Source organism: Schistocerca nitens, chromosome 4 (genome assembly GCF_023898315.1).
Source record: "Schistocerca nitens isolate TAMUIC-IGC-003100 chromosome 4, iqSchNite1.1, whole genome shotgun sequence".
Taxonomy (NCBI): Eukaryota; Metazoa; Arthropoda; class Insecta; order Orthoptera; family Acrididae; genus Schistocerca; species Schistocerca nitens.
The window spans coordinates 225,920,588-226,064,766 of NC_064617.1; the positions used below are offsets into that span (position 1 = coordinate 225,920,588).

The 144,179-nt window shown below is 43.6% G+C and overlaps 1 protein-coding gene and 1 non-coding gene across 2 annotated transcripts; both read right to left on the bottom strand.

Moving 5' to 3' along the window:
- Positions 1–1,057: 1,057 nt before the first annotated feature.
- LOC126252223 (uncharacterized) lies at positions 1,058–96,456 on the bottom strand. The gene is made up of 6 exons (XM_049953094.1): positions 96,325–96,456; positions 96,175–96,264; positions 80,352–80,562; positions 31,603–31,790; positions 23,752–23,951; positions 1,058–1,248 (listed from the first exon to the last, which is right to left on the bottom strand). Exons 1-5 carry the CDS (start codon positions 96,454–96,456, stop codon positions 23,763–23,765), a joined length of 810 nt encoding a protein of 269 aa, XP_049809051.1. The 3' UTR covers positions 1,058–1,248; positions 23,752–23,762.
- Trnap-cgg (transfer RNA proline (anticodon CGG)) lies at positions 7,900–7,974 on the bottom strand. Its single transcript has one exon. It is a non-coding gene; the product is annotated as a tRNA-Pro (tRNA).
- Positions 96,457–144,179: the final 47,723 nt, after the last annotated feature.

Here is a 144,179-nt window from a genome sequence, read left to right on the forward strand (position 1 = left end):
TCGCCCAATGTGGCGTCGACTGAAATAAGACTTGCACTTGGCGGTCGAACCCGGCTGGGACATCCTGGTCAATGATGCCATAAGATTATTTAATTTTCATTGTGAAGGTGGTTCAATGAACCCTCTGCCAGAAACTTAAATGTGATATGCAGAGGGTCGATGTAGATGAGGTGAATGGAACTGGTAGCATCTCTAATAACTGATACAATGGGAAGTACACTCAGGCGTAGGCTTCAGAATCGTTTACATAGTATGGTGCTAAATGTAGAACATTGATATTCGAGTTTTCGTACAGACATTTAAAACACTTTCACAGCAAATGTGTTGTAAGTTTTGTCGAATGGTCAAGAGGATATCTAAAGGCAGTTAGTGTAGTGGAAGTAAGGATACATATTTATTGGCGACTCAGTATACCGAAAATGGAACGTATAATAGTTCTTGCAGAGGCAACATACAGCCATCGATGTGGATGAAAAGGAGGAATCTATGGATATGCATGGTTTTCGGTAGACATACCTAATGAGTGAATTGAATCATCAAGGAATTACATAACATTGGGGAAAATAAAGAATAGTTACTGAGAATCTGCGTAGTGTGTGATCATAAGATTGAATAAAGAGTGGGATATATAAACAATATTTTATTAATATGAAATGAGAATCACAGCTTTGTCAGTATACATACTATTAAATTACAGCAGACTTCGCTTTTCGTGGACTAGGCACGTGATAAATAATGCCATCGTTCTTTTGACTGTTGGTCTTTGTACTACTTTAGTTTCTTAATACTTTATCTATAGTACACTGTACTAAAAATATCCATAAAATTACATGAGGTCTAGAAGAACAAAGAACTGTAAGGACAGAAGACTAAGAAATTAAATAAATAATAAATTACGAAATAAATAAAATGTAACGTAGTGCTGTCTTCTTCTTGAGAGCCCTGAGTTAAAACTCTATGATAGTTGTCCAACGTGTACACGTAATTTTTTTTTTTTTTTTTTTTGGCATCTTGCTGTAGTCAGCACTACTTTGTCTTTGTCAACATGTTGTCTTACAGTCATTTAGCGACTGAATAGTATAGCTGGTTTATCACGTCAACTTAGGTCTATCGTATGAAATGTTCGTCATCCTGTGGTAGACTGAGGCCCGTTCGTCATCGACGACCTCTGTCATCTGTCAACAAAACACCAGCGTCCGTACAGACGTCACAGGAGAAATGCTTCGCAGCTGAGTACGTCCGTCATCTCTGAAACAAATTGGAAAGAAGAGCCTCAGTAACAAAAGTAGGATTAGTGAAAATTTTAATGTAACAACACTCTTGCACCCATACTGATTATGCATCTTACTTCATTTTTACGAACGTTATTGAGACCTGTGTTCTTGTGCTATATTTTGAATGAACTAAATTAATGTTATTGTATGTTTATTACAGTATTGTTAATTGATTTGGTTTTGTAACTAGAGAATTTTGTAGATGTTAATTTTGCATGCGAAAGTTTTTACAATGAATAGTGGCACCCTGAGTAGAATTATTTTCGTAACTATTTGAACGTGGGTTTCTACCAGGACTTACGAAACTCCATGTTATGAATGCGCGCTGGGCTAAAGGCTTATGGAGAGGCTACAGCTGAGCAGCAGCTGTAAGAAATAACTCTTCTCGAATAAATATCATATGGCCTCGAATGGACGAATTCGAATGTGCATAGGTTTACGGATTCCTCGATCAATCTATTGGATGTAAAACACAACATGCTGAGCGAGGACTGGGCTGTCCAGTGTACCGCTTTACGTATGTCAACTGACGAACAGAAGTTCCATGTAAAATTCCACATTCGCATAAACAGAAAAAAAATGTTCTTAATATTGCTGAACATTGTGACAGAATAACAAACAGTTTTGTTTACTTGATGAAACTTCGTTTTACCTGGTAATAATGAAATTAAGATTTTTTGCTTATTTGTCAAGATTGTTCTAGTTCAAACCAGTTGTTGCCGCTTCCCTGCCACAACGATCGGTTATTAGTAAGAAATAAGCTATGACGAGCATAGCTGAATCAATATATCTTGTGTCCCGCTTTACAAATCTTATATTACATTGCACATATTTCCAAATATTAAAGAGCAACAATGTTTCATTCTAGAATGAGATTTTCACTCTGCAGCGGAGTGTGCGCTGATATGAAACTTCCTGGCAGATCAAAACTGTGTGCCCGACCGAGACTCGAACTCGGGACCTTTGCCTTTCGCGGGCAAGTGCTCTACCAACTTTTTTAAATTTTTTTTTCATTTTTTTTCTTTTTTTTTATTTTTTAATTATTATTTGACCTCCTGCACCCTAGGCAGGAATCATACCCCTTTTTTTTATATTTTTTTTATTTTTTTAAGACTTGAACCTAGGACCTCTTTTTTTTAATAAATAAAATAAAAAAAAAGCAAGTGCCACCGCCACTTTTAATCCTAGAACAAAAAAATCTGGGCCACTTCAGGCGTTGGCTCCTGACTAAACCTACCCCAGAGAGCTGCCTATATACCAGGGGAAATATGGGAAATCAAGGTTAGGGCTATCCTTACAAACAAAACAAAATCTTCCTTTTTCTGAATTTTATTTTATTTTTTTTTATTGTTTTATATTTTTATTTATTTAATTTTTTGTTTTTTTGTTTTTTTTTTGTAATTGATCAGAGGCCTTCTGCGCCCCGCTGGTAATATGTTGAGTCACGTCTTCTCGAAATTGATGTGTTCCGTTCAATTGTTCAGAAATGTTCATTGGTTCAAACATGAAACCTTCTTCTCTCTTTGCTTAACACATTCCAGCTGCGAGGCGGCTCGTGGAAAGCACTCCCAAGGAAGTTCGAGAAAAGTTGTCTGTATTTTGGGTGACGGACAACGACATAATGACGGTCATTGAGGTACGTCCAAAAATCGAGTACAGAGTCTACAGTGTGTCCAAATAAGTAGTGAATGGCATGTCCGCGAATCCAATTCACAGCATTGGTCTTTGTCCGAGGAAAATATTCACGTTCCGGAAATAATAATGAAAGAGGAGTAATCCGATCCGGAATGTCCCGCGTTAGAAAAGCCACAATACGTCGAACCAAGTGCCAAACCTCCGCCGCCGGTCCGCAAACAAACCGATGTTCATCATTGTCTGGCACTCCACACGTGGAGCATAGAGGTGATTGGGCGAGGTGGATACGATGAAGGCGAAATTGGTTGATTTGCTTACCATTGACAGTTAGGTACCAGACAGATTGAACATTCGTGTCAAGGTAACAGGCGAACACCGCGCGCCATACATGACGCTAGTCAACTTGGGGGAACTTTTGTTCAATCGGGTTAGGTGGACGACCTAATTGGAGGACATTGTATACTGCCTTTGTCTTGAGTAAAAGCTGTCTTGGTAAGGTGAGGCGTAGATAACTGAGTTCCAGAAAGAAGTACCGGATATAATGGAACTGGGCCGGAACATCCGAGATCATCACTGGGGCTGACAGTGAGACCGGCGAGTATGCCGACAGGAGGAGACCAGTGAGGCTCGTTGGGCAACGGTTCCATACCGTCATCTGGGAGCTGATAAATAGGGCGCGAGCTCTATCCGGCACGTGAAACAGACCTATCCCACCTCGTTCACGGGGAAGAGTGAGGGTTGTATAGTTAACTTTGAACAACATCCCAGAGCTGACGAAAGATGCCATCGCTGCCAACATGCGACGTGCCACAGTAAGCGGGAAAGGTAGAACTTGCGCTACATGGGGAACTCGGGATGCGATATATGTATTGACATATCGAGCTCGTTGGAGAATATCTAGGGATCGAAGGCGATGGTCCATAAGACCTGCTCTGATCATTAAAAGGAGGCGTCGGCAGTTGATGGTGGCTGAACGCCGGAGATCAGATGAAAAATCTATTCCCAAACAGCGAATGGTATCAACGATGGTGAGAGGTGTAACGCACTCCACGGGAAGTCCCGTGCCAATGAACATAACTTGTGACTTACGTACGTTTAAAGAGCTACCCGACGCCTCACCATAAGTCGCTACCCACGTCAAAACAGCTCGAACCTCGTCGGCATTACGTAAACAGATGACTACGTCGTCAGCCTAGGCCGTGCAACAGAATCGGTAGCGATCTATGGACAACCCTACCAAACGTTGTCTTAGTCCACATAGCAAGGATTCCAAGGAAAAGGCGTACAAAATTGCTGATAGAGGGCAACCTTGACGTACAGATCGACCTATTGTTATCGGTGGAGTGAGTCTGCCATTGTACATAATCCTGGATGAGGCACCCCGCAGAAGGCGCATCACTACCGTGATAACGGCGACTGGGAAACCCATATGGTGGAGAACGGCCGTAAGGAACGAATGGTCAACCCTATCAAAAGCTTGACTAAAGTCCAAAGACGCAAGTGCCCCAGAGAGGCGTTGTGCCTGGGTAACGGCGATCATATCCCTGTAGCGGCATAAAGCCGTGCGAATATTATTATCCCCTCCCAAAGATGCTTGGTCTGGCGACACAACATATCGGGCAACGTTTTTAAGTCGTGCTGCCAAAAGGCGAGTGAAGATTTTCATATCACTGTTAAGGAGGGTGACGGGCCGATAATCACTGATATTGTTGCCACCGTGCGGTTTATGTACAGGAATAATAATTCCTTCCATGAAAGCGTCCGGCACGGGTACTTCCGGAGACATCAGTTCCCGACAGATGGAGGTGAAGGTGGACTCTAACAAATCACGGAAGGTGCGATAAAATTCGAGGGGAAGACCGTCGGGTCCTGGGGAGCGATTGATGGTTCCTGCCCGGATCGCATCGCGGACTTCCTCACCAGTCACCTCCGACATCAAGTCAATCGCCGCATCTCCTGGGATACCACCGAAGTTGAGCTGTGAGACTTCCTCGATCAACTCTGGGGAATGTGGAATTGCGGCGTAGAGCTGCCGGTAGTGGGCGTGAAGCACATTCCCTATTGCAGATTGGGTTACGTAGCGACGCCCTTCTTGATCCGTTAGGACGTGAATCAATTTTCGGCGTCGATTTTGTCGTTCTTGGATGATATGGTACATCGACGGATGTTCATGAGGCATGCGATCAGCAGTACGAGATCGTACTACCGCTCCTTCCAAATGCCGTCGCATGAGATTGGAGATTTGGGCCTTAGCTTGGTTCATCCTTGTATGGCGCTCAGGGGAGGCTGGCATCGTGGAGCATTCTCGTAGGATCCTGTAGTAAAAGTCCATAGTGCTCTTCCTCCAGGCGACAACATCTTTGCCATACCGGATTAAAGTTTTTCGAAGAGCAGGTTTTGCACACTGGATCCACCAGGATATGGTAGACGGATACGTGGGTCGGCGTCTATTACATGTAATCCAAGTGTCTTCTATTAGAAGTCGACAGTCAGGTGAATTAAGAAGTGCCGTGTTCAGTTTCCATAAACCACGTCCGTGCCATACTGCCTGTCTTGTGAGAACAACATCACAGAAGTAAGCCTCATGGTCTGAGAAAGCAACAGGCCAGATTTCAGCCTGTCGAGTGTGTTGAATTAGGGATCGCGAGATGTAGATGCGATCCAGTCGGCTAGAGGAGTGCGCAGTGTAGTATGTAAAGCCCAAAAGATCACCGTGAACATGCCTCCACGTGTCGACAAATTGTAGCCGCGTGACGACTGTTTCCAGAGCTGCGCATGGTGAGTGACGCGGCAATTGATCCTGAGGTCGCTGGGTGCAGTTGAAGTCTCCACCCATGACCCAGTCATCGTGTGGTCCCATAAAAAGGGGTGTGACTTCATTCGCAAAGAAGGCATTGCGTTCACGACGGTAGCTGGAGCCCGACGGCGCATAAATGTTGACGATGCGTACACCAAAGAGAGTAAGGGCCATACCTCTGCCGCTGGGGAGGTATAGGACATCTTCGGCAGGAAGACCTTCGCGTAAGATGATGGCAACACCACTACCGGTGTCCGAAGCGGGAGAAAGATGCACCGTGAAGCCATGTGGTGGTGAAAAATCGGCGACATGCACTTCCTGAAAAAGCGCAATATCTATGTCCGCATCATAAATCATATCGCGGAGCAGCGCTAGTTTGTGGGGCGCTCGAATGGTCGCGAGGTTAATCGTTGCGACACGATAATGCTGGTGTTGGAGTCCCACAGGCACAGGTGGGGCTTCTTCTTCAGGAGCGAGAGGTCGTCGATCTTGCCGGTCCGCTGAAGAGGCTGCTATTGTGGAGAGTTTGCGGGCGCGGGCGCAACCGATGGGGGTGCCCCATCATCAGCAGCGTCCACCCCAGTCCCTTCGATCTCCACGTCGTCTGCCCAGGAGACGGATGCTGCGGTAGGGCATCGGCTGTGCACGTCATCCACGTGGAGAGGAGACGTAGTTTTCGTCTCATCGGATAGGCTCTCTTCAACGTCGACCTGTGGGGGCGACGGCGTCAGTAAGGAGGGGTGTTCGTTGCCAGTGGTCGCCTGTGGCGGGTCTTGCGCATCAGACTTTTGGTCATCAAAGAGCGGTTTGTCGTCCATCTTCGGGTCTGCATCCCTGGTATCCATCCGTAGAATGGATTCATCAGGGGGTGTACGGCTACGTTTCTTTCTCTTTCGTGTCGACCCTTGTTTTCTAACATGTCGTTCAGAGTCCGATTGCGGGTGGTTTTCGTCTGACTCTGGACCAGTCTGAAGGAAAGCAGAAGTAGGTACCACTCCCGGATCAACATCCATCTCAGTAGCATTTTCAGTCACAGTGCTGCGATGATTCGGCAGGTTAGGATCTGGCGTCTGGGGCACCTCAGAAGGAATCTCAGGAGCGGTTGCATCTACCTGATCAGACGACGTCAACGGAGCAGGAAGACTCTGTGTAGACGTGCTACCTTCCTGGGCAACCTTAGCGTATGTGACAGGGATCTGAGTCATCACTGCTGGGGACGCTTCCTCGCCGACCGGCGTCTGGATCAGGCGGCGTCGCATGCAGGCGGATCGGACGTGGCCTTCTTGTCCACAGCCCGCACATGTTCGGGGTTGGCCGTCGTACATGACAATGGCTCGCACCCCGCCAATGGTCAGGTATGATGGAATATGTTTTTTCAGTTCAATTTTGACCTGACGCACACCATTAAGGACATGGTAGGTCGTGAAGGTTTGCCATTTTTCCTCTACGTAACCGATGACGTTACCGTATGGTTGTAACGCAGAGACAACTTCGTCCTTCGGCACTTCAAAAGGTAGTTCAAACACCCTAATCGTGCGTTGCCCGTACTCTGCGAGTTCAAGTGTTACAGCTCCGACGTGACCATCAGAGTATTTGAACTTAAGTCCATTGGCATGGCGGCGAATAACATCTTCACACACCTCGGTGTTTGTCATTTTAATATGAACGACACTACTCGTGATCGAAAAATGGATTCCGATAACGTGGTTAGGATCTAAACGAACTTCTTCACGTATGAACGTTTCAACTTCATGTGCACGAGGTCGCGCATGTTCAGCTGGGAAGGAAACTTTAAGGGTCGCACGGCGGTAAGCGCTCGACATGTTGTTCACGGTGGACGGACACAAGCCTTAAAGCTACGACGCGGAAGTAAACAACGCCTGCAGCGGAGCACTGGCCGGCGCGCGGGGCCGTCCGCACGCTGCCACGGCTGAGAGCCGACTGAACCAACTGAGCTACCGAAGCACGATTCACGCCCGGTACTCACAGCTTTACTTCTGCCAGTATCTCGTCTCCTACCTTCCAAACTTTACAGAAGCTCTCCTGCGAACCTTGCAGAACTAGCACTCCTGAAAGAAAGGATATTACGGAGACACGGCTTAGCCACAGCCTGGGGGATGTTTCCAGAATGAGATTTTCACTCTGCAGCGGAGTGTGCGCTGATATGAAACTTTCCTGGAAGATTAAAACTGTGTGCCCGACCGAGACTCGAACTCGGGACCTTTGCCTTCCGCGGGCAAGTGCTCTACCAACTGAGCTACCGAAGCACGACACACGCCCGGTACTCACAGCTTTACTTCTGGCAGTATCTCGTCTCGTTTAATGTTTTATTCTGTTGAATAAACAAGTGCAATCAGATCAGTGTACATGTGTGATGATTTTGCTTTTTTGCTATAACGTAAGTCAGACATTTTGATGTAACATAGTTCAGGCTAGACTTGATATTTCTTTCCAAAATCAGTAGAGATTTCAAATGGTTTCATTAATATAGAGACAGAATTCAATTTGCAGGTGGGACATATGAAGATAGTGTAACGGTTTCTGTCCCAGAACGAGTGTGCTATGCTGCAGATAACTTTCAGACATAAAAGCAGTGAACTGCTTGAAGAAGCGGCCGTAAAATTCATTGTTTGCAAAGCATCGGATTTATAGTGGACATTGTTTGAGAGTGATGTAAAGTTTATAGGCCACAGTTAATTCACACAAACATTATAATCAGAAGCAAGATATGTATATTGGATACGTTAATGGGTGCATATGAAGTATTGGTTAAGTAACTGTGTGGGGAATTAGATACTTTTGAACGCAGGGTAGAAAGTGGGTAGCGTGTTTATCCCTAGTTCGGAGAAATGACTCGAAAATTGAATATTACTACTTTCCACAATGAAATTTACATTCTGCAGCCGAGCGTGCGCTGATATGAAACTTCCTGACAGATTAAAACTGTGTGCTGGACAGAAACACAATCTCGGAACCTTTGTCTTTCGTGGGCAAGTGCTCTACCCAAGCTACCCAAGCACGACTCACGAACTGTCCTTACAGCTTTATTTCCGCCAGTACCTCGTCTCCTACCTTCCAAATTTCACAGAAGCTCTCCTGCGTGACTTGCAAGACTAGCGCTCCAAGAAGAAAGGATATTGTGGAGACATGGCGTAGTCACAGTCTGGGGGATATTTCCAGAATGAAGTTTTCACTCTTCAGCTGAGTGTGAGTTGATATGAAATTTACTGGCCGATTAAAACCGTGTGCCGGACAGAGACTCGAACTCGGGTCCTTTGCCTTTCTCGGACAAGTTCTCTATCACTGAACTACCACTAGGGAGTGAAAATTTCATTCTGTTTCCAAGATGATACTGAGGTCTCTGTCTCTCTCGCGAATCTTAAAACGTACTACTGCTTGGGTCGCCCTTCTCTTTCCTCCACCAATAATTGTTTGGTCGATTATGGCAATCAGACGATTCCTGTCCAATGACAGTTTATGATCGAAGTTGAGTATCAGCATGTCACACGGGCGGTCACTTCTTTGGTCACTGAAAGTTCGACGTCCAAAACGCGTTTGACCTGAACGTGTTCATAGTTTTTGGTTTTCATGTTCAAGATGTTGTGCATCTCGTTTCCGACACCATCCCATTCCAGGTATTAGACGACGTCTGCGACGAGTTAGAATCACGATTTTTGCCAGGAGTGGGCATATCAAAAGACTACGAGGCCCACATCACCCTTAAAACAACAGCCTTTCCCAAATTTTGTAGTGCTCGGCCTTTTTCATTTTGCTCTGCGGCTGACGGTTAGCGAAGAATTGGACGGGTTACACAGCCTGGATATCATTGAACTTGTTCATCCAAGCTAGTGAGCTATGCCTCTATTTGTTATCTGAAAGCTTACGGGAGTGCTTTGTTTGTGTAGGGTTTTTTAAGTCCACCATTAACACCCAATATGTGGGGACAGCCGACCCATTTCCCTCCTGGAAGTAATATTCGTGCAACTGGCAGGCAGTGAGCGTTTTTCTAACACAGACTTGGTGGAGGCATACCTGCAGCTTCGACTGAATTCCGCTTGTCAATAGATAATGGTCGTCAACACGCCATTTTGGTGGTACCGTTATTCTCGCCTGCTGTTTGGCATCGCGATGATATCCGCCATTTACCAGAGATTTTTGGGACAGTTAATGCAAGATGTTCAGTGGTGTGCAAACTATCTTGATGATATTATCGTCAGAGGTTCCTCACGGCAGCAACAACCTGCTAACTTTCAGATTTTGTTCATTAAATTGTAAGTGGCGTGTCTTAAGTGCAATCTGCATATTTTCTGAAACAAATCAAATATTTGGACGACCTTCTTTGGAAGAACAGCATGTAAACCACGAAGCACCACTAACTGCAATTGATTATTTGCCTAAATCATGGAACCTGGAGGAACTCTAATTGTTTCTGGGCAAAACCAGTTTTTATTCGAAATTTCTCCATAACCCAGCAAACGTAACTCATTTGTTGAAAGAGTTGCAGAAGTAGGGTGTTCCATTCGTTCGGTCAGAAGCCTTTGACAGAGCATTCACTTACATAAAAGACGCTTTGGAAGACATCATACCTTTACACTGAGGAAACAGCTAGTCCTGGCAGTGAATGCTTCCCAATACAGGTTTGGAGTGGTGTTATCTCACAGAAACACTGACAGCTCTGAACAGCCTCTGGCAATCTTTAGCCATCGCTAACGCCATCTGGAAGTTCCATGTTTTCCTCTATGGCAACAAATCCATCGGATCATCGACAATAAGTCACTTCTGGCACTTTTGGCAGCTCTTCACAAATTCCCGAATAGATTTTGCAACGACTCCTGTGTTAGGCTTTATTTTTGAGCATGTTCTACGATGAGGTTCATTATGGATTCACGACACAGAATGCTAATGCTGACGCATTGTCCTGTCTGCCCATGGGACACGACCCAGCTTCGACAAATTCGAAGGTGTATGTTTCCAGATTTATGCTCCTTTGCAACACGTCGTAGACAGAGTTCTGGTGACAGCCCATCACATCACCTAGGTCACCTGACAAAGTACCGAGCGAGGTGTCGCAGTGGTTAGCACACTGGACTCGCATTCAGGAGGACGACAGTTCAATACCGCGTCCAGTTTTCCGTGATTTCACTAAATCACCCTGATCCGATGAGACCGATGACCTGGCAGTTTGGTCTCTTCCCCCAAGCAACCCAACCCAACCTGAACCGAGCGAGGTGGCGCAGTGGTTAGCACACTGGACTCGCATTCGGGAGGACGACGGTTCAATCCCGCGTCCGGCCATCCTGATTTAGGTTTTCCGTGATTTTCCTAAATCGCTCCAGGCAAATGCCGGGATGGTTCCTCTGAAAGGGCACGGCCGACTTCCTTCCCTAATCCGATGAGACCGATGACCTCGCTGTTTGGTCTCTTTCCCCAAAACCAACCAACCAACCAACCCAACCTGACAAAGTCCTGTGCTGCATCATGTGGTCGATTTTGTGGGCAACGGTTGGCCTGAGCACTTTCCCACCAAGGAGTCTGGTCCGCTGGGCACCTGCGCTGTTGTACTCTGTCATCGCCGGCCGCGGCGGCCATGCGGTTCTAGGCGCTTCAGTCCGGATCCGCGTGACTCCTACGGTCGCAGGTTCGAATCCTGCCTCGGGCATGGATGTGTGTGATGTCCTTAGGTTAGTAAGCTAAGTTCTAGGGGACTGATGAGCACAGATGTTAAGTCCCATAGTGCACAGACCCATTTGAACCATACTCTGTCATCGGCTGGCGGCAGTCCACAGCGCTCTCCTCCCAGCATCTGCATTACTTGCTGCCAGCACCACCACCGGCCGATGAGGAACGGTCGCACGCCAGCAGTGTGGAGCCGTCTCTTCTGTATCTTTCGCGCTCCGCGAAGGGCCTACTAGCCAACTGAGACTGTTTGATGATTTGTTATGACGTACTTGCTTCTTATTGTCATTGTTTATTATTATTATTATTATTATTAATACACTACTGGCCATTAAAATTGCTACAACAAGAAGAAATGTAGATGATAAACGGTTATTCATTGGACAAATATATTATACTAGAATTCAATGTGATTACATTTTCACGCAATTTGGGAGCATTATTCCTGAGAAATCAGTACCCAGAACAACCACCTCTAGCCGTAATAACGGCCTTGACACTCCTCGGCATTGAGTCAAACAGAGTTTGGAGGCGTGTACAGGTACAGCTGCCCATGCAGCTTCAACACGAGACCACAGTTCATCAAAAGTAGTGACTGGCGTATTGTGACGAGCCAGTTGCTCGGCCGCCATTGACCAGACGTTTTCAGTTGGTGAGAGATCTAGAGAATGTGCTGGCCAGGGCAGCAGTCGAACATTTTCTGTATCCAGAAAGGCCCGTACAGGACCGTCAACATGCGGTCGTGCGTTATCCTGCTGAAATGTAGGGTTTCGCAGGGATCGAACGAAGGGTGGAGCCACGGGTCGTAACACATCTGAAATGTAACGTCCACTGTTCAAAGTGGCGTCCATGCGGACAAGAGGTGACCGAGACGTGTAAGCAATGGCATCCAATACCATCACGCCGGGTGATACGCCAGTATGGCGATGACGAATACACGCTTCCAATGTGCGTCCACCGCTATGTCGCCAAACACGGATGCGACCATCATGATGCTGTAAACAGAACCTGGATTTACTCGAAAAAATGACTTTGCCATTCGTGCACCCAGGTTTGTCGTTGAGTATATCATCGCAGGCGCTCCTGTCTGTGATGCAGCGTCAAGGGTAACCGCAGCCATGGTCACCGAGCTGTTAGTCCATGCTGCTGCAAACGTCGTCGAACTGTTCGTGCAGATGGTTGTTGCCTTGCAAACGTCCCCATCTGTTGACTCAGGGATCGAGACGTGGCTGCACGATCCTTTACAGCCATGCGGATAAGATGCCTGTCATCTCGACTGCTAGTGATACGAGGCCGTTGGGATCCAGCACGGCGTTCCGTATTACCCTCCTGAACCCACCGATTCCATATTCTGCAAACAGTCATTGGATCTCGACCAACGCGAGCAGCAATGTCGCGATACGATAAATCGCAATCGCGATAGGCTTCAATCCGACCTTTATCAAAGTCTGAAACGTGATGGTACGCATTTCTCCTCCTTGCACGAGGCATCACAACAACGTTTCACCAGGCAACGCCGGTCAACTGCTGTTTGTGTATGAGAAATCGGTTGGAAACTTTCCTCATGTCAGCACGTTGTAGGCGTCGCCACCGGCGCCAACCTTGTGTGAATGCTCTGAAACGCTAATCATTTGCAAATCACAGCATCTTCTTCCTGTCGGTTAAATTTCGCGTCTGTAGCACGTCATCTTCGTGGTGTAGCAATTTTAATGGTCAGTAGTGTAGTATAAATAGTTATGTGATGGGAGGTAGCAGCATAGAGGACAAATTTAAGTAGTAATGTAAATTGCAAAATTTCTGCAAGAGTCATTACAGCCTTTGTTTAAATTATAGGTAACAGGGTACAATGGAATGTAATAAATAAGTAAATAAATAATACCGAACTTGGCCTGAACTGTTTTTTCACTGTTTCTTCCCACAGGTGTGTATAGTCTCTGTTGCTTAGTCACTGTACTTGTATTTACTGCATCTTCATCTACATCTACACTCCGCAAGCTGCCTTGCCGTGTGTGGCGGAGGGTACTTTGTGTACCGCTGTCACTTCCCACCTTTCCTGTTCCAACCGTGAATAGTTTGCGGTAAGAACGATTCTTGGTAACCCCCGTGTGGATCCAAATTTCTTTAGTTTTATCTTCATGGTCCCTTCGCGAGATATACGTAGGAGGAAGCAATATGTATGTTGTCCCTTCTAAGAATGTACGCTGTCGAAACTTTAACAGTAAACCATACGGTGATGGAGAACACTTCTCTCTTACACTGTCTGCCACTGTAATTTGTTGATCATCTCGGTCAAGTTTGCGTGCTCACTAAATGAACCTGTAACGAAACGCGCCACTCTTCTTTGCATCTTCTCTGTTTCCTCTGTCAGTCCGATCTGGTCCAGATACCACACTGACGGACAATATTCAATTACTGAGTACTTCATAGTTATAAATATATTATTTCCCAAGTCAACATCCCTTTTTCTCAATACATATTAATCGTATAGGGATGAATGCAGTGTCGTTAGATTCGTACAGGCTTTCCGATAAAACTGTCTATAGAAAATTTTATTACCGAAAGGCGCTTTTACACACACGTCATTTATTTATTTCTTTGCATTTTATATTCGTATTTCCCATTGAACTTCTCTTCGACAACAGGTAACTGTAAATATTACTGTCGAAAGTTATAAATTAGAAAGAATAAAACATGGAAATGTATATAAAAGGATGTATCATAAATTTATGATTATTTATTCACATCGTTCGGTTCCTTTTTAAAGACTTTTTCTCTTTGTTTCCACAGCTACCGTTATCCAAACGACTGCACATGTTCCAGATAATGTCATTATTTAAAGCTATAAAAGTGCGAAACTTGGTTCGCTATAAAACTGTAGATACCACAAAAAGCCTTACGCCATACCGATGGCCATATGAAACACTGGTAAGGGCGAACAATACTGAGTATAATGATCAGTGTTGTGTAGAATTCGTTTGCAAAGCGCACTGAACTCTGAAAACAGAGCGTATATTTCAATGAACTCTCTAATTACATGATGAGGAATAAGTAGTTGTTGTTAAATCCTGAAGAGTTGTTGCTACAGCAAGGTACAATCAGCGAAATGCATAATTTCGAGCAGTTTTCTAGTATGGTATTTTAGTCACAGCCTAGTGGCTGTTTTACAAAATAAATTTTCCGATATGGAGATGTTTCGAAACTATGAATAGGCCATTGTGCAGTGACTAAACTATTTTAGCCCATATCTGTTCATCTTGAAGAGCTGGTTAGTTGGGATGTACAGGATAGCGAATTTGGATGCAAAGAGGAAAGGTACTGATCGACTGATGTTTTTAGTCGATCCCTGAGGTGAATTTCGAAGACTCGGTTTAGATTCTGCAATGAGGAGACACTGGAACGTTTCAGCCAGATTACATAATAAAAATAGATTTGTTGAGCCTGATTTAAACTGCAAAGCACTTGCAGGGAAAGATGTGAGCTCTGGCCATAATTTGCTGGTTATCAGCTGCGGATTAAAACTGAAGAAATGCCGGTAAGGTATGAAAATAAGGGTATGGGAACTAGACAAATTGAAGGAACCGGAGGTTGTTGAAAGTTTCATAGGGACAATTAGGCAACGATTAACTTATAAGGAGAAATGGAATGGAACAGAAGAAAAATGGTTAGATTTGAGAGATAGTGAAAGTCGCATGGAATCAAATGGGAAAAAAGAGAACGCCGAGTAACAGTCCAGGGATAATGCACGAGATACTGAGTATAACTGATGCACCTGAAGATAGCGAGCAGCTGTCTCGTTGAAATATTGTGCAGCTTCCACAACGTTATTCGACGCGATGCCCATGAACCGATGAAGATCGTAATGATTTGTTTATCCGTACATGTACATCGAATCTACGAATTTCCGTCCAATTCGGATTCTTTCTTGTCTTAAGAGAGTAAAGTTCTCCAGAGCGAAGTATGCATAACAATCATAGCCATCAAACAATGTATTGTGAACGAGGTTGCGGCAATATCCGTCAGCATTATTGTCAGGTCATGCTAAATTTACAAGTCAGACTACAACAATACCTTACTTATAAAGGAAAACATTTATGAGACAGAGAGTTCAGAAAACGATGTCGTTTGTATTGTACCTGTGACGTTTAATTTTCTACTTTCAATTAATATGTAATAAAATATTAGAAGATACTTCTTTAATAACCAGTTATTTTTTAACATTCGATCGTTTCGTGGGCACACCCTGTATATGAAGAACTACCCTCTAGTACTCACATTACAATGTGTTCAGTGTACACAGAAATGTGCGAGGGAAATATGATGTTACGACTTGTCTTAGGGTAAAGCTTTCGGTTGAAGAAAGGCAAACAGGCGTCTCTTCCATTTCTAAATTTAAAGAAAACTTTCGGCCGTATCGACTAGAATATATTCTTTGCAATTCTGACAGTAGAAGGAGCGGAAACATAACTTATACACACACCAGACAGCAGTTATAAGTCGACTGACGCGCAAGAGGAAGCGGTATATGGGACAAGATAGGGACGGGATTGCAACCTATCCCCAATGTGATTAAACTTGTACACTGATCCAACAGTAAAGGAAACCAAGGAGAAATTTGAAATGAGGAATTTAAGTTGCGGGAGAAGAGATTAAAACTTTGGCATTTACTGACCACATAGTTCCGTCAGAATCGTCAAAACAGTTGGGAGAGCAGTTGAACGAAATGGGGAGTGTCTTCAATAGAAATCTTAAGATGAACATCAACTAAAGTAAAGCATGGATAACGGAATGTTGTCCAATTAAATGAGACGATGGTGACGGAGTTAGATTAGGAAGTGAACATTAAAAGTAGTAGGTGAGTTTAGTTAGGTTCAAATTCAAATGGCTCTGAGCACTATTGGACTTGACATCTGAGGTCATCAGTCCCCCAGAACTTAGAACTACTTAAACCTAACTAACCTAAGGACATCACACACATCCATGCCCGAGGCAGGATTCGAACCTGCGACCGTAGCGGTCGCGCGGTTCCAGACTGAAGCGCCTAGAACCGCTCGGCCAAACCAGCCGGCTTAGTTGGTTGGGCAGCAAAATAACTGATGGTGGCCGAAGTAAAGAGAGAAAAAATGGCATGCCGGCAAGATAAGCAAAGGCATTTTTGAAAAGGAAAAATGTTAGGAAGTCATTTCTGACCGTATTTTGCCTGAAATGTAATACTATACAGGCGTGAAACTTTGACGATGAAGGGTTTGGACACGAAGAGAATTGAAGCTTTGGCAATGTGCTGCTGCATAATAATTCTGAAGATTAGATTGACATATCAAGTAACTAATGAGCAGGGACTGAATCGAACTGGGGAACAGGAAGTTAATGAAACAACTTGTAAGAATGCACAGCCGCGACGGTAACTATGAATGAAAGGTTCTCGGGTTTCCAGCCGCAACAAGTGATTGAAATAACACGAGCTTTGGTCAGGCACTCCTTGTCCATTATCAAATGGTGTGACTGCCAGTACGATGCTTGTACGCCCTTATATAGCTGCCGAATGCGACGTCAGTGGTATCGCTGTATATGGGAATACGTTGATTCGACGTTCGATGCTCCTACTGTAACTGAGCGATAGCTGGCTCCCAAGCCGTGCTGAGCTTCAGGACACCGTCTCCATTTAGGGTGATATCGGTGATTTTTATTTCAATGGCTTCTTTAATTACACAATCCCAGAAGCCATTAGTGCGAGCCACAACGGACGTTTCGTCAAATTTTATCCGGTGTCCGTTTCCAAAAAGCATCCTCAACTAAAGCAGATGTCTCAGGGTAGCTTTGGCAATAAAACCTCTTATGATCCTTCCTGCGTTGTCCCACAATCCCTACGGTTTATCCGAAGTAAGACTGGCCATACTTGCAAGGTATCTTGTAGGCCACAGGTGCTCCGAGACTTGCTGCGTCTTTAACTGGTCTCGGTAACTGACGGATTTTTGTCGGTGGCATGAAGATCAATTAGATCTTCTGTAGTTTCAAGAGGCGGCTTATCTTGACCGAGACGGGACCACAGAACGACAAACAGGCAAGTTTCTTTTTCTGTTCTCGTCGGTGGTCTTATTGTTTATTATTTGATGGACGTTATAGCCGTTGCGTAACTGGCTCAACTCATGGGACAGGCAACCTACACTACTGGCCATTAAAATTGCTACACCAAGAAGAAATGCAGATGATAAACGGGTATTCATTGGACAAATGTATTATACTAGAACTGACATGTGATTATATTTTCACGCAATTTGGGTCCATAGATCCTGAGAAATCAGTACCCAGAACAACCACCTCTGGCCTTAAAAACGGCCTTGATACGCCTGGGCATTGAGTCAAACAGAGCTTGGATGGCGTGTAAAGGTACAGCTGCCCATGCAGCTTCAACACGATACCACAGTTCATCAAGAGTAGTGACTAGCGTATTGTGATGAGCCAGTTGCTCGGCCACCAATGCACCATTGACCAGACGTTTTCAATTGGTGAGAGATCTGGAGAATCTGCTGGCCAGAGCAACATGCGAACATTTTCTGTATCCAGAAAGGCCCGTACAGGACCTTCAACATGCGGTCGTGCATTATCCTGCTGAAATGTAGGCTTTCGCAGGGATCGAATGAAGGGTGGAGCCACGGGTCGTAACTCATCTGAAATGTAACGTCCACTGTTCAAAGTGGCGTCAATGCGGACAAGAGGTGACCTAGACGTGTAAGCAATGGCACCCAATACCATCACGCCGGTTGATACGCCGGTATGGCGATGACGAATACACGCTTCCAATGTGCGTTCACCGCTATGTCGCCAAACACGGATGCGACCATCATGATGCTGTAAACAGAACCTGGATTCATCCGAAAAAATGACGTTTTGCCATTCGTGCACCCAGGTTCGTCGTTGAGTACACCATCGCAGGCTATCCTGTCTGTGATGCAACGTCAAGGGTAACCGTAGCCATGGGGTCCGAGCTGATAGTCCATGCTGCTGCAAACTTCGTCGAACTGTTCGTGCAGATGGTTGTTGTCTTGCAAACGTCCCCATGTGTTGACTCAGGGATCGAGACGTGGCTGCACGATCCGTTACAGCCATGCGGATAAGAAGCCTGTCATCTCGACTGCTAGTGATACGAGGCCGTTGGGATCCAGCACGGCGTTCCGTATTACCCTCCTGAACCCACCGATTCCATATTCTGCAAACAGTCATTGGATCTCGACCAACGCGAGCAGCAATGTCGCGATGAGAAAAAACCGTAATCGCGATAGCTACAATCCGATCTTTATCAAAGTCGGAAACGTGATGGTACGCATTTCTCCTCCTTATACGAGGCATCACAACAACGTTTCAAAAGGTAACGCCGGTCAACTGCTGTTTGTGTATGAGAAATCGGTTGGAAACTTTCCCCATGTCAGCACGTTGTAGGCGTCGCCACCGGCGCCATCTTGTGTGAATGCTCTGAAAAGCTGATCATTTGCATATCACAGCATGTTCTTCCTGTCGCTTACATTTCGCTTTTGTAGCATCTTCGTGGTGTAGCAATTTTAATGGCCAGTAGTGTAAATAGAGACGGTGGCCTGCAGCTCAGCACGGCGTGGGATCCAGCGATCGCGCGGTTAAAGCGGGCGCATCGAACCCTAAATCAATGTATGTCTACATATTGCGATGTCGCGGGTACCAGTGATGTCACAACCGGTAGCTGAAGTATAGAAAGGGCGTCCAACAGCCCACTGGCAGTCATACTACTTGACAATGACCAAGGGGTGCTTGGCTGAAATCGTGTGTGATTTTAATCACTTGATGCGACTGGAAACCTCGAGAACTTCTTATTTAATGACACAACGTGACTGAAAGAAGGGGCCGGTTGAGAGGGCACTTCCTGTGGTGTCAAGGAAGAGTCAATTTTTAATGGAGGTTGTAATGCGTACATGCATTCCCTTCACGTGTTTAAGCCAAGTATTATGTACATTTATGCGATCAGGACTTCTCAGTAGCAGCCAGGCTACATATACATTTAACAATTAAGCATCAGCAAGGAGCATTAGTGATGAAATCACGGGAGGCAATGTCGTGCAACCTTAGTAGGGACAAGATCCGACTTTTCGGGAGTAGGATCTTACAATCTGAGACAGTGTTCCGAGACAAACTTACGTCACAATGTCCGCAAACGTGAAGTCAGATCCGCCTAGCAACAGCGATCGAACGCCCATTGGCTGAAGGTTTATATATATATATATATATATATATATATATATATATATATATATATATATATATGGTGTTTCAAAAATGACCGGTATATTTGAAACGACAATAACAACTAAACGAGCAGCGATAGAAATACACCGTTTGTTGCAATATGCTTGGGACAACAGTACATTTTCAGGCAGACAAACTTTCGAAATTACAGTAGTTAAAATTTTCAACAACAGATGGCGCTGCGGTCTGGGAAACTCTATAGTACGATATTTTCCACATATCCACCATTCGTAGCAATAATATGGCGTAGTCTCTGAATGAAATTACCCGAAACCTTTGACAACGTGTCTGGCGGAATGGCTTCACATGCAGATGAGATGTACTGCTTCAGCTGTTCAATTGTTTCTGGATTCTGGCGGTACACCTGGTCTTTCAAGTGTCCCCACAGAAAGGAGTCACAGGGGTTCATGTCTGGCGAATAGGGAGGCCAATCCACGCCGCCTCCTGTATGTTTCGGATAGCCCAAAGCAATCACACGATCATCGAAATATTCATTCAGGAAATTAAATACGTCGACCGTGCGATGTGGCCGGGCACCATCTTGCATAAACCACGAGGTGTTCGCAGTGTCGTCTAAGGCAGTTTGTACCGCCACAAATTCACGAAGAATGTCCAGATAGCGTGATGCAGTAATCGCTTCGGATCTGAAAAATGGGCCAATGATTCCTTTGGAAGAAATGGCGGCCCAAACCAGTACTTTTTGAGGATGCAGGGACGATGGGACTGCAACATGGGGCTTTTCAGTTCCCCATATGCGCCAGTTCTGTTTATTGACGAAGCCGTCCAGGTAAAAATAAGCTTCGTCAGTAAACCAAATGCTGCCCACATGCATATCGCCGTCATCAATCCTGTGCACTATATCGTTAGCGAATGTCTCTCTTGCAGCAATGGTAGCGGCGCTGAGGGGTTGCCGCGTTTGAATTTTGTATGGATAGAGGTGTAAACTCTGGCGCATGAGACGATACGTGGACGTTGGCGTCATTTGGACCGCAGCTGCAACACGGCGAACGGAAACCCGAGGCCGCTGTTGGATCACCTGCTGCACTAGCTGCGCATTGCCCTCTGTGGTTGCCGTACGCGGTCGCCCTACCTTTCCAGAACGTTCATCCGTCACGTTCCCAGTCCGTTGAAATTTTTCAAACTGATCCTATATTGTATCGCTTTTCGGCCCTTTGGTTACATTAAACCTCCGTTGAAAACTTCGTCTTGTTGCAACAACACTGTGTTCTAGGCGGTGGAATTCCAACACCAGAAAAATCCTCTGTTCTAAGGAATAAACCATGTTGTCTACAGCACACTTGCACGTTGTGAACAGCACACGCTTACAGCAGAAAGACGACGTACAGAATGGCGCACCCACAGACTGCGTTGTCTTCTATATCTTTCACATCACTTGCAGCGCCATCTGTTGTTGAAAATTGTAACTACTGTAATTTCGAAAGTTTGTCCGCCTGAAAATGTACTGTTGTCCCAAGCATATTGCAACAAACGGTGTATTTCTATCGCTGCTCGTTTAGTTTTTATTGCCGTTTCAAATATACCGGTCATTTTTGAAACACCCTATATATATATAGGCTATGCCACCAACATGTCGGCCATCTTGAAAGCCGCCATCTTGGATTCAACTCCAAAATTTCAAATGGGTATGTGGTTATGTGACATATCAGATAGATAGAGAATTTCACCAGAAAAACAATGCCGTTGTTATTTTAAACATAGCTTTATTCATTCTCGGGTTAGAGCTAGATACATGTGGCAGCCATGGGACGCTCGGCAACATGTGTGTTATGTGCCGAAGCGACATTACGCCGATGTTAGACAGTCCCGAGAGACCACCAACAGTCATAGGAATGGCTCGATATGTTGTCCATTATGTTGGATTGTTGATGCTATCTTCCGAACCCAGTTCTGATGAACTTTGACCAATACATCTGCCTGAATTTGACCACATGCATCAACAATGCGCTGCTTTAGATGATGCAAATCCCGTATTTTCACAGAATAAACCAGTGCTTTGACAGGACCCCAAAGATAAAAATCCAAAGGAGTCAAATCTGGTGAACTTGGTGGCCACTCCACAGCACCCCTACGGCCAATCCACTTTTGAGGGAACTGCACATGCAGGTATGCTCGCACATTGTGCTCATAATGTGGTGGGGCTCCATCATGATGGAAGAATTCTGAAATGTCCCGTCCTCCGTTAACAACGAGGGAAGCACTTCTTCATCCAATAACCTCAGATAACGATTGGCTGTTAACGTACCATCAATAAAAAAAGGTCCAACAACTTTGGTACCCCACACGCCACACAAGACCATCACGTTTTGTGAGTCGACCGTTTTGGAAGCATCAATCCAGTGCGGATTTGTGTCGGACCAATATCTGTGATTCTGCTTGTTCACCATTGATAAAGAAATTAGCTTCATCACTGAACATCACCTGACAGGGGAAACGTGGGTTTATCTGCAGCTGCTGTGTCACCCATTCTGCGAACTGTACCCGACGGTCTGGGTAATCCTCATTCGGGTGTTGGAGCAGCTGAATTTTGTACGGGTGCCATTTGTGCTGCGATAAATATCGCAGTATGGAGGTACGGCTAACCCCACATTCTTGTGACAGGCGACGAGTACTCCGTTGCGGACCCTTGCTAAATGATGCCAACACGCTCACTGTTGTTGCTTCATCGGTGGCGGATTTTGGTCTTCCAGCCTTAGGTTCATGTGCGACAGAACCTGTTGCTCGGAATTTGGCCAAAAGCTTGGCAACTGCGCATTGAGTAATGGGTTGTCTGGTTGGGTGACGACTGTTGAAATTCTCAGCAATGACCCGTGTGTTCCTTTCTCCCGATATCAAGATGATTTCAATGCGTTCTTCATGTGTTAAGGACTTTTGTAAACTGTAAATAAGGAAACAATAATTTAAACGTTAGCATGAGTAAATGATACCTAACAGTTAAACACATGTAACATATCAGGCATGGGATAGTCACTTTGCACCGTTTCAGACTGCATTTTATGACTTCTCAGTAACGTAATACTCACGCTGCCGAACGTTCCACTGCTGCCGCAAGTAATTGGCTATAACCCGAGAATGAATAAAGCTATGTTTAAAATAACAACGGCATTGTTTTTCTGGTGACATTCTCTATCTGTTTGATATATCACATGACCATATTCCCATTTGAAATTTTGGAGTTGAATCCAAGATGGCGGCTTTCAAGATGGCCGACATGTTGGTGGCATAACCTATAAAGTTTCCCCTTCCCGTTCCTCGTGTGTAGGGACTCTGTTTTCTTGTTTGCTACTCCATTTGGATTTTATCAGGGTGTTTCCAGACTTTTGGACCACCCTGTATATATGCAGGAAGCGAGAGAAGTGTCCTTAGTGGCTGAGGGAGACAGGTGGGGTGGTCTCTCTAGTCCTTCGGGAAGATAGGGCGAGTCAGTCGCGAGGAGCCACTCAAAACACACGGTCGAGTAACCGCGGCGGCTCTAAAAGAACGGTCGCGAGTGCATGTTTCAGATGTTAAACAAGATATAAAGTTATTAGTTATAAGAACGCCACGTGTCGTGGGCAGTGTCTATCATTATGTATAGTCAGAAAATGGTATTAATGTGTGTAAAGGGTCGAAATAACGGCTTAGTCCGCAACCGGCATATTGCAAATGCTGATTCTGTGACGTGTGTGACAAAGCAATTTCCGTATTAAAACAATTATAGTCCAAACGTAGTTGACAATTAAGAACTGGCATCCCTAATCATTCCACTTCAACAGGATCACCACCTACATGGAACCTGGCGATTGAGCGCTACTACTGTGCTACGAGGGACTCACCGAAGCAGCAAAACACCAGGTTAGTGATACCGCCAAGAGAAGTACTTACTTCTCGCTACAATGCCATTGTAGCGTAAAGTGTGGAGGGTGGGGGTAAAAAATTGTAGAGGGAGACCAAGGCCTGAGTGCTGGAAGCAGGTTCAAATGCGTGTAGGTTGTGGTGGTTATTTAGAAATTCAGTAGCTTGTATAGGATGGACTGGAGTGGAGAGCTGATCAAACACATGAAGAAACACAATGTAGGTGCAGCGGGCGGTGGGATACAGTACCTGTGTGGCAGTCAGTACCTCTGGCGACGCAGGGCGGAGCGTCGGCCGCCCGCCAGGTGCTTACGAGAGGCGTAGTGGCCCCCGCTCCCGCCGTAGCCCGTGGGGCCGTCCACCCCAGTGGCCGAGTGGTCGGCGCCGCTGGACGACCAGTCGCCGTGCGGTACGTGGTACGCCACTGCGTGGTGGTGGTGGTACGGCATCTGCCAAAGTGCAAAGTGCGCCGTCAGTCGCTGTCTCATTTTAATACAGGGTGTCCGAAAAATCTTTCCCTGATTACATAAATTGATAACTCCGGCTAGAAGTTAGATACAAATATAAAACTTGTGTCGAATTGTTTACAACTATCAAAGTTTCCTTCTGTTTTAGGTTCGCAGTACATAAGTAGTGGATGGGGTGCAATGCCCGAGAAGCCATGTTAACCAATCAGGAGAAGGCACAGTGTGTCCTGTGGTACCATGAGACACGATCACCAACCACAGTGCAGACACACTTCCAGACAACATTTGGAAGGAATCCACCTGATGTTAAGAGCATTAAAGCCTGGTATGAGAGGTTCAAGAACACAGGATCGGTTGCTGACCTTCCGAGGTCTGGTCGACCAAGAACCTCAGCAGACAGGGTGGAAGCTGTAAGGCAGTCTTTTCTGCGAAGTCCGAAGAAATCGGTGCGCAGGGCCTCACGTGAATTACAGATGCCGAAAAGCTCTCTCCATGACATTTTACACAAAAGTTTATTGTTTCGTGCATACAAAGTGCAAATCGTTCAGGCCTTGTTGCCCAATGACAGTACACGTCGGTATGACTTTGCAGTCGAAATGCTATCGCGTATTGAGGACGATGATGGTTATCTCAGACGAATTGCCTTTTCCAACGAAGCGACCTTATTTGTCAGTGGAGTAGTGAATCGCCATAATGTGCACATTTGGGGTTCACAAGCCCCTGGCGAGGTCATGGAGTGCACCAAAGGCAGTCCAAAGGTGAATGTTTGGTGCGCGCTATGCACGATCGAATTATCGGTCCATTCTTCTTCACTGAGGCTATCATCACATCTGCGGTGTATCTGGACATGTTGCAACTGTATGCTGTTCCTCAGCTGCTTCAGTATCACCCCAATGACTTGTTTCAGCAAGACGGTGCACCGCCTCATTGGGGTTTGGACGTCCGTGTCTATCTCGATATGACCTTTCCTGGGCGATGGATTGGTCGTGAAGGGACAACGGTTTGGCCACGCTCTCCTGACGTAAACCTATTAGACTTCTTTTTATGGGGTCATGTCAAGGACGAGGTCTACCGAACACGTGTACCGAAAACTGAATATCGCCTAGATGTGCTACGTGCTACCAAGGGTGCTCATGTGGTAGTTTACTGATGTGTCAAAAAAAGTTTGTAAACAATTAGACGCCAGTTTCATGTTTGTATCTTACTTCTAGCCGGAGTTATCAATTTATGTAATCAGGGAAAGACTTTTCGGACACCCTGTACTATGGTACGTGAGAATAGTTAGGGAGCAATATCTCCATACACGTTGTTATAGGCTCCGTTACAATGCTAATTTGTTTTTCCTGCGTATGGTCACAGATAATAAGCCCATCAGACAAAAAGTCATCTCTGGGAGGTATCACGCTAATGCCGATTAACGTCGCCTCTTGCTTACAAGGGGAGGCCACGACGTTGGATCACGGATTTACTTCAAAGGTTCTGCACCTGTAGTCGGCCATTAAAACAACATAATGTGCTGGTAGTAAGGTGAGTGCACCTTACACCTGTGCCAATTCCGATAAAATCACAAGAGAAGTTTTACGCGTCTATAGTATTAGTTGCAAACAGTCTTGGTTGCAATTTTCAGTTTTTTTTATTTATCAACTACCCGTGTCACCTTATTTAGGCATCTTCAGGCTGATCTTAATGTTGGCCTGATGTACTCGACGATACCCTTTAGCTATACTGTCTAAAGGATCGTCCTAAGAAATGACAAATTAAGATCAGCCTGAAGATGCCTAAATAAGGTCAAACGCGTAGTTGGTAAATAAAAAAACTAAAAATTGCAACCAAGACTATTTTCAACTAATACTGCTAAACACTGGTTACCAAAGAATTATCTTCCTACACTTGAATTATCTTTGACATATCAAAATGTACAGCAAATAGCATACTATCTCACTATTTCTATCCCTGTACAGAGCGCCGTTCTGAATCCTTTAACTATAAATGTCTTTTAATTCATTAGTGATACTGACTTTAACGAACAGCTAACACGATTCTGGGAGTCGGCAGTGTGTTAACAGCTTCGGAGTTCCCGAAAGAGTTTTATTGCAAAAATTCTACTCTACAGCATAAATGCAGCGTTTTTCTATTGGAAATAACAGGTTTTGTGCCTGTTTATCTGTGTATAGTAAGGTTATGTAAACATTATAGCAATTATTTTGTGATTCGCTTAAGACTCTTCATTGAGGTAAAAATACACTGATGGAAAAAAAATCGCAATACCAAGAAAGATTTGTGCCACATAAACGAAACTTGGTATGCGTATTTGTACATCTGACAAATTATATTTATTCAAATTTCGCGTCAGACCCATAAGAGTGGCGCCAGAGCACTCTCGTGGTTGTTCCACGTATCCTGACTGCAAATTTGTACGTCAATCCGATGATTCGACCTGTAGTGCTGTCATTCATGAACAGCAATTGGAGTGGGTGTTTCCTAATGGAATAACGCTCGCCCATACATCGCTGTTGTAACCCAACATGATCTGCAGAATGTCGACAAGTTGCCTTGGCCTGTTCGATGACCAAATCTGTCTCCAATCAAATACATATGTGACATCATCGGACGACATCTCCAGCGTCATCCACAAACAGCATTAACCGCCCTTCTACTGACCAACCAATTGCAACTGGCATGAACTCCATCCCACAAACGGGCATCTGGCATCTGTATGGCTTACCTCTCGTTTACTTTAACCTGAGATCTTGCAACGTTAATCACTTAAATGTATCACCTAGACAAATGTATTTCCCAAAATGTCATTACTGTACATTAATTATTTTTTGGCGATGCGATTTTTTTCCATCAGTGTAGGTTATGAGTATTTATCATCTATCATTAACACATAAAAAGATAAGTAAGGTGAAGAAATCCACCACTTCACTCTGGGTGAGGATAGGTAGAAAAATATTGCTACGAATTATTTTCATTTTTGTCAGATCCTTGAAGTGCAGGGAGAGAATTCTTTCGTAAGATTCCATTCCAGCCGTTCACTATTAAAAATACTATGGTTTATGAGATTCTGCCAAAATTTCCACAGAATTTGCCATTTACTTTTGGCCGAATAGTTAACCTTTTTTCATCTGAAGAGGTACGATCAGTTGTGAATAACGTCTGCATTTCTCTTGTTGGCAGGATTAATTTTGTTTGTTTTGCAAAAATATAGTGTAATTGACGCAAACTCACCTTAATAACATACCATACAGTAGATACTGCGACAGAATCTTGAAATAGTGTCTTATTAAACAATGAATGGTGACTAGGGAGATCAGTACCGTAAGTTCTGAAAAAATGTGTCGACTTGTAATAACATAAGATAAAAAATACCATATTTATATTGATACTAGCAAACTGTTGTTTTTAGCTGTCAACGACTTTAAAAAATTACAGTACTGCATTGAAAAAATAAAATATGGACTGTAATTTCTGCTATATCAATTTAGAAAAGAATGTTCTACATGTTAACCATATGGCAAAATAGTTTCCTCTGTGTGTGCTATTACTACGAAAATCTCGTTTCGATTACTGAAACCGATTATGAGATGTGATGGATTTTATGAACATGTCATTCTAGCTTTATTGGTGAGTTTGTGACTGGAACTAAGTGTGCTATATAAAGTCGATTTTCTCGGGGCTGAAGATAGATAAAGACCTCGTCCCATGTATAAATGAAAATCCAGTATGTTAGCTAAATTTCATACACAGCTATGTATGATGTAACATGCATCAAACGCATACTCATACGACACTTATTTTTCATAGCAGTTTTTTTCAAATTTTGCGCAATGTCGTACTTAGATACGAAATATTACAATAACTGCGACCATTAACAAAATGATGGACACTTCATTGTGAAGTTGACATATAGAGCTGTGAGTAATGAAAAAATCATTTTTTACACCGAATAGTTTCTGTAAAATCGTTTGAGGAAGATAGTATGGCGCATGGCCTGATTTTGTCATTGCAGCGAGTCATCTAACAGCGGCAATGGGGCTGGCAAAGAATGTTTCGTACATTCCAGCTCTCAGGCAGGGGCATGTCCACGCCAGTTAGCGACGCCACCCGACAGCCATTGCGTGCTGCCCCATTAGTTAAGAAGGGGATAATCTTCACGCAGGTTCAACCGACCTCTCACTGCCCTCCTCTAACAAGGGGAGGCCGCCAATTGTGACATTCAGATTCTATTCATACTGCGCATAATAAAAGCTCATGGCCAGAGGTGTAATGTGGCAAAGCACCAAGATGCACTTCTCAGCCGTTGTCGAGAAAATATACAGTTAAAAGAAACTGTTGCCTTGAAATACTCTCTACGATAAATAATTTTCTACAGCGTCGTGGCGCAGCGGTAAGCGCTCGGGTTCGTAATCCGAAGGTCGCCGGATCGAATGATTATGCATGTTGTTGAAGGCGGATCGCTCTCCAATTGTACCGCCTCCATTTTTCCGTTTTTTAACAGGGTGTACCAAAGCTCTCCCGTCCGCACTGATTTTCGACGATGTTATAAGTTGCGCTAGGGACCGCATCTACCTTCTTTCGAAGTTAGCAGGCAACTACGCTGTTATGCGGAGGCTCGTTTCGGCACATTCAACATCTGTCCTTCAAGTGTAACGAGCGAGTAACGGAGTTTACATTTCATACCTGCCGCAGCAAATTTGTGTTCGTGGGGTCTCTATTCTAATTCGAACGTTTGACTTACGCTATACGTATTCGTTTCGGTATACCGTTTCTACGTCTTCCGTTAACTATACGTAGTTAACATTATGAAGACAATTAATAACATTTGTGAAATACAACTTTGTTTGCGGAAAACATAATGATGTTCGAGGTCGCCAGTTTTTCCACGACAAACGACTTTCAACAACTTATTATATGCATAATTGTTGCAACTGATTGCCGGGAAATTATATATATATATATATATATATATTTAAATTACAAAAAACAAATACTAAAAAAACAGGTTGCATGGCGCGAGATTCGATCCGGCGACCTTCGGACTATGAACCCGAGCGCTTACCGCTGCGCCACGACGCTGAAGTAAATTATTAATCGTAGAGAGTATTTCACCGCAACGGTTTCTTTTAACTGTCGATTTTCTCGACAACGGCTGAGAAGTGCATCTTGGTGCTTTGCCACATTACACCTCTGGCCATGAGCTTTTATTATGCGCAGTATGAATCGAATCTGAATTTCACAATTGGCGGCCTCCCCTTGTAAGCATGTATCCCATTTTCTTTCTATGCGCACCCTAAGCTTTATGTTTCTTCGGAAACAGAAACACGTGGCGGTAACAATCGCTTAAATGTCGTTTGTAATCGATACTGAAACGGTCTTATGTACTGACATATTTAGTAGAGGACCTAACTGCAACAGTTATGTATTCTAATCACAAGGAAATGGAACAGTACAAAATAGAGTGGAGTGAAATGGAATGAAATGATAATATGGTTCTGACAGTCATGGGTCGCCACCTGAGGAGGTTGAGCCACGGAGTTGCAAGTCTTTTCATTTCATGCCGCAATGGACGACTTGCCTGCCGATGATGAAATGATGATGAAGACAACACCCCAAGCACTCCCCGAGCGGAGAAAATTTCCGAGCTTTCTGGGAATCGAACCCGGGCCCGTTGCATGCCAGTCAGACGCTCCGGCCACTCAGCTAAGGGATCGGACAGAGTCGAGTACAAGACAGAAAACAGCGGACAACAACGGATACCTCTAACATTACTGTGAGATGGGTGACATTGGCTGCAAACAAAATACTACATTACTGGCCATTAAAATTGCTACACCAAGAAGAAATACACATGATAAAGGGGTATTCATTGGACAAATATATTATACTAGAACTGACATGTGATTACATTTTCACGCAATATGGATGCATAGATCCTGAGAAATCAGTACCCACAACAACCACCTCTGGTCGTAATAACGGCCTTGATACGCCTGGACATTGAGTCAAACGGAGCTTGGATGGCGTGTACAGGTACAGCTGCCCATGCAGCTTCAACACGATACCACAGTTCATCTAGAGCAGTGACTGGCGTATTGTCACGAACTAGTAGCTCTCCCACCATTGACCAGATGTTTTAAGTTGGTGAGAGATCTGGAGAATGTGCTGGCCATGGCAGCAGTCGAACATTTGCTGTATCCAGAAAGGCTTGTACAGGACCTGCAACATGCGGTCGTGCATTATCCTGCTGAAATGTAGGGTTTGGCAGGGACCGAATGAAGGGTAGAGCTGCGGGTCGTAACACATCTGAAATGTAACGTCCACTGTTCAAAGTGCCGTCAACGCGAACAAGAGGTGACCGAGACGTGTAACCAATGGCACATCATACCATCACGCCGGGTGATACGCCAGTATGGCGATGACGAATACGCGCTTCCAATGTGCTTTCAACGCGATGTCGCCAAACACGGATGCGACCATCATGATGCTGTAAACAGAACCTGGATTTATCCGAAAAAATGACGTTTTGCCATTCGTGCACCCAGGTTCGACGTTGAGTACACCATCGCAGGCGATCCTGCCTGGGATGCAGCGTCAAGGGTCACCACAGCCATGGTCTCCGAGCTGATAGTCCATGCTGCTGCAAACGTCGTCGAACTGTTCGTGCAGATGATTGTCGTCTTGCAAACGTACCCATCTGTTGACTCAGGGATCGAGACGTGGTTGCACGATCCGTTACAGCCATGCGGATAAGAAGCCTGTCATCTCGACTGCTAGTGATACGAGGCCGTTAGGATCCAGGACGGCGTTCCGTATTACCCTCCTGAACCCACCGATTCCATATTCTGCTAACAGTCATTGGATCTCGACCAACGCGAGCAGTAATGTCGCGATACGATAAACCGCAATCGCGATAGGCTACAATCCGACCTTTATCAAAGTCGGAAACGTGATGGTACGCATTTCTCCTCCATACACGAGGCATCACAACAACGTTTCACCAAGCAACGCCGGTCAACTGCTGTTTGTGTATGAGAAATCGGTTGGAAACTTTCAAATGGTGCAAATGGCTCTGAGCACTATGGGACTTAACATCTATGGTCATCAGTCCCCTAGAACTTAGAACTACTTAAACCTAACCAACCTAAGGACATCACACAACACCCAGCCATCACGAGGCAGAGAAAATCCTTGACCCCGCCGGGAATCGAACCCGGGAACCCGGGCGTGGGAAGCGAGAATGCTACCGCACGACCACGAGATGCGGGCGGTTGGAAACTTTATTCAGGTCAGCACGCTGTAGGTGTCGCCACCGGCGCCAACGTTGTGCGAATGCTCTGAAAAGCTAATCATTTGCATATCACAGCATCTTCTTCCTGTCGGTTAAATTTCGCTTTTGTGGCACGTCATCTTCGTGATGTAGCAATTTTAATGGCCAGTAGTGTAAATAACTACCAGCCGAAGCCTTCCGACTTCTGTCGACCTCTACTATCTCAGGATTAGGGAGGTCTTCGGCCAAAAGTTAACTCATTGTACTTGTTGTTCGTAAAACGTGCTCTAAGATGGACTGCGGAGCACAGAAGTGAAGTGCATAGTCGGGAGGCGACGTGCGGCGGGCGTGTGGTGGGCGTACCTTGCAGGCCTTGAGGTAGTGGAGCAGCGCCGGCAGGAAGATGGCGGCGAGCACGAGCAGTTTCTTGATGAACAGCACTCCCAGCAGCGTGGGGATCAGCAGCGCCTTCAGCTTCATGAAGAGGATCAGCGGCAGCACGATCGCCGCCTTCTTCTTCTTGCCGCGGGCCTCCGAGGTCGCCAGCTGGCCTGTGTGCACACAACGGGTATCTGCTACCTTACATCGTACCACTCGTCACGCCAAGGTCGCAGCGTTGAAAATATGTGATATTTTGTACAGACTTGACTTACTACGCCGTTTTGGCTACTGCCATCATATGATACCAAAAAGCTTAGAACTTGCAGAACCGGGTTCATTATCAGTATAAGACGAATGCCTAATCTGGGCGTTGATATCTGATGATGGTGGTGGTAGAAACGGCTTAATAAATAAAAACAAAGTTTTGATAGTGATCTAGAGAGTTTGATCATAACAATAGAGAATTTACACAGAAAATACATTTCCAATATTAAAAAAATCTAAAGAGCTGTGAGTAGGACTGACGCGCCTAGCGTTCCGTACAAAAATAGTTATGTATACAGGGTGGTCCATTGATAGTGACCGGGCCAAAATCTCACGGAATAAGCATCAAACGAGAAACTACCAAGAGCGAAACTAGTCTAGCTTGAAGGGGGAAACCAGATGGCGCTATGGATGGCCCGCTAGATGACGCTGCCATAGTTCAAACTGATATCAACTGCGTTTTTTAAAATAGCAACCCCCATTTTGTATTACATATTCGTGTAGTACGTAAAGAAATATGAATGTTTTAGTTGGACCACTTTTTTCGCTTTGTGATAGATGGCGCTGTAATAGTCACAAACGTATAAGTACGTGGCATCACGTAACATTCCACCAGTGCGGACGGTGTTTTCTTCGTGATACATTACCCGTGTTAAAATGGACCGTTTACCATTTGCGGAAAAGGTCGATATAGTGTTGATGTATGGCTATTGTGATCAAAATGCCCAACGGGCGTGTGCTATGTATGCTGCTCGGTATCCTGGACCGTTCGCCGGATAGTTACGTTATTTAAGGAAACAGGAAGTGTTCAGGCACATGTGAAACGTCAACCATGACCTGCAACAAATGATGATGCCCAAGTAGGTGTTTTAGCTGCTGTCACGGCTAATCCGCACATCAGTAGCAGTCAAATTGCCGGAGAATCGGCAAACTCAAAAACGTCGGTGTTGAGAATGCTACATCAACGTCGATTGCACCCGTACCATATTTCTATGCACCAGGAATTGCGTGGCGACGACTCTGAACGTCGTGTACAGTTCTGCCACTGGTCACAAGAGAAAAAGTACGGGACGATGACAGATTTTTTGCACGCGTTCTATTTAGCGAAGAAGCGTCATTCACCAACAGCGGTAACGTAAACCGGCATAGTATGCACTATTGGGCAACGGAAAATCCACGATGGCTGCGACAAGTGGAACATCAGCGACCTTGGCGGGTTAATGTATGGTACGGCATTATGGGAGGAAGGATAATTGGCCCCCATTTTATCGATGACAATCTAAATGGTGCAATGTATGCAGATTTCAAATGGTTCAAATGGCTCTGAGCACTATGGGACTCAACTGCTGAGGTTATTAGTCCCCTAGAACTTAGAACTAGTTAAACCTAACTAACCTAAGGACATCACAAACATCCATGCCCGAGGCAGGATTCGAACCTGCGGCCGTAGCGGTCTTGCGGTTCCAGACTGCAGCGCCTTTAACCGCACGGCCACTTCGACCGGCTATGCTGATTTCCCACTTAATGTTCTACCGATGTTACTACAAGATGTTTCACTGCATGACAGAATGGCGATGTACTTCCAACATAGTAGATGTCCGGCACATAGCTCGCGTGCAGTTGAAGCGGTATTGAATAGCATATTTCATGACAGGTGGATTGGTCGTCGAAGCACCATACCATGGCCCGCACGTTCACCGGATCTGACGTCCCCGGATTTCTTTCTGTGGGGAAAGTTGAAGGATATCGTGATCCACCGACAACGACTGACAACATGCGTCAGAGCATTGTCAATGCATGTGCGAACATTACGGAAGGCGAACTACTCGTCGTCGAGAGGAATGTCGTTCCAATTATTTCCAAATGCATTGAGGTTGACGGACATCATTTTGAGCATTTATTGCATTAATGTGGTATTTACAGGTAATCACGCTGTAACAGCATGCGTTCTCAGAAATGATAAGTTCACAAAGGTACATGTATCACATTGGAACAACCGAAATAAAATGTTCAAACGTACCTACGTTCTGTATTTTAAATTAAAAAAACCTATCTGTTACAAACTGCTCGTCTAAAATTGTGAGGCATATGTTTGTGGCTATTAAAGCGCCATCTACCACAAAGCTAAAAAAGTGGTCCAACTAAAACATTCATATTTCTTTACGTACTACACGAATATCTAATAAAAATGGGGTTTCTATTTTAAAAAACGCAGTTGATATCCGTTTGACCTATGGCATCGCCATCTGGCGGGCCAACCATAGCGTCATCTGGTTTCCCTCTTCAAACTAGACAAGTTTCGTTCTTTGTAGTTTTTTCGTTTGACACTTATTTCGTGAGATAAATGGTTCAAATGGCTCTGAGCACTATGGGACTTAAGATCTGTGGTCATCAGTCCCCTAGAACTTAGAACTACTTAAACCTAACTAACCTAAGGACATCACACACATCCATGCCCGAGGCAGGATTCGAACCTGCGACCGTAGCAGTCGCGCGGTTCCGGACTGACGCCTAGAACCGCGAGACCACCACGGCCGGCTTTCGTGAGATATTTGGCCCGGTCACGATCAATGGACTACCCTTTATAGATACTTCATTCATCCCGGGAATCGAGAATTTCGACAATTTTTGTCCGTTGTCGATATCGATACTGGCAAGCTATAAAAAAAAGTGACATAAGTGGCCATACCTTTGACTGCAATAAAATACAAGCACCGCAAAGGGATCGTAGATCTTTGTATGTGACATACATTTCAACTTCATACGTCTACCCGTTCCTGAGAGAGAGAGCTTAACATACCAACCGACAGACAATTGGATAACAATTAACAACAAAAACATTTTTTTTGTGGTACGATGACAATTTAACCATTTTCGGATTTTTTGCTTTACTTGTACTGTGAAACCCTGCTTCTTGCCAAATTTCATGATAATAGGTCAACGGGAAGTACCCTACAAGTTTTGATGAGTGAGTTTGCAAGTACCAAGATATGTGATATAAGTAGTCGCATCTTTTGATCGGATTTACGAGTACTTAGAAGTTGTTACGCCACCAAGGGACCTCGGACGTTAGTATCTGCCGTAAATTTCAACTTGATTCGTTTATCCATTCCTGGGAAAAACCATCTTAACAGACGGACGGATAAATACACAGTGAGATAACAAAGACAAAATTTTTTTCGTCTGGGATAATTATTACAAAATAACAATTTTAGCATTTTTTCTTTAATTGTGTTCTGAAACCTTACTTTTTGCCGAATATCATGATTATAGACGAAAGGGAAGTACCCTGTCGGTTTTTGTGAGTGACCTTGCCAGTATCGAAATATGTGACACGATAGGTCCTATCTTTTGATGCCGTAGACTTGGGATCTTCCACTTATCATCGTGGCTAGAGACTTTAGACCTTGTATGTGACGCAAATCTCAACTTAATACGTCTACCCATTCCTGAGAAAAGGGGATGTTAACGGACGAACGGACAGGTAAACGGACGGATAACAGCTGACAATATTTGTTTGTGTCATATAATTACAAATTAACAATTTTCGGATTTATTTTCCCTTTAGTTGTGCTGTGAAGCCTTGCATCTTGGCAAATTTCACTATTTCAGGTCAACAGGAAGTATCCTATAAGATTTGATTAGTGAGTTTCCGAGTATCAAAGTATGTGACATAAATGACTATATCTTTTAGCTGCACTAACCTAGAAACTTCAATTTTTTGCATCGCCAAGGGACCGTAGATCTTACCATATGGTATGAATTACAACTTCATTCGTTTTTAAAAGTTGGAGAGACAGACAGACAGACAGAAACAACAAAATGATACTTTAAGGTTTGCGTATTTACCGACTGAGGTATGAGACCCCACAAATATGTGATAATTATAAATAGAAATAAAAAGTTCGAAAAACAGGCATAACTCTTCATTGCGCACATTATGATGGGTCGTGACTGGCTCGGAATCTGAATAGACATCATCTTCCATATGTAAAAACACTCTTACCAACGTCCGTTTACGTCGCACAATTCCCTCTTCGTGTTGCGATTTTTTCCGTCAGTGTAGTTGTAAAATATTATTTGTTATTATTATCCGTTCTTTACGTTAGTTTATTACCAACATGCAATGTAAAATTGTAATATAATTGTAATGTGATCATGCAGTGGCACATTTGTCGAAACTTGAATGTTCTACTGTTTTAAGTTATTTCAAACTTAATGTAAATGCTTGTTACAAAAATGTTTGCAACGTTAAGGATGGTACTAAATAATAATATGCACAAAAATTTATTACGCTTTCATTTCTACCCTTATGGAAATGAATGCCTATGTTTAAGAACTTGCTCTGACAGAAGGATTATAAATTCCATCTTGTTGACTGTTTCTACTTAAGGTTGTGGCATTTAATCATGAAAAAACGGTGCTGAAGTGAGTATTTTAATTACTACACTTTTTGTTCTTTCACTGCCGTCGAAAGATGATTACAAACGAGCTGTAATGCAGTCGCTTGGTCCAAAAATGGCGGCCACCTCTCAACGAGGGCTTTAAACTTGTGGCAGGTTTCAGTGTCGTCACACCAGTCTACTTTGCGATCTTTTGAAGTAAACGTTCCTAAAACACTCTCCGTTAGAACTGTAATTCGTTTTCTGTGGCCTGAAGATGTAAGAGGAAGACTTTCAGTACAACAAACAGGCAATGTTTTATCACGGTTAAGTGCTTCCCCGTAATCTGAACAGTTTATAAGCGACCGATGGACGAGGAAAGAGGACATTCAGTCGCATCCACTGCTGGTGGTTTGGTTCACAACCCTTGACCTGATTTACAATAAAGAATGAATGACTGTTCATGATGCGGCAAACCAAATGCACATTATACAATGAAGAACCAAAGAAACTGGTACACCTGCCTTATATCGTGTACGGCACCCGCAAGCACGCGGAAGTGCCTCACCACGACGTGGCATGGACTCTACTAATGTCTGAAGTAGTGCTGGAGGGAACTGACACCATGAATCCTGCAGGGCTGTCCATGAATCCATAACAGTACGAGGGGGTGGAAATCTCTTCAGAACAGTACGTTGCAAGGCATCCCCGATAAGCTCAATAATTTTCATGTCTGAGTAGTTTGGTGGCCAGCGGAAGTGTTTAAACTCAGAAGAGTGTTCCTGGAGCTACTCTGTAGCAATTCTGGACGTGTGGGGTGTCGCATTGTCCTACTGGAATTGCCCAAGTCCGTCGGAATGCACAATGGACATGAATAGATGCAGGTGATTAGACAGGATGCTTAAGCACGTGTCACGTATCAGAGTCGTATCTAGGCGTATAAGGGATTCCCATATCACTCGAACTGCACACGCCCCATACCATTACAGAGCCTCCACCAGCTTGAACAGTTCACTGCCGATATGCAGGGTCCACGGATTCAGGTTGTTTCCATACCCGTACACGTCCATCCAGTTGACACAATTTGAAACGAGACTCGACCGACCCGACAACATGTTTCCAGTCAACAACAGTCCAATGTCGCTGTTGTCGGGCCCAGGTGAGTCATAAAGCTTTGTGACGTGCAGTCATTAAGGGTACACGAGTGGGCCTTTGGTTCCGAAAGCCCATACGGATGATGTTTCGTTGAATGGTTCGTACGCTGACACTTGTTGATGGCCCAGCATTGAATTCTGCAGCAGTTTGCGGAAGCGTTGCACTTCTGTCACGTTGAACGATTCTCTTGAGTCGTCGTTGGTCCCGTTCTTGCAGGATCTTTTTCCTGCCGCAGCGATATCGGAGACTGATGTTTTACCTGATTCCCCATATTCACGGTACACTCGTGAAATGATCGTACGGGAAAATTCCCACTTCATCGCTACCTCAGAGATGCTGTGTCCCATCGCTCGTGCGCCGACTATACCACCACGTTCGAACTCACGTAAATCTTGATAACCTGCCATTGTAGCAGTAGTAACTGATCTGACAACTGCGCCAGACATTTGGTTTCTTATACAGCCGTTTCCGACCGCAGCGCTGTATTCTGCCTGTTTACATATCCTTGTATTTGAATACGCATGCCTTGCTTGACAGTTGCTACAGTGAATAGTTTTTTTAAAGAAAGTTGTTAAGTCTATTAAGGAGAAACTGAGTGAAACGCCCAATGGTTCGTTGTAGCTTTATTTCTTCAGTTCAATTATAAATTTAAACAATTGGTTTCGCAACTTTTAAGTTGCATTTTCTGGTGTCAATATCTGTACAAAATAGTTTTTGTAAGTAATGCTTTGATAATGATTAATAGCAATCATCAGACGTACAAAATACAGAATGACTAGAGTTAATTGTAGTTTAAAGTATCTCAGATAACTGCAGTTCCTTATTATCAGACATATAACATACAGATTGAGTAGACTTGAATGTATTTTAAGATATCTCGGATAACTGCAGTTCCTCATTATCAAAGCATTAATTAGAGAAAACTATTTTGTACAGATATTGGCACCGGATGATGCATCTTAGAAGCTGCGAAACCGGTAGTGTGGGTTTATAATTGACATGAACAAATACAGCTACAGCAGATCATTGGAGAATTCATTCAGATTCATGTTAATAGTTTTAATACACGTATTTTAAAACACTATTCACTGTATGAATTGTCAAGCAATTATATATAACTATTTTAGTTGTGGTTGCCCAGTTTTAAAATTATGTGTAGATGCAGGTTAGTCAGGGTTCTGCATATCACATCTTGGATAACAGTCTCAAACTTCGTAAATTCTATGCAAAATGTGTCCCACAACAACTCAATGCAGAAGATAGGTTGAAACATGTGAGAATCTGTCAGCAATTACCGATCTGTTGCGTTAATGAAACAAATCATAACTTGAGATGAACTATGGGTTTATCACTTTGAACCACAAACGAAACGCCTGAGCATGGAATGGAAACAACCCAGATCGCCAGCAAACAAGAAATTCACAGTTGTTGGACTTAGTTTAAGCGGTCATCGATTCACCTCCGATGAAGAGGTGAACGAAGCAGTGTTCAACCGAAAAACTTTTTCTCGTGATATTGGAAATCTTGGGCAACGATGGAACAAGAACACTGAAAAGCTGGAGGGCTATGACGAAAAATGATGCCATTGTAAATTTTTTATTCTTGGTGTAATAAATAAGAAAAATATTATTGAGATACTTTTGACTTACCCTCATATGTTACAAATAATTTAACAGTAATAATTATTGCTACTTCAACGTGGGAAAAACTAGAAACATTAACAAATATGACCTGAAAATAATCATTGAACATCCTCAAAGTGGATAGGTACAGGTAATACATATTTCATCACGAAAATGCAACATCTTTCAGGATAAAAAAAATAAAAAATTATAAAAGGTGTGAAATTATTTTCCTGTGTAGCGGAAACAGTGACTGCTCGTGGATTTGTGTTCCGCTGGACCTAGTAGAAACATCGAGGGAGAAAGTTGTTAAGAAAATAATGAAATAAATTTTCGTAACGTTGACTCATTATAATTTTATCGTTGCATGTGGGTGAATGAAGAACTGTGGGAAAATTGGAAAAGAAGAGACTCGAAGACTTCGAGATGTAGTCCTGTAGAAGTATGTTAAAAATTGAGTGGACTGATAAGATAAAATTGAGAAGATCCTCCGCAGATTAGGCGAGGAAAGGAATATGTCAAAAATTCCGACTAGAAGAAAGAAGAGGATGATATGGCACGAGTTGAGACAACAAGGATTAAGTTCCATGGTACTAAAAGCAGCTGTAGGGGATAAAAACTATAGCGAAAGACAGAGATTGGAATACGTCTAACAAAACAGTTAAGGATGTTCGGTGCAAGTGCTAGTCTGAGATGATGGGTCTGACACGATAGAGGAAGTCGTGGCGAGACACACCAAACCAGTCCAAGACAAAGAATGACGTTTACTCATCTTTTTGACAAATTCCATTTGCGACAGGGCGCGAGTATTCGGTTCGCGTCAGCCACAAATCTTTTTCCAGAAGGCCGCCTTTACATAACTTGCCTGTGAATCCACTTAAAGGTATGGAAATTTTGTTTTCATGTTAAATCGATGTTTAAAGCTTTTGAACGAAACAGTGGTTAGAAGAACTGAATTGGACATCGGGAAGTTGCTTAAAAAAACACCTCAAATATCTCCCGATGAGCGTCCACACGCATATTTTTCGCTGCTTTCACACGTCAGTGTTGTCATTAGGCTTCTGTTCGAGAGACGTAGCCTATACTATACAACTGTTACCCAAGTTGACAGCCCTATTAGAAGTTACGCTTTACAATGCTCTTGCCCTTGTACATATTTCGTTTCTGAGTGTTGTGTGCCTTATAAAGTTTTCTGTAGTTTGAGTTGTTACTTTGTCATTCGAAAGTTACTCTCTTATTTCTGTAATTTGGTTTAATGTGGGGCAGTTACCAGGTGTGAAGTTCTACAGTTGCTACGAATATATCATGGATTTAATGTCAGTCACTGTAGACGGCTATTTCCAAGAGAGTGGCTGAAGCTGAAAAGAGGGCCCATGAGGCAACTAAAAAGACCAGGAGAAAGAAGAAAAGGAGGCGAGAAGATGGGGGACTGTAAACATGGAAGTTATGGTTCAAATGGCTCTTAGCACTATGTGACTTAACTTCTGAGGTCATCAGTCCCCTAGATCTTAGAACTACTTAAACCTAACGAACCTAAGGACATCACACACATCCATGCCCGAGGCAGGATTCGAACCTGCGACCGTAGCGGTCGCGCGGTTCCAGACTGTAGCGCCTAGAACCGCTCGGCCACCTCGGCCGGCATGGAAGTTATGGATCTGTACTCTATTAAGAACAACAGAGGTTGGTCATAGATCAAATATATCTTTGCAATGAATTTTCTGAGAGTTAAATTTTCTGACATGTTTATTTTATGCATAAAAATTCTATTTGAGCCAGAGGTCTGAAATTACTGGGATATTTCAGGGTGCTATTCGGAGGAAAGTAAACTACAGCCACTAACGTACTATCGACGGGAAGGAAGACACATACTGATTAATTATGAAAAAGCGACCTTAATTTTGATTATCACATGTAAACATTTCTAGAATAAAAACTTGTGACTGAAATGACAGGCCTGTAGTCCACTTTTCAGATAGACATATTGTTAATGTATACTTAATGTTTCAAGCATCTAAGTAAGGTAGTTCGTCAGCGCATAGATTCCAAGCATGGACAAGCATATCAAAATTTATTTTACCGATCTACACAAAATAATTGTAATAAAGTCAACGTTAGAATTTATGTTATTAATTGTATGTCAAAATGTTCAGGAAGAAATACTCCCATAATCCTCTAACTTTCATCCTGTTAAGAGGTCAGTTGTTTAGTTAGAACTGTACATACTTTGTGATCGTTATTAGTATTTCTCCACGGCGTTCATTGGCAAGTTACTTTAAGAGAGTAGTGAAAGTATTAAGTCTGCAGTTCTCATATACTCTTTGTATTTGCGCGTATTACTAAAATGCTGTGATAAATTGTGAAGACAGCTTGCGTATCTTAGAACAGTACATGGAGAAAATTTAAACTTTAAGCACGAATTTGAAGTGTGTTTGAAGTGTGAGTTTACAGACAATGCTATGCTGGACAATGGCCGTTGCCGGCCTGAGTGGCCGTGCGATTCTGGGCGCTACAGTCTGGAGCCGAGCGACCCCTCCGGTCGCAGGTTCGAATCCTGCCTCGGGCATGGATGTGTGTGATGTCCTTAGGTTAGTTAGGTTTAATTAGTTCTAAGTTCTAGGCGACTGATGACCTCAGAAGTTAAGTCGCATAGTGCTCAGAGCCATTTGAGCCAATGGCCGTTGATGCTCAGAATCATTCACGCTAAATTAAAAAGCATAATGATTTCTTGAAACTAATAAAAAATCAATCACACGTAGATGGCGAAATGTGACGAGTGACCAGCCGGTACCGCTCATGGCAGCGTCACAGTATAAGGGCGGAACAGATTGAGCCGATTAGTTTGAGACAGCGAGCGTACTGGTAGCTGACAACGAACACTTCTTAAGACTTGCTTGAGGTGCTGAAAGAGCGCAGAAAAAGACAGAAAAAGACTGTGATACAAGCACCCGTACTGTATTCGGACCGAGAATAAAGTTCTGTGAAGACCTTCAAGAACTTTATAATATTTAATAAAAGAATCGTTACTCGTTTAGACCATAAGATATCGAAGACACACTGTGACGATCTTGGCTTTTGCAATTAACTGAATTTTAGCGAGGTAGCATTCAATTACATTTGTTTTATTAACGTCATTATTAATTGTATAATATCTAATTCGTCCGTATCTTTTAGTTCACACATATAGCTTGTTGACGAGTGAGCGGTGCATGGCACTGCCGACAAATAATTATTGATGCTCTAACAGCCACTGTGTTTGCAGTAGATATCTTAGGTGTTGCGAAACAACTCAAATCACTTAAGAAAGGCAAGTCTTCCGGTGCAGATGGCATACCAATCAGGTTCCTTTCAGAGTATGCAGACACAATAGGGCCTTTCTTAGCAATCATACACAACCGCTCACTTGACGAAAGGTCTGTTCCTAAAGACTGGAAAGTAGCACAGGTCACACCAAGATTCAAGAAAGGAAATAGGAGTAACCCATTGAACTACAGCCCCTTATCACTGACATCAATTTGGAGTAGGATTTTGGAGCATATACTGTACTCGAACATTATGAATCACCTTGAAGAAAATGACTTATTGATACATAACTAACACTGATTCAGAAAATATCGTTCTTTATTCCCATGAAGTAATGAGTGCTGTCGACAAGGGATCTCTGATTGGTCCCATATTCCTAGATTTCTAGAAGGGTTTTGATACCGTTCCTCACAAGCGACTATTAACCAAATTGCGTGTATTATTTGTGTGACTGGATTCGTGATTTCCACTCAGAGAGGTCACAGTCCGTAGTGTTATATGGTAAATCATCGAGTAGAACAGAAGTGATATCCGGCGTTCCGCAAGGTAGTGTCATAGGCTCTCTGCTGTTCCTGATTAACATAAATGATCTAGATGATACTCTGAGCATCCTCCTTAGATTATTTGCAGATGATGCTGTAGTTTACCGACTAGTAAAATCATCAGACGATCAATTCCAATTACCAAATGAAAGTGTGAGGTCATCCACATGGGTACTAAAAGAAATCCGATAAATTTTGGGTATACTACAAATCGCACAAATCTAGGGGCTGTCAAATATCTAGGAATTACAATTACGAGCAACTTAAATTGGAAAGACCACATAGATAATATGGTGGGGAAGGCGAAACAAAGACTGCGCTTTGTTGGCAGAACACTTAGAAGATGCGACAAATCCACTAAATAGACACCCTACATTACACTTGTACGTCCTCCGCTGGAATATTAGTGCGCGGTGTGGGATCCTTACCAGGTAGGATTGACGGAGGACATCGAAATAGTGCAAAGGACAGCCCGTTTCGTGTTATCGCGCAATACGGGTGAGAGTGTCACTGATATGATACTCGAGTTGGGGTGGCAGTCATTGAATTAAAGCCGGTTTTCTTTGCGGCGAGATCTATTTACGAAATTTCAATCACCAATTTTCTCTTCCGAATGCGAAATATTTTGTTGACACCCATCTACGTAGGGAGAATTGATCATCATAATAAAATAAGAGAAATCAGAGGTCGAACGGAAAGATTTAGGTGTTCCTTTTTCCCACGAGCCATTCGGGAGTGGAATGGTAGAGAAGTAGTATGAAAATCGTTCGACGAATCCTCTGCCAGGCACGTAAGTGTGAATTGCAGAGTAACCATGTAGATGGTTGGTTGGTTGGTTGCTTGGGGAAGGAGACCAGACAGCGTGGTCATCGGTCTCATCGGATTAGGGAAGGATGGGGAAGGAAGTCGGCCGCGCCCTTTCAGAGGAACCATCCCGGCATTTGCCTGGAGTGATTTAGGGAAATCACGGAAAACCTAAATCAGGATGGTCGGACGCGGGATTGAACCGTCGTCCTCCTGAATGCGAGTCCAGTGTCTAACCACTGCGCCACCTCGCTCGGTCCATGTAGATGTAGCTGTAGATACAAAGTATAGTATTGGATTCCACCTGTTGTTCCAAACCACAAAATTCTTCTTACTAAATATTTTATATAAACATGTTTCACTTCATATACACTCCTGGAAATGGAAAAAAGAACACATTGACACCGGTGTGTCAGACCCACCATACTTGCTCCGGACACTGCGAGAGGGCTGTACAAGCAATGATCACACGCACGGCACAGCGGACACACCAGGAACCGCGGTGTTGGCCGTCGAATGGCGCTAGCTGCGCAGCATTTGTGCACCGCCGCCGTCAGTGTCAGCCAGTTTGCCGTGGCATACGGAGCTCCATCGCAGTCTTTAACACTGGTAGCATGCCGCGACAGCGTGGACGTGAACCGTATGTGCAGTTGACGGACTTTGAGCGAGGGCGTATAGTGGGCATGCGGGAGGCCGGGTGGACGTACCGCCGAATTGCTCAACACGTGGGGCGGGAGGTCTCCACAGTACATCGATGTTGTCGCCAGTGGTCGGCGGAAGGTGCACGTGCCCGTCGACCTGGGACCGGACCGCAGCGACGCACGGATGCACGCCAAGACCGTAGGATCCTACGCAGTGCCGTAGGGGACCGCACCGCCACTTCCCAGCAAATTAGGGACACTGTTGCTCCTGGGGTATCGGCGAGGACCATTCGCAACCGTCTCCATGAAGTTGGGCTACGGTCCCACACACCGTTAGGCCGTCTTCCGCTCACGCCCCAACATCGTGCAGCCCGCCTCCAGTGGTGTCGCGACAGGCGTGAATGGAGGGACGAATGGAGACGTGTCGTCTTCAGCGATGAGAGTCGCTTCTGCCTTGGTGCCAATGATGGTCGTATGCGTGTTTGGCGCCGTGCAGGTGAGCGCCACAATCAGGACTGCATACGACCGAGGCACACAGGGCCAACACCCGGCATCATGGTGTGGGGAGCGATCTCCTACACTGGCCGTACACCACTGGTGATCGTCGAGGGGACACTGAATAGTGCACGGTACATCCAAACCGTCATCGAACCCATCGTTCTACCATTCCTAGACCGGCAAGGGAACTTGCTGTTCCAACAGGACAAAGCACGTCCGCATGTATCCCGTGCCACCCAACGTGCTCTAGAAGGTGTAAGTCAACTACCCTGGCCAGCAAGATCTCCGGATCTGTCCCCCATTGAGCATGTTTGGGACTGGATGAAGCGTCGTCTCACGCGGTCTGCACGTCCAGCACGAACGCTGGTCCAACTGAGGCGCCAGGTGGAAATGGCATGGCAAGCCGTTCCACAGGACTACATCCAGCATCTCTACGATCGTTTACATGGGAGAATAGCAGCCTGCATTGCTGCGAAAGGTGGATATACACTGTACTAGTGCCGACATTGTGCATGCTCTGTTGCCTGTGTCTATGTGCCTGTGGTTCTGTCAGTGTGATCATGTGATGTATCTGACCCCAGGAATGTGTCAATAAAGTTTCCCCTTCCTGGGACAATGAATTCACGGTGTTCTTATTTCAATTTCCAGGAGTGTATATCACCATCCGTGGATTCTGATTTTATTCAGATCTGAAGCCACTCTTCGATAAAATTTGCGAGTGTAAATTAGGCCCAGTTCTCACTCACAAATTTAGTATTTTCTACATCTAGATCTACATCTACATGGATACTCTGCATTTCACATTTAACTGCCTGGCAAAGGGTTCATCGAACCTTCACGATTCTCTGTTATTACAGTCTCGCACAGCGCGCGGAAAAAACAACACCTATATCTTTCCGTGCGATCTCTGATTTTCTTTATGTTATTATGGTGATCGTTCCTCCCTATGTAGGTCGGCATCCAGAAAATATTTTCGCATTCGGAGGAGAAAGTTGGTTAAAATTGCTCTGAGCACTATGGGACTTAACTTCTGAGGTCATCAGTCCCCTAGAACTTAGAACTACTTAAACCTAACTAACCTAAGGACATCACACACATCCATGCCCGAGGCAGGATTCGAACCTACGACCGTAGCGGTCGCGCGGTTCCAGACTGAAGCGCCTAGAACCGCTCGGCCACTCCGATCGGCGGAGAAAGTTGGTGATTGAAATTTTGTGAAAACATTCCGAATCAACGAAAAACGCCTTTGTTTTAATGGTGTAACCCGAAATCCTGTATTATTAAAGTAACACGAACTTTTTCGATGTACTGCGTCAATCCTATCTGGTAAGGCCCCCACACCGCACGGCAGTATTCTAAAAGAGGACGGACAAGCGTAGTGTAGGCAGTTTCTTTAGTAGATCTGTTACATTTCCTAAGTGTCCTGCCAATAAAACGCTCTCTTTGGTTAGCCTTCCCCACATTTTCTGTGTGTGCTTTTCAATTTAAGTTGTTCGTAATTGTAATTCCTAGATATTTAGTTGAATTTACGGCCTTTACATTTGACTGATTTATCGTGTAACCGAAGTTTAACGGATTCCTTTTAGCACTCATGTGGATAACCTCACACTTTTCGTTACTTAGGACTAATTGCCAATATTCGCACCATACAGATATCTTTTCTGGATCGTTTTGCAATTTATTTTGATCTTCTGATGACTTTACTAGTCCATAAATGACAGCGACATCTGCATACATCCTAAGACGGCTGCTCAGATTGTCTCCTAAATCGTTTACATAGATTTGGAACAGCAAACGGCCTATAACAGTACCTTGCGGAACGCCAGGAATTACTTTTGTTTTACTCGATGATTTCCGTCAATTACTTCTATTCAGATTTCAACAACTTCTACGTTCTATGTCATTGCTTTTGCGAGAAACAACTTAGTCAGATAGGGGAAAAAACTTTTTCTGTTAATTAACATCGTAAGATATAGAAAAACTGGGAGGAACAGGTATATACGGAAAGAATTAACACAACAACGGCAACAGTTTACCTATACGAACAAATGCATCAACAGGATACAGGAAATTAGTGAAAGAGTTATGAAAATTACATTTATTCAAAGAGAAGAAAAATTTCTGCATAATGTATCCTAGCAGATTTCTTTCTGTAGGGAAGATCTACTAATATCTTACTGAAGGGCATCGTTTGAAGGCATTAGGGATTTGTACCAGGTACAACGTCTGAGTGGTTCTGAGGGTTCCGCACAAACTTAGTTATGTATACAGATAGTTTATCTATAGCTTTCGATGAGTGAGTTAACGAGTATCGAAGTATGTGACATAAAAGTCACTATTGATTTTATATCGCCAAGGGACTGTGCATCCTAGTATTTGCCACAAATTTCAAGTCGCTACATCTGCCAGTTCCTGAGCAAAAGGTGCCTTAACAGACGGGAAACAAAGTCATCTTATAGGGGCTCCGTTTTATTCCGACTGAGGTACAGAAACCTAGAAATAAGGGAACCCTCAGTATCATGGTGGATGATAAGCTGAAATCGCACACCAGGTGATTTCCAAAGGACCAAAATATGCAACTAAATGTATGAGTACGCGATCCTGTCCTTGAACTTACGTCCAGAGCATTTACAGTGTGCCGACCCGCGTACGTTCTGGTTAACTACCTCACAAAACACAGGTGGATCGTTCGAGTACGAGATTGGCCCGGCTATGTGTACATTATGTAATTACAATAGAAAGTAATAATCAACGTTGGCTGCGAATCTACAAAGATTTAAATGATTAATGGAAAATCTCATATAAAGATGTGAAACAAATACTAACAAAGAGATAGAGGGGCTGGCCAGTACTTACCTCAGCTCAGTACAGCCGATAGATACACAAAAAACAGAACCGAAAATTTCGTTCCTAGCTTTCGGAACAAATGTTCCTTCATCAGGGTGGAGAGAGGGGAAAGAAAGGGAAGAAGGGAAAGTGGATTCAGTTACTCATAACCCAGGTCATGAAGCAACAGGGAAAGGGAAACAGGGAGGGTAGCAAGGATGGAGGCATGGTTGTCAGAGGGAAGCCAAAGATATTCTACTGTAAGTACTGTGCCAGCTTCAAACCAAAGAGGATGCATACAGAAGTAAAGAGGTATACAGTATAAAGATAAACACAACTATGTAGGATGAAAAGATGCGTGAATGGCTAAAGAGGAAAGGGAAAGAGGAGAAGACTGAAGAGTAAATGGGAGTGAGGTTGTTTAACGTAGGTTCAGTCCAGGGGGATGGCGGGATGAAAGGATGTGTTGGAGTGCAAGTTCCCATCTCCGCAGTTCAGAGGGACTGGTGTTGGGTGGGAGAAGCCAAGTGGCACATACGGTGTAGCAGGTTCCTAGGTCCCTAGAATTATGCTGGAGGGCATGATCCGCTACTGGGTATTGGGCATCTCCTAGGCAGACAGTTCGTCTGTGTCCGTTCATGCGCTCAGCCAGTTTAGTTGTTGTCATGCCGATGTAAAAGGCTGTGCAGTGCAGGCATGTCAGCTGATAAATGACATGTGTAGTTTCACACGTGGCCCTGCCTTGAATTGTGTATGTTTTACCAGTAGCGGGGCTGGAGTAGGTGGTTGTGGGGGGATGCATGGGGCAGGTTTTGCAGCGGGGTCGGTTACAGGGGTAGGAACCGCTGGGTAGAGAAGGTAGTCTGGGAATATTGTAGGGTTTAACAAGGATGTTACGGAGGTTAGGGTGGCGACGAAAGGAAACTCTGGGTGGTGTGGGGAGAATTTTGTCAAGGGATGATCTCATTTCAGGGGTTGACTTGAGAAAGTCATATCCCTGGCGGAGTAATTTGTTGATGTATTCGAGGCCAGGATAATATTGGGTGACAAGGCGGATGCTTCTGTGTGGTCTGGGGGTAGGAACATCGTTGTTGGTCGGGGAGGAATGTACTGCTCGGGAGATCTGTTTGTGGACAAGGTCTGCAGGATAGTTGCGGGAGAGGAAAGCACTGGTCAGGTTATTGGTGTAATTGTTGAGGGATTCATCACTGGAGCAGATACGTTTGCCACGAATACCTAGGCTGTAGGGAAGGCAACGTTTGATGTGGAATGGATGGCAGCTATCAAAGTGAAGGTACTGTTGTTTGTTTGTGGGTTTGATATGGACAGATGTGTGGATGTGAGCTTCAACAAGATGAAGGTCAACATCCAGGAAGGTGGCTTGGGTTTTGGAGAAGGACCAGGTGAAATTCAGATTCGAAAAGGAGTTGAGGTTATGGAGGAAATTAAGGTGTGTTTCTTCACCATGAGTCCAGACCACAAAGATGTCATCTATAAACCTGTACCAGGCCAGGGGAAGCAGCTGTTGGGTCTTCAGGAAAGCCTCCTCCATGCGGCCCATGAAAAGGTTAGCATAGGACGGAGCCATCCTGGTTCCCATGGCCATTCCCCTGATTTGTTTGTAGGTCTGGCCTTCAAAAGTGAAGTAATTATGGGTTAGGATGAAGTTGGTAAGTGTGATAAGGAACGAGGTTTTTGGAAGATCTTCGGGTGGGCGTTGGGAGAGGTGGTGCTCAAGGGCAGAGAGACCATGGGTATGTGGGATGTTTGTGTAAAGGGATGTAGCATGTATGGTGACAAGAAAGGTTTCAGGTGGGAGAGGAGTGGGAATGGATTTGAGGCGTTCTAGGAAGTGGTTTGTGTCTTTGATGTAGGATGGGAGTGTGCGGGTGATAGGTTGGAGGTGTTGGTCTACCAGAGCTGAGATACGTTCTGTTGGGGCTTTGAAGCCTGCCGCAATGGGACGGCCAGGATGGTTCTCTTTGTGGATTTTGGGTAATAGGTAGAAGGTAGGAGTACGGGGCTCAGGTGGAGTGAGTAAATCTATGGAAGCCGTTGTGAGGCCTTGTGAGGGACCTTGGATTTTTAGGATTTTCTGCAGCTCAGTCTGGATGGAGGGAATGGGATCCTGGGTAACAGCTTTGTAGGTTGAGGTGTCGGAGAGTTGACGCAGTCCTTCTGCCACATACTCCACACGGTCAAGTACCACAGTTGTGGAGCCTTTATCCGCCGGGAGGATGACAATAGAGCGGTCTGTTTTCAGCTCCTTAATGGCACGGGATTCAGCTGGGGTGATGTTGGGGGTTGTCGGGAGGTTCTTCAAGAAGGACTGGGAGGCAACACTGGATGTGAGGTTCTGTTTTTTGTGTATCTATCGGCTGTATTGAACTGAGGTTAGGTACTGGCCAGCCCCTCTATCTCTTTGTTAGTATTTGTTTCACAAACTACAAAGATTATACGAATCCACCTGGAACAGAGCCGACAAAAAATGCGTATCTCATTAGGAAAAACTGCAACATTATAACGCGATTTTTAAAACAGAAGTTTTTTAAGCATCTGAAAGCATGATAGTTTGTGGCAGATCCGAAATGAAAGTGATTTAAAAACCAGAAAAAATCCTCAGAAAAATATTAGGACTAAAATGTGAAACTAGAATACAGATACAAAAGAAGTCGCAGGAGATCTACGAAGTTGCAAGAAAAAAATCAAAGATATTCTCAGTAATTAATGGTTACAATCTATATAGAATAAACAGCAACATTCTCAATAAGACAATTCCAAACTTAGTAAACATTTTATATAAACATTTTATATGCAGCGCATCCGCAGCTGCTGAAAGTCATGATGAATGGAATCGCCGCTGCCAGCTGTTAAAACGTGTTTACAGCTGACTGTACTACAGTCGCATCTTCAGCTGCTACGGATTTGTTTTGAGAGAGTAAGAAAACCGCGTGCCTAGATTATTCCCCTTTGTACCTGCGGTCTGGCACTAATTCCACCGTTAATTACTTTTTAGCAATATTTTCGAAATCGATTTTAGACTTCAGTACTGTTCTCTCTCTCGCTTTTTTTTTTTTAAGTAGATAATTGGACATGCAATAAATAGCCATTGTATAATGTACCGGGCAACATAAGTAGAACGTGTTCAGGGACCACCTTTCCAAGTACTCTTAGTCCATCTAATATTTTTAATAATGGCAGTATTCCTCGAATGGCAATACCTATGGCGGATTAACGCAATAGTTTTTGTGCCGTACAAGTCTTCAAATAATCTTTATATAATAACTAATTTAATAATAATTTCCAATGCAGCTTATAATTGTATTTCAGTTTTTAAATATGTAGGTTGCAGCTGAGGATGTGGCTTAAGCCAACAGAATGCACAATTAAAAACAAGTTTTAATCCATCTAAATTTAGCCTTAAAGAAGAAAAAACAGAAGTTAATGAAGGCCTAAATGAAGTTGTATTCATAATGATATCATTTAAGAAAGAACAAATTTAGAATCCTAATACAAACGTAAACCTACTGAGAAGCCTACCTGACAAAATTAAGAATACAGAGAGAAATGTGAACCAAGGAGGGGATACTGTGATAAAAGAAGAAACAAGTGCTAAATTTGTTCAAAAGGGCCGTTTAGTTGATCATAATATTTAAAAATTCAGTGTTGGATATGAACTTTATGTGGTGCGTCCTATAACTACAGCAAAGTGTACGTTACACTTAAATTCCAGTTAAATGGATAATGTCCAAAGGCCAAATAAAAAGAAAAAGTTTAAAGTGAGACCTGTGGTGCACCCTTCCATACTCGCAGCGTGATTCCATTCAGCCCAGAACCACAACCTGATTCCTTTGACCAACGTCTGATTCCACTGACAACCACATCAAGCCTTGATTGCTGTGACAGAGCCAACATCACTAAAGACTTCCCTCACTATAGTAATCTCGTCTTCATCGCTGTAATCCGGTTCGGGCGTGCAGTTATTGCAGCCATCCAGCCGCTCCAATAAGTAAAGTTCTCGCGATGGAAATCGACTCGTGGTGGTCACGCGCCGCCTGCTGCTGGAGCTATTATCTGGAGCGACTCTGGACGGGTTCCCGCCATGTTGCTATAAAGTGCCCAGCACCCGGGGACTCCCCGACTGCTAACGAGACACGTGGCGGTCCAGAAGCACTGCCCGCTTTGGGGTGACCGCGTTTTCATAATACGGCCGCCGTTACATCCTACAGACAAAAAATAAAAGAAGGACGCAGAGGACCCTCTCACGGTCTCTCGGCCATTATTGGCATCATTTTCGGCAGTTTCCTTATTGATCGACCTCGTTACCTCCTTTTTCCGTTCAATCGATAGCGACACTAAAAATGATTCCTTCCAGACATTAGCATGAGAGATAGCTGCAGTCCACTGTGGCAGTCTCATTTTTGTCAAATCCATATTAGATCTATTTAATTTCTGGTTAAAACAAGTTTAGAAATTTCTGTGGATCACGGATGGATTCCGGACAAAATATTCTGTATTATGTACCGCAGGGAGTGGCTGTGTTACTTTATGTGAGTAAACGAAATTACCCTATGTGAGGCGGAAAACAATAGATTATATTTAAACGGAAAAACACAATTTTAATTTTGGAGAGCTCCTCGATTTCAAGAAATCTGTGAATGTCCGTAAACAACTGGTAATATTCCAACCTTTATAATATGCTATGTAACAAGCAAGTATTTTACAATCTATAATTTTTCATATTCTTCCTATCAATTTTAGTTTCGTAATTAGCACAAAACGTGTTTCACGAATCTCCAGCATGATGCAGGGAAAATGGGTGAGCAACTTTCTTTTATTTAAAGAATTATTTGCAATAGTGTCGAAGTTGCCGTTAACAAAAAGTATTTTATTTGCGGTGACTAGTTTCGAACATGACGTCCATTATCAACGTGGTTCGATAATGGATGTCATGTCCGAAGCTAGTCACCGCAGATAAGAGATTCTTTTCTTACCACAACTTCGCCGGAAGTACAAATGATCGTTTTATTGCAATTTTTAGCATAATCTTGTCGCCTGCGATAAGAGAAATGTTGACGAATTTCTCATAAAGTAGTTCGAAGCACTCACAGGCTACACACAATCATAGTTTTGGTTTTTTATTGAGCATCTAAGGTGAGAATGACTTTTTGCAACCGTAAAAGTTCACCTTGTATTAAACAATTATACTGGTTTTTAATTTCGGCCTAATCTATGTGGGCATACCTACAATCCTTCTTTCCACGAACAATACGACACTGGAATAGAAGGGAGAACCGGTAGAAGTACTCAAGGTACCCTCCGCCACACACCGTCGGGTGGCTTGCGGAGTATGGATGTAGATGTAGATGTAGATCTCAATACAGTGTTGAAGACAAATTACACATTTTTTATTGTTATTAACCTTGGTCATGGATAAAACTCCAGGTTCCGTCTTTCGTGGTACATGGTGTGCAGCATGTAGGTTGAACGTAACATAAAATGATCGAAGAAGTTTTCCACCGCCTGCGTATCTAGGAACGAGTGTAGCATTGGACTCAAGGTGAACAGGGAATGAAAGGACAGCGTCATATGAAACTAAACCCTGATTTTCTGTGAAATGAAAATAGAACAATAAACAAAATAAAGGTATTGTATGGGAAAGTGCGCACCTCTGAATTCAAAATCTGCTGCTGGATAACATTCCATGTCGTCTAGCTCCGCCCTGTGCATGGTGACACACTATGGCCCTTAATGCTCAAGTCGGCCCTACTGATCGACGGCGACTCTTCTGATGCCATTCTATGCGTAGGATCGTTCCTGTCATCATGAAGTGCTAGTTTCAAAAGCTCTCCAGCACGGTCAGTGGGATTCTTGGTAGCAGGTCAGTCGCAGGCCATTTCATTAATTCCGTCCTCCAGGATGAAGGTATCGAAGTGCGCAAGTTCTGTTCGTGTATTATCGTCTTGAAAGATGGGTGAAGTGTAAGTTGGAGGATACCGTCCCGGTACAGTCCTTATATTACCCGACTGGCAATGAGAGGTGTCTAAAACATGGCAGCCCGCCCCCCTCTCCCCTCCTGCTAAACCTGTCCGACTTTACGACGGACGTGCATTTGTACCTGACCAGATGCACACTCTTCTACAACGATCATTAGGCGTCAGACAAAGGAGGGCTAAGAGATGTCCATTTCATATACCAGGTACCGTTCCATAGATTCCATTGCCATCACGGTGCTGGGATGTTTGTACTGCTGTTTGCAATGGACACATAAAGTCCAAGTAGAGGAAGTGGGGAACTGCGGCTTGTCGACACAGCTCTGCCAGTTACCTTCAAAAATCCAGTGTACAATTTTGTAGCACTCTCTGTAGGTACCTACCAGCCATAATCATCAGCTCATATTGTCTATCGCGGGTGACCACTACTACTGAGGGTAGATATCCAATGTTTTGTGTCTCACTATTGCTGCCGAATAGTGATGTGACGTCGCTGCGGTGTATGTCTGCTCCTGTTTGGTGGGAAACTTCCAGTGCTGACAGTCCTTCTACTAAAGTGACAATGCGCACGCTATATAAGCTTGAAATCACCCCTCTGGGTACCTTAGCAGACTGAAAATTGTACACAAGGCGCATTGTAACGCTTAGCATTGGAGAATAGCGCCTTCGCTAAACTGCGCTGAGAATGCCCATTCATTTTTTGTCACACGCGAGCCTGTAGGCAGTGATTTGCTTTGGTCAAAAAAATGCAGGGAAACGGACTTCAACCAATGCAAGTCATTAGGATGGCGCAAAGTATATCTTGAAAAATTCATGCTTTATCAGGATCGCTGTAGAGAAGCAGTTATATGTCAGCTACAAATCACGGGGACCAGCAAGCCTTTTCTCTTCGTAAAAGATGAAACTGCTTGATAAAGTAATGTTTTCCTACCTCCGTCTCTTCAAAGCAGTTGGTTTAAAAACACGTAGGCTAAACGGGAAAATGGAAAGAAGCAATGCAGATTTTTGATTTACTCTTTCATAGAAGGGGCAGTCAAATGAAAGCGAGACAGATGTAAATTAGTAGGTAGACAGTTTTTTATTTAAAAAGCAACCGCCATAGCTATTAATTCATTTATCTCGCTGTAGGGCAAGGCGGTCAGTGTTCATGGGAAAATGTTGCGGTTGCTTAGAAACCACTGTTGTACCCAGGCATGCACCTTTCGTCCGAAGCAAATCGACGGCCACGGATGTTTTTCCTCGGGCCTCCAAAAGTGTGGAAATCGCTAGGAGAGAGACTTCGACTGTGTGGAGAATGAGTAAGGGATTCCTAGCTGAACTTCTGCAGCGTACTCGAAACAACCTTGGCACTATGTGGATGGGCATTGTCTGCAACAGAATGTTGACAATGTTGATTCGGCCACGCTGCAGCAGTTTCGCTGGGAAGCTCTTACACATCCTCCATACAATCATGATCTCTCCCCATGCGACTTCCATATTTTTGGAGCCCTCCCCTGGCCGTCTATTTGCTTCGGACGAAGATGTGCACGCCTGGGTACAATCATGGTTCGGTAGCCAGCCGTAAACACTAATACTTGGAGGCACTGACCGTCTTGTCTCAAACTGGGACAAATGTGTTAACAGCTACAACGATTGCTCTTGAAATAATACAGTTGTTTTATTTTTTTTCCATCTGTCTCGTTTTTATTCGACTGCCCCTTATACGTCAGAAGATTTCAGGTGGTCTCTAAAAGAAGCACAATTGTGAATAACAGTTGTGTCCACAGATTATGACACTCATTACATTAATTCACGAATTTTGGAAGCCACCAACACTGAAGGAATTGTAACATAACAAAAGAATATTGGTCAGTCTTCTTGGAATATTATAAACGAGCTGCACATAGCTTTTGCCTACTGTTACTATGTCCACTAGGTAATGTGCGAAAAACTGAAAATCGTAGTATTGCAAGTTGTGGTAAATTGTATTAGACGATGATAGCGTCTGCTATCTACTGCCGATTATTCTTGAGTATACTTTACAGGTTCTTTCCAGGAAACTGACGTCCCTATAATTTTCACATTCACTCCTGTCACTTTTCCAGTAAATAGAAAGATCTTCACTTTTAGCAAATTTTCGGGTGTTCTTTCTTTTCTCACACACATATCCAGCAGATGCATGAGTTCCACGTTGTGCCATCTTACTTCCAGCATTCAGTATTAATCCCGTCCATTCCTGCTGCTTTTCTGTTTTTTAAGGCTTTGACTGCGTCGATAACCTCCTCAAGAGAGATGGTATCTCACCCACAAGAATCTTTCTATTCCTTATGCAATAATTTCAATGCCTTGTAACAGAAAGACCGTCGGCAATGTACATTGTTTTGAATGTTTGAAATCAATCTATTCGATGAATGGTAATGACTCTTGTTTACTAGATTCTTTGCTACATTTCTTTCTATGCTATAAACTTCAGATTCTTGCTCAAAAATTCTCTAAAAGCTGTGTACTTATCCTAAACAGCGTCTTGAATTTATTCAGTCCATATCTTCACAAATTTTTTTCTCCAATATTTACTTTTTCTCCTAAAAATTCTGTGGCTACTTTACTTACGGCATTTTCAATATCCTTCCATTCCTCCTCTATCTTATTTTTTGTTTGTCATTGCTGGAATTTCTGATTTAGTCGTTGTTGAGAAAGTAGATTAATACTCTTGCATTGTAACAGATTTATTTTATAAGTTTCTTGTTGTGGATATCTCTAACATCTGTAGCCTGTCCGGATGTTTTGTTATTTGTGACGATGTAATCAGTTGCTAACCATCTGTATTGTGTATATATTTTTTTCTATTTGTGTAGATCTTTTTACTAAGAAAACATTCTGTGCCTTCAGTTCGTTAAAACTTACAAAACCTCTTGGTCTTACACTTTCTCCAAAATAACCTATACAATTGAGGGATGTATCTGCTGCCTATTCACGCATTAAGTCTCTAACTATGGTACTTTGATTAGTATTTGCAAATTTGCTAACCAGTTTTTGTAACACATCACAAAATTGTTCCGATTCTTCTTCTTTTCCTCTTTTGGGGTATAGCGTAAGAATTCCTCGGAGATGCTGAGGGCGTACAAGCATATTTCTGTTCGAGATACATACTATTTTGTACATAGCCAAAAATAAACATTGTTAATATTTAAGAAACTTCAAACAATTTTTTACTATAAAAATGGTCTTTTGAATTGACAGGATTCACACTGAATGAAAATTATATTCTAAAAAATTGCATTTTAATTAACAGTACATTATCTGAGGATGCATCTGAAACGGTGTGAAACCGGTCTGGTTCTCCGTAAAGGACTACAAAAGAGCAAAAGTGGCTTGAAGACTCTTCATTCACAGTGAATCCCAACAATTCATAAGATCTTTTTTAGTAAAAAAACGGCTTGAAGGTTCTTAAATATTAACGACGTTCTTTGAGATATATTTGTAGCTTTCAACTCTTTCTGCTAGAGTTCTTTTTATCATAATTGCAACACCTTCGCTTGCTCTCTTCTACTCGGCCACCCCCATATAAAGTAATATATAATCCTCCACATATTTGTTATCATTAAGCTTCATTATTGTTTCAGTGATGAAGGCTACATCCATCAAAACAGTTTTCAACAGTCTTACTAATTCATTTTCTTTATTCGTTATTGATCTAACATTCCAAGACTCGAAAACTAATTTTTCGGCAATCTACTCTTATTTCTTTATCTTTGTCATTCATTCAACATTTACTCCACTTCTAGATTCGAGGCTCTTCTGGCTTCTGCCGGTCTTGTTCCTTGCCCTGGCTGCGTCGCAAGCGCCGAGCAGGGACAGCTCAGTGGAGGGGCTGCCTCCTTCCTGCCACAGAGCTCGCACTATTTTCATCTGGGGTTTACTCTGCTAGGCTCTCATGCTCTCTCTGCTGTTGGGGTAGTCCTCTTCCACCCTCGAGAGTGTTGGCTAGCTTTCACCTGTAACCCTAGGCAGGGGCCCTTACTATCTTACTCCTCTGTCTCCTCCTTCCTCATCTCATCTACACCAAGATGATACCCCCGACTTGCCACTGGAATAGGGCAGCCTAATGAAGATTGAACCATCAAGTTATTATACCGTATTCTTGACTACATATTCCCTAAAGCTGCACAAAATCTACCGAGTACAATAGTGCTGCGGTTGAAACAGCAGTCTTAAGGATTGTAACTTTCGCCTGACAGTAATGATTCTCCACGGAATCTCTAGCTATAATTTTCGTGTGCATTGCCTTCCAGATACTGTGTTAGTGTACATGGTACGTAAGGGAGATCAGCACAAATAACATTATAAAAAAGTGCTACTTTACAAATAGAAAGTTCTCTCGGAATATCGCGAATCCCAAAAATAAACTTCTCAACGTCAGATAAAAGAGTGTTATTGGTATGTGAGACATTATTTTCTCAAAGAAACGTTCTGCCCCTCACTGTATTGGTTTTCCTTCGTATACTTCTTCAACGACCTCTGAGAAATCAGACTCTTTTGCTTCACTCACATAACACGCTAAATACAGTGAAAACTCCGGGAGAGAAGTTGTTAAACCTCGTTGACGGGCGTGAGCGAGGGAGAAAGCAGGGACGGTCTTGTTAGTGATGTTTAGCGCCAATGTTCACGAGGTGAACCCCGTCTGCTGCTGGTTTTTTGAACGATTTTAGTTAACAGCGGCCACATTCACTTTGCTGGATGTAAAAATTGTGTATCTACGAACCACATGGTTAAGACGTCACCACTGGGGTAATTTCTGTAATCGTGCAGATAGCTTGAACAGCTTGAAGTGTGAAAATGAAGTGCAACGAAAACAGTGGTTTAATCCTGTGGTGACGTTTTTCTCTACGTTGGAAATAATTTTTCTCGGCAACCATCTCCAGTAAAGAGGGTGCACATGGGGAGCCACTGCAAATTTTCGTCGGCAGTGAACCAAACAACAAGGATAGATCTAAAGAAATGAACGTAACATTATGTAGGGACTCAAGAAATAATGGATACAGCACAACGGCACAAGAAACCATTGTTTTCTCAGTAAGTAGAAAACCGTCTCGTAATGAAAGTAGCACTAGAAGCGAGCAGTGAGAAGAGAGAGCAGAAGCAAGACAACCAGAGCGTCGACTTTTACGCAGCAACTGCATGTCGCAGACCTCTGGGAAAAAATGAATAAAAAGCATGATAACGACTCTGTGCGATATTTAGGAGCAGCACAAAAACCTCTCCTAACACCTTGGCAAGCACCACAACTATCCTGGCACTGATGGCTCCCCAAGCGGAAAATCATCTTTCTCTCTTTTTTCCATTTTCGACGACGGCAGAACACGGCGCAAACATTTATCGACGACTATCGGACGACGTTTTGTCGTTTCCAGCATCACTACGTTAACGTGGAGCCCGAATTCGGGTTATGCACACCGATTTGCCACTACCGCTTCTGGTTTGTCATGTAAACATTCCAAAATCGATTTTGAAAATACTGTTCTAGTTGCCTGATTTCCTCTTCCACAATCGATATTCGATCGCATTTAAATGATCAAAGGTTTTGAAACGTGCTTGGGTTGTCAGGTTCCCACTTGCTTTTCAAAATGTTGGCTAATCTGCTAGGAATGATTTTTTGTTAAGCGAAGCAGAAGAAGAAAAGTTAGACTGAGCATGAAGTTACCTGCTTCTAATTGCAAAGAAACGGCCGTCGTGATGACTAATCGGAAACCGTACAGCTGATTTTCAGAGGTCGTTCGCGTAAAACAACTAACGATCAGACAACCGATGTTATACCGGATTGGCTAAATCTATTCAGGCATTAATATGTAAAAATCTTCAAAAACGACTTCTGGAAATCGCATTAGCCGTTGATAACCCTTTATTCCAGGATACACGACCGATTTCAGGTACTGCAATCGCATCTTCAGGTGAAAAAAATCTTCAAAAACATACGATGTGGATTAGGAACAAATTAATAATACTAAGAATTCGAGGTACCTAACCAAAACAGAGAGAGTGAAATATTTATATATTTTGCTTAAAATCCCCATTGGGTCTCTTAATAATTTGTTAATAATTTTAACCAACCTTATTTTTAAGGTCATTCTGAAATTTTAATATTATTGGTGTTTCATCAAAATAATTTTAAGATAATTTTTTCTTAGCAATTCCCACTGTACTTCTGTAATTTCACCATTTTATATACACTGCTGGCCACCGTAAATGCAACACCACGAAAGACAAGAGGTAGCACAACAAAATTTATTTTGTAGATAACATGTTGACCAAGTATCAAATGATTACGTTTACAGACGTCTGTGACATGTGGTTCCTGCCAGAATCAGTAGCCAGAGTAGCCGCCATTGTTGGAGATCACCGCTGCCACACGTCTCGGCATTGATTCAAAGAGACGTTGGATGTGTTCCTGGTGTACAGCAGCCCAAGCAGCTTCCACACGTTGCCAAAGATCATCTGGTGTGGCAGCTGGGGATGTAATCTGGGTCACTCGTTGAGCAACCATGGACCACATGTTTTCTATCGGCGAAAGATCCGGAGAGCGAGCCGGCCAGGGAAGCAATTCAATCTGGTTATTGACGAAGAACCTATGGACAATGCGTGCCACGTGTGGTCCCGCATTATCCTGTTGAAATATGGCTGTGGCCGAGCCCTAAAGGTAAGGAAGGACAACTGGCTCCAGCACCTCGGATATGTAGCGCCGGCTATTTAAAGTACCGGCAATGCGTACTAGAGGCGTGCGAGAGTAATATCCAATACCGCCCCATACCATAATACCCGGTGCAAGACCAGTGTGGCGGTGCATAATACAGCTGTCCAGCATCCTCTCTCCACGGTGTCTCCACACTCGAATCCGACCATCGTGGTGCTGCAGACAGAAGCGTGTCTCGTCAGTAAAGACAACGTCATTCCATTCTGCCGTCCACATCCGTCTGTCATCACACCATTGGCGACGGAGACGTCTGTGGTTCTGCGTCAATGGTAGACGAAGCAATGGACGTCTTGCGGACAGACCACTCTGCTGTAAACGGCGTCGAATGGTACGCGCAGACACTGGATGATGCGTTACAGACGCAATGTGGTGTGCTATGGTTCGGGATGTCACTGAGCGATCCGTCACTGCCATACGCACAATTTGTCTATCAGCACGTGCAGTGGTGCACCGAGGTGAATGCGATCGACCACGTCGGTCCGTCGTACCCTCCTGCATCCAACGGTCACATATCCGCATTACAGTTGTTTGGTTTCGTCCAACACGACTAGCGATTTTTGTGTATGATAATCCACAATCTCGGTAAGCCACTATCCTTCCTCTGTCGAACACGGATACTTGATCAAAAGATGTTCGCTGTTGTCTACGAGGCATAACTGATCGTCTTGTGAAACAACCACAAGGTAAACCCACGTGCCGAACGTACACTCGTCGAAATCGCCAAGCCTTAAATGGCGCTATGAGGTGGCGCCACAGGCGCGCGTGATGTGCGCCTGCGCTGAAATTCTAATCAGTTGCATATCTCATCGCTGCAAACCCATGGTGTAAATTTCACTTGATTCGGATGCTTCCTTCAGGGTGTTGCATTTATGGTGGCCAGCAGTGTACAACGGTTTTGTTGCTATATTACACATGCTTTAGTTCTTCTATGTAAGCATTCCTGCTTATGTAATGGCTCCCAATGTTCGGTTTAAAAATGGACCAATGTTACTTCCTCGCCACTTCCGCGCCCTCTATCGACAACTACCACGATTTTTCACTTACCCTCCCGCAGCGCATTGCCCAGTATCAGTCTTCCCCAACACTCGGCCGTGTTCAAAACTTCATGCGGTGGTATGACTTTCCTGCTGCAGCCATAGTCGCGGTTACATGTGGCTTTTTGCTGTTTTCATCGCTTTTCCAGCGCTGATGAGCAGTCATTCCTGTACTTTCGTGTAAGTTAGTTTCTCCATAATTTTTCGGGTTTCTTACGCTTGTCCCCTTTTTTAAGTCTAAAAACGCGGCTTTCAGTTTTGTGTTACATGGCCTGTAACCACTAATAATTCTTAATTTCTTTTCTGGATTACTCGCCATCCATTTTAACTGGCAATACTAATGACAAGTTCCATGCGAACGTTGGGAGACCGTACTCTTTCAACGGTCTGCTGTTAAATTACCTGTGTGAATACTTCACTCCCTTTTTTTCTGGAGATGGTGCCTCACATTTTTCGCACTATTAATTTGCTGCTAATCCACATTGCATGTTTTTGTAGATTTATTTCACCTGGAGATGAGATTACAATATCGCGAAACCGACCTTGTATAATCTTTACATAAAGGATTATCAACAGCTAATACGGTATCCAGAAGTTTTTTAGGAGACTTTAACAACGTTTCTGAACATGTATCAACTAAGCCGTGGATGCCTGCACCGTAAAATCATATGTATTAACATGTAAACTGGTCAGCGAAAAAGATTTCTCAGATTCGGTTTACATCTTACGGAAGTTCTGTCGCAGTGACAGTTTTTATCCATTGAGTTATTATTTCGTAATAGTCCGGATTGTAGCACATCACAAACTGACTAGTTAGAAGTACAGGATGTTCTGCTGACGACAAACTCACGGCGCTCAGAGAGAATTACTTACCGCACTCACGTGGCGAATACTGTCGCTTTCAGAATCATCTACAAATTATCTTGGTACAATCAGAGTACGAGAATTACCCGCAAAGAAAATTTCGCTCACCGGCAGCAGATGGCAGCCCGTATAGTGCGGAAGGCGAGCGCGCATGTGAGGGAGGTTGCGAACATGGCTGTCGTATGCTGTAGTTGTCATATCGAGGTAGCTGGCAGCTTTGCCGTTGTTGCGACTGGACGTGGAAGCTCTGATTCTCGCTCCTTACAACTGAGGTTTCTTCCTCCCTTTTCTGCGCCAACCTTTTCATCTCAGGATACCACTTACACGCCAAGGACTCTATTATTTATTGGATACGCACCGATTTCTTTCCTTATAGGTTTTGCCCTCTTCGGTTTCTATTGTACCATGGAAATTATTCCCTGATTTCTTAACACCAGTCCTACCGTCCTGTCCCTTCTTCTAGCCAGTGTTTTCCTCTTTTTACTGATTCTGCGGAAGACCCTTTATTCTTGTCTTATTAAACCACTTAATTTCAAGCATCCTTCTGTAACACCACCTCGATTCTCTTCTTTTCCGGTTTACCCACAATTCGTGATTCCCTTCCATACAATTGTGTGCACCAGACGTACTTTCCTAGAAATTCCTTCATCAAATGAAGGACAGTGTTTGGTGCTGGTAGACTTAGCGATAAATGACCTCCTTGTCTGTACTAGTTTGCTTCTTATATCCCTTATATAGTGGGAATTAGTGAAGTTCGGTGGCAGGAGGAACAAGACTTTTGGTCAGGTGATTACAGGGTTATAAATACAAAATCAAATAGGGGTAATGCAGGAGTAGGTTTCATAATGAATAAAAAAATAGGAGTGCGGGTTAGCTACTACAAACAGCATAGTGAACGCATTATTGTGGCCAAGATAGACACGAAGCCCACGCCTACTACAGTAGTACAAATTTATATGCCAACTAGCTCTGCAGATGATGAAGAAATTGATGAAATGGATGACGAGATAAAAGAAATTATTCAGGTAGTGAAGGGAGACGAAAATTTATTAGTCATGGGTGACTGGAATTCGTCAGTAGGAAAAGGGAGAGAAGGAAACATAGCAGGTGAATATGGATTGGGGGGAAGAAATGAAAGAGGAAGCCGCCTTGTAGAATTTTGCACAGAGCATAACTTAATCATAGCTAACACTTGGTTCAAGAATCATAAAAGAAGGTTGTATACCTGGAAGAATCCTGGAGATACTAAAAGGTATCAGATAGATTATATAATGGTAAGACAGAGATTTAGGAACCAGGTTTTAAATTGTAAGACATTTCCAGGGGCAGATGTGGATTCTGACCACAATCTATTGGTTATGAACTGCAGATTGAAACTGAAGAAACTGCAAAAAGGTGGGAATTTAAGGAGATGGGACCTGGATAAACTGATAAAACCAGAGGTTGTAGAGAGTTTCAGAAAGAGCATAAGGGAACAATTGACCGGAATGGGGGAAAGAAATACAGTAGAAGAAGAATGGGTGTCTCTGAGGGATGAAGTAGTGAAGGCAGCAGAGGATCAAGTAGGTAAAAAGACGAGGGCTAATAGAAATCCTTGGGTAACAGAAGAAATATTGAATTTAATTGATGAAAGGAGAAAATATAAAAATGCAGTAAATGAAGCAGGCAAAAAGGAATACAAACGTCTCAAAAATGAGATCGACAGGAAGTGCAAAATGGCTAAGCAGGCATGGCCAGAGGACAAATGTAAGGATGTAGAGGCTTGTCTCACTAGGGGTAAGATAGATACTGCCTACAGGAAAATTAAAGAGACCTTTGGAGAGAAGAGAACCACTTGTATGAATATCAAGAGCTCAGATGGCAACCCAGTTCTAAGCAAAGAAGGGAAGGCAGAAAGGTGGAAGGAGTATATAGAGGGTTTATACAAGGGCGATGTACTTTAGGACAATATTATGGAAATGGAAGAGGATGTAGATGAAGATTAAATGGGAGATAAGATACTGCGGGAAGAGTTTGACAGAGCACTGAAAGACCTGAGTCGAAACAAGGCCCCGGGAGTAGACAACATTCCATTAGAACTACTGATGGCCTTGGGAGAACCAGTCATGACAAAACTCTACCATCTGGTGAGCAAGATGTATGAGACAGGCGAAATACCAACAGACTTCAAGAAGAATATAATAATTCCAATCCCAAAGAAAGCAGGTGTTGACAGATGTGAAAATTACCGAACTATCAGTTTAATAAGTCACAGCTGTAAAATACTAACGCGAATTCTTTACAGACGAATGGAAAAACTGGTAGAAGCGGACCTCGGGGAAGATCAGTTTGGATACCATAGAAATGTTGGAACACGTGAGGCAATACTAACCTTACGACTTATCTTAGAAGAAAGATTAAGAAAAGGCAAACCTACGTTTCTAGTATTTGCGGACTTAGAGAAAACTTTTGACAATGTTGACTGGAATACTCTCTTTCAAATTCTGAAGGTGGCAGGGGTAAAATACAGGGAGCGAAAGGCTATTTACAATTTGTACAGAAACCAGATGGCAGTTATAAGAGTCGAGGGGCATGAAAGGGAAGCAGTGGTTGGGAAAGGAGTGAGACAGTGTTGTAGCCTATCCCTGATGTTATTCAATCTGTATATTGAGCAAGCAGTAAAGGAAACAAAAGAAAAATTCGGAGTAGGTATTAAAATTCATGGAGAAGAAATAAAAACTTTTAGGTTCGCCGATGACATTCTAATTCTGTCAGAGACAGCAAAGGACTTGGAAGTGCAGTTGAACGGAATGAACAGTGTCTTGAAAGGAGGATATAAGATGAACATCAAGAAAAGCAAAACGAGGATAATGGAATGTAGTCAAATTAAATCGGGTGATGTTGAGGGTATTAGATTAGGAAATGAGACACTTAAAGTAGTAAAGGAATTTTGCTATTTAGGGAGTAAAATAACTGATGATGGTCGAAGTAGAGAGGATATAAAATGTAGACTGGCAATGGCAAGGAAATCGTTTCTGAAGAAGAGAAATTTGTTAACATCGAGTATAGATTTAAGTGTCAGGAAGTCGTTTCTGAAAGTATTTGTATGGAGTGTAGCCATGTATGGAAGTGAAACATGGACGATATATACACTCCTGGAAATTGAAATAAGAACACCGTGAATTCATTGTCCCAGGAAGGGGAAACTTTATTGACACATTCCTGGGGTCAGATACATCACATGATCACACTGACAGAACCACAGGCACATAGACACAGGCAACAGAGCATGCACAATGTCGGCACTAGTATAGTGTATATCCACCTTTCGCAGCAATGCAGGCTGCTATTCTCCCATGGAGACGATCGTAGAGATGCTGGATGTAGTCCTGTGGAATGGCTTGCCATGCCATTTCCACCTGGCGCCTCAGTTGGACCAGCGTTCGTGCTGGACGTGCAGACCGCGTGAGACGACGCTTCATCCAGTCCCAAACATGCTCAATGGGGGACAGATCCGGAGATCTTGCTGGCCAGGGTAGTTGACTTACACCTTCTAGAGCACGTTGGGTGGCACGGGATACATGCGGACGTGCATTGTCCTGTTGGAACAGCAAGTTCCCTTGCCGGTCTATGAATGGTAGAACGATGGGTTCGATGACGGTTTGGATGTACCGTGCACTATTCAGTGTCCCCTCGACGATCACCAGTGGTGTACGGCCAGTGTAGGAGATCGCTCCCCACACCATGATGCCGGGTGTTGGCCCTGTGTGCCTCGGTCGTATGCAGTCCTGATTGTGGCGCTCACCTGCACGGCGCCAAACACGCATACGACCATCATTGGCACCAAGGCAGAAGCGACTCTCATCGCTGAAGACGACACGTCTCCATTCGTCCCTCCATTCACGCCTGTCGCGACACCACTGGAGGCGGGCTGCACGATGTTGGGGCGTGAGCGGAAGACGGCCTAACGGTGTGCGGGACCGTAGCCCAGCTTCATGGAGACGGTTGCGAATGGTCCTCGCCGATACCCCAGGAGCAACAGTGTCCCTAATTTGCTGGGAAGTGGCGGTGCGGTCCCCTACGGCACTGCGTAGGATCCTACGGTCTTGGCGTGCATCCGTGCGTCGCTGCGGTCCGGTCCCAGGTCGACGGGCACGTGCACCTTCCGCCGACCACTGGCGACAACATCGATGTACTGTGGAGACCTCACGCCCCACGTGTTGAGCAATTCGGCGGTACGTCCACCCGGCCTCCCGCATGCCCACTATATGCCCTCGCTCAAAGTCCGTCAACTGCACATACGGTTCACGTCCACGCTGTCGCGGCATGCTACCAGTGTTAAAGACTGCGATGGAGCTCCGTATGCCACGGCAAACTGGCTGACACTGACGGCGGCGGTGCACAAATGCTGCACAGCTAGCGCCATTCGACGGCCTACACCGCGGTTCCTGGTGTGTCCGCTGTGCCGTGCGTGTGATCATTGCTTGTACAGCCCTCTCGCAGTGTCCGGAGCAAGTATGGTGGGTCTGACATACCTGTGTCAATGTGTTCTTTTTTCCATTTCCAGGAGTGTAGTTTGGACAAGAAGAGAATAGAAGCTTTCGAAATGTGGTGCTACAGAAGAATGCTGAAGATAAGGTGGGTAGATCACGTAACTAATGAGGAGGTATTGAATAGGATTGGGGAGAAGAGAAGTTTGTGGCACAACTTGACTAGAAGAAGGGATCGGTTGGTAGGACATGTTCTGAGGCATCAAGGGATCACCAATTTAGTATTGGAGGGCAGCGTGGAGGGTAAAAATCGTAGAGGGAGACCAAGAGATGAATACACTAAACAGATTCAGAAGGATGTAGGTTGCAGTAGGTACTGGGAGAGTAGCATGGAGAGCTGCATCAAACCAGTCTCAGGACTGAAGACCACAACAACAACAACATCCCTTATATGTCTTGCTTCGTCTATGATTTGCTTTTTGGCTTCGAAGGTGGCATAATTCCTTCACTTCGTCAAGTTTGTGGTCTCCAATTTTGTGTTAATTCTATCGCTAATCTTATTTCTGATACTCCTAATTACTTTCATATTTTCGTATGTTTACTCTCAGTCCACATTCGTTGCCCATTAGACATTTCATTTAAGGGGTCCTGTAATTATTTTTTTCATTGAGGACAAGGTTAAATAGTGATATCCTTTCATAATGAATTTTAATTCCACTCACAAATCTCTCTTTCATTTCCATCACTACTTCTTCGATGTACATAGTGAATAGTAGGGTACCACGTTCCATCTGAGCACTTTGTTCTTTACCTTCCATTTGTTTGTTGCCTCTTACTTATTGCACATATTGTATACACCCATGATCACACCCTTTGGAGTGCAGTACGACTGCAGTTTTTGCTACAGTGTACAGTGTGGAACTACTTGGACCATTCAAAACAATTCGACGAAATTTAAACACGATATGAAGTGGCAAAGTGTTTTATGGTTTTTGAGCCCTCTTTAGTGTGATCTCAGAGGGGTGCAACGTTGACAAATGCTGGAATAAAACGGCTATGGGTCCCTCGAAGACCATCCAATTTGGAAACATCCTCACTGCCACCTGCACACCTTTCTTGAGCACATTAAAGATGTACCTGTACAGACATAAATTGTGACAAAAGTCCTAAGCGCCTGCAGGCAGGCAGACCCTTGACACACTTCCGATCCTGAATCCTACTAGCAATGGCTCTGAGCACTATGGGACTTAACAGCTATGGTCATCAGTCCCCTAGAACTTAGAACTACCTAAACCTAACTAACCTAAGGACATCACACAACACCCAGTCATCACGAGGCAGAGAAAATACCTGACCCCGCCGGGAATCGAACCCGGGAACCCGGGCGCGGGAAGCGAGAACGCTACCGCACGACCACGAGCTGCGGACTCCTACTAGCAGGCAGAAGAGCTGCAGTGTCGAGTACCTGCAGGAACCTAGGACACTGTTTCTATTGTTGAATAAGTGAATGAATGGTAGAAAGCTTCAACCGTTGTTTAGAGAGAGTCAGTGGCTATGCCGAAAGTTATTGTCATGCATCTGTATCACTTTGAAGTGTAGTGCAAAACTGAATAAAAGTTACTTGGACTGCCATAATAATTTGTAACTTACTTTTATAGCCCTGTCCAAAATGTATAATAAATTTGATGTAAGAATTAATAAAATGGAAAAAGAGTATGATTTAACTAAAATATATAGGAGAAGAATTGACCTCTAGAAATACAGAACTAAAATATTACACTACAGTGGTAAGACCAGAATGTTTATACATAAGTGAATGCTTTAGAACGACCTATAAGCTGGATAGAGAAGAGATACATGAAAGATGTATTATGAGAAAAATAATGGGTGAGGTATAAGCTACAGATTGGTAGAAAATAATATGAATCTAGCAAACTGTAAGAAAATATCACAAGTCATGACAAAGCGGAAGTTAATTCTCCTTGATCAGCTACAACGAATGAACGACGATTGGCTAACGAAATAAACATTATTGTATTTCTGGAAAAAGGAGTCAGCAGTATCATCCAGATGCCAAAAAGGAGATAGAAAATAACAGAAGAAATCGTCTCAAGAATAAGATACCAAATTTCGGTTTTCGAAGCAGAAACAGAAGAAATAAAGAACAATGTGAACAGAAGAAAGGAGGACGACGGTTCAATCCCGCGTCCGGCGATCCTGATTTAGGTTTTCCGTGATTTCCCTAAATCACTCCAGGCAAATGCCGGGATGGTTCCTCTGAAAGGGCACGGCCGACTTCCTTCCCCATCCTTCCCTAAGCCGATGAGGCCGATGACCACGCTGTCTGGTCTTCCCCACAACCAACCAACCAGAAGAAAGGAAGCCGACCGGAGTGGTCTAGCGGTTCTAGACGCTACAGTCTGGAACTGCGCGACCGCTACGGTTGCAGTTTCGAATCCTGCCTCGGGGCCGGCCCTGTGACCGAGCGGTTCTAGGCGCTTCAGTCTGGAACCGCGCGACCACTACGGTCGCAGGTTCGAATCCTGCCTCGGGCATGGATTTGTGTGATGTTCTTAGTTAGGTTTAAGTAGTTCTAAGTTCTAGGGGACTGATGACCTCAGAAGTTAAGTCCCATAGTGCTCAGAGCCATTTGAACCATTTTTGAGAAGAAAGGAAAAGACGACGACAAGATGGAGTACTGGAAAAGTATTAAACAACAAATAAAGATAAGGAACTGAAGTTGTTACGTGACCCTAGTCGGTCGTTATGATAAAAAGAAACAATAGCTTTCTGGAGCTGCAACAGAAACTCGTCAAACTGATGCTAAAATTCTAATCACTGGCTCACAGATGGGTGCCAGGTCGACTTGTCGAATGATAACCTTCTTGAATTGCAGAATGGCGAGAGTGGCACACATGTCCGACGACGATTCTGCTTGGATCAGTGCCCGGCGACGTGCAGCTGCCGTTGCATACCGGACCAGTGTCCTCGTTTCGGATGCGACTGGGACAGATACGCGATCGTATTTACTAATTATAGACTGAACACAGCAGTAGACGAGGAATGTTCTACAGTTTTATTTGTTTATTTTGATTCATTAGTCGTCTGAGTGGTTTGATGCGGGCCACCACGAATGATTCTCCTGTGCCAACCTATTCGTATCGGAGTAGCACTTGCAACCTGCGTCTTCAATTATTTGCTAGATCTCTATCTTCCGCTATAGTTTTACCCTCTACACCTTCCTGTAGTACCGTGAAAGTTATTCCCTGATGTATTAACTGATTTCTTATAGTCCTGTCGCTTCTTCTTGTCAGCGTTTCCCATCGGCCTATATTCCTTTCACTGTTGATTCTGCGAAGAACTTCCTTATTTCTTACCTTATCATTTAATCTAATTTTCAACTTTCTTCTGTAACATTACATCTCTTCTGTTCCGGTTTTCTTACAGTCCACATTTCACTATCATACAATGCTGTACTTCAAACGTTAATTGTCAGAAATTTCTTCCTCAAATTGAGTCCTATGTTTGCTACTAGTAGACTTGTCTTGGTCAGGAATGCCCTTTTTACCAGTGCTAGTCTGCCTTTTATGTCCGCCTTGCTCCGTCCGTCGTGGATTATTTTGCTGCATAGGTAGCAGAATTCCTTAATTTCGCCTAGTTAGTGATATCCAATTCTGACGTTAAAGTTCTCGCCGTTCTCATTTCTGCTACTTCTCATTACTTTCTTCTTTCTTCGATTTACTCTCAGTCCATATTCTGTTCTAGTTAGACTGTTCATTCCAATCAACAGATTTTGTAATACTTCTTCACTTTCACTGATGTTCACCTAGAATTTTAACACAACTCTTGAACGTCTCTTTAACTTCCGTCATTGCTTCTTCGATGTATAGGCTTGCTTCTTCGATGTATAGGCTGAACAGTAGCAGCGAAAAGCTACATTCCTGTCTTACACCCTTTTCAGTTCGAGCACTTCGTTCTTGGTCTTCCAGTCTTATATTTCTCTCCTGGTTCTTGTGCATATTGCACAGTATAATACCCGTCTTTTCCTAGAATTACCACAATTTTTCTCAGAATTTCGAACATCTTGCACCATTTGACATTGTCGCACGCTTTTTCCAGGTCGACAAATCCTATGAACAGGTTTGATTTTTCTTCAGTCTTGCTCCCATTACCAACCGAAACATCAGAAGTGCCTCTGTGGTGCCTTTACCTTTCCTAAAGCCACTCTGATGGTTATCTAACAGATCCTAATTTTGTTTTCCATACTTCTGTATATTATTCTTGTCAGCAACTTGGATTCATGAGCTGATGAGCTAATTGTACGATAATCGTCGCACTTGTCAGCTCTTGCTGTCTTCGGAATTGTGTGGATAATATTTTTCCAAAAGTCAGATGTTTTATCGCCCGACTCACATTCTACACACAAAAGTGAATAGTCGTTTTGATGCTACTTCACCCAATGATTTTAGAAATTCTGATGGAACGTTATCGAATCCTTGTCCCTTATTTGATCTTAAGTCTTCGAAAGCTCTTTTAAATTCTAATTCTAAAGCTGGATGCCCTATTTCTTCTATATCGACACCTGTTTTTTATTCTGTCACATCAGACAGATCTTCCCCCACATAGAGACCTTCAATGTAGTCTTCCCACATATCCTCCCTCTCCTCCGCATTGCTCTCTTAATGTTACCGCCCTTGCATTTAATTGTTGTTTTGACTTTCGTATATGTTGAGTCAGTCCTTCCGACAATCATTTCTTTTTCGAATACTAAATAGCAGTGCCTTTGTTATTTGGAAGCACGATGCAGTTGGAACTTAATTACTGGCTGAATGCACCATACAATCTCATGCCTTAAGGGTAACACCACTTTAATTTAAAATCGGCTGAAAGCCAATAACTTAAGACTCAAACCAAAATCAGAAATTTAAAAGGCAGAAGGCCTTATCTTGAAACAGTTCTTTAATTAGGCTGAAGGCCCAAGCAATCTGACACCTTAAGAGCAAAACAACTTTAATTTAAAAATTGGCTGAAGGCCCATCACTTAAGACTCAAACCAAAATAAATTTTTAAAAGGCCACGGCCTTACCTTATAACAGTTCTTTAAATTAGGCTGAAGGCCAAACAATGTTACGCCTTAAGGGCAAAACAACCTTAATTTAAAAATCGGCTAGAAGCCATACAAATACAACAACAAGAACAAATAAGAAAAGGCAGTGCACCCAACGGCGCTCAGAGGTTGCCGTAGGTCGGCCTCGAATTCAAACACTAGCGCTCGCTTAGGTGAGACAGGCAATCGACCCAACCATTCAGGATCCGACGACAACCCAACCGACAGACATTAAACGGACCCACCGACAAGATAGCTTCCGCTTCACCCGACCAGCACACAACAGGGAGTTCAATGGAACAACGTAGAAGACATTGGCGCCCACAACCAAGTATACATTGAGCTGTCAGACTACACACCGTGGTTGACAACGACAACACGATGAGGAAAATACACTGCCTGAATTTACGTCAACGGCCAGAGCAGGTAACCGGAACGTTAACGGCCACAAAGCAGATGATTCCGCTGGTGCACTTCAGGTCAAAATAACCAAGTACAGTTAAACTCCACCGGAAAGTAGCTAAAAATTTGCCAACTTGAAAACACACGTTGTTGCTCACGGGAATGTTCCAAGAGCCGACAACGAAATCCGAACGACACAATGTGAACAGTCGTAACTTGCTGGCAGATTAAGTCAAAACTCAACCTTCGTGTCCAGGATCGGTGAGCCGCGGACCTCGTAGCAATGGCAACAGCACCACACACTCCGACCGCGCGTGGACGCCGCCAGCAGCCTCGGCCAAACTACCCATCGCGGAGATTTCCTCGCTGCTCCACGCCAACCGACCAACTACCCGCACACAGCACAGACGGAAACTAGAAGCGCCAGGCCAAAGATGGTACAAGGTGCGAATATCGATACACACCGCTGCTGCCACTCGCGGAGAGAGAGGATAACAGGATAATCGCGATAACCGCGGGAGACTAAACACAGAATAGCAATCAAGGTTTAATTCAACACATAACATGAGCCAGCCACGGCTCAGCAGTATTCCTTCAGAAATGCATGCTTGTCCGAAGGATCAGACTCTGCAGCGACTACAGCCGTCAAGAAATACAGAATTTGTATTTGCAGTTGCAAATTATATTGGAATGACAGTGAAAATTTGAGACAGACCGGGACTCGAACCCGGGTTTCCAGCTTTTCCAGAGCAGTCGCCTTAACAGCTTCGACCATTGGAGTACGAATCACGGCCAGACCTAAACTTCCATACGTCGTCTTCCATGTGTCACAACTTGCACTCGTAAGTTACGTATATTCCCGCCCAGGAAGGACATTTTATTGAGAGTCGATGGCCTGGTACTGGCGAAAAAATATGAAATATCGTGTATGCGTATTACTAGCTGATAGCTATCGCAAAACTCAATTAGGCTTGCTCCTCTCTCATTCCTACTACCAAGCCCATATTCTCCCGTAACCATTTACTCCACTCCCTTCTCTACAACAGCATTCCGATCCCCCACGACTGTAAGTTTTTATCTCAAAAATGGCTCTGAGCACTATGGGACTCAACTGCTGTGGTTATCAGTCCCCTAGAACTTAGAACTACTCAAACCTAACTAGCCTAAGGACATCACACACATCCATGCCCGAGGTAGGATTCGAACCTGCGACCGTAGCAGTTCCACGGTTCCGGACTGCGCGCCTAGAACCGCGGGACCACCGCGGCCGGCTTTTTATCTCCCTTTGTGTACTGAATTAGCCGTTCAATATCCTCGTACACTTTCTCTAGCTCTTCATCTTATGCCTATGACGTCGGCATGTACACCTGATGCCAGCCGGGGTGGCCGAGCGGTTCTAGGCGCTACAGTGTGGAACCGCGCGACCACTGCGGTCGCAGGTTCGAATCCTGCCTCGGGCATGGATGTGTGTGATGTCCTTAGGTTAGTTACGTTTAAGTAGTTCTAAGTTCTAGGGGACTGATGACCTCAGAAGTTAAGTCCCATAGTGCTCAGAGCCATTTGAACCATTTGTACACCTGAACTTTCGTTGTCAGTGTTAGTTTGCTGTCAATTCTGACGAAAACAATCCTATTACTGAAGTGTTCACAGTAAATCACCCCCTGTCGTACCTTCCTATTCATAACGAATCCTAATCGCGTCGTATCATTTGCTGCTGCTGTTGATATCCGGACACCACAAAAAATATACATTTCTCATATTAGGTGCATTGTGCTGCCACCTACTGCCAAGGTACTCCGTATCAGCGACTTCAGTAGTCATTATACATCGTGAGAGAGCAGAATGGGGCGCCCCGCGGAACTCACGGACTTCGAATGTGGTCAGGAGACTGGGTGTCACATGTGTCATTCGTCTGCACGCAAGATTTACACGCTCCTAAACATCCCTAGGTCCACTGTTTCCGATGTGATAGTGAAGTGGAAACGCGAAGGGGCACGTACAGCACAAAAGCGTATAGGCCGACCTCGTCTGTTGACTGACAGAATGCCGACAGTTGAAGAGGGTCGTAATGTGTAATAGGCAGACATCTATCCAGACCATCACACAGGAATTCCAAACTGCATCAGGATCCACTGTAAATACAGCAACGGTTAGGCGGAAGGTGAGAAAAGTTGGATTTCATGGTCGAGCGGCTGCTCATAAGCCACACATCACGCCGGTAAATGCCAAACGACGCCTCGCTTGGTGTAAGAGCGTAAACATTGGACGATTGATCAGTGGAAAAACGTTGTGTGGAGTGACGAGTCACGGTACACAATGTGGCGATCCGATGGCAGGGTGTGGGTATGGCGAATGCCTGGTGAACGTCATCTGCCAGCGTGAGTAGTGCCAACAGTAAAATTCGGAGGCGGTGGTGTTATGGTGTGGTCGTGTTTCTCATGGAGGGGCTTGCACCCCTTGTTTTTTGCGTGGCACTATCACAGCACAAGCCTACATTGATGTTTTAAGCGCCTCTTGCATCCCATTGTTGAAGAGTAATTCGGGGATGGTGATTGCATCTCTCAACACGATAGAGCACCTGTTCATAATCCACGGCGTGTGGAGAAGTCGTTACACGACAATAACATCCCTGTAATGGACTGGCCTGCACAGAGTCCTGACCTGAATACTATAGAACACCCTTGTGATGCTGGAGAACGCCGACTTCGTGCCAGGCCCCACCGACCGACACAATACCTCTCCTCAGTGCAGCACTCCGTGAAGAATGATCTTCCATTCCCCAAGACACCTTCCAGCACCTGATTGAACATATGCCTGCGAGAGTGGAAGCTGTCATCAAGGCTAAGGGTGGGCCAACACGACACTGAATTCCAGCATTACCAAGGGAAGGCGCCACGAACTTGTAAGTCATTTTCAACCAGGTGTCCGGATACTTTTGATCACATAGTGTATATTGAACCTTAGCTGTTCCTTTTTCAGATTTTCTAGCTTCCCTACCACTTCAAGCTTCTAACATTCCACGCCCCGTCTCGTAGAATGTTAACCCATCGTTAATTATTCCTTCTTTTTTTTTATGGTCATCTCCCCTTGGCAATCCCATCCTAGAGATCGAAATGGGGGACTAGTATGGAATCTTTTTCCAATGGACAGATCATCATGATACTTTTTCAGTTACAGGCAACTTGTCCTGTGGGTATATGTTACGTGCCCTTCTGCATCCTCAAGGTGTTGATGATTGCTGATTCTTCCAACTTTGAAGGGCAAAACCTCTATCCGCTCCTCCAACCCCCATGACAAGGCCGATGGTAGAGCGAGGGGGTGACATCGTATGCCGGAAGTCTTCGGCCGCCAATGCTGATGTTTTTTATTCAGAATCAAAGCAGTGGCGAGGCTCGAACCCGGGAGCACGTTTTGATTCTTCATCAAAGACGCTACCATAGACCATGAATCTCTTCGTGCTACAGCCACAGGTAGTATATTTACTCTAGCGCTATCATATTCCGACATCTGAATACAAAGAAGTCCAGGCGGTAGCTTCTGGTTTTATGAATAAGATTTTCGTAAAAAACTGGGCTCTAATACGAACTTTTCCCTCTGAAAACTTGAAGAGAAATTTCCTGGAGGCAGATCGCTTGACATCTCCTCCATGAACCATAACCAGATCATGATCTAACAATTGAACAAGTTTGCAATTTCTATCAGGAGACATGTAAGTGGATAGTGGGTGTTACAACTGCATACCGGGTTCAGACTGGACTGATTTTAAAGTCGAAATGTTTGTGTATGTCTATGTGGCTCACTGTGGATTACTGCATCTACAGTCAGTAATACATCCTACCTGAGGAGAAACACCATGCCTGTGCCATGGTCAGTTACTCGGTATATCTTGTAACGCTGTGTTAGGTACTGCATGGATCCAAGGGAGAAGGGTGTCAGGACTTCTCACCCCCTCCCCCCATCCTCCCACCCCCTCCCGCGAGAAAGAAAGCAATTAGACATCTAAATTTCAAAATATCTCAGTTAACTTACGAAAAATATTGTAACATCAAAACTAAGTCTCGGAAATGGCAAGAAGTTCTGGAAGTTACAAGCTACGTTTAACGCATGATATTTTTCAGCAGCTTGCGTGAGGGTCTACCTATGTGGAACGGTTTGCGGCGTGATCGTCTGCAGAAAACATTTCAGTCAGATATAGGCGAAAAATCGCACGATGACCGTACCTGCTGCGAACAAGAAATCCAACACAGCTCGTGGGTGTACAGGTAGAACCAGACAACCGCAAGAAATTTGGTAAGGCTTCATAGAAAGGAAAGACCCTCTACCAAGAAAAGAGATAACGGACTGACTTCTCGAATAAAGGCGAGAAGGAGTGACAGAAACAGCGTTTCCTTCGTTTGCACGCTCACATAAGCACAGTGTGCAGTCCTGTGTTCACAATCGTTGTGCTAAGTGAAAAATTTATATTTATCAGAGCACGCTTCGACTTCATGTTTGGCATATTACGATGATGTCTAAGATGTGAGAATATGTTTCTATTACAGTTCTTAAATCAACCAGATGAAACACGCACATCTCAAGTTTTTGGTCGAATGCTTGTCAGATGCTTTCTCTGATTTTGCAATTTCTTGGAAGTTATGTTAAAGCAATGTACTAAGCATTGATGTGTACAAATGATATATGAATTTATTAAATATGTATTTTATTATTAAAAGTGTGAAAAGAAGATGCAAAAATTTCACTGGAAAATCTTGCTGTAGTTGAGGCAAAAGCCAATCTCAAGATAGCGTACAACAGACCAAGGCCCCTGGATGCAGAGACCAACTGGAAGGCTAAGATTAGGTGTTGGAAGACGTGAACAGCTCTCGTTACGTGGAGGAAAACGTGAGAGGCAAGTTACAGTCCAACAATAGCAGAAAAGACGCTGAAGAAATTACGATATGTGGAAAATCTTCCAGGAACACCAGACTGAGACACAATATGTCAACAATCATTGCATGCAACCGAGTCAACCACCTTGGGCAAGAGAGCTTGCATCTGGCTGGAGAAATAGGCGAGAAAGATCTTGAGAGACATACGGAGCACGGAAAAACAAGGTGAATTCTGGATACGTAGGTCAAGGCAGAAGCTGGAGCTGTGTGAGAGTGCTGAATAAATCTCATGCTTGACGCGGAAGAGAAGCCTGAGATTTACCAGGCACATCATGAAGATGGGGGACAACACGTTGACCAAGAAGACATAGAAAGCAACAGGTTTAACAAGGAACAACTGGATGGGAGAAGTCAGGGGGGATTGGAAAACAACTGGAAGAAGCGAAAAAATCCATACGCAGCAGTGCAGGACAGGCACATCTATGGATAGTCATAGGTAAGCTGATACTATGGGCAAAATTAAGATCACGAAAACAGAGAGAACCAGGAGGGGTTAGAGAATGAAGAGGTATTAGGAAGAAAGAAGACGTACTGAACATGTCACCTGGGATTCTAAAGGTCCAAACTGACCAAATGATAATTTTATTGTGAGACCTTAACTTTTCCCGGCGTATTGAATGTTCAAATAACTTACGGGTTTGCTGTCGGATGAAGTCGTCGACCACCGCCGATATTTCGACAGGAGCACACCCTGCCATTCTCAAGGCACAACTGCAAGGTGGAAGCAATGTGCAAGGGCCTCATGGTAGTGAGAATTTAAACCGGTTTTTGGAACACCTGAATTAAATCCACCCGAATATTCGGTTCACTATGGAGGTGGAAAAGAATGAATGCCCTCCCTTCCTTGATATGTTGGTCAGAAGGAAGACTGATGGTGCTTTGGGACATTCTGTTTATAGGAAGTCTACTCACACTGACTTGTATCTGCGTGCTGATAGTTGTCACCATCCAGCTCAGCGTGAAGGAGCACTTCGTACCTTAATTCACAGGGTCCACGTTATCTCGGACACTGAAAGTTTGGCAGCTGAGCTATCACATCTCGAAGTCACCTTTCGTCAGAATGGTTATAGTGAGAGGCAGATCAAATGTGCGTTGTGCTATCAGCCTTCTGTGCAACGGGTGAGTGACGATAGCAACGAAGTGGCACCTAAGTTCACGGTCTTTTTGCTTATACAGGGAGCATTTCCAACAGGATTGGCCGTATTTTGCGGAAATATGATGTGAAATGTGTTTTTCGACCACCGAAGATTAAGGCCCTGTTGGCGTCCGTAAAATATGATCCTGGTTTGCGTAAGGCCGGTGTCTATAGTATTCCCAGCAGTTGTAGCATGTCATATACTGGTCAGACAATCAGGACTGTGGAAGACCGGTGTACTGAACATAAGCGTCACACACGCTTACATCAGCCGAGCAAATCCGCTGTTGCAGAACATTGCCTTGACATCGGTCATCCTATGGAATCCAACAACACGGAGATTATGGCTTGCACGCCCAGCTATTGGGATAGTGTTATTAAGGAAGCTGTTTAAATTAAACTATCAAGCAACCTTATAAATAGAGATGGTGGATTTTGTTTAAATGCTGCTTGGAATCCGGCTCTGTCTCTCATCAAAAACAGAGGGACAGAATTAGTGCTACCTCACCTGTTGATTAATTGTCACTATTAATATTTCTGATATTGTGTGTTGGCTCTGCGGTTACTTGTTCTGGGTGTGGTATCTTCCTTGTTTCTCCTCTGTGAACCGAGGTATTAAATTGCCTTGCACATTGATTCCTCCTTGCAGTTGTGCCTTGAGAATGGCAGGGTGTGCTCCTGTCGAAATATCGGCGGTGGTCGACGACGTCACCCGGCAGCAAAGCTGTAAGTTATTTGAACGATAATTTTATTGTTATTCTTACAATTCTAGGCATCTATGGCATGTTAAAAGTGGGATGAGCGTAAGGCCGGTATTACACTATCAAATTTCTTTGTCAAATATCTTTGTCCAATATCTTTGTCAAAGATATTTGATGGTGTAATAGGGAACTTTGTCAAATGTCGTCCAATATTTGATCAAATCTAGGGCCTCGCTGTAGGTTTCATCAAAGAAGTCGCTTGTCTTCTGTTCACTGCAATGTGACATGTTACCACATGGAGCGCTAGCATCGCTGCAGCATTCTGTCGTCTGTAGTGTTTTAATAAACATTCCCGGTAAATAAAATTGGTGTGTGCCGACAACTACAAAATTAATAGAGATGTATGAAGCTGATGAGGCGCTTTACAACGTGAGGCACGCTGAAGACCAAAATAGATTAATAAGTTTGGAGACCTGACCTGACCTGACGTAACCTAACCAGACCTAACCTAACGTAACCCTCTCCTGTAGCAAAGAATCGGAGTGTTACAGTGAGCCTGTCTTCTGCAGATGTAGCAGTTCTTAAGTGAATATCGTGCTTTGTGATATGAGGTTACACTTCATTGAGCACATACAGAAATGTATGCTCATCCATCCTTAAGTAATTTATGTACGACTTGACGTCCTCCACTATAAGCTCACGTAACAAGTTTTGTTGAATGCTTTTATCGTGTCATTGTAAAACCCACGGCTTCGCCAGGTATGTTTACTTTTGTTTCCCCCGCTTCTCTTCTGCATGTGCACACAGCGCAATTGTGGTACATGCAACTGCTGCGGTTAATAACAAGTTGTTATTGTCAGCCATCTTGAACACTGACGAAAAATATGATGACAGTGTAATACCCCTTCTAGCGCTACGTCAAAGATCTTTGCCAAATATATTTGACGGAATATTTGATCACATCTTAGATCAAATCTTTGACAAAGAAATTTGTTAGTGTAATACCGGGTTAAGTGGTATTTGCAGTGTGGAGGCGGGAGGTTCGGGTGGGGGGAATAAATCGTGTCCGCCCTTTCCTATCAGAGATGGATCGCATGTCTGTGGCCCATGGTTTCGTGAATTTCGAAGATAGTTTAAATGCTGGGCTTGAGCCCAGTTGATCAGATCTCGGCGGTTGACGGTATTGCGAAAGCTCGGTCGGTGACGGGATTTTGTTCGTAGCCCAGCGAGTGGAGAGAATGGGCGAGGCTGATGAGGATGCGAGGCCACGCCGCCGCACACGTGCGCGCAGCGGTGCGTATGCAGACAGGCGCACACACAGTATGTATACTCACGGTCGGTGTCATCCCTCGGGGCCAGGTCGAGGCGCAGCGCGTGAGAGCGCGCGTACCGCTCGAGCATGCGCAGAGCGAACTTGCTGGCTTTGTCCGCCTCGGAGTCACCGGCGCGCGGCGCAGACCCCGGGAACAGCGGCGCCTGGCTGGAGAGGACGGGAGAGCCAGCAGAGCCCAGCGGCGACAGCGACAGCGTGCCCCACAGGAACACCTGACAACACGAAACCGGCCGCTACTGCATGGCGCACAGCTCTATACAGGGGGCTTAAAAAAAGTGACGCATACTCCTACAGGAGGTAGTACTGGTCAATGCAAAGTAACTAGGTTTATGCAGTCACTTATTTTATTTATTTTTTTTAAAAAAAGAACAACAGCTTGAACGAATATACACTACTGGACTTTAAAATTGCTACACCACGAAGATGACGTGCTACAGACGCGAAATTTAACTGACAGAAAGAAGATGAGGTGATACGCAAATGATTAACTTTTCAGAGCATTCACACAAGGTTGGAGCCGGTGGCGACACCTACACCGTGCTGAAATGAGGAAAGTTTCCAACCGATTTCTCATACACAAACAGCAGTTGACCGGCGTTGCCTGGTGAAACGTTGTTGTGATGCCTCGTGTAAGGAGGAGAAATGCGTACCATCTCGTTTCTGACTTTGATAAAGGCCAGATTGTAGCCTATCGCAATTGCGGTTTATCGTATCGCGACATTGCTGCTCGCGTTGCTCGAGATCCAATGACTGTTAGCAGAATATGGAAGCGGTAGGTTCAGGAGGGTAATACGGAACGCCGTGTTCGATCCCAACGGCCTCGTATCACTAGCAGTCGAGATGACAATCATCCGCATGGCTGTAACGGATCGTGCAGCCACGTCTCGATCCCTGAGTCAACAGACGGGGACGTTTGCAAGACAACAAACATCTGCACGAACAGTTCGACGACGTTTGCAGCATCATGGACTATCAGCTCGGAGACCAAGGCTGCGGTTACCCTTGACGCTGCATCACAGACAGGAGCGCCTGCGATGGTGTACTCAACGACGAACCTGGGTGCACGAATGGCAAAACGTCATTTTTTTCGGATGAATGCAGGTTCTGTTCGCAGCATCATGATGGTCGCATCCGTGTTTGGCGACATCGCGGTGAACGCACATTGGAAGCGTGTATTCGTCATCGCCATACTGGCGTATCACCCGGCGTGATGGTATGGGGTGTCATTCGTTACACATCTCCGTCACTTCTTGTTCGTATTGACGGCACTTTGAACAGTGGACGTTACATTTCAGATGTGTTACGACCCGTGGCTCTACCCTTCATTCGATCCCTCCGAAACCCTACATTTCAGCAGGATAATGCACGACCGCATGTTGAAGATCCTGTACGGGCCTTTCTGGATACAGAAAATGTTCGACTGCTGCCGTGGCCAGCACATTCTCCAGACCTCTCACCAATTGAAAACGTCTGGTCAATGGTGGCCGAGCAACTAGCTCGTCACAATACGCCAGTCACTACTCTAGATGAACTGTGGTATCGTGTTGAAGCTGCATGGGCAGCTGTACTTGTACACGCCATCCAAGCTCTGTTTGACTCAATGCCCAGGCGTATCAAGGTCGTTATTACGGCCAGAGGTGGTTGTTCTGGGTACTGATTTGTCAGGATCTATGCACCCAAATTGCGTGAAAATGTAATCACATGTCAATTCTAGTATAATATTTTTGTCCAATGAATACCCGTTTATCATCTGCATTTCTTCTTGGTGTAGCTATTTTAATAGCCAGTAGTGTAGAATGACGTTCATATTCACAGGTCAAGTACATTAGTAAGTTCTGTTTAAATGGTTAGCAATTCAGTAACCTTGGTTCAGCATGTGTCCTCTTGCCTAGTAGGCACAGGGGTCCCCCAGGGGCCCTGATGACTTGTTCCATACATAAGGGCATCGATGCGAATAAGGCGCGAACGGCATCCTGTGGTATAGCCATCCATGCTGGATTCACCTGGTTCCAAAGCTCATCTGTGGTGGTTGGCATCGGGTCACAGAACTGCAACCGCTGATTCACAATATCCCACACATTTTCGATTGGTGACAACTCTGCTCATCTGCTCACCCTATCCCACACATTTTCGATTTTGTCAGCAATCGTATGGCTATGGTTCGCGGGATGTCATTCACGTAGGACACACTGGTCACAGTGCCCTGGACAGGCACCAACTGTGATTTGTGGTTGTACCCAGTAGCACCCCACACCATAAGGCCTTGAGTTGGGGCTCTATGTCTTGTGCGAATGCATTCACTGCGATGCCACTCCCCCTGTCTGCGGCGAACGAAAATCCGGCCATGATTTTCAAACAAACAGAACCTGCATTCCTCGGGGAAGATCAGTTTGGATTCCGTAGAAATGTTGGAACACGTGAGGCAATACTAACTTTACGACTTATCTTAGAAGAAAGATTAAGGAAAGGCAAACCTACGTTTCTAGCATTTGTAGACTTAGAGAAAGCTTTTGACAATGTTAACTGGAATACTCTCTTTCAAATTCTGAAGGTGGCAGGGGTAAAATACAGGGAGCGAAAGGCTATTTACAATTTGTACAGAAACCAGATGGCAGTTATAAGAGTCGAGGGGCATGAAAGGGAAGCAGTGGTTGGGAAAGGAGTGAGACAGGGTTGTAGCCTCTCGCCGATGTTATTCAATATGTATATTGAGCAAGCAGTAAAGGAAACAAAAGAAAAATTTGGAGTAGGTATTAAAATTCATGGAGAAGAAGTAAAAACTTTGCGGTTCGCCGATGACATTGGAATTCTGTCAGAGACAGCAAAGGACTTGGAAGAGCAGTTGAACGGAATGGACAGTGTCTTGAAAGGAGGATATAACATGAACATCAACAAAAGCAAAACGAGGATAATGGAATGTAGTCAAATTAAATCGGGTGATGCTGAGGGGATTAGATTAGGAAATGAGACACTTAAAGTAGTAAAGGAGTTTTGCTATTTAGGGAGTAAAATAACTGATGATGGTCGAAGTAGAGTGGATATAAAATGTAGACTGGCAATGGCAAGGAAATCGTTTCTGAAGAAGAGAAATTTGTTAACGTCGAGTATAGATTTAAGTGTCAGGAAGTCGTTTCTGAAAGTATTTGTATGGAGTGTAGCCATGTATGGAAGTGAAACATGGACGATAACTAGTTTGGACAAGAAGAGAATAGAAGCTTTCGAAATGTGGTGCTACAGAAGAATGCTGGAGATAAGGTGGGTAGATCACGTAACTAATGAGGAGGTATTGAATAGGATTGGGGAGAAGAGAAGTTTGTGGCACAACTTGACTAGAAGAAGGGATCGGTTGGTAGGACATGTTTTGAGGCATCAAGGGATCACAAATTTAACATTGGAGGGCAGCGTGGAGGGTAGAAATCGTAGAGGGAGACCAAGAGATGAATACACTAAGCAGATTCAGAAGGATGTAGGTTGCAGTAGGTACTGGGAGATGAAGAAGCTTGCACAGGATAGAGTAGCATGGAGAGATGCATCAAACCAGTCTCAGGACTGAAGACCACAACAACAACATGGTGAAGGACGACAGAAGAGTTAAGGTGCGTGAGATTGGTAGTGCTGTGGGCATCTCGAATGAACGGGTACATAATATTTTGCACAAACATTTGGACATGAGAAAGCTATCCGCAAGATAGGTTCCGCGATTGCTCACGCTTGACCAAAAACGGAATCGTGTGAAGTGTTGCAAGGATGGTTTGCAGCTGTTCAGGAAGAATCCGTAGGACTTTAAGCGTCGTTTCGGCACTGTGGATGAATGATGGATACATTACTATACTCCTGAGACCAAACAACAATCTAAACAATGGGTTACCAAGGGAGAATCTGCACCAAAAAAGGCGAAAAACATTCCTTCGGCCGGAAAGGTTATGGCGACTGTCTTTTGGGATTCGCAAGGGATAATCCTCATCGACTATCTGGAAAAGGGTAAAACTATTACAGGTGCATATTATTCATCTTATTGGACTGTTTGAAAACCGAGGTGCAAGAAAAACGCCAGTGATTGGACCGCAAAAATGTCCTTTTCCATCACGACAATGCATCAGCACACACCTCAGCAGGATTCCAACTAGTTTCACATCCCAACTGTTCTTCACACTTGGCTCCCTCGGACTACTATTAGTTCCCCAATTTGAAGAAACTGCTGGCGGGACAAAGATTTTATTCAGACGAGGAGGTGATTGCAGCAACTAATAGCTGTTCTGCAGACTTGGACAATTCCTATTATTCGGAAGGGGTCAACAAATTAGAACAGCGTTGGACGAAGTGTATAAGTCTAAAAGGAGACTATGCTGAAAAATAAAAAAGGTTTACCACAAACACGTAAGTAGTTTTTATTGTTGCACGGACTTTTCAAGTGCCCCTCGTGCGTACAGGAAAACCGGGAAAACATCATCCATTAAGTCACAAAGCGGACAAAAGTGTATGTTGAATGATCGTGACAGATATTCATTGAAGAGGATAGTGACGAAAAATAAAATGACGAAAGCAGCAAAAATCACTGCAGAAATGAATGTCGTTCTCGCGTAGCCTGTCAGCATGAAGCAGCACGAAAGAAGCTTCATAAGCACAGAATTGCATGTTGAGCTGGAATTACAAAACGACTCATCAGTCATACAAATGCCCCTAACATGAAAATGTCGTGCCGAAGCCGTAGCACCTGCGCTACGGAGCGATGGAAGAATGTCATCTGGTCCGGTGAGTCTTGTTGTACCCTGTACACTGTTTCCCACATCTGACTGAGTTTATGTTCCACGTTCCACGAGTGAAACATGGCGGGGCTTCGGTGACGATTTGGTCGGCCATATCGTGGTGTTCCATGGGCTTCATGGTTGCTGTGCAAGGTCGCATTACTGCCAAGAATTATGTAACAATTTCGGCTGCTCAGGTCCATCCCATACTACAATGTTTGTTCCCTAATGGTAATGCTGCGTTCTAATATGTGAGAGCGCTGTTCACACAACTCGCATGGTCCAAGACTGGTTTTTTGAGCACGAGGATGAATTGTCACATCTCTTCTGGCCATTGCAGGCACCATATCTCAATGTTATTCAACCTTTGTGTTCTACTTTGGAGAGAAGGGTGCGTGACTTGCCTCTATTTTCTAGGGAGAAGGGTATAAGATACCTTTGAAAACCACAATGGACCTGTAGTTTTCCATTTAAATGTGGCTGAAAACTATTTGGAATACCACAGTTTTCCCTACACCGTATTAGGCGTACTAATGTTTTGTGTATGAAGTGTTTCCATATTCCCGTCCACCCTTTATTTATGTAAAGACAGTGTATGTGGCTGTTAGTCGACGGTGCGGTATTGTGGTAAAAGCCTATCAAAAGTCTGAGAGGATGAATTCTGCATCTACTGTTTGCAAGATAGCGTGTGTGGATAAAGCAAGCACTTTTTAACACGAAGTACTTTGCCTGCATCCGTATTGGTTCCCTGGGAGATATTTCTTTTTAGAATATGCACTAGGATTCTCCGTCAGACGTCAGCCATATCCGTCTACAATTCTGTACATCCGTTCTTTTACACGTTTTGGTTTGTACAGGAGTTGTCTACTCTTTTTCTAGTCACTTTGCTGGGAATGGGATTCTCTATAAAAATGAGCTAAGAAAGGAGCATTTTCGCAGCGTATTCAGCGTGAAATCGAACTGGAATTCTGTGAGGGCCTGATACACTGTTTGATTTGAGTAGACGTAACCGAGGGTGCTTGTGTGTGTGTCACTTGTGAGTCTGTAAGACCATTATAAGAGTACCCTGGTATAGATGTATCCTCATGGATGAACTCATTAAATTCGGAATTTAATGTGACTGCTTTCTTTCTGTCGTCTGCAGTTCCGACATCAGATTTTTATACGAGATTGAGAATGCAGTGGCACTGAATAGTCAAGACTAACGGTCGAGAAAGCAGAGTCGACCTCATGGCTCTTCATTTCTTAAATTTCGACTGGTTTCACTCTGCCCTCCAATTTTCCTATCTTGTGCTAACATTTTCTCTACGTAACTACACTGCACGTCGTTAAAAATGCATCGCCATGACGCCATCACGCAAGAAGTATCAAATAGACAATAAGTACATTATATGTTTGGATACGGAAGCGTTTAGCATTCCAGCGCAAGTGTAAAAGGTGGGTGCGAATAGAGCTGTGTACATACTCTAAAATGGTTCAAATGGCACTATGGGTCTTAACATCTGAGGTTATCAGTCCCCTAGAACTTAGAACTACTTAAACCTAACTAACCTAAGGACATCACACACACATCCATGCCCGAGGCAGGATTCGAACCTGCGACCGTAGCGGTCACGCGGTTCCAGATTGAAGCGCCTAGAACCGCTCGGCCACAGCGCCCGGCGTACATACTCTACAACAGGATAACTATGCAGCGGGTTTCTCATTCCCAAATCACATTTGGACGTACGACTGAAAGGCACAGAGCGAATGACGTGCCCGTATCTGCCATGAGACAAAAACATCCGCTAAGCCACAACGCGGACAAAGTGTGTGTGCTGAGTGATCGTCACAGACGGTCATTGAAGAGGATTATGACGAAAAATAAAGTGACGAAAGCTGCAATTTTTATATTAATGGTAGTGAAGTTCAGAGCTCAAATATTAATCTCCCCAAAATTTCTCGATGCTGATGTCAAAAATTCTCGAGAAAACTGAGTTTGAAATTTTTCTACCATCTTTAATACATTAACGCTAGGTAGATTGTCCTCGACAGGTCGTGTGACTGTGTGGTAGAATGCTCGCCTGCCGCGTAGGAGTTTTAGGTACAATTCGTTGCGACGCAAATCTTTAGGCAGTGGTGCCCGTCCTACTGACAATTCCGCGAATAATAAAACACAGAAAGGTGGAAAACATAGGAAAAGTGTGAGTAGGACTGGCGCACTGAGGGTTCCCTACAAACTTAATTATATACAGGGTGAGTCACTAACTATTGCCACCAAGAATAACTCCGAAAGTATGATAGTAGCTGAAAAGTTTGTGGGACAAAAGTTGGATGGGACAACGGGGCCGTAATATGGTGTTGGTTTTTTGTTGCTAGGTAGGGTCTGTCTACATCTGCTTTCTTTGGGATTGGAATTATTATATTCTTCTTGAAGTCTGAGGGTATTTCGCCTGTCTCATACACCTTTCTCACCAGGCTGTCGGTAGTTCTAATGGAATGTTGTCTACTCCCGGGACCTTGTTTTGACTTAGGTCTTTCAGTGCTCAGTCAAACTCTTCACGCAGTATCATATTTCCCATTTCATCTTCATCTACATCTTTTACCATTTCCATAATATTGGTGGGGAGGCTTGCGTGCCTCAACGATACGGATAGCCGTACCGTAGGTACAACCGTAACGGAGAGGTATCTGTTGAGAGGCCAGACAAACGTTTGGTTCCTGCAGACGGGCAGCATTCTTTTCAGTAGTTGCAGGAGCACAGTCTGGATGACTGACTGAACTGGTCTTGTAACACTAACGGAAACAGGTCAACTTTTTTTTTTTTTTTTGAACGGGATGCTATAGTTTGGTACTTACTTTCTGATAACAGCTATCGAGACGAATCCAGTGATGTGTAACCGTAAGGGCTTTGAAGGCCAACGAAGGTCAAAAAGGTAGCATGAACGTCCATTTACAAAAGGTATTCAAAACGAAGACCATTGGTATCAATGCAGTGCTGCAGTCTTCTTATCTTGGATTGAGTGGTATTCCTTCTCACTATGGCATTTATCGAAGCACATGTTCCGACAATTTTCTCTCTCGTATATCGTGCAAATAGTAAATATTCGCCGAATACGGCGTATAAATCTAACGTGCCATTGACATGTAAACACCATTAGACGATTTCGTATTACAACACTAATAGAAAGAGTAAGACTAGTATCGTCGACTCAAGCGAATGTGAATGATGTATTCCTTCGAGGAACAAGTCGATATGCTTCTCATTTGTGGAGTACGCCAACGAAATTCAGTGAGAGCTAGAGATACGCTGAAAGATATCCTCAACGTATTCACCCTACACGTCGTACATTTAAATATGTGTATGATAAATTGAGAAGAACTGGATCTTTAACGCATCTAAAACACATCCGGCAAAGGGAAGTTACTAACGAGGAAACGGAAATTGGTACTCTTGCCACTGTGGTTCGAGGTCCTTGTGTTAGTTCGCGTCAAATTGCAAGGGAATCTGGCATGAGCCAGAGCAGTGTTGTTCGTGTTCTGCATCACCATGAATATCATCCTTACCATATCAGTCTCCACCAAGAATTAACTGGTACGGATTGTATGCATCGCACTGAATTCTGCTGATGGGCTCAACTTCAGATTCAGAGGGATGACACATTTATTAATTTGGTTTTATTTGCTGACGAGGCTACATTCAGGAACCAAGGTAATGTTAGTTTGCATAATATGCATTATTGGGCAAGTTGCACACCAAAAATCGTGGTCAGTAAATGTATGGTGTGGGATTCTGGAGTACAGAATTATAGACCTCTATTTCATCGGAGGAAATCTTAATGGTAGGAAGTACACCATATTCCTGCAAGAAACATTAGGTCTGCTATTGGAAGAAATGCCCTTAGGAACAAGAAACAGAATGTGGTATCAACACGATGGGCGTCCGGCACATTTTCGCTGATGGTTAGAAATGAGTTGCAGAGATAGTTCTCAAATCGTTGGATTGGACGCGGAGGAGATGAGTCGTGGCCAGCTCGTTCGCCAGACTTGACGCCTCTGGGTTTTTTTCCTGTGAAGATTCGTAAAAGACATTGTTTATAAAGACGTTCCACTACACCTGAAGACATGCGAGAGAGAATTGTCAGAGCATGTGCTTCGATAAGTACCATTGTGATAAGGAATACCACTCAATCCATGATAAGAAGATTGCAGCACTGCATTGATACCAATGGTCATCACTTCGAACACCTTCTGTAAATGGACGTTCATGCCACCTTTTTTTACCTTCGTTAGCTTTCAAAGACTTTATTGTTACACATCATTGGATTCGCCTCGATAGCCGCTATCAGAAAATAAGTACCAAACTATAGCATCCCATTTAAAAAGCAAAATTGACCTTCATATCTCTGACGCGACCCCACCCAGCAACAAAAAACCACCGTGATATTATGGCCCCCGTTGTCCCATGCAACATATCATCCATTCTGGGAATCGAGAATCTCATCGATTTTTGCCTGTTATCGATGTCGATACTGGTAAGGTGCTGATCCCGGGAATTACAAACTGTATCAAAATCTCTACAGTAGTTCCTCAGACTAATCCAGATGTAGGAAAAGAAGCGAGCAGGAGACTTCAGTTTACATATGTAGAGAGAGATGGTTTAATTTGGAAATTTGTGGTAAGTTCCTATGGGACCAAACTACTGAGGTCATCGGTTCCTAGGGTTACACACTATTTAATCTAACTTAAACTAACGTACGCTAAGGACAACAACATACACCCATGCCCGAGGGAGGACACGAACCTCCGACGGGGGCAGACGCACGAACCGCAGCTAGGCGCCTCAGACCGCACGGCTACCCCGCGCGGCCGAAGGTTTAAGAAAACATCTTCTATATACTTATTAAAAGATTATCACAACTTACATTTCATGTTTACATGCAATAATGTTCGTGTATTATGCTTTTGACGGATGATGAATACAATGTATGTTCAAATGGCAAAACATATTATTTATGTGATATAATTACGGTTTAAGAAGTTTCAGATTTTTTGCTTTACTTGTACCGTGTAGCTTTGCTTCTTGCCGAATTTCTTGATTCTAGGCCATCGGGAAGTATCCTATAGGTTTTGATAAGTGAGTTTTCGAATATCAAAATATGTGCCATAAATGACCGTACCTTTTGACTGAAGTGACTTAGAAGCTTAATATTTTTAGGCCTCCAAGGGACCATACACCTGAATACATGACATAAATTTGTACTTAATACGTCGACCCGTTCATGAGAAAAAGGGTTCTTAACACTCGGACAGACAAACAGACAGACGGACAACAAAACGATCCTGTATAAGGGTTCCGTTTCTACAGCTTGAGCCTCGGAACCCTAAAAAACAGTAGCACTCGAGACTGGTAATCGCTGGTTCGAGTCTCGTTTCGGTCATTATTTTTTCGTTCTTTGTTCCGTTCACTTCGAATATCTACTTCATTTAAATATGAGATTTATCAAATATATAGTAACTAACAGGTATCTAATTACTATTTTAATGAAACGTGCGCATCTCATTTCTAATTGCAAATCACACACACAAATCCAGTTTTCATTGCAAATATACATTCTTAATTAATGATCTTTTATAAAATATTGTTTTAACTGAAAAAGAAACATTACAAATTAAACTGTTTTTCAACCTTAAGTACGAGGGTTATTCGGAACATGATCGGCCGCGAAAAGGAAACCACTGTGAAAATCAAAAAATGTTTTATTTGCAACAATCAGTTCCTACTTCTCTACATAGTCGCCGCTTCGACTTACGGCATTTGTCATAGCGCTGTACCAACTTTCCAATACGCTCGTCGTAGAAGGCAGCCGTCTACGCTTTACATTATGTTGGGCTGCAGAACATCAGGCGAAATCTCTCACTAGGCCCTCATACCTGGCGGGAGACGCTATTTTCTATGCATCTTCACGTGCTCGCTGTGCCCACAGAACTGAAAACAGCGACGTGACGCGATCAACGGCCATACTAGACACACTGGCCAACACATCTGTGCAAAGCTGTAGCGGATTTTCACTGTGGTTTTCATTTCACGCCCGGTCGGACTTTGCTTTCCGAATAACCCTCGTATTTTACTTATCACGAAAATGTTCATGGAAAATGCACCTTCGTTTAAAATTTTGGCAAGGCTGAGAATCGAATCTGTGCCACAAACGTGGTAGGCTAGCATTCTACAACACAGCCAGACGACCTGTCGACAAAAATTGATCTTGCCTTAGCGTATTAAAGATGGTCGGAGAAATTCAAAGTCGACTTTCTCGAGAATGTTTGAGAATTGCATCGAACCGCTTTTCTGATAGATATTTGAGTTCTAAAGTTCGCTCACGTACCATAAATATAAAAAAAACACAAAAAATCGGATTGCCATGTGGTGCTCTTGTCAGTTCGACTCAACGCCCAAACGGGTTAGAGCTGTTGTTGCTGCCATAGCTGGCGCCCTGGGTACAAACTTTGGGCGCTGTTTACCCTTGCATGACCCACAATGCTAAACACGTATTATTGCCACCATACTGTAAACGCAGAATAAGTAAAATATCGTTATTTGCTATTCTCTCTGGTATTGTAGTCGTAATAGCCAACATTTTATTACAAACAACATTGCTTATAATCAGGTTTACGTATTCTGGTATTGATCCCATTTTTTCCACTATACTCCTGCTCTGAATGCCAGATTTACTAGGTCTTTGCCTATCTTCCAATAACTTATCCTATGATGACGACATGTTTCAAAGTCTCAGAAAAAATAGGAGCAAGTTGCAGGGAAAGACGGAAACATACAATGTACAAGACCCATGAAGGAACAGTAAAAATGGAAGACAAAGAACAAAGTGCTCCGATTAAAAAGGACGTAAGACAGGGATGTCTTTATCACCTACTGTTCAATCTGTACATCGGGAAAGCATTAACGGGAAAATAGGCAAGTTTCGGGAGTGGGATTAACATTCTGGTTGGAAGGATATCACTGATGAGATTAACTTGTGACATTTTTATTCTCAGTGAAAGGGAAGAAGAATTATAGGACCTTTTGGCTGCAATATTTAATTAGTACTGAAAGTAAACGAAAAATAGTTATCAGGAGTATCAGCAATGAGAATAGTGATGAACTTACCATCGGAGTTGGGGGACACGAAGTAGACCAAGTGAAAGACTTGTGCTAGCTAAGAAGCAAAATTATGAATGATGGTCGAAGCAGGAAGGATAAAAGAAGTGGACAGCAGAGGCCAAATGAAGGTCATTAAGAATAAGTCATCGGCCTTAATTTGAGGAAGAAATTTCTGACAAAGTACGTTTGGAACACAGCATTGTATGGAATCGGATCATAGACTGAGAGCAAGATGAGCAAGATGGAAACGAGAATCGATACGTTTAATATGCTGACAGTCTAGTGGATTGAAAAGATAAGAAGTGAGGAGGTTCACCGTAGAATTGTCAAGGAAAGGAGTAAGGGGAAAACACTGGCAAGACGGAGGGACATAACGTAATATTAGGTTCGTGCATAAGTACGTAGCGGTTTTCTTTTGCATGTTGGTTTTCTGGTTGTTACGGGTTTATTTATCTGTCATTTTTATATCTAGTTCACTGTTGCTATTTGAGTTTACATGTAGTCGTTCTGTCATTTGGAGATAATGAGTGGTGTTATGTACTCTAGAAAATGGAATGCCAATTGGAGAAATCGGAACAAATCCGACATATTCTTCTGTTTGACTTCAATAGTGGGGTGACAGCAGCGGAGGCAGCCAGAAACATTTGCGGCGTGTAAGGGGATAATGCTGCTGGACAGAGCACGGCAAGATAATGGTTTTCTTCTTTTAGGAAGAATTGTTTTGACATCACTGACTCTCCACTTTGAGGAAGAGCTTAGCGGTTTGATAAAGATTGTTTAAACGCATTAATGCACAATGGTCCACGTCAGTGTACTCAAGAACGGACAAATGTGATGAACTGTGGTCATTCCACCATCGTGCGATATTTGCATGCGGTGGAGAAGGTTCAAAAATCGGGTGTATGGGTACCGCATACTATAAGCCAAAATTACAAAAATCATCGGGTGGCCATATGTCCATTTCTGCTTGTTCGTCATCAATTGGCTCATAAACAACAGCAACCATGCCTATCCTGTATCGTTACTGATGAAGAGAAATGACGCCTTTATGCTAACGTAAGGAAAAGAAAGGAGTGGTTGAGCCCAAACAAAGCAGCAACTCCCAGTACAAAGACTTGCGAGCATCCACAAAAGTCAATGCTATGCGTCTGGTGGAACATCGACGATGTAGTGTACCACAAATTGCTTCCCCGAGATGTAACCATTACTGCTGACATATATTGTCAACAACTGAGCCCTTTTGCAGTCGCAGTCCAAGAACAACGACCAGGAAGACTGCGTGAAGTGATGCCCGCCCGCAATCTGCTAGACTGACAAAAGCACTATACAGGAATTGGGATGAGAAGTCATTCCGCACCCACCTTATACATCTATCTTGCACCCTTAGCGTTTCACCTTTTTCTCTCTCTACTGAACAACTTTCGAGGAACTTACTTTCCGGATGAAAATGAGCTCCGAACATGGCTCGACGAGTTCTTCACTCGAAACCACGCGGTTTCTGCAGTCGCGGAATCGAAAAGTTACCCCAGTATTGGCAGACTATTGTAAATAGTGCAGGATACTATACTATCAACGACTAATGTCTCTGTTATGTGTATCGGTTGTGTTTATTAAACTTACGGAAAAACGCTACGAACTTATGCGTCGACCTAATAAATAAATGAGCACCGTCCGGAACGCAACTTTTTATTACCGACTACAGGTTTTGATCTACGTTGCAGATATGACTTCAGGGCAGGCGCCATAAAGTGTAGTTTGTCAACAGTGGTGTGGTCGGCAGTAAAAAGTTGTCATCCAGAGGGTATTTGTTTATTTCTTGTATCAAAAGAGATCATGGTTTCTAAGACATGGCGTCAATACCGGTCAGAAGGCACCTCTTAAGAAGTAAAGGAATAACTTCCGTGTTTGTAAAGGGGACAACTTACAGGTGAAGTCAGTGATTCGAATATACCGAACAAACAACAATAATGTTGGTTTTAAGTGCTACACCATGATGAGGAGATTGGCATAGGAAAAGATGGAGTGGCGCACCACAAGTAAACAGTCAAAATGCTGATGTGGAAGGGATATTTAAGATGTTTTGTATATTGTAAACGCTATGTCCTGGTATGTTTCGATCTTAAGCCATTTGGCGTCAAGATGAAGTAATACGGTTGTCGAGTCTACTGCCCACAGTCTGGCATGCGACGTGTCAACTTAACATCTTTTGAGAATACGCTTAATGGAAATTGCACATGGGAGTGTAGATTTTTCTTGTATTTCTCACTTGTAAGAGGTTTCCTAAGCGTGTTGTAAGTACTTGTATTCAATGAATACTTTCGCGCCTGACGAAAAATGAGCTCGCAGTATTTATGAATAAGCTTTACAAATTATGTCTTTTGTGTTAATTTTGGCCACATTTATCTGTTGATGATTACTCGAAACGCGTCATAAATATTTAGCGACCAAGACGTTTCGAGGGTATTACTACAAGCCAAGTCTGAATGGTAACTTACTTTAAAATGGATGACGTCATAAGTCGAAAGGATGGTGGAAAAAGTACTAACTCCTATACAGAATGAGATTTTTACTCTGCAGCGTAGTATGCGCTGATATGAAACTTCCTGGCAGATTAAAACTGTGTGCCGGACCGAGACTCGAACTCGGGACCTTTGCCTTCCGTGGGCGAGTGCTCTACCAACTGAGCTACCCAAGCAAAGCACGACTCACGCCGCCTCCTCACAGCTCTACTTCTGTCAGGGCCTCGTCTCCTACCTTCCAAACTTTGCAGTAGCTCTCCTGCGAACCTTGCAGAACTAGCACTCCTGAAAGAAAGGATATTGCGGAGACATGGCTTAGCCACAGCCGGGGTGATGTTTCCAGAATGAGATTTTCACTCTGCAGCGGAGTGTGAGCTGATATGAAACTTCCTGGCAGATTAAAACTGTGTGTCGGACCGAGACTCGAACTGGGGACCTTTGCAAAATGTCCCGAGTTCGAGTCTCGGTCCGGCACACAGTTTTAATCTGCCCGGAAGCTTCAACTCCTGTACACTTTACATGTATGCATGGTTTCCGAAATAAGAGACACCACGCAAAATCCGCAACTCTTACACATTATGCGTCGGACGTATTTGTGCGTCCGCACTGAAGAAGGCGGATTCATTGCCCAGCTAGGCTAATCAAATTATATGAATGTGTAATGCCTGCCCTTTCGGCCATGTTCGACATCCTGTGGGCATCTGAGAGAGCGAATATGGAGGAAATGGACAGGGACTGCAGACAGGTGGTACATGCTGGGAATGTGCATTGGCCGAGATAGTCCGCGCAGTTGCGATAACTCTGCGTCGCGGATGGCGCAGTGGTTAACGCACCTGTCTCGTAAGCAGGAGATCCAAGCAATAATTCAAAAACAGTCTTAATCGCATTTATTATTATTATACCGCCAACCGGTTTCAACCCGACGTAGGGGTCATCTTCTGGGCGTTTACACCATTGGTCGACTGCTGGTGGTGTCACTCCTGTCTACATAACGGCAGGAAATTATCAACAGGGTAGATAGGAGTGACACCACCAGCAGTCGACCAATGGTGTAAATGCCCAGAAGATGACCCCTACGTCGGGTTAAACCGGTTGGCGGTATAATAATAACAATAATAAATGCGATTAAGACTGTTTTTGAATTATTGATTAATCATACTAATCGCTGCTTCTCTCCATCTAGGAGATCCAAGGCTCGAATCCCGGTCCGGTACACATTTTCACTCGATTCCGCTTAATGTCCCGACGCAGCTGACAGCAGTGATCCTCTCCTTTTCCTTTCTTCCTCTCTCCGCCTTCAGTTTACATGTAATCATAAACACTGCTGTATACAGGTGGGTGGCGGAATGGTGCGTCGGCATCCCGCCGACCCCTGACTGCCGCGCGCATGCTCGAGGCGGAGCGGCGTGTAGCGGCACGTACCTGCCGTGGTGAGGAGGCGGCCCTGACGGCGAAGCGCAGCAGCTTGGCCTTGGCGCAGGGCCACGACGCGCCCGTGGTGGCGCAGTCCGCCTGCACCTCGGCCAGGTACGCGTCGCCCCCGGCGTCCGCCCCCGGCGACGCCAGCTCCGCCTCCGGCTCGCCTCCGAGCGCCGGCTCGGGCCGGGAGTCGCCCGCCACCGAGAGGGCGCAAGCCGCCGACAGGAAAGCGGCGGCCGTCACGAGCGCTGCCACCGGAGGCTGTCTGGCGTGACGCTGTGCCATGGCGACGGCGGCGTGGTGCGAAAGCGCGGTCCGAGCGCACGGCGGCTTATAACAGAGGCTCGGCCGGCAGTCGGCCAATGGCGGCCGTCCCAGCCCCTCGCCTGGCTGCAAACGTCGCGGCACACTTAGCACCTGGCCGCTGGCTGCCTGCCCCCAAACGCAGCGACGGATGCTCTCGCCCTGTGGCCGTGCCCCCACTCTCTCCCCTATATAGCTTCTCTCCAGGTCAGCAAGAAAAACATGTACAAGTGATATCTCGTCGACGTCGTGATCATTAGAGACTAGCTCGTTTGAAATCAGGTAGAGAAAGAAAAAACGGAAATAAGAGGGTTTGACGGTACTGGAGCGCACGCTTGGGAAAGAAATGGGGAACGAAAATTGGCTGTCTCATTCTCCTTCTGGGATGGCGGGATGGTGGTGGGGGCGGGGAGGGGGGGGGTGTTCATGAAACTGATTGCAAATGTCAGTTTTCAAAAAAAATGTTCAAATGTGTGTGAAATCTTATGGGACTTAACTGCTAAGGTCATCAGTCCCAAAGCTTACACACTACTTAACCTAAATTATCCTAAGGACAAACACATACACCCATGTCCGAGGGAGGTCTCGAACCTCCGCCGGGACCAGCCGCACAGTCCATGACTGAAGCGCCTGAGACCGCTCGGCTAATCCCGCGTGGCTGTCAGTTTTCAATTTATTTTTTATCTATTAATAGAACTCAAGGACAATATGTTGTGTTGGCAGAAGGGCCAACATCGTGTTACTAGTGGAGGCCGAAATGCACGCGTTTTAGCTCACGCAGGCTGGCGTGAGGAGGGAAGAACTATACTGACGTGAGGACTGGAACATGACAAGGAATTAGAATTCAGAAAGCGGACGTAATTAGTTTGATACTTAACTTTAATCCATTAATGATGAACGTCGCTCTTACATGATTCACAATATTATCTGTTCAGAAGACATAGTAACTGAATATGGCGCCTTGCTAGGTCGTAGCAAATGACGTAGCTGAAGGCTATGCTAAACTGTCGTCTCTGAAAATGAGAGCGTATGTAGTCAGTGAACCAGCGCAAGCAAAGTCGGCTGTACAACTGCGCGAGTGCTAGGAAGGCTCTCTAGACTAGACCTGCCGTGTGGCGGCGCTCGGTCCACAATCACTGATATTGGCAACACGCGGGTCCGACGTATACTAACGGACCGCGGCCGATTTAAAGGCTACCACCTAGCAAGTGCGGTGTCTGGCGGTGACACCAAACAATATGTTACCAATGTTTCGAAGGTGAAATCGCATCAGAAGAACCTGAAAAACAATTAAATGTGTGACGCACTTTTTGAAGCAACACTTTAATCTAGCTCGATCAACGACGATTGCGTGGATTAATTCCAAGAAAATTTGCACAGGTTACATCTAAAAGTCTGCGATACACATTGTTCGGTTTTATAGATCATCTGGACCTCTAGTCCGTATCTTTGAAACAATAACAAACTAGGTTTTTCCCTTACGAAGAAGCAATTCTTATTTAGCGTTGTGCTACTGACGCAGATTTACACAAGTCTTCGATTCTTTCATCTTTCGGTAATACCACGGTCACAAACATTGTATAGAGAAACTGAATAAATTGCGTTTGCAGAACTTAGTGAACACAAGACGTGAGAACATTTCTGTGCCACGTTAGACTGTGTAAATATCTACATGCTGAGACTGATAACAACCCCTGAGGCTTCCAAACTGTATCCGGCATGTTGTCAAGTTCACTTACAGGTTTCTGGCCGATCCTAACTTCTAAAAAAAATGTGTTCGTGGAAAAACCCAGACTCAACATGAGTATCTGAATTTATTCATACAGAAAAGATGTGCTAAAACCACGTTTTCATCTATTACAGTTGTCAGAATTCTAACTTACGGTGCAGTTCTTGTGTTTAATGACTGGAACGTAGGGAGAAGGAAGGCATTAGAGAAGAAAGGGCTTTATGATACGAAATTTCATCAAGACGTCTTGAGAAAAATAGATTTACAGCACCTCTCTGCAGCTGAAAAAGTTGAACACCTGGTAAAGGAAAGAAGGCAGAAAACAAGAAACAAAAAGAGGAGCCTGGAAGGGAAAGAGGACCCTGAGTACAAATCTGGGGCCTTCTACAGAGGTGACATAAGAAACGTTAGTTTGAACTTTAAATTGCATTTCCTGAAAATAATGTTTTTTGAAGTTTATGTATCATTTTCTTAGAATGTATGAAAGACAGAATCACGAAATTTTGTACAGTTGTTTCTATAAACTCAATAAATGTTGTCTCAATAGTAAATTTTGAAATTCTGAGTGTAAGCTGAGATACAGGTCAAACTGCTTGGAATTTTGCATGAATTTTATATTACACTTACAGAATTATAAAATTATTAAAATTCTTCTATTCGACACGTTAAAAAAATATTCATGAATGCAGCTTACTATACGCAAACGGATTGAACAGAGAAAATCTTTTAGAAATCTCTTGAATAGTTTCAGAGAAAAAGGTACACATATTATTTTTTAAAACAAAATTTTTAAATTATATAAAAAAGTTAAATATACATATAATCGAAGAAACGTCAGCAGGTGTGTTAATTTCATGAAAAGCACGGTACAAAATTTCATTCCTGTGTCTTCAAAATTGTGGATTTGGTACAGCCTTTAAATAGTGTGCGTTTTTCGTATATGTCCCCCCTCACGCGATTCATTGAAAGCACGGAATCTAAATTAGAATGGTAAGACGGGGATTTGGACCATTATCTTTAATAACACGAGTCTATTGCGAAGCATAGTGATAAACTTTCGATTAACACCTCTAAAAGGTCAAGATGCGAACATAAAACGTACTTCTATGCAAATCCCGTTCAACGTGTAATATACGTTTCTCCTTCAAAATACGTACACGTTGTTATAGCAAGAGGATTTGTAGTATCTTTCACTTGAATTTTGAGGACTCATCAGTTGACTAAGAACAAAAGCGGCATGATGCAAATAGACGAGGGATTTTTATTTATACAGTGCGTCCTATGTTGAAATTACGCGATTTTCTGATGGGTGACCGAGGAAAATAGTTCAAACACACCGCCGCTCAGTATAGACCCCAAAGGGTCTCAGGGGCTGACACAAAGGGCGTCAGTGAAAACACACCTTCCTTTGGGGCACAGAGTCACACACATTTTGCTGCTGAGACCGGGGTGCGTACTAAGTTTCTCATAAAATAAAACGCAAAACTATGGAAAAACCCTGTGTATTAATCATCAAACATACTAATGCGGACTCTTTGTATCTGTGAGTCCATTGATACGCCGGAGACGAATGATTTATCGTCGGAGGAGGAGGATGAGGCCAATGCCTGGCAGACGGAGAACATGGAGGCGCAGGAATGTCAAACTTACATTTCCTGTATTTGGGAGAACATGTAGATGGAAGACAGAATTTGTTAAGGCCTTTAATGTGTAATTTGCTTATGGCTAAGAAGGGGAACATGGTTCTTTCGATCCATATGCTAAGAATTTTCCTCTTTGGTCCCATTCTGTCATTAAGAAGTAGTTAATTTTCTAAAAAACACGTTGTAACGTGTGTATAGAGTTTATTTTAGAATACAACAAATTACTGAAGATGGTTCGGCATCTGAAACATACTTTGAAGAGCAACGCGCTCTTGAGAATGTACGTATGCTTGTAGTAATAATTTGGGGCAATTTTGTATTCGAGGGTATGATTCAAGTACAGTTTAATAAATCACAGCAATCCACTTAACTAAGTAAAGCTAAAGAGTTGCCAACGTTGGAGAGACAGTGTAAAGTCGAAAATAAGATGTATGAAGGCGCAAATCGGTTTTACCTAGGTATTCTTTTGTACCTGGTCTAGAGCCTAAAAAAGAATCTAAAAATCAAGTTAAGTTAAGTACCTATCATTTATGTGTACGAAAGTAGTGTATGTGACATTTTGTATAAAAAAGGTTACGTTTTCAATAAAGGCACTTGTTTACAGCATATGACTGCGCATCAGTATATTTACCGGAACTGGGGCCATATCCGGTTCTAGCCCGACGACTTCCGCCTGGTTTTCTACACTGGTATAGGCATGCGTATTCAAAGACAGCGATATGTAAACAGGCAGAACACGGCTCTCCGCTCGGTAATGCCAATACAAGACCACAAGTGTCTGTCGCAGTTGTTAGCTCGGTCACTGCTGCTACAATGGCAGGATATCAAGATTTAAGTGAGTTTGAACGTGGTGTTATAGTCGGCGCACGAGTGATGGGACACAGCACCTCCGAGGTAGCGATGAAGCGGGGATTTTCCCGTACGACCATTTCACGGGTGTACCGTGAATGTCAGGAATCCTGTAAAGTAACAGATCTCAGACATCGCTGCGGCCGAAAAAAAATCATGCAAGAACTTGACCAACGATGACTGAAGAGACTCGTTCAACGTGACAGAACTGCAACCTTCCGCAAACTGCTACAGATGTCAGTTCCGGGTGATCAACAAATGTCAGCGTGCGAACTATTCAACGAAACATCATCGATATGGGCTTTCGGAGCCGAAGGCCCTCTCGTGTATTATTGATGACTCCACGACACAAAGCGTTACGCCTCGCCTGGGCCCGTCAACGCCGACATTGATGACTGGAAACATGTTGCCTGGTCGGATGAGTCTCGTTTCATATTGTATCTAGCGGATGGAAGTGTGCGGGTATGGAGACAACCTCATGAATCCATGGACCATGTATGTCAGCGGGGAATTGTTCAAGCTGGTGGAGGCTCTGTAATGGTGTGATATAGGACCCCTATACGTCCAGATACGGCTCTGACAGGAGACATCTGCGTAAGCATTCTGTCTGATCACCTGCGTCCATTCATGTCCATTGTGCATTCCGACGAACTTGGACCATTCCAGCAGGACAGTGCGACACACCACACGTCCAGAATTGCTACAGAGTGGTTCCAGGAACACTCTTCTGAGTTTAAACACTTCCGATGGCCACCAAACGCCCCAGACATGGACATTAATGGGCATATCTGGGATGCCTTACAACGTGCCGTTCAGAAGAGATCTCTACCCCCTCGTACACTTACGGATTTATGGACAGCCCTGCAGGACTCATGGTGTCAGTTCCCTCCAGTACTATTTCAGACATTAGTCGAGCCCATGCTACGTCGTGTTGCGACACTTCTTCGTGCTCGCGGGGGCCCTACACTATATTAGGCAGTTGTACCAGTTTCTTTGGCTTTTCAGTGTATGTCTGCTGGGCAGCCTGACAGTAGACGTAAGTAGTGTAATCACAACATAGTTCCGACCAGGTTCACAGATGGTGCTATCTCTGCCAGCGGATGCCAACTTGGTCGGACTACTTTACAGCGCCAGTCACGTGCGCTGAACTAAAGCGTGAAGGTATACTTCCACTCGTTGGGTGTCCGCCCCCGGTAGCTGAGAGGTCAGCGCGACAGACGGGTTCGATTCCCGGCTGGGTCGCAAATTTTCTCCGCCCAGGGACTAAGTGTTGTGTTGTCGTAATCATCATCATTTCATCTCCATCGACGCGCAAGTCGCCGAAGTAGCGTCAAATCGAAAGACTTGCACCAGACGAACGGTCTGCCCGACGGGAGGCCCTAGTCACACGAAATTATTAGTTGGGTATTTAGGATGCCGCACTGCCAAAAAGCAGCAACCTGCCAACTTCGAGTTGTCCTTGAGTTACCTCCGAGTTGTCTATGAGTTGTATACGTGTCACAATAAATCGGAAGCCGGCTGCTGTGGGTGTGTGATGTCCTCAGGTTAGTTAGGTTTAAGTAGAAGGTATACTTCCACTCGTTGGGTGTCCGCCCCCGGTAGCTGAGAGGTCAGCGCGACAGACGGGTTCGATTCCCGGCTGGGTCGCAAATTAAGTAGTTCTAAGTCTAGGGGACTGACGACCTCAGATGTTAAGTCCCATAGTTCTCATAGCCATTTGAACCAATAAATCGGATTTTCATTCAGTTACACTCTTAGTTGTTTATCTCTTGACAAACATAATATAAAATCTTCACTTTTGTGGTGGCACAATTATTAGCCACTTGCGATCACCTTTACAAGACCGCTCGCCGGTTTACACTGTCTATTCTCCTGAATAGGCTTATTTTATTTATTTATTTATTGTTCCGTGGGACCAAATTAAGGAGAAGTCATGGAACGAGTCAATACATGGAATTATAACACGATAGTAGAAACAGATAAAATGAAATATAAGAAACATATTCAGGCGATAAGTCTTAAGTTTAAATAAAGAAAATCAACAATGTGACACTGGAATTTGCTTAATTTTTTAGCTCTTCCAGAGCTCCTCGACAGAATAGAAGGAGTGAGCCATGAGGAAACTCTTCAGTTTACTTAAAAGAGTTTGGGCTACTGCTAAGATTTCTGAGTTCTTGCGGTAGCTTATTGAAAATGGATGCAGCAGAATATTGCACTCCTTTCTGCACAAGAGCCAAGGAAGTGCATTCCACATGCAGATTTGATTTCTGCCTAGTATTAACTGAGTGAAAAGCTGCTAACTCTTGGGAATAGGCTAATATTGCTAACAACAAACGACATTAAAGAAAATATATACTGTGAGGGCAATGTCAGAATTCCCAGACTATTGAATAAGGGTCGACAACACGTTCTCGAACTTACACCACATATAGCTCTAACAGCCCGTTTTTGAGCCAAAAATACCCTTTTTGAATCAGAAGAATTATCCCAAAAAATAATACCATACGACATAAGTGTATGAAAATAAGCGAAGTAGACTACTTTTCGTGTTGAACTGTCACTTATTTCTGATACTGTTCTAATGGTAAATAAAGCAGCATTTAGTTTCTGAACAAGATCCTGGACGTGGGGTTTCCACAACAGCTTATTGTCTATCCGAACGCCTAGGAACTTGAACTGTTCCGTCTCGCTTATAATATGCCCATTCTGTCTGATCAAAATATCGGTTCTTGTTGAATTGTGAGTGAGAAACTGTAAAAACTGAGTTTTACTGTGATTTAGCATCAAATTATTTTCCACAAGCCACAAACTTATTTCATGAACTACATTATTTGATACTGTTTCAATATTACACACAATATCCTTCGCTACCAAGCTGGTGTCATCAGCAAACAGAAATATTTTTGAATCACCTGTAATACTAGAAGGCATATCATTTATATAAATAAGAAACAGCAGTGGCCCCAGCACCGACTCTTGGGGAACGCCCCACTTAACAGTGTCCCACTGGGACTGAACATCACTACCACTTTCAATATTGCGGAGAATTACCTTCTGCTTTCTGTTCTTAAAGTAAGAAGCGAACCAATTGTAAATTACTCCTCTTACTCCATAATGGTCCAACTTCTGCAGTAATATTTTGTGGTCAACACAGTCAAAAGCCTTCGTTAAATCAAAGAAAACACCTAGCGTTCGCAACCTTTTATTTAATCCGTCCAAGACCTCACAGAGAAAAGAGAATATAGCATTTTCAGTTGTTAAACCATTTCTAAAACCAAACTGTACATTTGACAGCAAATTATGTGAATTTAAATGCTCCTGTAACCTTGTATATACTTGTAGTGTCGGCAGACTTGCCAACACTACGCACACTAATTGAAAGAGGCGGCCAAGATGCACGCGCTAACTCACGAAGGATGGAGTGAGGTCTGAAACAGGATACGTAATGAAAGCTATAAAGAAAAGTACGTAGCTCCTGGAATACTTAACTTTTAATCCATCCTTTGTATACATCGTTCTTGATGAGACATCTGGAGATTGTGGCGATACAAGTGAGACTCTTTAGATACAAGCTATCTAAGGCTAATGCCGCCTTGCTAGGTCGTAGACATGGACGTAGCTGAAGGCTATTCTAACTGTCTCTCGGCAAATGAGAGAAAGGCTTCGTCAGTGTAGTCGCTAGCAAAGTCGTCGTACAACTGGGGCGATTGCTAGTCAGTCTCTCGAGACCTACCGTGTGGTGGCGCTCGATCTGCGATCCTGACAGTGGCGACACGCGGGTCCGACATGTACTAATGGACCGCGGCCGATTTAAGCTACCACCTAGCAAGTGTGGTGTCTGGCGGTGACACCACAATACTACCTTCTCGATAACTTTAGCAAACACCGATGGCATAGAAATAGGTCTAAAATTGTCAACATTATCCCTGTCTCTCTTTTTATAAAGTGGCTTCGCTACCGAGTACTTTAATCGGTCAGGAAACCGACCACTCCTAAAGGAAAAGGTACAGATATGGCTAAGTACTGGGCTAACATACATAGAACAATATTTCAGTATTCTGCTAGATACCCCGTCATATCCATGAGAGTTCTTGTCAGTATCATGGAGGAGCATTTCAGATAACAGTCTCGGAACACTTTTTTCTAAGAGCGCTATGTGATTCCCTGTTGGGACTAGGTTTCTATTTAGTTCATCTGCTATATTCAGAAAGTGATTATTAAATACTGTACATATACGTGACTTATCAGTAACACGGACATTCCCACTACGCACAGATTCTATATCCTCGACCTGTCTCTGCAGACCAGCCACTTCCTTTACGACCGACCATATGGTTTTAATTTTATCCTGAGACTTAGCTATTCTATCTGCATACCACATACATTTTTACCTTCCTAATAACATTTTTAAGCACCTTACAATACTGTTTGTAATGGGCTGCTGCATTTAGATTTAGCCTCTTTCTAACGTTTGTTCTACAAGATATTCTTATCCCTAAAACCAAACTTGTTCTACAAGATATTCTTATTCCTCTAGTCATCAACCCAGGCTGCCTGTTTGTGCTGTTTTGAACGCTCTAACGGAAAGCAACTTTCAAAGAGCACAAGAAAAGTCTTGAGAAAAGCATTATATTTATCATCTACTGTATCAGGTAAAAATCGTAGAGGGAGACCAAGAGATGAATACACTAAGCAGATTCAGAAGGATGTAGGTTGCAGTAGGTACTGGGAGATGAAAAAGCTTGCACAGGATAGAGTAGCATGGAGAGCTGCATCAAACCAGTCTCAGGACTGAAGACCACAACAACAACAACTACTGTATCAGCGCTATAAACATCTTGCTACTCTTGTTCCTTGATCAGGTTTACAAAGGTCTCTACAGCAACTGGATCAGCTTTCCTAAACAGTTGATAACTATATTTAACATGTGTTGCAGCACAAAAATCTTTTAGAGTTAAAATTTGTGCATCATGATCTGAAAGGCCATTCGCCTTTTTGCTAACAGAATGCCCTTCTAGTAATGAGGAATGAACAAAAATGTTGTCTATGGTTGTTCTACTGTTCCCTTGCACTCTCGTTGGAAAGAATACAGTTTGCAAAAGATTATATGAATTAAGGAGGTCTACCAGCATCCTTTTCCTTGCACAATCACTTATACAATTAATGTTGAAGTCACCACATATAACTAACTTTTTGTATTGACTCAAATGGGATGCCGTTTTTCACATACATGGCTACTCCCCCACAGCGCAAAGAGCTTACCAGTACGATAATAAATCGTTCTACCTAGCGTGAAAAGGGAAGATAAAAAATGGTTCAAATGGGTCTGAGCACTATGGGACTTAACTTCTGAGGGCATCAGTCCCCTAGAACTTAGAACTACTTAAACCTAACTAACCTAAGGACACCACACACATCCATGCCCGAGGCAGGATTCGAACCTGCGACCGTAGCGGCCGCGCGGTTCCAGACTGTAGCGCCTAGAACCGCTCGGCACCTCGGCCGGCCAAAGGGAAGACATTTAAAAAATACAATGTGACACCTTAACGTTAATTCAATCATAAAATTAATTAATTCCAAATTCCGCCAAGAAGCTTTCTATTCTTGTCGACGCTATTCCACTACCGTATCAGAAAATGGTGAAGAACGTGGGTGTAGTCTTGTAAGATGAGCACTTCAAATAAATGAATACATTGTCGCCACTTATAGGAAGAGTTTTGTTTGCCCCTGTGGTCGTCTGAAGTTTCGGAAGATATTTACACTGGATGGGAAACGTACCTTTTTCAGTCACTCGTTGGGCTGGAGCTTTACGATTGCAGTGCAGGCCTAATCCAGCATGGCATGAGTGCTGAAAACTGTACATAGTTAGAGCTAACCATGAATGCTTGTGAGCGTTATGACTGCAACATGCACCTATTAGACGATGCCAAAGCTACGTAGTTTGTCTGACCTAACTAGCCTAAGCTGGTTGAGGTCAGACAAGTAACGTAACAACCACGCTCTGTGACTGTTTCAGCGGCTCCCGTATGCATCAGCCACCCTGTACCTTGCGACATAAGAAAGTTTACTGTTATGTTTTTAGTACACATCCTGGTACATCTGTTGGTTATCTTATATGTTTAAAATAGGTTCTAGCGAGGTAGGCTAAGTGAAAAGTTATTGCTTGGTCAAATGAATATTAAATTTAATCTGGGAATTAGCTCATTGCCTCTGCATTCACTACCACATCAGTTTCTTGGCCTGCTGCTTCGGTGATTAAGATGAGTAATCAGATTACGGCCCAAATAATAATAAGCTAATGCCGCGCAACGGAAACAGCTTCTAGCAAGCAGGTGGTGGAATCTGACACGGGGGAAAAGTGATGGATTGCTTTTGCATTAGTGATGGGAGATTCAATTTCAGATGAAATTTATTTCTTAAGATACATTTAAAACTTGCAATTGGTATACCAACACAAGTTGACAAACAATGAATGGCTTCCAACACATTGCATGGCATCGAGCAGTACCCCTAACACAATGACTCTGTAAAGATATCGTTAATACACTCATATGGAGAGGAAAATCAAGAAATAGTTACGAATAGGAAGGGCAAAATGGTAGTCTCTTGCATACCTTGCAGACAAACCTGAGGAACATGCTTCTCTGCTAACTGCTGACCACTATTGCAAATACTGGTGACAGAACGAGTCAAATTGTGACCTAGTGAGGAACGGAAAGCTGGTGATACTTATGTTGAATTTAAACTATGAGGCGTAACAACAACCCCAAGCGTGACCATGACTTCATGAAATCAAGTAAGTAAAAATGACAGTGACAGGAGCGCGACAGAACAGGAACCAAATTCCATCCTCTCAAGAACAGAAGGAGACCTCGCGCAATCGCATCCGCTGCACTTACCTACAGATGCCGCTCAGCGCCAGAGTCTCACCACCCGTCACTGAGCCGTCCTCACTCACCACTGTGCAAACACTAGCACAGATAAGGTCATTCTGCGGTCCTTAAGACTGGGGGAAAGCAAGTTGCTGTTGCGTCGCAAAATAGTGTACCCGCCGGACACTATAAATTCGTCCAAGTTCTACCTTGGCAGCTCCCAGTAACCGAACCCCTGTGTCAATGACCAGTAGACCGCCAACTAGGGAGAAATGTTGAGCGAGTTGCGGCAAACGTGGAAGCTACTGCAGCACAGGGGAACAACCTAGCGCCCAAGTCTGCAAGCGAAACATAATGACATCAAGGAAGTCTAAAGATACCGCTATACTAGTGACAAAGCAGAGTTTCGTAATGGAGGCTAGATACATCGTAACAAAGTATTAATGAGCCGATGCAGCACAGCCTCTGAAAGATTAAGTTGCGAAAGTGTGAAGTCACTAAGAGAGCTGGCAGCAAGGTAAAACCAGGATACACAAGATGTCTTAGCCATTCCAACCGCCGCAGAGCGCACGGGAACCGCCAAAAGAAATATCTCACCCTTCTTAACAACTAGCTGATTGCTGAGTGCCCAGTGCGTAGACTAGGCCTTTGTGTCAGTTGCAGCTATCCAGTTAGAGGGGAGGCCATGGATGTCGACTCTCGGCACGCCTAGCTGTTTCCAGTCCTCTATGGAACCACGAGTTCGGCTGAAGGACACTCCTGCTGCCAGCTGCACTTCTGGGGCAATGCTGATGAGACGCAGACGCTGCCATCACCCTGTAGGTTTGCTGGAGTCTTGACCTCCGAGACCTGGACGCTGTCCATCATCAGCTATTCATCCCGTTCCTGGGGTCAAACTGCACAATAACCCTTGGTTCGGTGTGGGGCGGCGGTGGGGTGGGTGTACTGCTTGGCCTGTTGTGGCGTTGTGAACCACTGAGGGCCACGGCTGGATGAAGCCTCTCCATCGTTTCTAGGTCCCCGGTTTAATACGTACAAGTAACATTCCCCTTCAAGTGGTATGGAAGAAGTTTTCATTAAACTGTAAACACTTGAAAGAACGAAACCGACCTTCCCGCCCGTCATGGATCTTTTCCTTCTTCTGCTGCCATGATGTAAGTACGCTACCTGTCGCTAATTGCAGTTCTGCGATGCCCGATTCCGTGTTCCAGCCGACTCGGCTAAGGAGAATTTGCTATGTGACAAACTGCCTCTCAGACTCTTTCTGTATTTCACATTTAACTGTAGTATCCTCATTCACTGCAGTATTTGCTAAAAAACAAGCACATATGTGACGAGCGTCATTTCAAATCGTACTAAATTACAGGAAGCAAGAAAAACGATTCGCTTCGTGACCTAATGAAATATGTCAAAATTCTCATCGGTAGAACCTAGGTATTTAGATTATGTACCAGAATTAGTCGTGATTGAAATCATTTCCCGATGCACGAATGCATCATCTTAATTTTTAAATTGCACTTAATACATTTTAAACAAATTCACTAAACAAAATACGTTTTGGTGCAATCATGTTTTCATGTAATATGATTTGAAACGTTCATTTAAGGTTTTTATTCATTTTCTTGTTGGAGACAGCCCATCATATAAAACAATTGAGTTATTAACATCTTCCAAAAAGAAACAAAAACAGTCACTGTTGCAAAAGGTTTTATTGCTAATGACCAGCTTTCTCCTCCGAATGCAAGAATATTTCGTTGACGCCGACTTACATATGGAGAAACGATCGTCATCATAAAATAAGGGAAGTTAGAGCTCAGATTGAAAGATATAGGTGTTCATTTTTTCCTTGCGCTCTGCAAGGTTAGAATAATAGAGAATTACTGTGGAGGATGAACCCTCTGCCAGGAACTTCAGTGTGATTTTCAGAGAATCCATGTAGATGTAGATGTAGATGTAGATGTGTGAATTCTCCACTAACCCACCATCTACAGTGGCACATGAAGTAAGAAATACGAGGTGTGGCTGGAAAAAAACCGGACTAGTACTGGTGAAACAATAAAACGAATGCAATAAGGCTGAAAGTCGCGTGGCCTGTCACGTGACTCACGCTCCGCCTACTGCTCGACTTTCATCTGCCTCCTGCACTCAGTCTGCCCGTGGCGTCTGTTTTAAGTAGTTGACGTTTTGTCTGTGCGTCGGAAAATGTTGAGTGTACAGAAAGAACAGCGTGTTAACATCAAATTTTGTTTCAAACTAGGAAAATCTGCAAGTGAAACGTTTGTAATGTTACAACAAGTGTACGGCGATGATTGTTTATCGCGAACACAAGTGTTTGAGTGGTTTAAACGATTTAAAGATGGCCGCGAAGACACCAGTGATGACACTCGCACTGGCAGACCATTGTCAGCAAAAACTGATGCAAACATTGAAAAAATCGGTAAACTTGTTCGACAAGATCGCCGTTTAACAATCAGAGCAGTGTCTGAGTTAACAGGAGTTGACAAGGAAAGTGTCGAACAAGTTTACAGATTTTTTCAATGTTTGCATCAGTTTTTGCTGACAATGGTCTGCCAGTGCGAGTGTCATTACTGGTGTCTTCGCGGCCATCTTTAAATCGTTTAAACCACTCAAACACTTGTGTTCGCGATAAACAATCATCGCCGTACACTTGTTGTAACATTACAAACGTTTCACTTGCAGATTTTCCTAGTTTGAAACAAAATTTGATGTTAACACGCTGTTCTTTCTGTACACTCAACATTTTCCGACGCACAGACAAAACGTCAACTACTTAAAACAGACGTCACGGGCAGACTGAGTGCAGGAGGCAGATGAAACTCGAGCAGTAGGCGGAGCGAGAGTCACGTGACAGGCCACGCGACTTTCAGCCTTATTGCATTCGTTTTATTGTTTCACCAGTACTAGTGCGGTTTTTTTCTAGCCACACCTCGTACAGGAATTTAATTGCAATAAAACACCTGACATGAGCCGTCCCTCTTCCGGGAGGCCTTACTACACTCTCGCCAATGCAAGACTTTAGGGTGACAGACTCTATATAGCGCCATCGGCATGACGAAAAGACTACATTTCATCAGTCTGTATGAAACTGACCAATAGTCAAGTTCCACAGAAGTCAAGTACTTGTCGTCATAATAGCAACAGAAGGATTCAGTTATCTAGTACGGTAGCTGTGCTTAATCCACAAAATACAAACATTCGGAAGCCGCTGCTCATTTTCTTTGGCCTTTGGAACAAATATCTCTCTGTCCACAATTCAGTGCCCTGTTGCAGTTAAGAAGTTTAAGCACTTCCTTTTGCCAACTTCGTAATTTTCACTAAAAAATAAACACACCTGGCCACTTTTCTCTCCCAAACAATAAAGCAAATGATCTTACCTTCTCCCAGTTACGCGTCTTTCTCTTTTCATATCCCAATCAGTCACGCCATTCTCTTTGCCCTCCTCCTTATTGCTGCTACTCTATCACGTTCCTCCCTCCCTCCCTCCCTCCCTCTCTCTCTCTCTCTCTCTCTCTCTCTTTTCCACCTATTATTCTCACAAGTCTTCTTAGAGGCCACGTTGGAATAAAAATATATTAGTGAAACAGCTTAAAATATGGTTTAATTGGCTGCGTATTTAATAAATAGTCCTTCTGTTGTAAGGGAAGGTACATCAGCAACAACAAACAACAGTAGGTTATGTAATCTGCCAATAATCTGAAATACAAATTAGTTTGTACTTACGAGTGTGAAATAATTTCCTTCAATAATATTTGCAATATCCGTCTTCCAGAAAAACGTCAAAACTCTCTCTCTCTCTCTCACTCTCACTCTCTCTCTGTCTCTCTCTCTCACTCTCACTCTCTCTCTGTCTCTCTCTCTCTCTCTCTCTCTCTCTTCCACCTATTCTCCCAAGTCTTCTTAGAGGTCACGTTGGAATAAAAAGCTTAAAATATGGTTAATATGGTTTGACTGGCTGTGTATTTAATCAATAGTTCTTGTGTTGTAAGGGAAGGTAGTTTAGCAACAACAAACAATAGTAGGTTGTGTACTCTGGCAATAATCTGAAATTCAAATTAGTTTGCTCTTACGTGTGCTAAATACTTTCCTCCAATGATATGGGCAATGAAACTTCCTGGCAGATTAAAACTGTGTGCCGGACCGAGACTCGAACTCGGGACCTTTGCCTTTCGCGGGCAAGTGCTCTACCAAATTTTTTTTAATTTTTTTTTTTTAGGGCCTCCCTTCTCCCCTCACAGCCCTTCCAAACGCTCACCTTGCTTTGCTTTCTTCGGCTAGCTTCTTTGCTTTTGTCGTTTATTATTATTATTATTATTAAGAGTCCATCCTTCTACCAACTTTTTTTTACTTTTTTATTTTATGTGCTTTTTATGTTTTTGATGCCAGATCCTCATTTTTCTTACTTTTTGCGAGTGCTCGGCCACTTTTTCTTTTTTGTATTTTTATTTTATTTTATTTTATTTATTTTTTTTTTATTTCGGCTTCTTATTTTTTTTCTGTAAGCTGGATGCCTAAATTTCCTTAGCCAACATAAATGAGAATGAATTTTTCTTCTTAATATTAATTAAAGGTAATCAATCTTCCTCTTGCTAATGGAAAGCCAAGTATATTAAAATAAACTGAAACGTGAAGTCTCTCATCTTCATAAGGAAAACATAAAATCTTGCATCCCCTCGAAAAACGTTTTGTAGAACTTAAAACTTCTCTGCGTATGGCATAAGATGATTAAAAAAATAAAATACATAAAATTTGATGCCTAATTTCTTCATGAGGATGTAGTCCGGTGCGTCTTGCCACGGACTTGATTTCTTTTCTGTAGTGTCTCATGAAAGGATCGAAGACATTCCGGTTCCAGTTATCTGTAATCGTGCAAGGCTGACATCTCTGAATTCCTTACCAATCTTAATCTGTTATTGTTCTCTGTATAATTTTATACCATGATTCTATTTAGGAAGCATGCGTAATTTTTTTTGCAGTCATTTGTCCGCATGAGATGATGGTGCTGAGTCGTTAGATACACCCAGTAATCTTCTTTGCTTTTATTTTCTGCCTTCAAGATATAGTGCACTGTGTGCCATTTTAGCCAGTTAACAGCATTTCTTTTCGCATTAGGATATGGCACTGCGTCTGGAGTCAGAAAATCTGCGGCGGTGAAAACGGTTGGAGATGTTCTGTTAACGATCGCTAATTTCTGCTTAACTATATGCCATATGTCTCTTACTACCAACTGAGCTACCCCAGCACGACTTACGCCCCGTCCTCACAGCTTTACTTCTGCCAGTACCTCGTCTCCTACCTTCCAAAACTTAACAGAAGCTCCCCTGCGAACCTTGCAGAACTAGCACTCCTGAAAGAAAGCTGCAGAGTGATAATCTCATTCTGGAAACATCCCCTAGGCTGTGGCTAAGCCATGTCTCCCCATAACCTTTCTTTCAGGAGTGCTAGTTCCGCAATGTTCGCAGGAGAGCTTCTGTTAAGTTTGGAAGGTAGGAGACGAGGTACTGACAGAAGTAAAGCTGTGAGGACGGGGCGTGAGTCATCCTTGGGTAGCTCAGTTGGTAGAGCACTTGCCCGCAAAAGGCAAAGGTCCCGAGTTCGAGTCTCGGTCCGGCACACAGTTTTAATCTGCCAGGAAGTTTCATATCAGTGCACACTCCGCTGCAGAGTGAAAACCTCATTCTGGAAATATGGGCAATGGTCGTCTTCCAGAAAAGCGTCAAAACTGATGTAACAGCAAGTCATTCATATGAGTGAACCAAGATGGAGTCCGACTATCGTAATACCAAGAATTGGTCCCTGCCTTCACATAGCCGGCCGAAGTGGCCGTGCGGTTAAAGGCGCTGCAGTCTGGAACCGCAAGACCGCTACGGTCGCAGGTTCGAATCCTGCTTCGGGCATGGATGTTTGTGATGTCCTTAGGTTAGTTAGGTTTAACTAGTTCTAAGTTCTAGGGGACTAATGACCTCAGCAGTTGAGTCCCTTAGTGCTCAGAGCCATTTGAACCTTCACATATTTCACAAAATAAATAAACTATTTACGTATCTCTACAGGTTTCACAACACTTATTGTGTTCAAATAGAACGTTTATTACTTGCTTCTCGGAACTCTAAAATTGATTTACAACTACGAAGGAATACACTACGCTGCGTCCACTATGAGATATGTCAACAACAGTAACTTTGTCACTACGTTTCACTGACTGGGGGTATGTACAGATGTAACGTAACTCGAGAATAGAGAGACTATACAGGCTAGCTGTTGTCAGAAATATGAAACTCTGAATTTCAGGGATTCATCACAACATGCTTATAGCAAAATACTGCATAATTACCTACTCTGACAAATTACCTGACCTTACCCCATACTGCAGTTTCATACAACTCGTCTCTCACTCTCCACTTTGTCACTTGGTCTACGCCATATGCACGCTGATGATGGGATGTTACTGTCCCATGCATATGAACGTTGGTGCTGCAACAAATGAATATGCCTAGCGCAGACTCGAACGCTGCTGTCAATGCTTGACAGATTACCACAGGGCCAGAGGAAAAAGTTTCAGGCTTATTCCTATTACTGACTGTGTGATTACTTCTGAAAGCATAGCTGTGACACTCTTTCAAAGAAAACTTGCTCCAAAGAAGCTCGGTCAGTTTCCTTCGCAGATTTCATCAAGCATTCAGGAATGAGGCGACCTTGTCCTATTTATGGTTTCGATAAAGCTTGTGCTCACCCTGCTTCTCCGGTAAAGCAGAGCAAGCGGAACGGGGTCCAGCCGAGATCTCATTCCAGAATACCGTTGGGCGGCTTACGAAAGCCGTGGGGCAGCTGCTTTTACTCATTAATCCTTATTTCCGCTTTTATGATGAAAGATACGAAATTCGTTCATACCTTTTTTTCGTACTCATTAAAGCACTCGGGAGTGGAAAGAATCCCAGTAAGTGGAACGTAAATCTCAGTAAGGAGCTCCAAAGGGTCTAAAAGCAAAACATATGCCATTTACGTGTTTAATTATAAAGAACGAAAATGGTGCCCCCTCCACCGGTTATGATACAAGTGTACACCTACACTTTCGAACTGTTCAGGGTTTTCGTGCAAGTTCATAGCCACACTTCAAAAATATCGTCGATACTTCTGAAAATCTGTATTTTCCGACATATCGCGAATACAGGCTTTAGTAAAACAAATAATGACCAGTGCAGTCTGTGGACATGCAGCGGAATTGCTTCCTTTACATATGAGGATACAACACGTCACACGGAGCTCATACAGAGCAAAGCTGATGAAAGGAAACCGTAGAAATGACTACTACACAATACGTGGTTAGTGAGCAGTAAGGACGCGTAAACGTAACACTGGAAGACAAAAAACGTATTTCAGGTTACTTGAGCGGTCTACATGAAAAATCCATTTCCAAGACAGAAAATGAGCTTAAATGAGCAACGTTTCAAGAGTATTGTACAATATGCCTTAGACAGGTATACGCCGAGCAAAGTTGGATGAGAAAGACTCACCAAGGGTCAACAGCCGGCTTAGAAAGCTGTTCCGAAGCCAGAGAGACCTCCACTGCAAATTTAAGCGTAGCCAAAGCTTTACATACAGATAGAAAGTGGACGAAGCCAAAATTAGGGTAAGGAGAGGTATGCGTGAAGCATGCAACGAATTCAAAAAGATAATTCTTCTACCGATCTGTCAGGAAAGTGTAAGACTTTTTGGTGTTACGTTAAATCAGTAAACGGCTGGAAGTCATTTTTTCAGACACTACGTGGCCATAATGGAATCGAAACAGGGAATGACAAGAGAAGACCGAAATACTAAACTTTTTTTTCCAAAACTGTTTCACTGAGGAAGTCGGTACTTCGGCTTCCGCTTTAAATCGACGAAAATGACAAAACGACATATATCGAAAGAAGTGACCATGAGATAGAAACTGAACTAAAATCGTTCAACAGAGAAAAGATAACTACACCTAATGTGGTACCAGTACAGTTCCTCAGAAAGTATGCCAAAGAACTTGCTCTTCTTCGATCCGCATTTTACAGTAGGTCGCTGAAGGACCGAGGAGCTGCTAGTAATTTGAAAAAAGCGCGTCATCCCTATTTTGAAGATTGGTTGTCAAACAAACACACTGAACTATAGGCCTATATCACTGACATTAGTCTGTTGTAGAATTTTGGAACCGTTCCACGCTCGCGTATTATGAAAGTTTTGGAAACCGAAAATCTCCTCTGTAGAGATCAATATGGATTCCGAAAACAACGAGAGTGTGAAACGCAGCTCTCTCTGTTCGCCCGTGAAAAACAGAAAGTAATAGATACCGACATCCAGGTTGTTCCTTTTTGTTCTTCGACTTCCAATGACGTTCCATACAATTCCACACCGCCATCTATCGAGTGAAAAGAATATCAGATCAGCCGTGTGATTCGACTGAAAAGTTACCTGCAAACAGAACATAGTGTGTCATTCCTAACGGAGAGAGATCTTATGACCTAAAAGTACCTTCGGGAGTACCCAAAGGAAGCGTTATAGGACCACGGGGTTTCTCAGTACAGATGTACGACCTAGTGGATAACGCCGGAAGTTCCGTGAGTCTTTCGGCTGATGATGCTCTTTGTTGTATACAGAGAAGTCGTAACGCTAGAGAATTGTGGCGAGATGCAGAAACACTTGGAGAGGATCGACACTTGGTACTGGGATTGACAGTTGACCTTTAACATCAACAAATGTATCTTATTGCGTAGTAAAAACATAGAAAAACTCGTTATTTTATTATTACACGATTGCAGAACAATCACTGGAAGCAGTCACATCCACAAAATATCTAGGAGAATTCGTTCGTAGCAATTTAAAGTGGAACGATTACATAAAATTAATCGGCGGTAAGGTAGATGGCAGACTGAGGTTCATTGGACGATCTCTCTGGAACCGTAGTCCGCCCATAAATTGTATCCCACCCGTAAATGTAGTCCGCAGCTCGTGGTCGTGCGGTGGCGTTCTCGCTTCCCACGCCCGGGTTCCCGGGTTCGATTCCCGGCGGGGTCAGGGATTTTCTCTGCCTCGTGATAACTGGGTGTTGTGTGATGTCCTTAGGTTAGTTAGGTTTAAGTAGTTCTAAGTTCTAGAGGACTGATGACCATAGATGTTAAGTCCCATAGTGCTCAGAGCCATTTGAACCGTAAATGTAGTACCTTACAAACACACGTTCGAACAATATTGGAATATTGCTCGTCAGTTACATATCAGACATGATTCATGGAGGATAATGGAGAACATCCAAAGAAGAGCAGCACGTTTTGTTACAGGTCGTGGAGATGCTCAACCAACTCCAGTGGCAGGCGCTTAAAGAGAGGCTTACTCCATCATGGTGTGGTTTACTGTTGAGATTGCGAGACTATTCGTTCCTAGAGAGTCAAGCAACATAGTGCTTCTTCCTACACATACTTTGAGAGAAGAACATGAGAGGAAGGTGAAAGAGCTTCGAGCTCCAACGGCTTACCAGCAATCGTCCTTCCCGTGGACCATTCGCGACTAGAACAGGAAAGGGGGGAAGTGAACGTTGTACATAAAGTACCCTTCGTCACACACCGTAAGGAGGGTTGGGAAGTGTAGGTGAAGGTTTAAATGTAGACTGGAAGACGGGAAAGGATACTAGCTAAACAACTGCATGATCTTCGATAAGTTGTAGAATAATTCTAGGTGCACAGCAAGCCGCAAAGTGTTGGTACTTACAGGCTGTATGCAGTATTGAATAATACTGTAGAGAAGGCAAGAGGTAACTCGAGGGCACGCAGTCAAATCAAGTGTGCTGACGTGCTGGTCTCCATTTACCAACTTATATCAGCAAGTCCGATTACCAGTGACATCCTGGAAGGAGGTCAGTGATATATGAAATGCATCATAATGTCGCAAAACGAGCTATTTAGAATAGAGCGTGCTTCGGTGGCTATCACATCCTTCTTCGGTTGGTATGTTCGCCCCAAATAAATGTAATATCAAGTGTGACTCATGGAGACATAGTTGGATAGCTAACTCCACCAATATATACAGGGTAACGATGCGTGTGGACAATTCAGTGCAGAAAATATAAATAATTTGAAGACAAAAGTTCCTCTTCCATTTTTACATGTCAGAAATATTTTCCGCCAATAATATTTTCAAAGGCCGTCTTCCAATAAAGCGTCCAAACTGATGTAATAGCAAGTAATTCATCTGAGTGAACCAAGATGGAGTCCGCTTATCGTAATTAATGTCAAAGGTTTCTGTTTTTAGGTACGACCTTCAGAAAACACCTGTTGCGGGAATAGACAACCATACGTGAATGTCGAACAAGCAGATCTGCGGGAGACTCCCTGGCTCGTGTTGGCAATAAGAAGTAGCAGGTGCATACAATGGAACGTGTGCCACATTTGAGCAACGACTCTCGCCTAATAAATCTGCTGGCCAAGCCCAAAGGATGTGCTGTGCTTCCAAAGCTACACACCTCTTTCTCTCGGTTGACGAGCGAAGGTTTTCATCCATTTTAGGACCAATATGCTGTGTTTAGAAGGAACAGCTCCATGAAAGTTATATGATGCGATCATTTTTCGTGTAAATTTGTTATTTTTATGTTTCTCTGACTTGTTTGTGAGTTTCAGGTAAGAAGCGATAGCTCCATAAATACTGATTTGCGTGAAAAATGGTGCATAACTTTTAGATTCCTTTCAGAATTATCTGCACATGTTTTAATTTACTGTATACTTGAAAACCCACCCTTTACGAATGATTTATCAGAGAGCGTCCGCTGCACTCTCAGACTGTTCACTGCCAAAGCAAAAAGTATCCTCGCTTAATGGAATGAAATAGAGAACGATTTTCAAAGTATTTTCACTAAGTGTACTGAATGGAAGGTCTCTTTGAATACGAATAAATGTAAGGTAACACAGGGTTATCCAAAAAGATGTTATCACTTGTATGGAACTGACTTTTGTTTCATTATGTAAGGTAACACAGGGTTATCCAAAAAGATGTTACCACTTGTATGGGACTGACTTTTGTTTCATTATTTATTATTGTTTTATAATTTTTATTCTTGTTTTATTTTTATTTATTTTAATATAAAACGCTCAGTACATACACAAGTCCAAATGACGCGAATGTACTTCTTCAATTTGTACTCCTTGGTTCTCAACGCATCTGTCAAGTCTTTTCATCATAAAAGCCACAGCTCGTTCATAAATTTCCGCAGATATAAAGCGGACAACTTGTGCTATGCGTTCTTTAAGTCATCATATCAGTAGGCCTTGTGGCACACACGCGTTCTTTCACCATTGCCCATAGCCAGAAATCACAAGAAGTCGGATGACTGTTGTGGTAACGCCAAAATTCCACTTCTTCCAATCCAGCGTCTGCAAAGTGTTTGCTCAAGGTGACGTCGAACCTTTAAGAAATAACGTGATGCACCATCTTGCTGGAAGTAACCTGATGTTACAATACGGAGGGAAAGATTACCAGTTCAAAAAATGTTCAAATGTGTGTGTAATCTTATGGGACTTAACTGCTAAGGTCATCAGTCCCTACGCTTACACACTACTTAACCTAAATTATCCTCAGGACAAACACACACACCCATGCCTGAGGGAGGGCTGGAACCTCCACCGGGACCAGCCGGGAAAAATTATCAGCAACAAAAGCCTACGACCTACTTATGTGAGAATCTTCCGTTACAGTCTGATCACTAAACAAATATGGACCAAGTACTCCAAACTTAAAAATACCGGACCATACGTTAACTTTCAGAAAGTATGGAGTGTGGTCTCTTAGTTCAGGGTATTGTCTGAATTCGGAATGAAACAACTGTACTTATTCAAGTTGCCACTGACATGAAATGTATCTTTATCTTACATAAAGAACACAACATTAGGGCCTATATCAGCGTCAGATATGTTCTGTATCATTTGAATGTGGTGCGGCTTCACTCCCAGATCGAGGTGGAAAATTCTCAAGGCACTTGTCGGCACGATTCTGGTTTCCAAAGCTAATCTCGTACTTGACTTTCCTGGGCTCCTAATCTTCGTGCCTTGAACATGTATGACATTATCTTCCGTTCGAATACTTCTTGGACATCCACTGTTTACAGTCAATGGTCACAGGCCCGATGCACACAAATATCTCATGCAGTCGGCGGATAGTTAAAACGGTTTGGAGGATCCTTATGAAATCAATGCAGATTTTTTATTTTGTTACTATTGAAGGTGACCCAAATACTTCCAGTCAAGCTGCTACCATCCTTCTCTCTTCCATAGTCGAATGGCCACCTCTGGACTGCAAGAAAAGAAAATTTAAAATTATGTAATACAATATGAGTGGTAACATCGTTTTGGACAACCTGTCATAATACAGAGAAAAAACGGACGGAGTGCGACTGGATGAGAGGTAAACTTCTGCAACTTGTCTCGTTGTTTAGATTAGGGATAATATAACAAAGCGATATAATGCTAGAAGTATGTATATGTGAATTCAGTGGCAAGGGAGATGAATGGCAAACTTAGGCTTTTTGGCAGTATTTTAAGTAGATGTGTTGTATCTCAGCAAATTGAGTACAAAATATTGCTTTGATAAATTCTAGAATACGATTTGTTTCGGAGTTGGCATTACAGTATTGCTCCTGAGACACGTCTATACAAAACATTCGTTTGATAAATTCTAGAGTAAGTGCTGCTTCAGAGTTGGCATTACTGCATTCCTTCTCAAACACGTCTGACAGTAGGAATTTAACAGGTCAGTATAGGCCACACGAAAGTGAAGTAGAGATGCTGAGAGAACTTAAATGAATATCTTTGGAGGAAAAATTTAGTGGGTCTCATGAAACTTCATTCTGTAAATTTAGAGAACCGAAGTACGAGAATGACTGAGGAAACAGTCCTATTGCCTAAATCGTATTTGTCGAGTAGAGCTCATCAGAATAATATAACACGGATAAAGATACCGCTTAGGCATATAAAAATGAATTTTTGCTTTCCTCCATATGTGAATGTAATCGGACAAAACAACAACGATTTGTATGAAATACACTCCTGGAAATGGAAAAAAGAACACATTGACACCGGTGTGTCAGACCCACCATACTTGCACCGGACACTGCGAGAGGGCTGTACAAGCAATGATCACACGCACGGCACAGCGGACACACCGGGAACCGCGGTGTTGGCCGTCGAATGGCGCTAGCTGCGCAGCATTTGTGCACCGCCACCGTCAGTGTCAGCCAGTTTGCCGTGGCATACGGAGCTCCATCGCAGGCTTTAACACTGGTAGCATGCCGCGACAGCGTGGACGTGAACCGTATGTGCAGTTGACGGACTTTGAGCGAGGGCGTATAGTGGGCATGCGGGAGGCCGGGTGGACGTACCGCCGAATTGCTCAACACGTGGGGCGTGAGGTCTCCACAGTACATCGATGTTGTCGCCAGTGGTTGGCGGAAGGTGCACGTGCCCGTCGACCTGGGACCGGACCGCAGCGACGCACGGATGCACGCCAAGACCGTAGGATCCTACGCAGTGCCGTAGGGGACCGCACCGCCACTTCCCAGCAAATTAGGGACACTGTTCCTCCTGGGGTATCGGCGAGGACCATTCGCAACCGTCTCCATGAAGCTGGGCTACGGTCCCGCACACCGTTAGGCCGTCTTCCGCTCACGCCCCAACATCGTGCAGCCCGCCTCCAGTGGTGTCGCGACAGGCGTGAATGGAGGGACGAATGGAGACGTGTCGTCTTCAGCGATGAGAGTCGCTTCTGCCTTGGTGCCAATGATGGTCGTATGCGTGTTTGGCGCCGTGCAGGTGAGCGCCACAATCAGGACTGCATACGACCGAGGCACACAGGGCCAACACCCGGCATCATGGTGTGGGGAGCGATCTCCTACACTGGCCGTACACCACTGGTGATCGTCGAGGGGACACTGAATAGTGCACGGTACATCCAAACCGTCATCGAACCCATCGTTCTACCATTCCTAGACCGGCAAGAGAACTTGCTGTTCCAACAGGACAATGCACGTCCGCATGTATCCCGTGCCACCCAACGTGCTCTAGAAGGTGTAAGTCAACTACCCTGGCCAGCAAGATCTCCGGATCTGTCCCCCATTGAGCATGTTTGGGACTGGATGAAGCGTCGTCTCACGCGGTCTGCACGTCCAGCACGAACGCTGGTCCAACTGAGGCGCCAGGTGGAAATGGCATGGCAAGCCGTTCCACAGGACTACATCCAGCATCTCTACGATCGTCTCCATGGGAGAATAGCAGCCTGCATTGCTGCGAAAGGTGGATATACACTGTACTAGTGCCGACATTGTGCATGCTCTGTTGCCTGTGTCTATGTGCCTGTGGTTCTGTCAGTGTGATCATGTGATGTATCTGACCCCAGGAATGTGTCAATAAAGTTTCCCCTTCCTGGGACAATGAATTCACGGTGTTCTTATTTCAATTTCCAGGAGTGTACATTGTGATATGGACTCTACAGAGGCTTGTTGAGTATACACTTAGGTACAGACAAATGATAGCCGCCTCAAATCTGGATATTGGAAAAATTTCAGCATTACTATTTGAACAGCAAAGGGAGAAATAAGCAACGCGCGCTAGTAACAGGATTCAAACCCAAACTTTTCCTGCAGTTACTCTTCGGGTTGGAGTCTGGTAAGGGTACCGCCGAGGTCATGTTCATGAATAGCAAACAATATGTTCGCTCTTGTAGATGAGTGGTCAGCGCGTCAGACTACATTAAGGAGAAGTTGGGTTTGCTTTTCGGTAACACGAGGGATGACGTGCAGTCACTCCTTGTGTCCAGCTGAGGAATTGCTTTGTAATACCCGCTCTGTTATATAGTACTGATGAAATATTATTTCATAGCAAGTATTGTAATAGTTATCTATTGGTATGACACTTTCTAAAATTTCGTCACAGTTTCTATACCTGGTTCTCAAATAAATACTTACTCTTGCTAAATGACGTCTGAATTTTCTATGAATACACACAATCTGATTATAAATGACAGACAAAGAAAATAAAAAAGTCTTTAATGTTGTTATCTTTGTGACGAATCACATGGATAGGGAACTGTCCAATACACTCCCTCATATGCGTGTACCCACAAAATACACTCTACGTTCTGCAGAAATGATGAGCATTGTAGTCACCTCGGTTCAGCATGTCTCCTGTTGCATAGGTCCTGGTAACTTGTTCCATGCGTGATGACACCGACGCATATAACGCGTGAATGGCTTCCTGTGATTTAACCATTCATGCAGTATGCACCTAGTTCCAAGGTTCATCCGTGGTGGTTAGCATTGGGTCACAGCACAACACCCGTCGTTTCACCATATCCCACACATTTTCGATTGGCGACAAGTCTGGCGATCTGGCGGCCATGGCAAAAGGCGGACGTCCTGTGACGCCAAGATGGCACGTGTTTGTGCACTGCTGAAAAATGGCGTCCTAGGTGTTGTGCAGAAAGGATATGATTATGGGTCGCAGGATGTCATTGACGTAGGCCACACTGTTCACAGTGTGAAACTTTTTTATTTAAATGAGTGTGGCTGTACTTAAGTTGCTGAATGACTCAGACCCACTATATCCTTGCTCAACGCAATCTGACTGCTCAAAAAAAAAAAAAAAAAAAAAAAAAGATAACCTGACTTCAAATAATTAATTCAAAAGAATGGCCCTGATTAAAAAGAAATCCTAACAATAACCCATACATTTCATTAAGCTCTTACCTCACAAAGTCTTCATTGCGCGAACTACTGCAAAACAGCGAACGTCCATACTGCCAGCTAAATAAAAGATTCTAATTACCTAAGCCACTAACTACTAATAGGCATGTGGTTAGCAAAGGAAAGATTTTGTTGCAAATCAAATGTATTTTTTAACCTAATAATGTGACATTCCGTTCAAACACGAATACAAATCGTCATTGACATATAGTACAAAGGTATATAATCATGAATAATATTCAATCTCCAAGTCGAACAAGTACAGATGGTTAGCCTACGCTATCACTTCAGACTTCTATCCTCCATCAATGCTAACTTCTCACATCTAACATCCAATGCTGGCTGCTCACCTCCAACTGCACAACAGTGCTTCCATCCCTGCGACTATCTTCCAACTGCCCAAAAGTACTGGAGATTAACTTCCAACTACGAGTCCGAGCAGCCACAGAGTCTCTTACAAAGAAAGCGCAGTCAGAGATCCAATGCAAAGCGCTACACAGCGCTGTAAACACAGAAGCAGCACACTTACAAGTGTACTGGACACGCATCAACTGTGATTTGTGGTTGTAACCAATAGCAACCCACATCTTAAGACCTTGAATTGGCGCTCTAAGTCTTGTGCGAATGCAGTCACTGTGATGCTACTCCCCCTGTCCGCGGTGAACCAAAATGCAGCCATCATTATTTTTTCAAACAAACAGAACCTGGATTCCTCCGAAAACATCTGATGCCATTCCTGTCCCAGTGACACTATTGCAGTCTAGCATGATTTTACAGGTTCGTCAAAGGTAGGCGGAGAAGTGGACGACGCGCACGTAACACATAGCGTAATAATCGGCAACGGACTGTCAACCCTGATAGTGTACGATATCTTACACAGTTCCACTGTTGTACCAGAACCGAGGAGGACGCAGATCTGTCCTACAATGCTATTCGCATGAAGTGTCGTTCTTCTCGGGTGGTGCGACCTGACCCACCTCCTCGTGTTCTACGGTCCTCCGTCAACCGTTCTGCACACACCGTTTCACTGACGAAACACTTCGTCCCACCACACTAGCAGTAATTTCCCGGATGGATGCATCACGTCCTCTCGTGCCAATAATGCGCCCCCTATCAAACTCACTGATTTGATGGTACGGTTCGCGCATACGTCTGCGAGGTATCCTCCACGTCTGTTCAAGTCACACTGATGCTTTACCTTCGGTTTATAGAGATAACGAGAGCCACAGCCATATTTTACCGGTAGGTGGTGTTGCACCGCGATATCGATGTTGACCCTGAACCCGCGGGCCGACATTTTTCAAATGCTAATCATTTCTGCAGAACATGCTAATGCACATGTCCTGTGTATATGAACGTTCTATCTCTAGTCGTTCAAGGAGTTTTTTTCTAAACAACAGAGTATATCCTGAACCAGTACCTGTTGAGATATACGCCGTTTTCCATGTGACGAGTGATAGAAGTATTTGGGGTGCAGGACGTTACAAGAGATGGCATAGTAAATTACCACAATACGAACCTGTGGGTAGATGCAAATCACGACGTAGAGTTCCACAGTTTTGGGGTGTTACAGAGGAAGGTTGTAGGCATCTTTGAGCCAAATTTCTAACTACTATGTCGCAATGGGAGAAAATGACGGAGTTTCAAGTAGGTATCCTTTAATTCTATTGTGCAGTGTGTACGATTCAACTTGAGAACTAACACGAGCTGAAAGGTTTCTAGGTAGACACTATTCAACTCGTCCAAGCTTCGTCAGCACTTCGAACTATAATGTAATGCAGGGTTATTCGGAAGTACCTCGGGGGTTTCAGCAGATGGCTGCTCGAAAACTATAGGACATACGGAAGACAAACACATGCCAGTGGATAGAGCAACTTTCCAAGGTCTTAGCTCGCATCACACGTGCTCTATATGGATTTAATGCGTACAAATTATTGTAGTCGCTGACACGAATTACCAAAGAAAATGTGAGAGCAACACCACGTAGAAAGGGTTTGGTGAGAGCAGTCCGACTTGGAAATCTGTTCGTTGGGTAGCGTACTTACAGGTGCGAATTTGCTGCAACAATACGGGTGGGATAGTTTGCCTGGCACGCCCGCTCCCTAGTGTAACTATGCCACAGCCCATAGTGCGAATATAAACTTGGAGAAATGCTCTCTCTATTAGTATATCATTTTCTGTGTGTCTCGTGTATTCCCAGAGCTATTTATGAAAAGCCCTACATTTTCCGCACAAAAGCTTTTGTGGGTGCGAATGCTTCCAACAAAGGAAAAAAGTGGCATTTCTTGCAGCTGCTGGAATAGTGAAAAGAGACTCTGGTTTTAATGACAAATGTTTTGCACATTCTACGTACACGTAAATATCACTATTGCGATACTTCATTACACCAAGAGTGATGCGTCATTGACTTCCAGTATCTTTTGAGTACTGTTAGTAATTTCTTCAGAAAGCGGAATTCTTATTTTATGTGAAAAATGTTCTGTAAATAAATTTCAGAACAATATATAACAACGCTAATCCACGTAGACAATAATTCCACTGAACTTATTATCTGAAGTGCAGTTTGTAATGCCACTTCCTGGGACGAGAAATAAAAATCAAACATTAACTCCCAATACCCCAAAGATTTCCCCCAAAGTCCCAAATTCTCAGAAAAGTTAATAAGCAAACGAAGTTCCATTTATCACTATTATTAGGACAATAACAAGTAATTAAATCAGGAATCTAAGACTTGACAATTTAGCAATCTACGAAAGATTAAATTTCAGTAAAATTAAAATCAAAATCATAATAAATCCAAAATTAGCATAAATTAACATTCGCAAAGTAGAACCAACGATCCCCGTGTGAGTAATCTTTGGAAATCGTAAGTAATGACTAAGTATAATTCAATGCATTGCCACTACGTTAGGTGAATTAGCCGAAGCAGGTCATATATTTGAATGTTCGTACATGTAGGCGCGCTTAGATTGTTTTTGAGATTGAATAATTGCGATCTATTATGACGCAGTAATACGATCTTCTGACTTCAAATATCACGGCATTAGAATTCGAACGGAGGACTTTTACCTACTAGAATAAAGTGAACTTTTAACTAGATAATTGAACAAAACATTACTTAAACAGTGATTTAGGTAACGAACACTGATAGAAAATTTTCATTCATAATAGCCCGTGGTTTATGGAACTTCAGTGATAGGTCCGAAGCATATAATTTAAATCCCCCCAACACCTGGGAAAGTTTTCTTCTCAAGGCTCGGTTAGGAAGTGACTGATATTGTGCAATAAAACACCCTGTCGTGCCAAGTCGTGCATTTGTGATTTAAAATTCTATAAAATTATTGACATGAAACTCCCGAGTAATAATTACGCGCAGCGATAATATTTGACTGTAGCGCTCGGCGCTTGTGTAGAATCTTTGACTCAAATAACAAGCCCACTGTTACGATTTCTTAGATACTTGAAATTACGACCTGCTTGTAGGGAATTTGTTGTGGATGTGACTGTATTGGTTTTATCATTAATATTTCATCATTAATCAGTTAAACATCGATTACGAACGATTAATTATGATTCTTGGTGAAGTAAATATCTCACGCACGTCGACATTTCGGTTCAGCACTGTTATTTTGTGTAACGTCGTCTTCGTAACTTGATAACGATCTCAACACTCTACCGACTGTTGCCGAGTTTTAGCCGAGGCCAAGTACAAATCAAACCAAATCATCAAGAAGAAGAGGCGTAATAAGTTCCGCTGGTCAAATATCTCTATCAAACTGCTGTATACTTTCTTTGTGAGCCGCTTAAACCTCCATGTGCAGCACCATTAAACCTGCCGCAATGCTCACAACGTGAAATACACTTTCACTCCATGATTTATTTTCAAGCATACAAAGTATTATAACAGTGAAAGTGTATGGATGAATGTTATATTTTGGAATTAAAAAACTACATAGTTAGATTTCAAAAATGGTTCAAATGGCTCTGAGCACTATGGGACTCAACTGCTGAGGTCATTAGTCCCCTAGAACTTAGAACTAGTTAAACCTAACTAACCTAAGGACATCACAAACATCCATGCCCGAGGCAGGATTCAAACCTGCGACTGTAGCGGTCTTGCGGTTCCAGACTGCAGCGCCTTTAACCGCACGGCCACTGCGGCCGGCTAGTTAGATTTCAAAAGTGCCTTTATCTTGGAGGAACGAGCGTCAGGAAATGAAATTAATGTCTCAACGCCTACTGTGTACGACGAACACAATATGTCACTTGCGCGCCTGTTTGCGTGGAATGAACGATTTCGAGCTGGTCGGGTGTCACTGAAAGCCAGCAGTCAGCCGTACAGGATCATCGTGTCACCACCCCTCTTGAAATTTCTGCTACGGATGCTGCCGTCAGGAATGACCGACGGCGGATGGTGGAAGACATTAGTCTCATGTTGGGCGTCAGTCAGCGTATCGCTCACGTCATCATGACAAAACATTTGAAGTTCAGGAAAATCTGCGCGCACTGGGTTCCCCACAGCCTGACTCTGCAGCAGAAGTTGAACAGAGTTTCATCACCACAGCACCTCGAACGCTGTCATGAAGAAGAATATCGTTTCTTATCCCATACTGTGAGACACAAAACATGGTGTCATCATTTTGAGACAGAGTAAGCGTCAGAGCCAACAGTGGAAGCACATGGATGGAGCATCACCGAAAAAATCCAGTGCCTAAAGTCATGATGATCTTTTACTTTGGCTGCAAGTGCCCGCTGCTCACTGAATTTCTGGAACACGGCGCACGTAGGAGTATTTACACTCAAAACCGGTCAAAAATTTTTTATGCTTTCTTTCACAGTGGGATCAAATGAAATAAATTTTTTGACATTAATTATATGTTTATTTACAAAATATACGAACTTGACATGCGAACTATTACAGCGTATCTTTATTCAGTGTCAAACTGTCAGTAACTGTCCCCTTCGTCATCTCTGGCTCCCTCTATAGTTACGTCACAATCATTTTCATCTAGAGTCATCTAGAGGTAACGAAGATGTGCTTGCGACCGTTTGACTGAATGTCTCTTTGCGAAAATGGTAGACTTTTCTTATGATGCGCTGATATGATACAACTTAAATATGTGTCTGAACTTAGTAAAAATCCCTGTAGTACACCTCTGTTACAATCCATACCTCAAAATGTATGAGGGAAATTTATTCTGTATTGTCGTATGTGCTTCTTGCGGGCCTCAGCTGCTTCTTCCGACAGCTAAATTATAGATAGAACTGCTTTAGATATGACTTAGGTACCATACATTAAAATTTTGTGAAGAGTATAGTATACTAGTCATACAAATATTTGTACATTTTTGCAGTTTTACGAGTAAAGGGATCAAATTTCTCAGCATGAATGCGGTTGCTACTCGAAACCACTTCCAGTATTACTTCCGTGAACGAAAACTTATCATCTATTTTCTTCTATTTAAATTGCTTCAGAATTTCGTACAAAGCTCTTCTGGTAAATTTCTTGATTGTTCCCAAAGCATCTGTTACAGAATAAACGAAAATTTGCTTTGTTGCAATAGTTTAAGTAATTTAGCATTTCACTTTGAATGAATAAAAAACAAAATGATGAATGACGGCAGACAATGTTGTTGTGTTAAAGAAATGTAACGAGTCTAAACGTCATGTCTGTAAAAGACATATCGCTCGACAAGACCAGACAGTTTGCTAAAAACATTGAAGTCCCCAAATTTTGTCGTAACATAACTATCCTAGAAATAGTATATCGAAACGTACAATTTACATAATAAAACATGTTCATATTCAACAGGTGTTTTTTTCTAAACTTGACCAAAACAGTAAGAGAAACAAATGTCGCAAACAAATCGCACGAGCGGGCACATGTATTTCCCACTATGTTTGGTTTGCGACTAACATTGCAGTATGTGGCATGAATGTAGAGAAAGTTTATGGCTGAGAAAAGACGGGCAGGTTATTATTGACCTTCAAGGTTAACATGTTCGAATGAATTTTGAAGTAACTTGGTGATTTTACAATGAAGGCTTACACGACGGGATGTTTCAGCTGCTGAGAATTCTTCCGGGTTGTATGGCCGTGGTCGATGGTACTCTTCAATCCCCAACGTTTCGTCCACGGCCATGTTGGACATATTCGGAGGTGCTCCTGGTTGTGCTGAGTCTTGCCGACTGACGAGTCGGACGTCGAAGAGCGGTCTAAATACCGTGGAAAGTGGGCGTGGTCTGGATTTCGCGTGATAGGAGAGATGAAATTTTTTAAAGTATCGATCATAGTACGTCAACGATAAAAACTTCTCATCGATTCTGTAGCGCCACAGACCATACATCACTGAGTTTCATGGCTTCGTCTTTTCTGTTAAAATTATCACCATGTTTATATACACTCCTGGAAATTGAAATAAGAACACCGTGAATTCATTGTCCCAGGAATGGGAAACTTTATTGACACATTCCTGGGGTCAGATACATCACATGATCACACTGACAGAACCACAGGCACATAGACACAGGCAACAGAGCATGCACAATGTCGGCACTAGTACAGTGTATATCCACCTTTCGCAGCAATGCAGGCTGCTATTCTCCCATGGAGACGATCGTAGAGATGCTGAATGTAGTCCTGTGGAACGGCTTGCCATGCCATTTCCACCTGGCGCCTTAGTTGGACCAGCGTTCGTGCTGGACGTGCAGACCGCGTGAGACGACGCTTCATCCAGTCCCAAACATGCTCAATGGGGGACAGATCCGGAGATCTTGCTGGCCAGGGTAGTTGACTTACACCTTCTAGAGCACGTTGGGTGGCACGGGATACATGCGGACGTGCATTGTCCTGTTGGAACAGCAAGTTCCCTTGCCGGTCTAGGAATGGTACAACGATGGGTTCGATGACGGTTTGGATGTACCGTGCACTATTCAGTGTCCCCTCGACGATCACCAGTGGTGTACGGCCAGTGTAGGAGATCGCTCCCCACACCATGATGCCGGGTGTTGGCCCTGTGTGCCTCGGTCGTATGCAGTCCTGATTGTGGCGCTCACCTGCACGGCGCCAAACACGCATACGACCATCATTGGCACCAAGGCAGAAGCGACTCTCATCGCTGAAGACGACACGTCTCCATTCGTCCCTCCATTCACGCCTGTCGCGACACCACTGGAGGCGGGCTGCACGATGTTGGGGCGTGAGCGGAAGACGGCCTAACGGTGTGCGGGACCGTAGCCCAGCTTCATGGAGACGGTTGCGAATGGTCCTCGCCGATACCCCAGGAGCAACAGTGTCCCTAATTTGCTGGGAAGTGGCGGTGCGGTCCCCTACGGCACTGCGTAGGATCCTACGGTCTTGGCGTGCATCCGTGCGTCGCTGCGGTCCGGTCCCAGGTCGACGGGCACGTGCACCTTCCGCCAACCACTGGCGACAACATCGATGTACTGTGGAGACCTCACGCCCCACGTGTTGAGCAATTCGGCGGTACGTCCACCCGGCCTCCCGCATGCCCACTATACGCCCTCGCTCAAAGTCCGTCAACTGCACATACGGTTCACGTCCACGCTGTCGCGGCATGCTACCAGTGTTAAAGAATGCGATGGAGCTCCGTATGCCACGGCAAACTGGCTGACACTGACGGCGGCGGTGCACAAATGCTGCGCAGCTAGCGCCATTCGACGGCCAACACCGCGGTTCCTGGTGTGTCCGCTGTGCCGTGCGTGTGATCATTGCTTGTACAGCCCTCTCGCAGTGTCCGGAGCAAGTATAGTGGGTCTGACACACCGGTGTCAATGTGTTCTTTTTTCCATTTCCAGGAGTGTATTTCGATGGCTTCTCTATATAGCCGTGGATAATAAGTTCGTCATAGTACATAAAACTTCAGTTTCCGAAAATTTCACTACGTGATCACCTGATTGAGGAGCATGTTCTGCCACGGCTGAATTGTCTGTTTTTCCTAGCCGGCAAAGACTTTTATGTTTCTTCAACCGTGTATTTACCTCTTTGTAGTTCCAATGTAGACCTTGCCAAACGTATACGGGATCTTATATACACCGCTTGTAGACAGAGGGGGACGATTATCCTTAACGGAAACTCAGTGATATATGGACTGTGGCGCTACATAATCGATGAGAAGATTTTTATCTTTGACGTACTATGATCGATGATAGTTAAAAAAAAATTATCTTTGAGAAGTTTTATCTCTGTTATCATGTGAAATCCAGACCTCGTCCACTTTCCACGGTATTTAGGCCGCTCTTCGACGTCCGACTCGTCAGTCGGCAAGACTCAGCACAACCAGGAGCACCTCCGAAGATGTCCAACGTGGCCTTGGACGAAACGTCAGGGATTGAAGAGTTCCATGGACCACGGCCATACAACCCGGAAGAATTCACAGCAGTTCGTGATTTTGATTTTTTACCGGCTTTAGAGTTCAAGTACTCCCACATGCGGCGCCACAATTAAAGCACAGCAAGACGCGGACACCTTGCTAAAACTGCAGCGGGCAGTCAAGTCAAGACGCCCGGGAATTGTGACGAACTGCATCATTTTGTTGCAGGACGATGCCTGCACACATCTTACCAACGTTGTTTTGGCTACGCCGCGGAAGCCTCGCTGGGAAGCCCTTACACATCCTCCACACAGTCCTCGTTTCTCACCTCGCGATTTCGATAGTTTTGGAGCCCTGAAGAAAGTCATTCGTGGCCGTCGGTTTGCTTCGGACGAATATATACATGCCTCGCCACAATCATGGATCCGTAGGCAATCGCAAACGTTTTTCCATGAAGGTATGGCCCATCTTGTCTCACAGTGAGAAAAATATAGTAACAGTCATGGAGATTACTTTTGAAATAATGAACAGTTTACTTTCGTTTTTCCGTGTATGTTGTCTCATTTGACTGCCCCTTATACATACACTCATGCTCATAAATTAAGGATAATGCTGATACATGGTGTAACAACGCTCTAGTGGGCGGTTTGCCGGTTTAATCACCTCACCTAGGGGTATGACCATGCGGTGCATTTGACCTGCGGTCGTCGCACGGTGCCGCTGGCAGCAGTCAACATACGCAAAGGTGCGTTGGTGCATGTCAGAGTACGGTGCAGCGAGTAAGTGTGCAGACGTTTTCAGACGTGCTAATGGTGACCGTGTTTTGAAAATTGCTCAAAGAACACATATTGATGACGTTATGAGGCGTAGAATACTAGGGCGAGTGGAGGTTGATCAAACAGAGCAGGTCGTAGCAGGGGCCTTCCGTGTGCCACAAAGTGTGATCTCAAGATTATGACAACGATTCCAGCAGACAGGAAATGTGTTCAGACGCTACAGTACGGGATGTCAACAGTATACAACACCACAAGAAGGCCGATATCTCACCATCAGTGCCCGCAGATGGCCGCGGAGTACTGCAGGTAGCCTTCGTCGGTACCTTACCGCAGCCACTGGAACAGTTGTCTCCAGACACACAGTCTACAGACGACTAACCAGACATGGTTTATTCGCCCGGAGACCTGCAAGGTGCGTTCCACTGCCCCTGGTCACAGGAGAGCCCTTAAAGCCTGGTGTCAAGAACACAGCACATGGTCATTGGAACAGAGGTCCCAGGTTATGTTCACGGACGAGTCCAGGTATAGTCTGAACAGCGATTCTCGCCGGGTTCTCATCTGGCGTGAACCAGGAACCAGATACTAACCCCTTAATGTCCTTGAAAGGGACCTGTATGGAGGTCGTGGTTTGATGGTGTGGGGTGGGATTAAGATTGGTGCACGTACATCCCATCATGTCTTTGACAGGGGAACTGTAACAGGTCAGGTGTATCGGGACGTCATTTTGCACCAGTATGTCCGCCTTTTCAGGGGTGCAGTGGGTCCCACCTTCCTCCTGATGGATGATAACGCACGGCCCCATCGAGCTGCCATCGTGTGGGAGTACCTTGAAACAGAAGATATCAGACGAATGGAGTGGCCTGCCCGTTCTCCAGACCTAAACCCCATCTAGCACGTCTGGAATGCTCGCTGCACGTCTTCAAACCCCTACGACACTTCAGGAGCTCCGACAGGCCCTGGTGCAAGAATGGGAGGCTATACCCCAGCAGCTGCTCGATCACCTGATCCAGAGTATGCCAACCCGTTGTGCGGCCTGTGTACGTGTGCATGGTTCTCATATCTCATATTGATGTCGGTGTACATGCGCAGGAAGCAGTAAAGTTTTGTAGCACACGTGTTTCGGGACGGTTTTCTCAACTTATCACCAATACCGTGGACTTATAGATCTGTGTCGCGTGTGTTCCCTATGTGCCTACGCTATTAGCGCCAGCGCCACTATACAGTAGTGCCACGTTGTGTGGTACCATATCCTGCAATTATCCTTAATTTATGAGCATGAGCGTCGAATGCAGCACCGACTGCACAGCCAGAGGCGCCAGACCGACGGACCGCGGGTGCGACACCTCGGGTAACCGAGGATCGCGGCCATTCTGCTCGCCTCGCTCGAGCGGCTGTGCGGCGCGTTTCTTTCTCTTGCGGTAACCAGAGAACAAGTCCGCCCGCTGCGACAGGACACCGGAAACCGGAGGCTGCAGGTCTGGGGATTGGGGCTGTCTTCTCCTGCTGTGCAACCTACTTCAGCAGCGAAACTTCTAGGAGCCCTGGTCTAACTGAGTATACTAGTTCCTTGCTTACATACTCTCCTCAACAGAAAAACACGTGGTTAACAGTCTAAGTAACAAGAAGACATGACCTGAATGCAGTCCAATAGCTTGTGAAAGTACTGCGACTCTTTCGTTTCTGAGATGTTGGTGAACTATTTTATTCTGTCCTCACACTCATAGCCAGAAGGTGCTCCTTATTTAAAATATCCCACAACGGATCATCCAGAGTCGATTATCTGGTTTTTATTTTAGGAAGAAATTCAGGGACGGGGCCTGTGATCCTTTGATGCTCCTTCGATGTCTAGCTTATTTTGCAGATGGAGTACTTGGTCAAGGACAGGGGAGCAAATCTGCTTTGTCATATTGAAGGCATCATCCAGACATTCACTTGAAATGATGTTGTTGTTGTTGTGGTCTTCAGTCCTGAGACTGGTTTGATGCAGCTCTCCGTGCAACTCTATCCCGTGCAAGCTTCTTCATCTCCCAGTACCTACCGCAACCTACATCCTTCTGAATCTGCTTCGTGTATTCATCTCTTGGTCTCCCTCTACGATTTTTACCCTTTACGCTGCCCTCCAATACTAAATTGGTGATCCCTTGATGCCTCAGAACATGTCCTACCAACCGATCCCTTCTTCTAGTCAAGTTGTGCCACAAACTTCTCTTCTCCCCAATCCTATTCAATACTTCCTCATTAGTTATGTGATCTACCCATCTAATCTTCAGCATTCTTCTGTAGCACCACATTTCAAAAGCTTCTATTCTCTTCTTGTCCAAACTATTTATCGTCCATGTTTCACTTCCATACATGGCCACACTCCATACAAATGATGTATGGGGAACAAAATATCTGAATGTGAGTGACGGGACAGAGGTTCAGGCTTGCACCCCTCACGACTACGGTTGCCATATAAACAGATGGAGTCACTGCTGTTCATACATTTAATTCATTTATTCGTTCATTCCTTCATTTTTTCATTCATTCATTGTGTTTCATGTATCCTATTTAGGAGCATAATCCACAGGGATGAGGAGGATTCATGGTGACACTAACACAGAGACAACCAACTGTGTACGAAATAGATTCGAAATCATATGGATCTTAAACAGTCGTTCTTTGTGACCCCTTCTCGTGAATGGAAGAGGCAGAGACATAGGCAGAGTTATGGTGGTACTTGAAGTACCCTCTACCACACCCATTAAGGTGTCTCGCAGAGTATGCACAAGGAATTAACCACGACGTATACGGAAAAGAACTGATACGGAAAGCAATAGAGGTGCAAGATGGACTATAATTAGAGCAGAAACGATAATGCCTATAAAATACGCGGTTGATCAAGCACTGCTGGGGGAGCCAGAAGAAGAGCTAAAGCAGCTGCTGAAATGTATAGCAAGAAGAGTGATGAGTATGAAATGAAAGTAAGTTGAGGAAACACAACAAAAGTAATGCCAATAAGCAGGGAGGAAGCGCCAGTTAACATATTCTTAGACCATGGGTAGTCAACATTTTTTACCAAACGCCCACTTTTGTATATCTGTTAGTGGTAAAATTTCCTAACTATCCACGAGTTGCTCAGTAATAGTGATTTATAAAGTAGGAAAGTAACTTTACAAACATTTATGAAGCAGACTTAAAGTTAAATCGTACAATACTAATTACTTACCAAATACTTCGTAAATTTTTTTTAGAAACCTATAAAGATGGTTTTTTAAAAAACCTACTGTCTACCGCCCACCATGAAAGCTGGAACGACCACTTTTGGGTAGCAGGGACCAGGTTGACTACCACTGTCTTAGACGGATATCTTTTAATTGGCTTTCGGACCGTGCCCATCCTGCCACCTCAACAGTGGAATATCAGTTATGACAATACGAACGTAACAACACAACACTCAATTCACAAACGGAGAAAATCTCCAACCCAGCTGGGAATCGAACCCGAGCACCTTTGGTTAGCAATCCGCTACGCTGACCGCGCAGCCACTGAGGACGACGGAGAAAAATATAGTACAAGTAAAATCCTTTCTATACCTGAGAAGTTTAATGACTTGGAACGTAAGCTGTACAGAAGAAATAAGAAGGAGGATATCAATGGGTAAGACAGCATTTGAAAAGGTGAAGCAAACAGAGCTTGGATGGCGTGTACAGGTACAGCTGCCCATGCAGCTTCAACACGATACCACGGTTCATCAAGAGTAGTGACTGGAGTATTGTTACGAGCCAGTTGCCCGGTCACCATTGACCAGACGTTTTCAGTTGGTGAGAAATCTGGAGAATGTGCTGGCCAGGGCAGCCGTCGAACATTTTCTGTATCCAGAATGGGCCGTACAGGACCTGCAACATGCGGTCGTGCATTATCCTGCTGAAATGTAGGGTTTCGCAGGGATCTGATGAAGGGTAGAGCCACGGGTCGTAACACATCTGAAATGTAATGTCCACTGTTCAAAGTGCCGTCAATGCGAACAAGAGGTGACCGAGACGTGTAACCAATGGCACCCCATACCATCACGCCGGGTGATACGCCAGTATGGCTCTGACGGGTACACGCTTCCAATGTGCGTTCACCGCGATGTCGCCAAACACGGATGCGACCATCATGATGCTGTCAACAGAACCTGGATTCATCCGAAAAAACAACGTTTTGCTATTCGTGCACCCAGGTTCGTCGTTGAGTACACCATTACAGGCGCTCCTGTCTGTGATGCAGCGTCAAGGGTAAACGCAGCCATGGTCTCCGAGCTGATAGTCCATGCTGCTGCAAACGTCGTCGAACTGTTCGTGCAGATGGTTGTTGTCTTGCAAACGTCCCCATCTGTTGACTCAGTGATCGAGACGTGGCTGCACGATCCGTTACAGCCATGCGGAGAAGATGCCTGTCATCTCGACTGCTAGTGATACGAGGCCTTTGGGATCCAGCACGGCGTTCCGTATTACCCTCCCGGAACCCACCGATTCCATATTCTGCTAACAGTCATTGGATCTCGACCAACGCGAGCAGCAATGTCGCGATACGACAAACCGCAGCCGCGACAGGCTACAATACGACCTTTATCAAAGTCGGAAACGTGATGGTACACGTTTCTCCTCTTTACACGAGGCATCACAACAACGATTCACCAGGCGACGCCGGTCAACTGCTGTTTGTGAATGAGAAATCGGTTGGAAACTTTCCTCATGTCAGCACGTTGTAGGTGTCACCACCCGCGCCAACTTTGTGTGAATGCTCTGAAAAACTTTTTCCACTTTTTATTCATTAAAACGATGTTCATGTTAAACTAGTTTTATTATGTCAGTAACAACCATTGAGGAGTAAATAGGTAAGTGTTTGGAAGACTTCCACGTTCTGCGAAGCGACATCCGTGGGATCACTTTTCTTTGTTTAATTCGCTGCAGTGCCCAGAAATTAAACCCATTATGCAAGCAGGGAAATCATAATCTAGCAGTTTCGTCTTCAGCACAGTGAGACATAAAATTCTTAACCGATTTCGTTGATTGATTTATCTGTCTGGTATCTCCAGTTTATGCTGTTGTCGAGCCGGACATACGGAATTTTACTCATAGTTTCATTTAACGTACGATTATTAGTGCCTGTCTCTGGTACCAACAGATTACATTTCTTTGTATTTGCTAGTGTCGTTTGAGTCTTAATACAAATTAATGTGCTTTGAATTACATAAATGATAACTGGTATTGTAAGAGGTATGCGATGTATGCGCTGCCTGCAACAGGCAAGACTTAGGAGAGTCTCTGACCAGAGAGCAGTATGTAGTTAGTTGTTGCTTGTCGCTAGTCGGCAGTAGTCTTCAGTAGTCTGCGTGAGTCGGCAGTAGTGTGCAGTAGTCGACTGGAGTCGGCGGTAGTAGGCGGCAGTCGGCGCGTGTCTGCGCTTATGTGCAGTCTGCTCTGGTCGGGACTCTGGAGGATGAGTATTATTGTAGAAGATAAAGAAGCAGCCTTGCGCATATCTAATAATGTATGTCAACTGTCATTCAATTTCTTTTAAAAAATGCCCCAATAATAATTTTTATAATATAAAGTAATTTTTTTTAAAAAAAGCATTCATTTCAATTTAAAGATTTTATCCAATGGATAATTATTCCTTTTACGAATCACAAAGCATAGGCCAGCATTGCATGGAGCTGTGCCGAAATTTTTTTATGTAAGAGCAGATATATTTGCAGTTTTTATTGAGGTAAGAATTTTTTTTTTATTCAGAATACAGGACCGTGGCGCAGCGCTGCTGTCGTCATAAAATTTACCAGGTTACTGAATTTTTTTTTATTATTTCCGGGTTTAGGAATTGAATTTTGTGAGTACATCAAATGTGAATGCATTTCTGCACAGAGATTATAAATGGAAGTCAATTTTGTTCAGAGGTTACAATATTTAAAATTCATTTAATTCTTATTTCCGGGGGAGCTTACATCTGGTTCATTTTTATTCATAAAATATTTTTGTGGGGAGGTTACACTTGGCGACATCCGACCAGGATCGTATTTCTTTGTGAATCTTCTGATACGTAGTCATATATCTGCTCTTATTTACTTAAATGTAGTTTGCATCTGGCGCAACGCATTTACTAATTTGTCACTCTTTCTTTCACAGATCATCGGCAATTTGTTGCTCTTTGTTGTAATTGTGTTTGTTGCATTTTGCATTGTCCTTGTTTCATTTGTGCTTAATTTTGATTTGTGAAAAATGCCGCGAAAAACTGTTAACAGTACATCGCGATGTGCAATGAGTGAAATAGCCGACTCGAATAATTTGACCGATAATATTTGCCACACTCAGTGTAATGATGACAATTCTCCATTTACAGACAATCAGTGCGTACCGACCACTATTATTGATTTTGATCCTAACGATGAACAAACTAATTCAATTGTGTCCTCTGTCAATTTAACGACAATTGATGACACGGCACGTTCCATTACAATGAACCTGCCCAGTTCGACACACCCGGTTTGCAAAATTTGAATTGTGAATAGATAAATTTTTCTAACGAAAATGAACAGTGTACTCAAAGTACGGCAGATTTATTTGATTCCGAGGTAGTGACTAACAGTGCACATCCGATTGGGAAACATTTTCAAGAATCACAGAATGACCAAATGATTACAGTAGACGTGACAATTGCAGGTATGCCATCAAACAGCACAGAGAATAGAGTAGGTAATATTGGCTTGGATCAAATTATGGCAGTATTGCTACAACAGAGTGAAAATTCCAAACAGTCGAAGAAAGAACAAGTCAACAATTTTAAACAATTTAGTGAAAGTCTCAAACAACAAATTAAAGAAATTAATGAAAAACAAGACAACCTTAATGAAAATTTCAAACAACTTAATGAAAAACAAGACAACCTTAGTGAAAATTTCAAACAACTTAATGAACAGAACAAACAACTTAGTGAACAAATTACAGCCGTTGCCGCGTAATGTCATGATACTAAAGAACAATTACGTGAGGAAATTAAGGCTTGTGCTAGGAAAAGTAGTGAAGAAATTAGATTTGTTGCTCAAGAATTAAGGAATACGCAAGCAGCTACAACAGCATCACTTAGAGATGAAATTAGTGCAGTCGGTAAGCAATGTTCTGAAAACGCAATTAATGTCAGCAGAACTTTCGCGCACACTGGATGCAAAAGTAGACGCGAAATTCGACCAACAGAATAGTCAAATTGACGAACGTTTTAAGCACCACCTACAAAACAGTGAAACGCGTTACCGTAAATTTATACAGGAGGTGGTGGTGGTGGTTAGTGTTTAACGTCCCGTCGACAACGAGGTCATTAGAGACGGAGCGCAAGCTCGGGTTAGGGAAGGATTGGGAAGGAAATCGGCCGTGCCCTTTCAAAGGAACCATCCCGGCATTTGCCTGAAACGATTTAGGGAAATCACGGTAAACCTAAATCAGGATGGCCGGAGACGGGATTGAACCGTCGTCCTCCCGAATGCGAGTCCAGTGTGCTAACCACTGCGCCACCTCGCTCGGTGCAATTTATACAGGAACAGAATAAAGTAAAGCGACAGGTCATGGAAACAGTTACCGCACAGAGACAGGAAGATAAACGTAAATTGTTTACGAAAGCAAAAACATACGTAGACAATAATATTGCTACAGTATCAGACGAAATTAATACTATCAAACAGTTGAACACCGAATTGCGTGATGAAATTTCCGATCTTAAATCAAAAACAGATACACACACAGTAGACTTTCAGACAGTGACCGACAGACTTGAACAATTAGAACTAATACAGGATCCCGATGCCATGAAAGCAGACATTAAAAAATTGAACGAAACCACACGTAAAATACAAAAACAAATTAATGCTTGTGACACTAAAAACGATGATCAGGTAAAAATACTGACTGAAAAATATGATGAATTGGCCAGTTGTATTGATGTTATCGAAAGTAATAATGACAGCAAATCAGACGATACTTAACCGATTTCGTTTTATCAAACACCTGAATTCCAAAATTTACGGCAGACAATCAGTGAGATAGATTCGTCCAATAATACATTACGTAGAAAATTGTCGACTTTACAGCAAGAGGTGACAGAGATAAAAAATATTTTAGTCAATAACACGTCACAGCATACGGCACATTCCGAACATTTGTCACACTCACACAGCCAGTATAATTAAGGTAATTTACAGAGAGCACGTGAGTTAGATTCCGAACAGTCACAGACAAATAGATTCTCATACAATCCTGAACCTGTTCAGACATACAGAGACGATAATTTTGATTACAAGCATTTTCTATCAGTGAGAAAATTTAAAGTATTTGAAAATGACAGAACACAGATTCACCCATTGGATTGGATACAACAATTTAGCTTTGCTTTTCCACCGACTTGGCCCGTAACACATAAACTTGAATTTATTTGCAGTTTTTTGGAAGGCGAACCGGCAACTCGTATGAGACCGATCGCGAGACAATGCTACTCGGTAGAAGAATTTCAGAATGCTTTTCTGTCAGCGTATTGGTCGAAGATGACACAGCGCGGAATCAAGGATCAATTAATTAGTTTACCGAGTTATGAGAACTCAAATTTTTCCACTGTCACGCAATTTTTCGAACACATGGTCCAACAAAACCAGTACTTAAGTGAACCATACAGTGAATCTGCGCTTATTCAATTATGTATTTCTAAATTACCACGATCATTAAGAGTGTCACTTTTAACGGGCCAACAGAAAGCAAATATTTCGGCATTCAGAGATCTGTTACAGCTTTTGGAAGTACAGCAATCGGATTATTCTTTTATAAACAAAAATTTTTCATATAATAACCAAGGTCAACAAACATACAGCAATTACGATCAGCCACGCAATTTCAATAGTAAAGGTAATAGACGCTTCAGGAACGACAACCACCAGAACTTTAATAACAGACAAAATTTTAATTATCGGTATCGTCAAAATTATCAGCAACAGGAACCACATTTTGGTAACAATAGAGGTTTTTCTCCGCAACAGCAACAAAGCCAACCGGTTAGCATACCTAACCAACAATGTGATGTACAAGGTCAACCAAGCTTTAATGTTTCGCCGCGTACACGTATAGCGTCAGCTCCAACAAATAGTAATGCACAGCAACAAGGAAATAACTACGTACAGAAAACACACTATTTCAATTACTATCGCAATGCACCGTATAGAAATGACTATCATGACAGACGTAAAAGTAATGAGCACAATTTTCAGGGTACGTTTGATAACAGTCGGTCTTATCAGTAGCAAAATCATCCGCAACAACATATTATCATGAATGAACCAGACAGTAGATATCATCCCGAACGTAATACGCCAGGAAGAAATAACAGAACAGTTCAAATAGTGGAAATGCCACAGCATCCTCCCGAAAATAATAGCACGTCAGATAGAATTTGACTAAATACAGTACAGGTTGCATCTTCCAGTAATGCAAGCAATACTTTTGACACAGAGAATCTTGTTCACGAAAATGTTATTACTTTTGACGACATCCGAGACACTCTTTTGCAGGAAAGACCAGTTATTCAAAAAACCATTTCACACCCTGTCATCGAAGTAAAAATTGGATCATCCAAATTTTCAGCGGTAATCGATTCTGGATCTCCTATGTCAGTCATAAATGAGGAAACTTTCAACGAATGTAACAAAGAGAATACCTATCCTACGTTACCATTAGGCAAAACTAAAGTAAAAGGAGCAGTATCTAGTAAAGGAGTAGATGTAAAATTACAGACACATTTGTCATTTTGTATTGCAGGTCATACATTTCACTCAAATTTTTGGATTGTTCCCTTATTGACGACAGACGTTATTTTAGGTACGAATTTTCTGGTACAACATGCTGCAATTACTGACTTTCAAAACTCCTATTTAATGTTAAAGGATGAAAATGAACAACTGGCTTTAGAATTTCAGCACTCTTTATCTGCAGAAGAACAAACAATTAATCGTACAGAGGTCATTTCCGCATCACGTAACATAGACTGTCATTCCACATTGTTAACAGATACGTACGTACACAATTACCATACTCCAGACGAAGCCGGCTATGACGTTATACAGATGATTTCTGATAAAGTTAAACAGAGCAGTGCAAATACAGACAGCGAACGCACGCAACTACGCAAAATTCTTTTACAGCAAGCTCCAGTTTTTGACAACGTTCCTGGTACTATGTCCGGTTTTATGTATGAATTTCAAGTTAAACAGCACGACACATTTAAAGCCAAACATTATCCCATTCCGTATATCCACAGAGAACAAGTTAAGAAAGAGTTGCAAGCTATGCTTGACCAAGGAATTATTGAACCGGCAGTTAGTCCATACATAAACCCGCTCCATATTGTTAAGAAAAAGGATGGTTCACTTCGCCTCGTACTTGATTCGCGTCACATCAACGACATTATTATTAATGAAACGGATCGTCCACAGACACTAGAAGAACTTCTACAGAAATTTCATGGTACTGCTATTTATTCCACATTAGATTTGAAATCGGGATTTTGGAAAATTCAACTCCATCCGGACTGCAGAAAGTACACGGCTTTTCTTTGTTTTGGTGACTGTTATCAGTTTTGTAAATTACCGTTCGGTCTAACTATTTCATCAGCAGCATTTATTCGCGGTTTGAATACAATACTTCCGACAGAACTTAAAGACAGAATCACAACGTATATAGACGACATTCTTATTGCAGAAGCTAACTGGTCTGAACACAATCTGATTCTTGAACAACTGTTGCAAACTTTGCACAAGGACTCACAGTTAATCTCAGTAAATCGCACTTTGGTAAAACTTCTATAAAATTTCCGCTTTAGGCGTACACATTTTTCAGGAAGTTGAAGAAGATGGCACTACAGTAATTAAAAACATAGCCTTTGCGAGTCGCATTCTGTCACCGGCTGAACGCAATTATTCTGTTACAGAACTTGAAACATTATGTGTTGCATGGGCATTTACGAGATTTCGGCATTTTCTTTATGGAAGACATACGACCGTTTACACAGATCATAGAGCGATACAGTTTTTACTTTCCGATAAATTTACACACAACAGATTAAGCAGATGGAAACTTTATTTGCAGGAATTTAATTTTACAATTGTTCATATTCCCGGTGCACAAAATATTGTAGCAGACGCACTATCCCGTTCTCTCAGCAACAATCAGCAAGACATCGCAACCAACTTCTGCAAAGCAAATTTCAGCGTCATGTACATTCAACAAGTTGCATTTGAGAATTTCTTTTCGTCGTCATTACAAGACATAGCACAAGAGCAGAGTAAAGACTACGTGTGGAAAGAAATTAAACACCTTTGGCAAGATAGGAATAATGTTACCATTAGAAGCCATTACACTGTACGCAATGACATTCTGTTTCGCCGCTCTCACCCTGACAGCAACCACTGGTTATTACGCATTCCTGACGAACTTGTTAACAAATTAATCTGGTATACTCATTTAAGTTACGCACATTACGGAGCCAGAAAATGTTTTCTTACATTGAGACAGAACTGTTATTTTACCAACATGGAGAAACGTATTCGACGAGTTTTAGCGTCATGTAAAATCTGCCAGAAAGCTAAGTCAGATACGACTTCACATATTCCTCCATTCCATTCCATTGTACCTGTTAAATTGAGACACATGGCCGCTGTAGACATTTTTGGTCCGATTCCCAGAACTAATAGAGGT

What these genes read in the sequence shown, in the direction of transcription:
- LOC126252223 (XM_049953094.1), bottom strand. Translation starts at nt 96,456, where the DNA reads ATGGCACAGCGTCACGCCAGACAGCCTCCGGTGGCAGCGCTCGTGACG. An exon ending in CGCTCGGAGGCGAGCCGGAG is followed by an intron (nt 96,265 to 96,324) that starts GCGGAGCTGGCG and finishes GCCGAGGTGCAG; the next exon opens with GCGGACTGCGCCACCACGGG. An exon ending in CCCGAGGGATGACACCGACC is followed by an intron (nt 31,791 to 80,351) that starts GTGAGTATACAT and finishes GTGTGCACACAG; the next exon opens with GCCAGCTGGCGACCTCGGAG.